General features: G+C 38.6%; 42 non-coding genes across 42 annotated transcripts; all 42 read right to left on the reverse strand.

The window, feature by feature from the left end:
- Positions 1–1,876: 1,876 nt before the first annotated feature.
- On the reverse strand, positions 1,877–1,958 carry TRNAS-ACU (transfer RNA serine (anticodon ACU)). Its single transcript has one exon. It is a non-coding gene; the product is annotated as a tRNA-Ser (tRNA).
- A 1,043-nt stretch (positions 1,959–3,001) lies between these two features.
- TRNAC-GCA (transfer RNA cysteine (anticodon GCA)) lies at positions 3,002–3,083 on the reverse strand. Its single transcript has one exon. It is a non-coding gene; the product is annotated as a tRNA-Cys (tRNA).
- A 3,191-nt stretch (positions 3,084–6,274) lies between these two features.
- Positions 6,275–6,356, reverse strand: TRNAS-GCU (transfer RNA serine (anticodon GCU)). The gene has a single exon. It is a non-coding gene; the product is annotated as a tRNA-Ser (tRNA).
- Positions 6,357–7,297: 941 nt separating this feature from the next.
- Positions 7,298–7,379, reverse strand: TRNAS-ACU (transfer RNA serine (anticodon ACU)). The gene has a single exon. It is a non-coding gene; the product is annotated as a tRNA-Ser (tRNA).
- A 434-nt stretch (positions 7,380–7,813) lies between these two features.
- On the reverse strand, positions 7,814–7,895 carry TRNAS-GCU (transfer RNA serine (anticodon GCU)). Its single transcript has one exon. It is a non-coding gene; the product is annotated as a tRNA-Ser (tRNA).
- Positions 7,896–9,969: 2,074 nt separating this feature from the next.
- TRNAC-GCA (transfer RNA cysteine (anticodon GCA)) lies at positions 9,970–10,051 on the reverse strand. The gene has a single exon. It is a non-coding gene; the product is annotated as a tRNA-Cys (tRNA).
- A 1,455-nt stretch (positions 10,052–11,506) lies between these two features.
- Positions 11,507–11,588, reverse strand: TRNAS-ACU (transfer RNA serine (anticodon ACU)). The gene has a single exon. It is a non-coding gene; the product is annotated as a tRNA-Ser (tRNA).
- Positions 11,589–15,810: 4,222 nt separating this feature from the next.
- Positions 15,811–15,892, reverse strand: TRNAS-GCU (transfer RNA serine (anticodon GCU)). Its single transcript has one exon. It is a non-coding gene; the product is annotated as a tRNA-Ser (tRNA).
- A 941-nt stretch (positions 15,893–16,833) lies between these two features.
- On the reverse strand, positions 16,834–16,915 carry TRNAS-ACU (transfer RNA serine (anticodon ACU)). The gene has a single exon. It is a non-coding gene; the product is annotated as a tRNA-Ser (tRNA).
- Positions 16,916–18,371: 1,456 nt separating this feature from the next.
- On the reverse strand, positions 18,372–18,453 carry TRNAS-ACU (transfer RNA serine (anticodon ACU)). Its single transcript has one exon. It is a non-coding gene; the product is annotated as a tRNA-Ser (tRNA).
- Positions 18,454–18,887: 434 nt separating this feature from the next.
- On the reverse strand, positions 18,888–18,969 carry TRNAS-GCU (transfer RNA serine (anticodon GCU)). Its single transcript has one exon. It is a non-coding gene; the product is annotated as a tRNA-Ser (tRNA).
- A 2,074-nt stretch (positions 18,970–21,043) lies between these two features.
- TRNAC-GCA (transfer RNA cysteine (anticodon GCA)) lies at positions 21,044–21,125 on the reverse strand. The gene has a single exon. It is a non-coding gene; the product is annotated as a tRNA-Cys (tRNA).
- A 1,455-nt stretch (positions 21,126–22,580) lies between these two features.
- TRNAS-ACU (transfer RNA serine (anticodon ACU)) lies at positions 22,581–22,662 on the reverse strand. Its single transcript has one exon. It is a non-coding gene; the product is annotated as a tRNA-Ser (tRNA).
- Positions 22,663–24,736: 2,074 nt separating this feature from the next.
- TRNAC-GCA (transfer RNA cysteine (anticodon GCA)) lies at positions 24,737–24,818 on the reverse strand. The gene has a single exon. It is a non-coding gene; the product is annotated as a tRNA-Cys (tRNA).
- A 3,073-nt stretch (positions 24,819–27,891) lies between these two features.
- On the reverse strand, positions 27,892–27,973 carry TRNAS-ACU (transfer RNA serine (anticodon ACU)). Its single transcript has one exon. It is a non-coding gene; the product is annotated as a tRNA-Ser (tRNA).
- Positions 27,974–34,949: 6,976 nt separating this feature from the next.
- Positions 34,950–35,031, reverse strand: TRNAS-GCU (transfer RNA serine (anticodon GCU)). Its single transcript has one exon. It is a non-coding gene; the product is annotated as a tRNA-Ser (tRNA).
- Positions 35,032–39,754: 4,723 nt separating this feature from the next.
- On the reverse strand, positions 39,755–39,836 carry TRNAS-GCU (transfer RNA serine (anticodon GCU)). Its single transcript has one exon. It is a non-coding gene; the product is annotated as a tRNA-Ser (tRNA).
- Positions 39,837–40,777: 941 nt separating this feature from the next.
- TRNAS-GCU (transfer RNA serine (anticodon GCU)) lies at positions 40,778–40,859 on the reverse strand. The gene has a single exon. It is a non-coding gene; the product is annotated as a tRNA-Ser (tRNA).
- Positions 40,860–42,924: 2,065 nt separating this feature from the next.
- TRNAS-GCU (transfer RNA serine (anticodon GCU)) lies at positions 42,925–43,006 on the reverse strand. Its single transcript has one exon. It is a non-coding gene; the product is annotated as a tRNA-Ser (tRNA).
- A 1,042-nt stretch (positions 43,007–44,048) lies between these two features.
- TRNAS-GCU (transfer RNA serine (anticodon GCU)) lies at positions 44,049–44,130 on the reverse strand. The gene has a single exon. It is a non-coding gene; the product is annotated as a tRNA-Ser (tRNA).
- A 2,574-nt stretch (positions 44,131–46,704) lies between these two features.
- Positions 46,705–46,786, reverse strand: TRNAC-GCA (transfer RNA cysteine (anticodon GCA)). The gene has a single exon. It is a non-coding gene; the product is annotated as a tRNA-Cys (tRNA).
- Positions 46,787–47,826: 1,040 nt separating this feature from the next.
- TRNAS-GCU (transfer RNA serine (anticodon GCU)) lies at positions 47,827–47,908 on the reverse strand. The gene has a single exon. It is a non-coding gene; the product is annotated as a tRNA-Ser (tRNA).
- A 941-nt stretch (positions 47,909–48,849) lies between these two features.
- On the reverse strand, positions 48,850–48,931 carry TRNAS-ACU (transfer RNA serine (anticodon ACU)). Its single transcript has one exon. It is a non-coding gene; the product is annotated as a tRNA-Ser (tRNA).
- A 939-nt stretch (positions 48,932–49,870) lies between these two features.
- TRNAS-GCU (transfer RNA serine (anticodon GCU)) lies at positions 49,871–49,952 on the reverse strand. Its single transcript has one exon. It is a non-coding gene; the product is annotated as a tRNA-Ser (tRNA).
- Positions 49,953–52,124: 2,172 nt separating this feature from the next.
- TRNAC-GCA (transfer RNA cysteine (anticodon GCA)) lies at positions 52,125–52,206 on the reverse strand. The gene has a single exon. It is a non-coding gene; the product is annotated as a tRNA-Cys (tRNA).
- A 1,557-nt stretch (positions 52,207–53,763) lies between these two features.
- On the reverse strand, positions 53,764–53,845 carry TRNAC-GCA (transfer RNA cysteine (anticodon GCA)). The gene has a single exon. It is a non-coding gene; the product is annotated as a tRNA-Cys (tRNA).
- A 2,063-nt stretch (positions 53,846–55,908) lies between these two features.
- TRNAS-ACU (transfer RNA serine (anticodon ACU)) lies at positions 55,909–55,990 on the reverse strand. The gene has a single exon. It is a non-coding gene; the product is annotated as a tRNA-Ser (tRNA).
- Positions 55,991–56,423: 433 nt separating this feature from the next.
- On the reverse strand, positions 56,424–56,505 carry TRNAS-GCU (transfer RNA serine (anticodon GCU)). The gene has a single exon. It is a non-coding gene; the product is annotated as a tRNA-Ser (tRNA).
- Positions 56,506–60,742: 4,237 nt separating this feature from the next.
- On the reverse strand, positions 60,743–60,824 carry TRNAS-ACU (transfer RNA serine (anticodon ACU)). Its single transcript has one exon. It is a non-coding gene; the product is annotated as a tRNA-Ser (tRNA).
- Positions 60,825–61,867: 1,043 nt separating this feature from the next.
- Positions 61,868–61,949, reverse strand: TRNAC-GCA (transfer RNA cysteine (anticodon GCA)). The gene has a single exon. It is a non-coding gene; the product is annotated as a tRNA-Cys (tRNA).
- A 2,063-nt stretch (positions 61,950–64,012) lies between these two features.
- On the reverse strand, positions 64,013–64,094 carry TRNAS-ACU (transfer RNA serine (anticodon ACU)). Its single transcript has one exon. It is a non-coding gene; the product is annotated as a tRNA-Ser (tRNA).
- A 939-nt stretch (positions 64,095–65,033) lies between these two features.
- Positions 65,034–65,115, reverse strand: TRNAS-GCU (transfer RNA serine (anticodon GCU)). The gene has a single exon. It is a non-coding gene; the product is annotated as a tRNA-Ser (tRNA).
- A 5,741-nt stretch (positions 65,116–70,856) lies between these two features.
- TRNAS-ACU (transfer RNA serine (anticodon ACU)) lies at positions 70,857–70,938 on the reverse strand. Its single transcript has one exon. It is a non-coding gene; the product is annotated as a tRNA-Ser (tRNA).
- Positions 70,939–71,981: 1,043 nt separating this feature from the next.
- On the reverse strand, positions 71,982–72,063 carry TRNAC-GCA (transfer RNA cysteine (anticodon GCA)). The gene has a single exon. It is a non-coding gene; the product is annotated as a tRNA-Cys (tRNA).
- A 2,571-nt stretch (positions 72,064–74,634) lies between these two features.
- On the reverse strand, positions 74,635–74,716 carry TRNAS-GCU (transfer RNA serine (anticodon GCU)). Its single transcript has one exon. It is a non-coding gene; the product is annotated as a tRNA-Ser (tRNA).
- A 4,102-nt stretch (positions 74,717–78,818) lies between these two features.
- Positions 78,819–78,900, reverse strand: TRNAS-GCU (transfer RNA serine (anticodon GCU)). Its single transcript has one exon. It is a non-coding gene; the product is annotated as a tRNA-Ser (tRNA).
- A 12,560-nt stretch (positions 78,901–91,460) lies between these two features.
- Positions 91,461–91,542, reverse strand: TRNAN-GUU (transfer RNA asparagine (anticodon GUU)). The gene has a single exon. It is a non-coding gene; the product is annotated as a tRNA-Asn (tRNA).
- Positions 91,543–94,115: 2,573 nt separating this feature from the next.
- TRNAS-GCU (transfer RNA serine (anticodon GCU)) lies at positions 94,116–94,197 on the reverse strand. The gene has a single exon. It is a non-coding gene; the product is annotated as a tRNA-Ser (tRNA).
- A 1,958-nt stretch (positions 94,198–96,155) lies between these two features.
- On the reverse strand, positions 96,156–96,237 carry TRNAN-GUU (transfer RNA asparagine (anticodon GUU)). The gene has a single exon. It is a non-coding gene; the product is annotated as a tRNA-Asn (tRNA).
- Positions 96,238–97,177: 940 nt separating this feature from the next.
- TRNAS-GCU (transfer RNA serine (anticodon GCU)) lies at positions 97,178–97,259 on the reverse strand. Its single transcript has one exon. It is a non-coding gene; the product is annotated as a tRNA-Ser (tRNA).
- A 431-nt stretch (positions 97,260–97,690) lies between these two features.
- Positions 97,691–97,772, reverse strand: TRNAS-GCU (transfer RNA serine (anticodon GCU)). The gene has a single exon. It is a non-coding gene; the product is annotated as a tRNA-Ser (tRNA).
- Positions 97,773–99,336: 1,564 nt separating this feature from the next.
- TRNAN-GUU (transfer RNA asparagine (anticodon GUU)) lies at positions 99,337–99,418 on the reverse strand. Its single transcript has one exon. It is a non-coding gene; the product is annotated as a tRNA-Asn (tRNA).
- Between the last annotated feature and the right edge of the window lie 39,261 nt (positions 99,419–138,679).

The raw sequence follows: 138,679 nt of genomic DNA on the forward strand, positions 1-138,679 counted from the left end.
TTCTCAGCAATATCACAGGCTTGTTAGCAAGTCCATTTTCAAGTGGGCCTTTGCTTAAAGAACATTTATTTTACTTTAAATGTTACCTATATTTGTGAGCTACTACACCATCGTGTTGATCATTCACAAACGACAAATAATCATAACATACAAATCTGGCCAATGGCATGACGTCTACTATAACAGTAATGGTAGATTTTCACTAAATGTGTGCTATGTATGTCTTTAGTGAAAAGCATTGTTCATTGAAGTAGATTTCTTAATTGAACTAGTTTATTTTTGACATTTGAGTGTCAGCTTCACTTATGAAGCATTATTTGCAAAAATCCCATTTCCAAGCAAACAATTCCAAACCGACTAAGATGGGATTTGAACCATTGCGTGCAGAGCACAATGGATTAGCAGTCTATCGCCTTAACCACTTGGCCACCTTGTCTTTCTGGCACAAAAATAGAAGGGTTTTCTGACACCACTTGTCATATTTTAAATCAATTCTTTATACATTGTTGGTTGTGTTCTCACCAATATCACAGGCTTGTTAGCAGGTCCAATTTCAAGTGAGCCTTTGCTTAAAGAACATTTATTTTACTTTAAATGTTACCTATATTTGTGAACTACTACACCATCATGTTGATCCATCATAAATGACAAAAAATCATAACATACACATCTAGCCAGTGACATGACTTCTACTATAACAGTAATTGTAGATTTTCACTAAATGTGTGCTTTGAATGTCTTTAATGAAAAGCATTGTTCATTGAAGTAGATTTCTTAATTGAACTAGTTTATTTTTGACATTTGAGTGTCAGCTTCACTTATGAAGCATTATTCGCAAAAATTCCATTTCCTTGCAAACAATTCCAAACCGATGAAGATGGGATTTGAACCCATGCGTGCAAAGTACAAAGGATTAGCAGTCCATAGCCTTAACCACTCAGCCACCTCATCTTTCTGGCACAAAAACAGAAGGGTTTTCTGACACCACATGTCATATTTTAAATCAATTATTTATACATTGATGGTTGTGTTCTCAGCAATATCACAGGCTTGTTAGCAAGTCCACTTTCAAGTGAGCCTTTGCTTAAAGAACATTTATTTTACTTTAAACGTAACCTATATTTGTGAACTACTACACCATCATGTTGATCCATCACAAATGACAAAAAATCATAACATACACATCTGGCCAATGACATGACTTCTACTATAACAGTAATGGTAGATTTTCACTAAATGTGTGCTATGTATGTCTTTAGTGAAAAGCATTGTTCATTGAAGTAGATTTCTTAATTGAACTAGTTTATTTTTGACATTTGAGTGTCAGCTTCACTTATGAAGCATTATTTGCAAAAATTCCATTTCCAAGCAAACAATTCCAAACCGACAATTGAACCCATGCGTGTAGAGCACAATGGATTAGCAATCCATGGCCTTAACCACTCCGCCACCTCGTCTTTCTGGCACAAATAAAGAAGGGTTTTCTGACTCCACTTGTCATATTTTAAATCAATTCTTTATACATTGTTGGTTGTGTTCTCAGCAATATCACAGGCTTGTTAGCAAGTCCACTTTCAAGTGAGCCTTTGCTTAAAGAACATTTATTTTACTTTAAACGTAACCTATATTTGTGAACTACTACACCATCATGTTGATCCATCACCAACGACAAAAAATCATAACATACACATCTAGCCAATGACATGACTTCTACTATAACAGTAATGGTAGATTTTCACTAAATGTGTTCTATGTATATCTTTAATGAAAAGCATTGTTCATTGAAGTAGATTTCTTAATTGAATTAGTTTATTTTTGACATTTGAGTGTCAGCTTCACTTATGAAGCATTATTTGCAAAAATTCCATTTCCAAGCAAACGAGGAAGGGATTTGAACCCATGCACGCAGAGCACAATGGATTAGTAGTCCATCGCCTTAACCACTCGGCCACCTCATCTTTCTGACACAAATAAAGAAGGGTTTTCTGACACCACTTGTCATATTTTAAATCAATTCTTTATACATTGTTGGTTGTGTTCCCATAAATATCACAGGCTTGTTAGCAAGTCTACTTTCAAGTGAGCCTTTGCTTAAAGAACATTTATTTTACTTTAAACGTAACCTTTATTTGTGAACTACTACACCATCATGTTGATCCATCACAAACGACAAAACATCATAACATTCACATCTGGCCAATGACATGACTTCTACTATAACAGTAATGGTAGATTTTTACTAAATGTGTGCTATATATGACTTTAATGAAAAGCATTGTTCATTGAAGTAGATTTCTTAATTGAACTAGTTTATTTTTGACATTTGAGTGTCAGCTTCACTTATGAAGCATTATTTGCAAAAATTCAATTTCCAAGCAAACAATTCCAAACCGACGACGATGGGATTTGAACCAATGCGTGCAGCGCACAATGCATTGTGCTCTGCATGCATGGGTTCAAATCCCATCCTCGTCGGATTGGAATTGCTTGCTTGGATATGGAATTTTTGCAAATAATGCTTCATAAGTGAAGTGAAGTCCATCGCCTTAACCACTCGGCCACGTCGTCTTTCTGGCACAAATAAAGAAGGGATTTCTGACACCACTTGTCATATTTTAAATCAATTCTTTATACATTGTTGGTTGTGTTCTCAGCAATATCACATGCTTGTTAGCAAGTCCACTTTCAAGTGAGCCGTTGCTTAAAGAACATTTATTTTACTTTAAACGTAACCTATATTTGTGAGCTACTACACCATCATGTTGATCCATCACAAACGACAAATAATAATAACATACCAATATGGCCAATGACATGACGTCTACTATAACAGTAATGGTAGATTTTCACTAAATGTGTGCTATGTATGTCTTTAATGAAAAGCATTGTTCATTGAAGTAGATATCCTAATTGAACTAGTTTATTTTTGACATTTGAGTGTCAGCTTCACTTATGAAGCATTATTTGCAAAAATTCCATTTCCAAGCAAACAAATCCAAACCGATGAAGATGGGATTTGAACACAAGTGTGCAAAGCACAATGGATTTGCAGTCCATCGCCTTAACCACTCGGCCACCTCATCTTTCTAGCACAAATAAAGAACGGTTTTCTGACACAATTTGTCATATTTTAAATCAATTCTTTATACATTGTTGGTTGTGTTCTCAGCAATATCACAGGCTTGTTAGCAAGTCCACTTTCAAGTGAACCTTTGCTTAAAGAACATTTATTTTACTTTAAACGTAACCTATATTTGTGAACTACTACACCATCATGTAGATCCATCACAAATGACAAAAAATCATAACATACACATCTGGCCAATGACATGACTTCTACTATAACAGTAATGTTAGATTTTCACTAAATGTGTTCTATGTATGTCTTTAATGAAAAGCATTGTTCATTGAAGTAGATTTCTTAATTGAACTAGTTTATTTTTCACATTTGAGTGTCAGCTTCACATATGAAGCATTATTTGCAAAAATTCCATTTCCAAGCAAACAATTCCAAACCAACGAGGATGGGATATGAATCCATGCGTGCAGAGCACAATGGATTGTGCTCAGCATGCATGGTTTCAAATCCCATCCTCGTCTGTTTGGAATTGTTTGCTTAGAAATGGAATTTTTGCAAATAATACTTCATAAGTGAAGTGAAGTCCATCTCCTTAACCACTCGGCCACCTCATCTTTCTGGCACAAATAAAGAAGGGTTTTCTGACACCACTTGTCATATTTTAAACTAAATCTTTATACATTGTTGGTTGTGTTCTCAGCAATATCACAGGCTTGTTAGCAAGTCCAGTTTCAAGTGAGCCTTTGCTTAAAGAACATTTATTTTACTTTAAATGTAGCCTATTTTTGTAAACTACTTCACCATCATGTTGATCCATCACAAATGACAAAAAATCATAACATACCAATATGGCCAATGACATGACGTCTACTATAACAGTAATGGTAGATTTTCACTAAATTTGTGCTATGTATGTCTTTAATGAAATGCATTGTTCATTGAAGTAGATTTCTTAATTGAATTAGTTTATTATTGACATTTGAGTGTCAGCTTCACTTATGAAGCATTATTTGCAAAAATTTAATTTTCAAGCAAACAATTCCAAACCGACAAGGACGGGATTTGAACCCATGCGTGCAGAGCACAATAGATTAGCAGTCCATCACCTTAACCACTCGGCCACCTCGTCTTTTTGCACAAATCTAGAAGGGTTTTCTGACACCTCTTGTCATACTTTAAATCAATTCTTTACACATTGTTGGTTGTGTTCTCAGCAATATCACAGGCTTGTTAGCAAGTCCACTTTCAAGTGAGCCTTTGCTTAAAGAACATTTATTTTGCTTTAAACGTAACCTATATTTGTGAACTACTACACCATCATGTTGATCCATCACAAATGACAAAAAAATCATAACATACACATCTGGCCAATGACATGACTTCTACTATAACAGTAATGGTAGATTTTCACTAAAAGTGGGCTATGTATGTCTTTAATAAAAAGCATTGTTCATTGAAGTAGATTTCTTAATTGAACTAGTTTATTTTTGACAATGGATTGTGCACTGCATGCATGGGTTCAAATCCCATCCTCATCGGTTTGGAATTGCTTGCTTGGATATGGAATTTTTGCAAATAATGCTTCATAAGTGAAGTGAATTGAAGTCCATCGCCTTAACCATTCGGCCACCTCATCTTTCTGGCACAAATAAAGAAGGGTTTTCTGACACCACTTGTCATATTTTAAATCAATTCTTTATACATTGTTGGTTGTGTTCTCTGCAATATCAAAGGCTTGTTAGCAAGTCCACTTTCAAGTGAGCCTTTGCTTAAAGAACATTTATTTTACTTTAAACGTAACCTTTATTTGTGAACTACTACACCATCATGTTGATCCATCACAAACGACAAAACATCATAACATGCACATCTGGCCAATGACATGACTTCTACTATAACAGTAATGGTAGATTTTTACTAAATGTGTGCTATATATGACTTTAAAGAAAAGCATTGTTCATTGAAGTAGATTTCTTAATTGAACTAGTTTATTTTTGACATTTGAGTGTCAGCTTCACTTATGAAGCATTATTTGCAAAAATTCCATTTCCAAGCAAACGATTCCAAACCGACGAGGATGGGATTTGAAACCATGCAAAGCACAATGGATTAGCAGTCCATCGCCTTAACCACTCGGCCACCTCATCTTTCTGGCACAAATAAAGAAGGGTTTTCTAACACCTCTTGTCATACTTTAAATCAATTCTTTATACATTGTTGGTTGTGTTCTCATCAATATCACAGGCTTGTTAGCAAGTCCACTTTCAAGTGAGCCTTTGCTTAAAGAACATTTATTTTACTTTAAATGTTACCTATATTTGTGAACTACTACACCATCATGTTGATCCATCACAAATGACAAAAAATCATAACATACACATCTGGCCAATGACATGACTTCTACTATTACAGTACTAGTAGATTTTCACTAAATGTGTGCTTTGAATGTCTTTAACGAAAAGCATTGTTCATTGAAGTAGATTTCTTAATTGAACTAGTTTATTTTTCACATTTGAGTGTCAGCTTCACATATGAAGCATTATTTGCAAAAATTCCATTTCCAAGCAAACAATTCCAAACCGACGAGGATGGGATATGAACCCATGCGTGCAGAGCACAATGGATTGTGCTCAGCATGCATGGGTTCAAATCCCATCCTCGTCGGTTTGGAATTGTTTGCTTAAAAATGGAATTTTTGCAAATAATGCTTCATAAATGAAGTGAAGTGAAGTCCATCGCCTTAACCACTCGGCCACCTCATCTTTCTGGCACAAATAAAGAAGGGTTTTCTGACACCACTTGTCATATTTTAAATCAATTCTTTATACACTGTTGGTTGTGTTCTCAGCAATATCACAGGCTTGTTAGCAAGTCCACTTTCAAGTGAGCCTTTGCTTAAAGAACATTTATTTTACTTTAAACGTTACCTATATTTGTGAGCTACTACACCATCATGTTGATCCTTCACAAACGACAAATATTCATAACATACAAATCTGGCCAATGACATGACGTCTACTATAACAGTAATGGTAGATTTTCACTAAATGTGTGCTATGTATGTGTTTAATGAAAAGCATTGTTCATTGAAGTAGATTTCTTAATTGAACAAGTTTATTTTTGACATTTGAGTGTCAGCTTCACTTATGAAGCATTATTTGCAAAAATTTAATTTCCAAGCAAACATTTCCAAACCGACGAGGATGGGATTTGAACTCATGCGTGCAGAGCACAATGGATTAGCAGTCCATCGCCTTAACCACTCGGCCACCTCGTCTTTTTAGCACAAATCAAGAAGGGTTTTCTGACACCTCTTGTCATACTTTAAATCAATTCTTTACACATTGTTGGTTGTGTTCTCAGCAATATCACAGGCTTGTTAGCAAGTCCACTTTCAAGTGAGCCTTTGCTTAAAGAACATTTATTTTGCTTTAAACGTAACCTATATTTGTGAACTACTACACCATCATGTTGATCCATCACAAATGACAAAAAAATCATAACATACACATCTGGCCAATGACATGACTTATACTATAACAGTAATGGTAGATTTTCACTAAAAGTGGGCTATGTATGTCTTTAATGAAAAGCATTGTTCATTGAAGTAGATTTCTTAATTGAACTAGTTTATTTTTGACAATGGATTGTGCTCTGCATGCATGGGTTCAAATCTCATCCTCATCGGTTTGGAATTGCTTGCTTGGATATGGAATTTTTGCAAATAATGCTTCATAAGTGAAGTGAATTGAAGTCCATCGCCTTAACCTCTCGGCCACCTCATCTTTCTGGCACAAATAAAGAAGGGTTTTCTGACACCATTTGTCATATTTTAAATCAATTCTTTATACATTGTTGGTTGTGTTCTCAGCAATATCACAGGCTTGTTAGCAAGTCCACTTTCAAGTGAGCCTTTGCTTAAAGAACATTTATTTTACTTTAAACGTAACCTATATTTGTGAACTACTACACCATCATGTTGATCCATCACAAACGACAAAAAATCATAACATACACATCTAGCCAATGTCATGACTTCTACTATAACAGTAATGGTAGATTTTCACTAAATGTGTTCTATGTATGTCTTTAATGAAAAGCATTGTTCATTGAAGTAGATTTTTTAATTGAATTAGTTTATTTTTGACATTTGAGTGTCAGCTTCACTTATGAAGCATTATTTACAAAAATTCCATTTCCAAGCAAACAATTCCAAACCAACAAGGTTGGGATTTGAACCCATGCATGCAGAGCACAATGGATTAGTAGTCCATCGCCTTAACCACTCGGCCACCTCATCTTTCTGACACAAATAAAGAAGGGTTTTCTGACACCACTTGTCATATTTTAAATCAATTCTTTATACATTGTTGGTTGTGTTCTCATAAATACCACAGGCTTGTTAGCAAGTTCACTTTCAAGTGAGCCTTTGCTTAAAGAACATTTATTTTACTTTAAACGTAACCTATATTTGTGAACTACTACACCATCATGTTTGATCCATCACAAATGACAAAAAATCATAATATACACATCTGGCCAATGACATGACTTCTACTATAACAGTAATGGTAGATTTTCACTAAATGTGTGCTATGTATGTGTTTAATGAAAAGCATTGTTCATTGAAGTAGATTTCTTAATTGAACGAGTTTATTTTTGACATTTGAGTGTCAACTTCATTTATGTAGAATTATTTGCAAAAATTCCATTTTCAAGCAAACAATTCCAAACCGACGAGGATGGGATTTGAACCCATGCGTGCAGAGCACAATGGATTAGCAGTCCACCGCCTTATCCACTCGGCCACCTCGTCTTTCTGGCACAAGTAGAGAAGGGTTTTCTGACACCACTTGTCATATTTTAAATCAAATCTTTATACATTGTTGGTTGTGTTCTCAGCAATATCACTGGCTTGTTAGCAAGTCCACTTTCAAGTGAGCCTTTGCTTAAAGAACATTTATTTTACTTAAAATGTAACCTATATTTGTAAACTACTTCACCATCATGTTGATCCATCACAAATGATAAAAAATCAAAACATACACATCTGGCCAATGACATTACTTCTACTATAAGAGTAATGGTAGATTTTCACTAAATGTGTGCTATGTATGTCTTTAATGAAAAGCATTGTTCATTGAAGTAGATTTCTTAATTGAACTAGTTTATTTTTGACATTTGAGTGTCAGCTTCACTTATGAAGCATTATTTGCAAAAATTCCATTTCCAAGCAAACAAATCCAAACCGATGAAGATGGGATTTGAACACAAGTGTGCAAAGCACAATGGATTAACAGTCCATCGCCTTAACCACTCGGCCACCTCGTCTTTCTGGCACAAATAATGAAGGGTTTTCTGACACCACTTGTCATATTTTAAATCAATTATTTATACATTGTTGGTTCTGTTCTCAGCAATATCACAGGCTTGTTAGCAAGTCCACTTTCAAGTGAGCCTTTGCTTAAAGAACATTTATTTTACTTTAAACGTAACCTATATTTGTGAACTACTACACCATCATGTTGATCCATCACAAATGACAAAAAATCATAACATACACATCTGGCCAATGACATGACTTCTACTATAACAGTAATGTTAGATTTTCACTAAATGTGTTCTATGTATGTCTTTAATGAAAAGCATTGTTCATTGAAGTAGATTTCTTAATTGAACTAGTTTATTTTTGACATTTGAGTGTCAGCTTCACTTATGAAGCATTATTTGCAAAAATTAAATTTCCAAGCAATCAAATTCAAAGTCGACGAGGATGGGATTTGAACCCATGTGTGCAGAGCACAATGGATTAGCAGTCTATCGCCTTAACCACTTGGCCACCTCATATTTCTGGCACAAGTAGAGAAGGGTTTTCTGACACCACTTGTCATATTTTAAATCAATTCTTTATACATTGTTGGTTGTGTTCTCAGCAATATCACAGGCATGTTAGCAAGTCCAGTTTCAAGTGAGCCTTTGCATAAAGAACATTTATTTTACTTTAAACGTAACCTATATTTGTGAACTACTACACCATCATGTAGATCCATCACAAATGACAAAAAATCATAACATACACATCTGGCCAATGACATGACTTCTACTATAACAGTAATGTTAGATTTTCACTAAATGTGTTCTATGTATGTCTTTAATGAAAAGCATTGTTCATTGAAGTAGATTTCTTAATTGAACTAGTTTATTTTTAACATTTGAGTGTCAGCTTCACATATGAAGCATTATTTGCAAAAATTCCATTTCCAAGCAAACAATTCCAAACCAACGAGGATGGGATATGAACCCATGCGTGCAGAGCACAATGGATTGTGCTCAGCATGCATGGGTTCAAATCCCATCCTCGTCGGTTTGGAATTGTTTGCTTAGAAATTGAATTTTTGCAAATAATTCTTCATAAGTGAAGTGAAGTCCATCGCCTTAACCACTCGGCCACCTCATCTTTCTGGCATAAATAAAGAAGGGTTTTCTGACACCACTTGTCATATTTTAAATTAAATCTTTATACATTGTTGGTTGTGTTCTCAGCAATATCACAGGCTTGTTAGCAAGTCCAGTTTCAAGTGAGCCTTTGCTTAAAGAACATTTATTTTACTTTAAATGTAGCCTATTTTTGTAAACTACTTCACCATCATGTTGATCCATCACAAATGAAAAAAAATCATAACATACCAATATGGCCAATGACATGACGTCTACTATAACAGTAATGGTAGATTTTCACTAAATGTGTGCTATGTATGTCTTTAATGAAATGCATTGTTCATTGAAGAAGATTTCTTAATTGAATTAGTTTATTTTTGACATTTGAGTGTCAGCTTCACTTATGAAGCATTATTTGCAAAAATTTAATTTCCAAGCAAACAATTCCAAACCGACGAGGATGGGATTTGAACCCATGCGTGCAGAGCACAATAGATTTGCAGTCCATCACCTTAACCACTCGGCCACCTCGTCTTTTTTGCACAAATCTAGAAGGGTTTTCTGACACCTCTTGTCATACTTTAAATCAATTCTTTACACATTGTTGGTTGTGTTCTCAGCAATATCACAGGCTTGTTAGCAAGTCCACTTTCAAGTGAGCCTTTGCTTAAAGAACATTTATTTTGCTTTAAACGTAACCTATATTTGTGAACTACTACACCATCATGTTGATCCATCACAAATGACAAAAAAATCATAACATACACATCTGGCCAATGACATGACTTCTACTATAACAGTAATGGTAGATTTTCACTAAAAGTGGGCTATGTATGTCTTTAATGAAAAGCATTGTTCATTGAAGTAGATTTCTTAATTGAACTAGTTTATTTTTGACAATGGATTGTGCACTGCATGCATGGGTTCAAATCCCATCCTCATCGGTTTGGAATTGCTTGCTTGGATATGGAATTTTTGCAAATAATGCTTCATAAGTGAAGTGAATTGAAGTCCATCGCCTTAACCATTCGGCCACCTCATCTTTCTGGCACAAATAAAGAAGGGTTTTCTGACACCACTTGTCATATTTTAAATCAATTCTTTATACATTGTTGGTTGTGTTCTCTGCAATATCAAAGGCTTGTTAGCAAGTCCACTTTCAAGTGAGCCTTTGCTTAAAGAACATTTATTTTACTTTAAACGTAACCTATATTTGTGAACTACTACACTATCATGTTGATCCATCACAAATGACAAAAAATCATAACATACACATCTAGCCAATGACATGACTTCTACTATAACAGTAATGGTAGATTTTCACTAAATGTGTGCTATGTATGTCTTTAATGAAAAGCATTGTTCATTGAAGTAGATTTCTTAATTGAACTAGTTTATTTTTGACATTTGAGTGTCAGCTTCACTTATGAAGCATTATTTGCAAAAATTCCTTTTCCAAGCAAACAATTCCAAACCGATGAAGATGGGATTTGAACCCAAGCGTGCAAAGCACAATGGATTAGCAGTCCATCGCATTAACCACTCGGCCACCTCGTCTTTCTAGCACAAATAAAGAACGGTTTTCTGACACCATTTGTCATATTTTAAATCAATTCTTTATACATTGTTGGTTGTGTTCTCAGCAATATCACAGGCTTGTTAGCAAGTCCACTTTCAAGTGAACCTTTGCTTAAAGAACATTTATTTTACTTTAAATGTAACCTATATTTGTGAACTACTACACCATCATGTAGATCCATCACAAATGACAAAAAATCATAACATACACATCTGGCCAATGACATGACTTCTACTATAACAGTAATGTTAGATTTTCACTAAATGTGTTCTATGTATGTCTTTAATGAAAAGCATTGTTCATTGAAGTAGATTTCTTAATTGAACTAGTTAATTTTCACATTTGAGTGTCAGCTTCACATATGAAGCATTATTTGAAAAAATTCCATTTCCAAGCATACAATTCCAAACCGACAAGGATGGGATTTGAACTCATGCGTGCAGAGCACAATGGATTAGTAGTCCATCGCCTTAACCACTCGGCCACCTCGTCTTTCTGGCACAAGTAGAGAAGGGTTTTCTGACACCACTTGTCATATTTTAAATCAAATCTTTATACATTGTTGGTTGTGTTCTCAGCAATATCACTGGCTTGTTAGCAAGTCCACTTTCAAGTGAGCCTTTGCTTAAAGAACATTTATTTTACTTAAAATGTAACCTATATTTGTAAACTACTTCACCATCATGTTGATCCATCACAAATGATAAAAAATCAAAACATACACATCTGGCCAATGACATTACTTCTACTATAAGAGTAATGGTAGATTTTCACTAAATGTGTGCTATGTATGTCTTTAATGAAAAGCATTGTTCATTGAAGTAGATTTCTTAATTGAACTAGTTTATTTTTGACATTTGAGTGTCAGCTTCACTTATGAAGCATTATTTGCAAAAATTCCATTTCCAAGCAAACAAATCCAAACCGATGAAGATGGGATTTGAACACAAGTGTGCAAAGCACAATGGATTAACAGTCCATCGCCTTAACCACTCGGCCACCTCGTCTTTCTGGCACAAATAATGAAGGGTTTTCTGACACCACTTGTCATATTTTAAATCAATTATTTATACATTGTTGGTTCTGTTCTCAGCAATATCACAGGCTTGTTAGCAAGTCCACTTTCAAGTGAGCCTTTGCTTAAAGAACATTTATTTTACTTTAAACGTAACCTATATTTGTGAACTACTACACCATCATGTTGATCCATCACAAATGACAAAAAATCATAACATACACATCTGGCCAATGACATGACTTCTACTATAACAGTAATGTTAGATTTTCACTAAATGTGTTCTATGTATGTCTTTAATGAAAAGCATTGTTCATTGAAGTAGATTTCTTAATTGAACTAGTTTATTTTTGACATTTGAGTGTCAGCTTCACTTATGAAGCATTATTTGCAAAAATTAAATTTCCAAGCAATCAAATTCAAAGTCGACGAGGATGGGATTTGAACCCATGTGTGCAGAGCACAATGGATTAGCAGTCCATCGCCTTAACCACTTGGCCACCTCATCTTTCTGGCACAAGTAGAGAAGGGTTTTCTGACACCACTTGTCATATTTTAAATCAATTCTTTATACATTGTTGGTTGTGTTCTCAGCAATATCACAGGCTTGTTAGCAAGTCCACTTTCAAGTGAACCTTTGCTTAAAGAACATTTATTTTACTTTAAACGTAACCTATATTTGTGAACTACTACACCATCATGTAGATCCATCACAAATGACAAAAAATCATAACATACACATCTGGCCAATGACATGACTTCTACTATAACAGTAATGTTAGATTTTCACTAAATGTGTTCTATGTATGTCTTTAATGAAAAGCATTGTTCATTGAAGTAGATTTCTTAATTGAACTAGTTTATTTTTCACATTTGAGTGTCAGCTTCACATATGAAGCATTATTTGCAAAAATTCCATTTCCAAGCAAACAATTCCAAACCAACGAGGATGGGATATGAATCCATGCGTGCAGAGCACAATGGATTGTGCTCAGCATGCATGGTTTCAAATCCCATCCTCGTCTGTTTGGAATTGTTTGCTTAGAAATGGAATTTTTGCAAATAATACTTCATAAGTGAAGTGAAGTCCATCTCCTTAACCACTCGGCCACCTCATCTTTCTGGCACAAATAAAGAAGGGTTTTCTGACACCACTTGTCATATTTTAAACTAAATCTTTATACATTGTTGGTTGTGTTCTCAGCAATATCACAGGCTTGTTAGCAAGTCCAGTTTCAAGTGAGCCTTTGCTTAAAGAACATTTATTTTACTTTAAATGTAGCCTATTTTTGTAAACTACTTCACCATCATGTTGATCCATCACAAATGACAAAAAATCATAACATACCAATATGGCCAATGACATGACGTCTACTATAACAGTAATGGTAGATTTTCACTAAATTTGTGCTATGTATGTCTTTAATGAAATGCATTGTTCATTGAAGTAGATTTCTTAATTGAATTAGTTTATTATTGACATTTGAGTGTCAGCTTCACTTATGAAGCATTATTTGCAAAAATTTAATTTTCAAGCAAACAATTCCAAACCGACAAGGACGGGATTTGAACCCATGCGTGCAGAGCACAATAGATTAGCAGTCCATCACCTTAACCACTCGGCCACCTCGTCTTTTTGCACAAATCTAGAAGGGTTTTCTGACACCTCTTGTCATACTTTAAATCAATTCTTTACACATTGTTGGTTGTGTTCTCAGCAATATCACAGGCTTGTTAGCAAGTCCACTTTCAAGTGAGCCTTTGCTTAAAGAACATTTATTTTGCTTTAAACGTAACCTATATTTGTGAACTACTACACCATCATGTTGATCCATCACAAATGACAAAAAAATCATAACATACACATCTGGCCAATGACATGACTTCTACTATAACAGTAATGGTAGATTTTCACTAAAAGTGGGCTATGTATGTCTTTAATAAAAAGCATTGTTCATTGAAGTAGATTTCTTAATTGAACTAGTTTATTTTTGACAATGGATTGTGCACTGCATGCATGGGTTCAAATCCCATCCTCATCGGTTTGGAATTGCTTGCTTGGATATGGAATTTTTGCAAATAATGCTTCATAAGTGAAGTGAATTGAAGTCCATCGCCTTAACCATTCGGCCACCTCATCTTTCTGGCACAAATAAAGAAGGGTTTTCTGACACCACTTGTCATATTTTAAATCAATTCTTTATACATTGTTGGTTGTGTTCTCTGCAATATCAAAGGCTTGTTAGCAAGTCCACTTTCAAGTGAGCCTTTGCTTAAAGAACATTTATTTTACTTTAAACGTAACCTTTATTTGTGAACTACTACACCATCATGTTGATCCATCACAAACGACAAAACATCATAACATGCACATCTGGCCAATGACATGACTTCTACTATAACAGTAATGGTAGATTTTTACTAAATGTGTGCTATATATGACTTTAAAGAAAAGCATTGTTCATTGAAGTAGATTTCTTAATTGAACTAGTTTATTTTTGACATTTGAGTGTCAGCTTCACTTATGAAGCATTATTTGCAAAAATTCCATTTCCAAGCAAACGATTCCAAACCGACGAGGATGGGATTTGAAACCATGCAAAGCACAATGGATTAGCAGTCCATCGCCTTAACCACTCGGCCACCTCATCTTTCTGGCACAAATAAAGAAGGGTTTTCTAACACCTCTTGTCATACTTTAAATCAATTCTTTATACATTGTTGGTTGTGTTCTCATCAATATCACAGGCTTGTTAGCAAGTCCACTTTCAAGTGAGCCTTTGCTTAAAGAACATTTATTTTACTTTAAATGTTACCTATATTTGTGAACTACTACACCATCATGTTGATCCATCACAAATGACAAAAAATCATAACATACACATCTGGCCAATGACATGACTTCTACTATAACAGTACTAGTAGATTTTCACTAAATGTGTGCTTTGAATGTCTTTAACGAAAAGCATTGTTCATTGAAGTAGATTTCTTAATTGAACTAGTTTATTTTTCACATTTGAGTGTCAGCTTCACATATGAAGCATTATTTGCAAAAATTCCATTTCCAAGCAAACAATTCCAAACCGACGAGGATGGGATATGAACCCATGCGTGCAGAGCACAATGGATTGTGCTCAGCATGCATGGGTTCAAATCCCATCCTCGTCGGTTTGGAATTGTTTGCTTAAAAATGGAATTTTTGCAAATAATGCTTCATAAATGAAGTGAAGTGAAGTCCATCGCCTTAACCACTCGGCCACCTCATCTTTCTGGCACAAATAAAGAAGGGTTTTCTGACACCACTTGTCATATTTTAAATCAATTCTTTATACACTGTTGGTTGTGTTCTCAGCAATATCACAGGCTTGTTAGCAAGTCCACTTTCAAGTGAGCCTTTGCTTAAAGAACATTTATTTTACTTTAAACGTTACCTATATTTGTGAGCTACTACACCATCATGTTGATCCTTCACAAACGACAAATATTCATAACATACAAATCTGGCCAATGACATGACGTCTACTATAACAGTAATGGTAGATTTTCACTAAATGTGTGCTATGTATGTGTTTAATGAAAAGCATTGTTCATTGAAGTAGATTTCTTAATTGAACAAGTTTATTTTTGACATTTGAGTGTCAGCTTCACTTATGAAGCATTATTTGCAAAAATTTAATTTCCAAGCAAACATTTCCAAACCGACGAGGATGGGATTTGAACTCATGCGTGCAGAGCACAATGGATTAGCAGTCCATCGCCTTAACCACTCGGCCACCTCGTCTTTTTAGCACAAATCAAGAAGGGTTTTCTGACACCTCTTGTCATACTTTAAATCAATTCTTTACACATTGTTGGTTGTGTTCTCAGCAATATCACAGGCTTGTTAGCAAGTCCACTTTCAAGTGAGCCTTTGCTTAAAGAACATTTATTTTGCTTTAAACGTAACCTATATTTGTGAACTACTACACCATCATGTTGATCCATCACAAATGACAAAAAAATCATAACATACACATCTGGCCAATGACATGACTTATACTATAACAGTAATGGTAGATTTTCACTAAAAGTGGGCTATGTATGTCTTTAATGAAAAGCATTGTTCATTGAAGTAGATTTCTTAATTGAACTAGTTTATTTTTGACAATGGATTGTGCTCTGCATGCATGGGTTCAAATCTCATCCTCATCGGTTTGGAATTGCTTGCTTGGATATGGAATTTTTGCAAATAATGCTTCATAAGTGAAGTGAATTGAAGTCCATCGCCTTAACCTCTCGGCCACCTCATCTTTCTGGCACAAATAAAGAAGGGTTTTCTGACACCATTTGTCATATTTTAAATCAATTCTTTATACATTGTTGGTTGTGTTCTCAGCAATATCACAGGCTTGTTAGCAAGTCCACTTTCAAGTGAGCCTTTGCTTAAAGAACATTTATTTTACTTTAAACGTAACCTATATTTGTGAACTACTACACCATCATGTTGATCCATCACAAACGACAAAAAATCATAACATACACATCTAGCCAATGTCATGACTTCTACTATAACAGTAATGGTAGATTTTCACTAAATGTGTTCTATGTATGTCTTTAATGAAAAGCATTGTTCATTGAAGTAGATTTTTTAATTGAATTAGTTTATTTTTGACATTTGAGTGTCAGCTTCACTTATGAAGCATTATTTACAAAAATTCCATTTCCAAGCAAACAATTCCAAACCAACAAGGTTGGGATTTGAACCCATGCATGCAGAGCACAATGGATTAGTAGTCCATCGCCTTAACCACTCGGCCACCTCATCTTTCTGGCACAAATAAAGAAGGGTTTTCTGACACCACTTGTCATATTTTAAATCAATTCTTTATACACTGTTGGTTGTGTTCTCAGCAATATCACAGGCTTGTTAGCAAGTCCACTTTCAAGTGAGCCTTTGCTTAAAGAACATTTATTTTACTTTAAACGTTACCTATATTTGTGAGCTACTACACCATCATGTTGATCCTTCACAAACGACAAATATTCATAACATACAAATCTGGCCAATGACATGACGTCTACTATAACAGTAATGGTAGATTTTCACTAAATGTGTGCTATGTATGTGTTTAATGAAAAGCATTGTTCATTGAAGTAGATTTCTTAATTGAACAAGTTTATTTTTGACATTTGAGTGTCAGCTTCACTTATGAAGCATTATTTGCAAAAATTTAATTTCCAAGCAAACATTTCCAAACCGACGAGGATGGGATTTGAACTCATGCGTGCAGAGCACAATGGATTAGCAGTCCATCGCCTTATCCACTCGGCCACCTCGTCTTTTTAGCACAAATCAAGAAGGGTTTTCTGACACCTCTTGTCATACTTTAAATCAATTCTTTACACATTGTTGGTTGTGTTCTCAGCAATATCACAGGCTTGTTAGCAAGTCCACTTTCAAGTGAGCCTTTGCTTAAAGAACATTTATTTTGCTTTAAACGTAACCTATATTTGTGAACTACTACACCATCATGTTGATCCATCACAAATGACAAAAAAATCATAACATACACATCTGGCCAATGACATGACTTATACTATAACAGTAATGGTAGATTTTCACTAAAAGTGGGCTATGTATGTCTTTAATGAAAAGCATTGTTCATTGAAGTAGATTTCTTAATTGAACTAGTTTATTTTTGACAATGGATTGTGCTCTGCATGCATGGGTTCAAATCTCATCCTCATCGGTTTGGAATTGCTTGCTTGGATATGGAATTTTTGCAAATAATGCTTCATAAGTGAAGTGAATTGAAGTCCATCGCCTTAACCTCTCGGCCACCTCATCTTTCTGGCACAAATAAAGAAGGGTTTTCTGACACCATTTGTCATATTTTAAATCAATTCTTTATACATTGTTGGTTGTGTTCTCAGCAATATCACAGGCTTGTTAGCAAGTCCACTTTCAAGTGAGCCTTTGCTTAAAGAACATTTATTTTACTTTAAACGTAACCTATATTTGTGAACTACTACACCATCATGTTGATCCATCACAAACGACAAAAAATCATAACATACACATCTAGCCAATGTCATGACTTCTACTATAACAGTAATGGTAGATTTTCACTAAATGTGTTCTATGTATGTCTTTAATGAAAAGCATTGTTCATTGAAGTAGATTTTTTAATTGAATTAGTTTATTTTTGACATTTGAGTGTCAGCTTCACTTATGAAGCATTATTTACAAAAATTCCATTTCCAAGCAAACAATTCCAAACCAACAAGGTTGGGATTTGAACCCATGCATGCAGAGCACAATGGATTAGTAGTCCATCGCCTTAACCACTCGGCCACCTCATCTTTCTGACACAAATAAAGAAGGGTTTTCTGACACCACTTGTCATATTTTAAATCAATTCTTTATACATTGTTGGTTGTGTTCTCATAAATACCACAGGCTTGTTAGCAAGTTCACTTTCAAGTGAGCCTTTGCTTAAAGAACATTTATTTTACTTTAAACGTAACCTATATTTGTGAACTACTACACCATCATGTTTGATCCATCACAAATGACAAAAAATCATAATATACACATCTGGCCAATGACATGACTTCTACTATAACAGTAATGGTAGATTTTCACTAAATGTGTGCTATGTATGTGTTTAATGAAAAGCATTGTTCATTGAAGTAGATTTCTTAATTGAACGAGTTTATTTTTGACATTTGAGTGTCAACTTCATTTATGTAGAATTATTTGCAAAAATTCCATTTTCAAGCAAACAATTCCAAACCGACGAGGATGGGATTTGAACCCATGCGTGCAGAGCACAATGGATTAGCAGTCCACCGCCTTATCCACTCGGCCACCTCGTCTTTCTGGCACAAGTAGAGAAGGGTTTTCTGACACCACTTGTCATATTTTAAATCAAATCTTTATACATTGTTGGTTGTGTTCTCAGCAATATCACTGGCTTGTTAGCAAGTCCACTTTCAAGTGAGCCTTTGCTTAAAGAACATTTATTTTACTTAAAATGTAACCTATATTTGTAAACTACTTCACCATCATGTTGATCCATCACAAATGATAAAAAATCAAAACATACACATCTGGCCAATGACATTACTTCTACTATAAGAGTAATGGTAGATTTTCACTAAATGTGTGCTATGTATGTCTTTAATGAAAAGCATTGTTCATTGAAGTAGATTTCTTAATTGAACTAGTTTATTTTTGACATTTGAGTGTCAGCTTCACTTATGAAGCATTATTTGCAAAAATTCCATTTCCAAGCAAACAAATCCAAACCGATGAAGATGGGATTTGAACACAAGTGTGCAAAGCACAATGGATTAACAGTCCATCGCCTTAACCACTCGGCCACCTCGTCTTTCTGGCACAAATAATGAAGGGTTTTCTGACACCACTTGTCATATTTTAAATCAATTATTTATACATTGTTGGTTCTGTTCTCAGCAATATCACAGGCTTGTTAGCAAGTCCACTTTCAAGTGAGCCTTTGCTTAAAGAACATTTATTTTACTTTAAACGTAACCTATATTTGTGAACTACTACACCATCATGTTGATCCATCACAAATGACAAAAAATCATAACATACACATCTGGCCAATGACATGACTTCTACTATAACAGTAATGTTAGATTTTCACTAAATGTGTTCTATGTATGTCTTTAATGAAAAGCATTGTTCATTGAAGTAGATTTCTTAATTGAACTAGTTTATTTTTGACATTTGAGTGTCAGCTTCACTTATGAAGCATTATTTGCAAAAATTAAATTTCCAAGCAATCAAATTCAAAGTCGACGAGGATGGGATTTGAACCCATGTGTGCAGAGCACAATGGATTAGCAGTCCATCGCCTTAACCACTTGGCCACCTCATATTTCTGGCACAAGTAGAGAAGGGTTTTCTGACACCACTTGTCATATTTTAAATCAATTCTTTATACATTGTTGGTTGTGTTCTCAGCAATATCACAGGCATGTTAGCAAGTCCAGTTTCAAGTGAGCCTTTGCATAAAGAACATTTATTTTACTTTAAACGTAACCTATATTTGTGAACTACTACACCATCATGTAGATCCATCACAAATGACAAAAAATCATAACATACACATCTGGCCAATGACATGACTTCTACTATAACAGTAATGTTAGATTTTCACTAAATGTGTTCTATGTATGTCTTTAATGAAAAGCATTGTTCATTGAAGTAGATTTCTTAATTGAACTAGTTTATTTTTAACATTTGAGTGTCAGCTTCACATATGAAGCATTATTTGCAAAAATTCCATTTCCAAGCAAACAATTCCAAACCAACGAGGATGGGATATGAACCCATGCGTGCAGAGCACAATGGATTGTGCTCAGCATGCATGGGTTCAAATCCCATCCTCGTCGGTTTGGAATTGTTTGCTTAGAAATTGAATTTTTGCAAATAATTCTTCATAAGTGAAGTGAAGTCCATCGCCTTAACCACTCGGCCACCTCATCTTTCTGGCATAAATAAAGAAGGGTTTTCTGACACCACTTGTCATATTTTAAATTAAATCTTTATACATTGTTGGTTGTGTTCTCAGCAATATCACAGGCTTGTTAGCAAGTCCAGTTTCAAGTGAGCCTTTGCTTAAAGAACATTTATTTTACTTTAAATGTAGCCTATTTTTGTAAACTACTTCACCATCATGTTGATCCATCACAAATGAAAAAAAATCATAACATACCAATATGGCCAATGACATGACGTCTACTATAACAGTAATGGTAGATTTTCACTAAATGTGTGCTATGTATGTCTTTAATGAAATGCATTGTTCATTGAAGAAGATTTCTTAATTGAATTAGTTTATTTTTGACATTTGAGTGTCAGCTTCACTTATGAAGCATTATTTGCAAAAATTTAATTTCCAAGCAAACAATTCCAAACCGACGAGGATGGGATTTGAACCCATGCGTGCAGAGCACAATAGATTTGCAGTCCATCACCTTAACCACTCGGCCACCTCGTCTTTTTTGCACAAATCTAGAAGGGTTTTCTGACACCTCTTGTCATACTTTAAATCAATTCTTTACACATTGTTGGTTGTGTTCTCAGCAATATCACAGGCTTGTTAGCAAGTCCACTTTCAAGTGAGCCTTTGCTTAAAGAACATTTATTTTGCTTTAAACGTAACCTATATTTGTGAACTACTACACCATCATGTTGATCCATCACAAATGACAAAAAAATCATAACATACACATCTGGCCAATGACATGACTTCTACTATAACAGTAATGGTAGATTTTCACTAAAAGTGGGCTATGTATGTCTTTAATGAAAAGCATTGTTCATTGAAGTAGATTTCTTAATTGAACTAGTTTATTTTTGACAATGGATTGTGCACTGCATGCATGGGTTCAAATCCCATCCTCATCGGTTTGGAATTGCTTGCTTGGATATGGAATTTTTGCAAATAATGCTTCATAAGTGAAGTGAATTGAAGTCCATCGCCTTAACCATTCGGCCACCTCATCTTTCTGGCACAAATAAAGAAGGGTTTTCTGACACCACTTGTCATATTTTAAATCAATTCTTTATACATTGTTGGTTGTGTTCTCTGCAATATCAAAGGCTTGTTAGCAAGTCCACTTTCAAGTGAGCCTTTGCTTAAAGAACATTTATTTTACTTTAAACGTAACCTATATTTGTGAACTACTACACTATCATGTTGATCCATCACAAATGACAAAAAATCATAACATACACATCTAGCCAATGACATGACTTCTACTATAACAGTAATGGTAGATTTTCACTAAATGTGTGCTATGTATGTCTTTAATGAAAAGCATTGTTCATTGAAGTAGATTTCTTAATTGAACTAGTTTATTTTTGACATTTGAGTGTCAGCTTCACTTATGAAGCATTATTTGCAAAAATTCCTTTTCCAAGCAAACAATTCCAAACCGATGAAGATGGGATTTGAACCCAAGCGTGCAAAGCACAATGGATTAGCAGTCCATCGCATTAACCACTCGGCCACCTCTTCTTTCTAGCACAAATAAAGAACGGTTTTCTGACACCATTTGTCATATTTTAAATCAATTCTTTATACATTGTTGGTTGTGTTCTCAGCAATATCACAGGCTTGTTAGCAAGTCCACTTTCAAGTGAACCTTTGCTTAAAGAACATTTATTTTACTTTAAATGTAACCTATATTTGTGAACTACTACACCATCATGTAGATCCATCACAAATGACAAAAAATCATAACATACACATCTGGCCAATGACATGACTTCTACTATAACAGTAATGTTAGATTTTCACTAAATGTGTTCTATGTATGTCTTTAATGAAAAGCATTGTTCATTGAAGTAGATTTCTTAATTGAACTAGTTAATTTTCACATTTGAGTGTCAGCTTCACATATGAAGCATTATTTGAAAAAATTCCATTTCCAAGCATACAATTCCAAACCGACAAGGATGGGATTTGAACTCATGCGTGCAGAGCACAATGGATTAGTAGTCCATCGCCTTAACCACTCGGCCACCTCGTCTTTCTGGCACAAGTAGAGAAGGGTTTTCTGACACCACTTGTCATATTTTAAATCAAATCTTTATACATTGTTGGTTGTGTTCTCAGCAATATCACTGGCTTGTTAGCAAGTCCACTTTCAAGTGAGCCTTTGCTTAAAGAACATTTATTTTACTTAAAATGTAACCTATATTTGTAAACTACTTCACCATCATGTTGATCCATCACAAATGATAAAAAATCAAAACATACACATCTGGCCAATGACATTACTTCTACTATAAGAGTAATGGTAGATTTTCACTAAATGTGTGCTATGTATGTCTTTAATGAAAAGCATTGTTCATTGAAGTAGATTTCTTAATTGAACTAGTTTATTTTTGACATTTGAGTGTCAGCTTCACTTATGAAGCATTATTTGCAAAAATTCAATTTCCAAGCAAACAAATCCAAACCGATGAAGATGGGATTTGAACACAAGTGTGCAAAGCACAATGGATTAACAGTCCATCGCCTTAACCACTCGGCCACCTCGTCTTTCTGGCACAAATAATGAAGGGTTTTCTGACACCACTTGTCATATTTTAAATCAATTATTTATACATTGTTGGTTCTGTTCTCAGCAATATCACAGGCTTGTTAGCAAGTCCACTTTCAAGTGAGCCTTTGCTTAAAGAACATTTATTTTACTTTAAACGTAACCTATATTTGTGAACTACTACACCATCATGTTGATCCATCACAAATGACAAAAAATCATAACATACACATCTGGCCAATGACATGACTTCTACTATAACAGTAATGTTAGATTTTCACTAAATGTGTTCTATGTATGTCTTTAATGAAAAGCATTGTTCATTGAAGTAGATTTCTTAATTGAACTAGTTTATTTTTGACATTTGAGTGTCAGCTTCACTTATGAAGCATTATTTGCAAAAATTAAATTTCCAAGCAATCAAATTCAAAGTCGACGAGGATGGGATTTGAACCCATGTGTGCAGAGCACAATGGATTAGCAGTCCATCGCCTTAACCACTTGGCCACCTCATCTTTCTGGCACAAGTAGAGAAGGGTTTTCTGACACCACTTGTCATATTTTAAATCAATTCTTTATACATTGTTGGTTGTGTTCTCAGCAATATCACAGGCATGTTAGCAAGTCCAGTTTCAAGTGAGCCTTTGCATAAAGAACATTTATTTTACTTTAAACGTAACCTATATTTGTGAACTACTACACCATCATGTAGATCCATCACAAATGACAAAAAATCATAACATACACATCTGGCCAATGACATGACTTCTACTATAACAGTAATGTTAGATTTTCACTAAATGTGTTCTATGTATGTCTTTAATGAAAAGCATTGTTCATTGAAGTAGATTTCTTAATTGAACTAGTTTATTTTTAACATTTGAGTGTCAGCTTCACATATGAAGCATTATTTGCAAAAATTCCATTTCCAAGTAAACAATTCCAAACCAACGAGGATGGGATATGAACCCATGCGTGCAGAGCACAATGGATTGTGCTCAGCATGCATGGGTTCAAATCCCATCCTCGTCGGTTTGGAATTGTTTGCTTAGAAATTGAATTTTTGCAAATAATTCTTCATAAGTGAAGTGAAGTCCATCGCCTTAACCACTCGGCCACCTCATCTTTCTGGCATAAATAAAGAAGGGTTTTCTGACACCACTTGTCATATTTTAAATTAAATCTTTATACAGTGTTGGTTGTGTTCTCAGCAATATCACAGGCTTGTTAGCAAGTCCAGTTTCAAGTGAGCCTTTGCTTAAAGAACATTTATTTTACTTTAAATGTAGCCTATTTTTGTAAACTACTTCACCATCATGTTGATCCATCACAAATGACAAAAAATCATAACATACCAATATGGCCAATGACATGACGTCTACTATAACAGTAATGGTAGATTTTCACTAAATGTGTGCTATGTATGTCTTTAATGAAATGCATTGTTCATTGAAGAAGATTTCTTAATTGAATTAGTTTATTTTTGACATTTGAGTGTCAGCTTCACTTATGAAGCATTATTTGCAAAAATTAAATTTCCAAGCAAACAATTCCAAACCGACGAGGATGGGATTTGAACCCATGCGTGCAGAGCACAATAGATTTGCAGTCCATCACCTTAACCACTCGGCCACCTCGTCTTTTTTGCACAAATCTAGAAGGGTTTTCTGACACCTCTTGTCATACTTTAAATCAATTCTTTACACATTGTTGGTTGTGTTCTCAGCAATATCACAGGCTTGTTAGCAAGTCCACTTTCAAGTGAGCCTTTGCTTAAAGAACATTTATTTTGCTTTAAACGTAACCTATATTTGTGAACTACTACACCATCATGTAGATCCATCACAAATGACAAAAAATCATAACATACACATCTGGCCAATGACATGACTTCTACTATAACAGTAATGGTAGATTTTCACTAAAAGTGGGCTATGTATGTCTTTAATGAAAAGCATTGTTCATTGAAGTAGATTTCTTAATTGAACTAGTTTATTTTTGACAATGGATTGTGCACTGCATGCATGGGTTCAAATCCCATCCTCATCGGTTTGGAATTGCTTGCTTGGATATGGAATTTTTGCAAATAATGCTTCATAAGTGAAGTGAATTGAAGTCCATCGCCTTAACCATTCGGCCACCTCATCTTTCTGGCACAAATAAAGAAGGGTTTTCTGACACCACTTGTCATATTTTAAATCAATTCTTTATACATTGTTGGTTGTGTTCTCTGCAATATCAAAGGCTTGTTAGCAAGTCCACTTTCAAGTGAGCCTTTGCTTAAAGAACATTTATTTTACTTTAAACGTAACCTATATTTGTGAACTACTACACTATCATGTTGATCCATCACAAATGACAAAAAATCATAACATACACATCTAGCCAATGACATGACTTCTACTATAACAGTAATGGTAGATTTTCACTAAATGTGTGCTATGTATGTCTTTAATGAAAAGCATTGTTCATTGAAGTAGATTTCTTAATTGAACTAGTTTATTTTTGACATTTGAGTGTCAGCTTCACTTATGAAGCATTATTTGCAAAAATTCCTTTTCCAAGCAAACAATTCCAAACCGATGAAGATGGGATTTGAACCCAAGCGTGCAAAGCACAATGGATTAGCAGTCCATCGCCTTAACCACTCGGCCACCTCGTCTTTCTAGCACAAATAAAGAACGGTTTTCTGACACCATTTGTCATATTTTAAATCAATTCTTTATACATTGTTGGTTGTGTTCTCAGCAATATCACAGGCTTGTTAGCAAGTCCACTTTCAAGTGAACCTTTGCTTAAAGAACATTTATTTTACTTTAAATGTAACCTATATTTGTGAACTACTACACCATCATGTAGATCCATCACAAATGACAAAAAATCATAACATACACATCTGGCCAATGACATGACTTCTACTATAACAGTAATGTTAGATTTTCACTAAATGTGTTCTATGTATGTCTTTAATGAAAAGCATTGTTCATTGAAGTAGATTTCTTAATTGAACTAGTTAATTTTCACATTTGAGTGTCAGCTTCACATATGAAGCATTATTTGAAAAAATTCCATTTCCAAGCAAACAATTCCAAACCGACGAGGATGGGATATGAACCCATGCGTGCAGAGCACAATGGATTGTGCTCAGCATGCATGGGTTCAAATCCCATCCTCGTCGGTTTGGAATTGTTTGCTTAGAAATGGAATTTTTGCAAATAATGCTTCATAAGTGAAGTGAAGTCCATCGCCTTAACCACTCGGCCACCTCATCTTTCTGGCACAAATAATGAAGGGTTTTCTGACACCACTTGTCATATTTTAAATTAAATCTTTATACATTGTTGGTTGTGTTCTCAGCAATATCACAGGCTTGTTAGCAAGTCCAGTTTCAAGTGAGCCTTTGCTTAAAGAACATTTATTTTACTTTAAATGTAGCCTATATTTGAAAACTACTTCACCATCATGTTGATTCATCACAAATGACAAAAAATCATAACATACCAATATGGCCAATGACATGACGTCTACTATAACAGTAATGGTAGATTTTCACTAAATGTGTGCTATGTATGTCTTTAATGAAATGCATTGTTCATTGAAGAAGATTTCTTAATTGAATTAGTTTATTTTTGACATTTGAGTGTCAGCTTCACTTATGAAGCATTATTTGCAAAAATTTAATTTCCAAGCAAACAATTCCAAACCGACGAGGATGGGATTTGAACCCATGTGTGCAGAGCACAATAGATTAGCAGTCCATCATCTTAACCACTCGGCCACCTCGTCTTTTTTGCACAAATCTAGAAGGGTTTTCTGACACCTCTTGTCATACTTTAAATCAATTCTTTACACATTGTTGGTTGTGTTCTCAGCAATATCACAGGATTGTTAGCAAGTCCACTTTCAAGAGAGCCTTTGCTTAAAGAACATTTATTTTGCTTTAAACGTAACCTATATTTGTGAACTACTACACCATCATGTTGATCCATCACAAATGACAAAAAAATCATAACATACACATCTGGCCAATGACATGACTTCTACTATAACAGTAATGGTAGATTTTCACTAAAAGTGGGCTATGTATGTCTTTAATGAAAAGCATTGTTCATTGAAGTAGATTTCTTAATTGAACTAGTTTATTTTTGACAATGGATTGTGCTCTGCATGCATAGGTTCAAATCCCATCCTCATCGGTTTGGAATTGCTTGCTTGGATATGGAATTTTTGCAAATAATGCTTCATAAGTGAAGTGAATTGAAGTCCATCGCCTTAACCATTCGGCCACCTCATCTTTCTGGCACAAATAAAGAAGGGTTTTCAGACACCACTTGTCATATTTTAAATCAATTCTTTATACATTGTTGGTTGTGTTCTCTGCAATATCAAAGGCTTGTTAGCAAGTCCACTTTCAAGTGAGCCTTTGCTTAAAGAACATTTATTTTACTTTAAACGTAACCTATATTTGTGAACTACTGCACTATCATGTTGATCCATCACAAACGACAAAAAATCATAACATACACATCTAGCCAATGACATGACTTCTACTATAACAGTAATGGTAGATTTTCACTAAATGTGTTCTATGTATGTCTTTAATGAAAAGCATTGTTCATTGAAGTAGATTTCTTAATTGAATTAGTTTATTTTTGACATTTGAGTGTCAGCTTCACTTATGAAGCATTATTTGCAAAAATTCCATTTCCAAGCAAACGAGGATGGGATTTGAACCCATGCACGCAGAGCACAATGGATTAGTAGTCCATCGCCTTAACCACTCGGCCACCTCTTCTTTCTGACACAAATAAAATATGAGATATGGTAAGAACTTACCCTTGTTATCTCTATTTCTACGAAGTCCATAGGATTCCACAGGATACCTTGGGGTATAGGTGTGACGTCAGTCGCAGGGCACCAAAGAGTTAAGCTTTCAGCCTCCCAGGATGCACTAGGTCCCCCTCCTATACCCCGCCCCCGGGCCAAGGCACCTCAGTTAGTTACCAAGCCATAGGCCGGAGGAGGAGAAGGAAGAGAGAGAACAAAGATCTGGACACATACAAGAATCACATTCTCACCAGAGGGAGACGGAAAACCGGTGACCAGAGCAAAGCCCATCTGCAGCACAGGTGCGACAGGGCGGGAGTCCTGTGGAACCCTATGGACTTCGTAGAAATAGAGATAACAAGGGTAAGTTCTTACCATATCTCATATTTTCTACTTCAGGGTCCATAGGGTATCCACAGGATACCTTGGGGATGTCCCAAAGCAGTATCCTTTAAGGGTGGGGATGCTCCTGTGCAGAAAGGAGAATCCGCTGCCCGAAGGAAGCATCCTGAGAGGCGAAGGTGTCAAACCTGTAATACCTCACGAAGGTATGGACAGAAGACCACGTAGCAGCCTTGCAGATCTGAACTGCCAAGGCACCACATCGAGCTGCCCACGAAGGACCCACAGACCTAGTGGAATGAGCCTTCAGAGAAGGAGGGACCGGTAGGCCTTCATGAAGATAAGCTTCAGAAATAGCCATACGGATCCAGGCTGCCAAAGTTTGCTTTGAAGCAGGCCAACCCTTTTTACGGAAGCCATAGAGGACAAACAAAGCGTCCGACTTCCTAAACGAAGAAGTGTGGTCAACATAAGTCCTTAAGGCCCGCACAACATCCAAAGAGGCCTCACCCACGGAAAGACCCGGTGAGTTAAAGGCCGGAACAACTATTTCCTCGTTAACATGAAACTGGGAAACAACTTTGGGAAGAAACTCGGGCCGAGTGCGGAGCACTGCCCTGTTCCCATAAAAAACCAAGAAAGGGGGTCTACAAGAAAGAGCCCCTAACTCAGAAACACGTCTGGCCGAAGCAATGGCCAGAAGGAAAACAGTCTTAGCTGTTAGCCATTTAAGATCCACTGAGCCCAGTGGTTCAAACGGCGGTCCTTGGAGAGCCCTCAGGACCACAGCCAAATCCCAAGGTGCCACAGGTGGAACAAAGGGCGGCTGAATGCGGAGAACACCCTGCATAAAGGTGCGCACATCCGGGATTGTAGCAATCCTACGGTGAAACCAGACAGATAGGGCCGAAACCTGTACCTTCAAAGAAGCAAGGCGAAGCCCATGATCTAGTCCCGCTTGCAGGAAGGCGAGAATCCGAGACAGACGAAACTCCCGCGGTGCATAACCTCTCGGTCGACACCACTGGAAGAACGTATGCCACATGCGATGGTATATCCTCGCGGAAGACGGTTTCCGAGCTCGTAACATGGTACGCACCACAGAGCTGGAAAACCCCCGGGACCTCAGCATGGCCGTCTCAACAGCCACGCCGTCAAAGACAGCCGAGTCAGGTCCGGGTGAAGGCAAGGACCCTGAGACAGAAGGTCCGGTCGTAGCGGCAACCGCAGAGGACTGTCCACGGACAGACCCTGAAGGTCTGAGAACCAGTGCCGTCTGGGCCACGCGGGAGCTATCATCAGGAGCGTCCCTCCTTCCTGTTTGAATTTCCGGATTACCCGTGGAAGAAGGGAGACCGGAGGGAACAGGTATGCGAACCGGAACGTCCACCGGACGGACAGAGCATCCACCAGAGACGCCCCTTCGTCTCTTGTGCGAGACCCGTACACCGGCAACTTGTTGTTGTGCCGGGACGCCATGAGGTCGATTTCTGGAAGACCCCACCTGTCCACCAGTAGTTGAAAAACGTCCGGGTGCAGGGACCATTCCCTCGGATGAACGTCCTGGCGACTTAGAAAGTCCGCCTCCCAATTTAGCACTCCCGGGATGAAGACCGCTGATATGGCCGGAAGATTGCGCTCCGCCCAAACCAGGATCCGAGAGACCTCTACGAGAGCCACCCGACTGCGAGTTCCTCCTTGCCTGTTTATGTAGGCCACGGTGGTAGCGTTGTCCGACTGGACCTGCACCGGGCGACCCTGGAGAAACCGCTGTGCCTGCTGGAGAGCATTGAAGACCGCACGGAGTTCCAAGATATTTATTGGAAGCTCCGCTTCTGTCGGCGTCCACCTGCCCTGGAACAAGTGTGGACCCGAAACTGCTCCCCAGCCCCGAAGACTGGCGTCCGTTGTCAACAGGACCCAATTTGGAACCCAGAACGGACGTCCCTTGTTGAGGTGGGTCGTCTGTAACCACCACGCAAGGGACAGGCGAACCTCCTGGGTGAGCACAATCATCTGGGACTTCAGAGACTGAGTCAGCCCATTCCACTTGGACAGGATCAGGTGCTGCAGAGGTCTGGAGTGAAACTGGGCGTATTCCACCATGTCGAACACCGACACCATGGAGCCCAGTAACCTCATCGCCGAGTGTAAGGACACCCGGCGGCTGTGCAGGCAACTGCGCACCCTTGACTGTAAAGCAGAGATCTTGTCCTCCATCACGAAGATCCTTTGCTGTCCCGAGTCCAATAAGGCTCCAAGATGCAGAATCCTCCGAGACGGGATTAGAGTGGACTTCTGCCAGTTGATTAGCCAGCCGTGCCGTTGCAGCAGTGCAATGGTCAGGTCCAAGTGGCGTAACAGGAGCTCTGGAGATCCTGCCACCAATAACAGGTCGTCCAAATACGGCAACATGCGGACTCCCTGCAGCCGCAGAGAAGCCGCCATGACCGCCATCACCTTGGTGAAAACACGTGGTGCTGTTGCCAGGCCAAAAGGTAACGCCCGAAACTGGAAGTGGTCGCTGTGGATTGCAAACCTGAGGAACTGTTGATGGCGCAAAAGAATAGGGACATGCAGGTAAGCGTCCTGTATGTCCAATGACACCAAGTAGTCCCCAGGTTCCAGCGCCAGAATGATGGACCGTAGGGTCTCCATCCGAAACTTCGGGACCCGCAAAGACTTGTTGAGTGCTTTGAGGTTGAGAATCGGACGATATGACCCATTGGGTTTCTGTACCAAAAATAGATTTGAATAGAAACCCTGGCCCCTCTGGGAGAATGGAACAGCCACTATAACTCCAGCCTGGAGCATAGTGTGCAATACCTTCCGCAGCTCCGTAGCCTTGTTCCGGTCTGATGGGAGACCCGTGGTGAAGAAGCGAGCCGGGGGTCTGTGCCGGAAGGAGAGGGCGTATCCGTGGGAAACCACCTCCAGAACCCAAGTGTCTGTCGTAGTGGTCGACCAACACTGGGCGAACTGTAGCAGGTGGCCTCCCACCCTGGGATCCCCCAAAGGGAGGCCCGGACCGTCAGGCCGCAGGCTTGTCATCTGGCTTGGGGGCCGGACGTCTGGTACTCCATGCCTGCTTCCGGGGCTTGACCGATTTCTTAGGGCCAGCCTGTCGAGGAAACGACTGTGGTTTGGGCCTGCCCTGGGCCCTAGATGACCGAAAGGACGATGGTCCCGAACCAGAAGGAGCAGCGGCCGACGGGAGACAAGCAGATTTGGCTGCCGCCAGCGTGGCCACAATCTTATCCAGATCCGGACCGAAGAGAACTTCTCCGGTAAACGGCAACGCTTCCAGACCTTTCTTGGAATCTGCGTCCGCCTTCCAGGATCACAGCCACAAGGTGCGACGAGCAGCCACCGCTGCTGAAGAAATTCTAGACACCAGAGTACTAATGTCTAGAGCCGCCTCGTTGATGTAGGTGGCCGAATCACGGAGATTGCCAATCAACTCCGCCTGTTCGGCCGGACAGTCGGATTCAAAAGAAGCCTCTAATGAATCCGCCCAGTGCTCCATCGCTCTGGCAACCCAGCAAATGGCCATAGCCGGCCGTGCTGCCCCCCCTGCAAGGGAATAAGCGGACTTCAGGCAGATTTCTACCTTGCGGTCCGTAGCATCCTTAAGGGAGGACATGGATGGCATCGGCAATGTGGCACTACGGACAAGACGGGTCACGTGAGAATCCACCTGTGGAGGGGATTCCCACTTAGCAAAATAATTATCCGCGAACGGATAAGCCACCACCAGGCGTCTCTGCGGCTGGTATCTTTTGCCAGGTTGTTTCCACGCCTCCTCTAAATGGTCCACCAACTGACCCGAAAGAGGAAAGACTGTGGCATCGCCCTTCACATCTTTGAAAAAGGCATACTTAGATTTAGCCGCTGGGGGAACTTCGTCCTCAATCACCAAGGCTGTGTGGACCGCCCGAATAAGTCCAGGAATATATACTTTGGACTTAGCATCAGCGTCCTTAGTATGGAGAGGTTCCTGATCGTAAGGATCCAGAATCTCCCCATCATCAGACGTCCCTTCGTCATCCTCATAAGGAGCGGACAGAGACGCCACCGGCCTTTTATGAGGCCGCATCACAGACTCCCCTTGCAACACATCCGACAAGTGCTGTACAGAACTCGTCAGGGAGTTAACCCACGCTGGCTCCTGAGAACCCGGGAGCGGGGAAATAGGGAGACTGTGGGGTACCACCAATTGTCGTGGGAACCCCTGCATGGGTGACGACACCACAGACTGCTGGGACAAACCCATCGGAGTAAACGCGGGCTGCGGAGCTAACTGGCCCACTAAAGCTGTTAACGCCTGAGCGAAACAAGCCCAGGGCGGCTCCTGTACCGGTGCTGTAACCGTAATAGGCCGCGCCATGGACAAACACTGCCGGCAAAGGCCCTCCGCGCTACCCTCCCCCTCCGCTAACAGTACTTTGCACGTGGTACACTGTAGCCGGAGGGGAAAATCACTTTCAGACATGATGGCACCACGTATGTGACCTCTCTCACCAATTAAGTATTAAATAGGCGAGAGACCACCCTGCAGCACCGCACCGCAAGGGCTTTAGCAGAAGAACAGGGACAGTAATAAAGCTGACAGTTTAGAGAAGAAAAGTTACAGGCAGCGCTAGCACAGTCACATACAATGCAGAGAAATAACAATTCCTGCACTAACAGCGCTGATTACACAACTACACAGACACTGGGCCTGGTAGGACACAGCGCTGCATACAGACCTGAGCCACAGCGGAGGAGAGGTATGCGGGGGGACCCAGACCACGATGCTTCCGTCCAGCGCTTCCAGCAGCGTTCACCATGCGTTCTGGAGAAGATGGCCGCCGAGGAGCAGAGAGGAGGCTGGCCTGGGGGAGGAGCGCTGCCACAGGACCAGTCGGCAGCATGCAGAGAGGGCTGTGTGCAGCGGGGGAGGCGCCGGCTGTGAGACAGGGAAGACGCGCTCCCCTGGCATGCATTTAACCCCTGGGACGCCGCAGCGCTACCGCTCTGCTGCGGTCCGCTGTCCCAGGGGGTAGAGGAAGCGCAGGTTGGTCGCTTGGCTCCACGCTGCAGCCAGTCCCCAGGGAGCCCCCTGCCTGGGGACTTAGGACCATGTGATCAGCGGGGACCCACCGCGGGACCCCGCTGCTTACCTCTGTCCCCCTTGAATCCGGCCATGGTCCGGAGCATCTGGGGTCACCGCTAGCTGTGACCCCAGACGCCCACCAGCATCCCCGGATCAGTACCGGCGTTCTGGTACCGGCGGAGTGTAGGGAAGACAGCATGGACGTCAGGACTGACAGTCCATGCTGTTCATCCAGATGTGCAGCCACAGCTGCATGAAGAAAAAGCTTCAGGGGCTCTTCTAGCCCCCACTCCAACAGGTGCACCCGACTCCGGCCGGGCACCAAACTAAACTGAGGTGCCTTGGCCCGGGGGCGGGGTATAGGAGGGGGACCTAGTGCATCCTGGGAGGCTGAAAGCTTAACTCTTTGGTGCCCTGCGACTGACGTCACACCTATACCCCAAGGTATCCTGTGGATACCCTATGGACCCTGAAGTAGAAAGAAGGGTTTTCTGACACCACTTGTCATATTTTAAATCAATTCTTTATACATTGTTGGTTGTGTTCCCATAAATATCACAGGCTTGTTAGCAAGTCCACTTTCAAGTGAGCCTTTGCTTAAAGAACATTTATTTTACTTTAAACGTAACCTTTATTTGTGAACTACTACACCATCATGTTGATCCATCACAAACGACAAAACATCATAACATTCACATCTGGCCAATGACATGACTTCTACTATAACAGTAATGGTAGATTTTTACTAAATGTGTGCTATGTATGACTTTAATGAAAAGCATTGTTCATTGAAGTAGATTTCTTAATTGAACTAGTTTATTTTTGACAGTTGAGTGTCAGCTTCACTTATGAAGCATTATTTGCAAAAATTCAATTTCCAAGCAAACAATTCCAAACCGACGACGATGGGATTTGAACCAATGCGTGCAGCGCACAATGCATTGTGCTCTGCATGCATGGGTTCAAATCCCATCCTCGTCGGATTGGAATTGCTTGCTTGGATATGGAATTTTTGCAAATAATGCTTCATAAGTGAAGTGAAGTCCATCGCCTTAACCACTCGGCCACGTCGTCTTTCTGGCACAAATAAAGAAGGGATTTCTGACACCACTTGTCATATTTTAAATCAATTCTTTATACATTGTTGGTTGTGTTCTCAGCAATATCACAGGCTTGTTAGCAAGTCCACTTTCAAGTGAGCCTTTGCTTAAAGAACATTTATTTTACTTTAAACGTAACCTATATTTGTGAGCTACTACACCATCATGTTGATCCATCACAAACGACAAATAATAATAACATACCAATATGGCCAATGACATGACGTCTACTATAACAGTAATGGTAGATTTTCACTAAATGTGTGCTATGTATGTCTTTAATGAAAAGCATTGTTCATTGAAGTAGATTTCTTAATTGAATTAGTTTATTTTTGACATTTGAGTGTCAGCTTCACTTATGAAGCATTATTTGCAAAAATGTAATTTCCAAGCAAACAATTCCAAACCGACGAGGATGGGATTTGAACCCATGAGTGCAGAGCACAATGGATTAGCAGTCCATCGCCTTAACCACTCGGCCACCTCATCTTTTTTGCACAAATCAAGAAGGGTTTTCTGACACCTCTTGTCATACTTTAAATCAATTCTTTACACATTGTTGGTTGTGTTCTCAGCAATATCACAGGCTTGTTAGCAAGTCCACTTTCAAGTGAGCCTTTGCTTAAAGAACATTTATTTCGCTTTAAACGTAACCTATATTTGTGAACTACTACACCATCATGTTGATCCATCACAAATGACAAAAAAATCATAACATACACATCTGGCCAATGACATGACTTCTACTATAACAGTAATGGTAGATTTTCACTAAAAGTGGGCTATGTATGTCTTTAATGAAAAGCATTGTTCATTGAAGTAGATTTCTTAATTGAACTAGTTTATTTTTGACAATGGATTGTGCTCTGCATGCATGGGTTCAAATCTCATCCTCATCGGTTTGGAATTGCTTGCTTGGATATGGAATTTTTGCAAATAATGCTTCATAAGTGAAGTGAATTGAAGTCCATCACCTTAACCACTCGCCCACCTCATCTTTCTTGCACAAATAAAGAAGGGTTTTCTGACACCACTTGTCATATTTTAAATCAATTATTTATACATTGTTGGTTGTGTCCTCAGCAATATCACTGGCTTGTTAGCAAGTCCACTTTCAAGTGAGCCTTTGCTTAAAGAACATTTATTTTACTTAAAATGTAACCTATATTTGTAAACTACTTCACCATCATGTTGATCCATCACAAATGATAAAAAATCATAACATACACATCTGGCCAATGACATTACTTCTACTATAAGAGTAATGGTAGATTTTCACTAAAAGTGGGCTATGTATGTCTTTAATGAAAAGCATTGTTTATTGAAGTAGATTTCTTAATTGAACTAGTTTATTTTTGACAATGGATTGTGCACTGCATGCATGGGTTCAAATCCCATCCTCATCGGTTTGGAATTGCTTGCTTGGATATGGAATTTTTGCAAATAATGCTTCATAAGTGAAGTGAATTGAAGTCCATCGCCTTAACCATTCGGCCACCTCATCTTTCTGGCACAAATAAAGAAGGGTTTTCTGACACCACTTGTCATATTTTAAATCAATTCTTTATACATTGTTGGTTGTGTTCTCTGCAATATCAAAGGCTTGTTAGCAAGTCCACATTCAAGTGAGCCTTTGCTTAAAGAACATTTATTTTACTTTAAACGTAACCTTTATTTGTGAACTACTACACCATCATGTTGATCCATCACAAACGACAAAACATCATAACATGCACATCTGGCCAATGACATGACTTCTACTATAACAGTAATGGTAGATTTTTACTAAATGTGTGCTATATATGACTTTAAAGAAAAGCATTGTTCATTGAAGTAGATTTCTTAATTGAACTAGTTTATTTTTGACATTTGAGTGTCAGCTTCACTTATGAAGCATTATTTGCAAAAATTCCTTTTCCAAGCAAACAATTCCAAACCGATGAAGATGGGATTCGAACCCAAGCGTGCAAAGCACAATGGATTAGCAGTCCATCGCCTTAACCACTCGGCCACCTCGTCTTTCTAGCACAAATAAAGAACGGTTTTCTGACACCATTTGTCATATTTTAAATCAATTCTTTATACATTGTTGGTTGTGTTCTCAGCAATATCACAGGCTTGTTAGCAAGTCCACTTTCAAGTGAACCTTTGCTTAAAGAACATTTATTTTACTTTAAACGTAACCTATATTTGTGAACTACTACACCATCATGTAGATCCATCACAAATGACAAAAAATCATAACATACACATCTGGCCAATGACATGACTTCTACTATAACAGTAATGTTAGATTTTCACTAAATGTGTTCTATGTATGTCTTTAATGAAAAGCATTGTTCATTGAAGTAGATTTCTTAATTGAACTAGTTTATTTTTCACATTTGAGTGTCAGCTTCACATATGAAGCATTATTTGAAAAAATTCCATGTCCAAGCAAACAATTCCAAACCAACGAGGATGGGATATGAACCCATGCGTGCAGAGCACAATGGATTGTGCTCAGCATGCATGGGTTCAAATCCCATCCTCGTCGGTTTGGAATTGTTTGCTTAGAAATGGAATTTTTGCAAATAATGCTTCATAAGTGAAGTGAAGTCCATCGCCTTAACCACTCGGCCACCTCATCTTTCTGGCACAAATAAAGAAGGGTTTTCTGACACCACTTGTCATATTTTAAATTAAATCTTTATACATTGTTGGTTGTGTTCTCAGCAATATCACAGGCTTGTTAGCAAGTCCAGTTTCAAGTGAGCCTTTGCTTAAAGAACATTTATTTTACTTTAAATGTAGCCTATATTTGAAAACTACTTCACCATCATGTTGATCCATCACAAATGACAAAAAATCATAACATACCAATATGGCCAATGACATGACGTCTACTATAACAGTAATGGTAGATTTTCACTAAATGTGTGCTATGTATGTCTTTAATGAAATGCATTGTTCATTGAAGAAGATTTCTTAATTGAATTAGTTTATTTTTGACATTTGAGTGTCAGCTTCACTTATGAAGCATTATTTGCAAAAATTTAATTTCCAAGCAAACAATTCCAAACCGACGAGGATGGGATTTGAACCCATGCGTGCAGAGCACAATAGATTAGCAGTCCATCACCTTAACCACTCGGCCACCTCATCTTTTTTGCACAAATCTAGAAGGGTTTTCTGACACCTCTTGTCATACTTTAAATCAATTCTTTACACATTGTTGGTTGTGTTCTCAGCAATATCACAGGCTTGTTAGCAAGTCCACTTTCAAGTGAGCCTTTGCTTAAAGAACATTTATTTCGCTTTAAACGTAACCTATATTTGTGAACTACTACACCATCATGTTGATCCATCACAAATGACAAAAAAATCATAACATACACATCTGGCCAATGACATGACTTCTACTATAACATTAATGGTAGATTTTCACTAAAAGTGGGCTATGTATGTCTTTAATGAAAAGCATTGTTCATTGAAGTAGATTTCTTAATTGAACTAGTTTATTTTTGACAATGGATTGTGCTCTGCATGCATGGGTTCAAATCTCATCCTCATCGGTTTGGAATTGCTTGCTTGGATATGGAATTTTTGCAAATAATGCTTCATAAGTGAAGTGAATTGAAGTCCATCGCCTTAACCACTCGCCCACCTCATCTTTCTGGCACAAATAAAGAAGGGTTTTCTGACACCACTTGTCATATTTTAAATCAATTCTTTATACATTGTTGGTTGTGTTCTCAGCAATATCACAGGATTGTTAGCAAGTCCACTTTCAAGTGAGCCTTTGCTTAAAGAACATTTATTTTACTTAAAATGTAACCTATATTTGTAAACTACTTCACCATCATGTTGATCCATCACAAATGATAAAAAATCATAACATACACATCTGGCCAATGACATTACTTCTACTATAAGAGTAATGGTAGATTTTCACTAAATGTGTGCTATGTATGTCTTTAATGAAAAGCATTGTTCATTGAAGTAGATTTCTTAATTGAACTAGTTTATTTTTGACATTTGAGTGTCAGCTTCACTTATGAAGCATTATTTGCAAAAATTCCATTTCCAAGCAAACAAATCCAAACCGATGAAGATGGGATTTGAACACAAGTGTGCAAAGCACAATATGGATTTGCAGTCGATCGCCTTAACCACTCGGCCACCTCGTCTTTCTAGCACAAATAAAGAACGGTTTTCTGACACCATTTGTCATATTTTAAATCAATTCTTTATACATTGTTGGTTGTGTTCTCAGCAATATCACAGGCTTGTTAGCAAGTCCACTTTCAAGTGAATCTTTGCTTAAAGAACATTTATTTTACTTTAAACGTAACCTATATTTGTGAACTACTACACCATCATGTAGATCCATCACAAATGACAAAAAATCATAACATACACATCTGGCCAATGACATGACTTCTACTATAACAGTAATGTTAGATTTTCACTAAATGTGTTCTATGTATGTCTTTAATGAAAAGCATTGTTCATTGAAGTAGATTTCTTAATAGAACTAGTTTATTTTTCACATTTGAGTGTCAGCTTCACATATGAAGCATTATTTGCAAAAATTCCATTTCCAAGCAAACAATTCCAAACCAACGAGTATGGGATATGAACCCATGCGTGCAGAGCACAATGGATTGTGCTCAGCATGCATGGGTTCAAATCCCATCCTCGTCGGTTTGGAATTGTTTGCTTAGAAATGGAATTTTTGCAAATAATACTTCATAAGTGAAGTGAAGTCCATCGCCTTAACCACTCGGCCACCTCATCTTTCTGGCACAAATAAAGAAGGGTTTTCTGACACCACTTGTCATATTTTAAATTAAATCTTTATACATTGTTGGTTGTGTTCTCAGCAATATCACAGGCTTGTTAGCAAGTCCAGTTTCAAGTGAGCCTTTGCTTAAAGAACATTTATTTTACTTTAAATGTAGCCTATTTTTGTAAACTACTTCACCATCATGTTGATCCGTCACAAATGACAAAAAATCATAACATACCAATATGGCCAATGACATGACGTCTACTATAACAGTAATGGTAGATTTTCACTAAATGTGTGCTATGTATGTCTTTAATGAAATGCATTGTTCATTGAAGAAGATTTCTTAATTGAATTAGTTTATTTTTGACATTTGAGTGTCAGCTTCACTTATGAAGCATTATTTGCAAAAATTTAATTTCCAAGCAAACAATTCCAAACCGACGAGGATGGGATTTGAACCCATGCGTGCAGAGCACAATAGATTAGCAGTCCATCACCTTAACCACTCGGCCACCTCGTCTTTTTTGCACAAATCTAGAAGGGTTTTCTGACACCTCTTGTCATACTTTAAATCAATTCTTTACACATTGTTGGTTGTGTTCTCAGCAATATCACAGGCTTGTTAGCAAGTCCACTTTCAAGTGAGCCTTTGCTTAAAGAACATTTATTTTGCTTTAAACGTAACCTATATTTGTGAACTACTACACCATCATGTTGATGCATCACAAATGACAAAAAAATCATAACATACACATCTGGCCAATGACATGACTTCTACTATAACAGTAATGGTAGATTTTCACTAAAAGTGGGCTATGTATGTCTTTAATGAAAAGCATTGTTCATTGAAGTAGATTTCTTAATTGAACTAGTTTATTTTTGACAATGGATTGTGCACTGCATGCATGGGTTCAAATCCCATCCTCATCGGTTTGGAATTGCTTGCTTGGATATGGAATTTTTGCAAATAATGCTTCATAAGTGAAGTAAATTGAAGTCCATCGCCTTAACCATTCGGCCACCTCATCTTTCTGGCACAAATAAAGAAGGGTTTTCTGACACCACTTGTCATATTTTAAATCAATTCTTTATACATTGTTGGTTGTGTTCTCTGCAATATCAAAGGCTTGTTAGCAAGTCCACTTTCAAGTGAGCCTTTGCTTAAAGAACATTTATTTTACTTTAAACGTAACCTATATTTGTGAACTACTACACTATCATGTTGATCCATCACAAACGACAAAAAATCATAACATACACATCTAGCCAATGACATGACTTCTACTATAACAGTAATGGTAGATTTTCACTAAATGTGTGCTATGTATGTCTTTAACGAAAAGCATTGTTCATTGAAGTAGATTTCTTAATTGAACTAGTTTATTTTTAACATTTGAGTGTCAGCTTCACTTATGAAGCATTATTTGCAAAAATTCCTTTTCCAAGCAAACAATTCCAAACCGACGAGGATGGGATTTGAACCCATGCGTGCAGAGCACAATGGATTAGCAGTCCATCACCTTAACCACTCGGCCACCTCATCTTTTTTGCACAAATCAAGAAGGGTTTTCTGACACCTCTTGTCATACTTTAAATCAATTCTTTACACATTGTTGGTTGTGTTCTCAGCAATATCACAGGCTTGTTAGCAAGTCCACTTTCAAGTGAGCCTTTGCTTAAAGAACATTTATTTTGCTTTAAACGTAACCTATATTTGTGAACTACTACACCAGCATTTTGATCCATCACAAATGACAAAAAAATCATAACATACACATCTGGCCAATGACATGACTTCTACTATAACAGTAATGGTAGATTTTCACTAAAAGTGGGCTATGTATGTCTTTAATGAAAAGCATTGTTCATTGAAGTAGATTTCTTAATTGAACTAGTTTATTTTTGACAATGGATTGTGCACTGCATGCATGGGTTCAAATCCCATCCTCATCGGTTTGGAATTGCTTGCTTGGATATGGAATTGTTGCAAATAATGCTTCATAAGTGAAGTGAATTGAAGTCCATCGCCTTAACCATTCGGCCACCTCATCTTTCAGGCACAAATAAAGAAGGGTTTTCTGACACCACTTGTCATATTTTAAATCAATTCTTTATACATTGTTGGTTGTGTTCTCTGCAATATCAAAGGCTTGTTAGCAAGTCCACTTTCAAGTGAGCCTTTGCTTAAAGAACATTTATTTTACTTTAAACGTAACCTATATTTGTGAACTACTACACTATCATGTTGATCCATCACAAACGACAAAAAATCATAACATACACATCTAGCCAATGACATGACTTCTACTATAACAGTAATGGTAGATTTTCACTAAATGTGTGCTATGTATCTCTTTAATGAAAAGCATTGTTCATTGAAGTAGATTTCTTAATTGAACTAGTTTATTTTTGACATTTGAGTGTCAGCTTCACTTATGAAGCATTATTTGCAAAAATTCCTTTTCCAAGCAAACAATTCCAAACCGATGAAGATGGGATTCGAACCCAAGCGTGCAAAACACAATGGATTAGCAGTCCATCGCCTTAACCACTCGGCCACCTCGTATTTCTAGCACAAATAAAGAACGGTTTTCTGACACCATTTGTCATATTTTAAATCAATTCTTTATACATTGTTGGTTGTGTTCTCAGCAATATCACAGGCTTGTTAGCAAGTCCACTTTCAAGTGAACCTTTGCTTAAAGAACATTTATTTTACTTTAAACGTAACCTATATTTGTGAACTACTACACCATCATGTAGATCCATCACAAATGACAAAAAATCATAACATACACATCTGGCCAATGACATGACTTCTACTATACAGTAATGTTAGATTTTCACTAAATGTGTTCTATGTATGTCTGTAATGAAAAGCATTGTTCATTGAAGTAGATTTCTTAATTGAACTAGTTTATTTTTCACATTTGAGTGTCAGCTTCACATATGAAGCATTATTTGAAAAAATTCCATTTCCAAGCAAACAATTCCAAACCGACGAGGATGGGATATGAACCCATGCGTGCAGAGCACAATGGATTGTGCTCAGCATGCATGGGTTCAAATACCATCCTCGTCGGTTTGGAATTGTTTGCTTAGAAATGGAATTTTTGCAAATAATGCTTCATAAGTGAAGTGAAGTCCATCGCCTTAACCACTCGGCCACCTCATCTTTCTGGCACAAATAATGAAGGGTTTTCTGACACCACTTGTCATATTTTAAATTAAATCTTTATACATTGTTGGTTGTGTTCTCAGCAATATCACAGGCTTGTTAGCAAGTCCAGTTTCAAGTGAGCCTTTGCTTAAAGAACATTTATTTTACTTTAAATGTAGCCTATATTTGAAACCTACTTCACCATCATGTTGATCCATCACAAATGACAAAAAATCATAACATACCAATATGGCCAATGACATGACGTCTACTATAACAGTAATGGTAGATTTTCACTAAATGTGTGCTATGTATGTCTTTAATGAAATGCATTGTTCATTGAAGAAGATTTCTTAATTGAATTAGTTTATTTTTGACATTTGAGTGTCAGCTTCACTTATGAAGCATTATTTGCAAAAATTTAATTTCCAAGCAAACAATTCCAAACCGACGAGGATGGGATTTGAACCCATGCGTGCAGAGCACAATAGATTAGCAGTCCATCACCTTAACCACTCGGCCACCTCGTCTTTTTTGCACAAATCTAGAAGGGTTTTCTGACACCTCTTGTCATACTTTAAATCAATTCTTTACACATTGTTGGTTGTGTTCTCAGCAATATCACAGGCTTGTTAGCAAGTCCACTTTCAAGTGAACCTTTGCTTAAAGAACATTTATTTTACTTTAAACGTAACCTATATTTGTGAACTACTACACCATCATGTAGATCCATCACAAATGACAAAAAATCATAACATACACATCTGGCCAATGACATGACTTCTACTATAACAGTAATGTTAGATTTTCACTAAATGTGTTCTATGTATGTCTTTAATGAAAAGCATTGTTCATTGAAGTAGATTTCTTAATTGAACTATTTATTTTTCACATTTGAGAGTCAGCTTCACATATGAAGCATTATTTGAAAAAATTCCATTTCCAAGCAAACAATTCCAAACCAACGAGGATGGGATATGAACCCATGCGTGCAGAGCACAATGGATTGTGCTCAGCATGCATGGGTTCAAATCCCATCCTCGTCGGTTTGGAATTGTTTGCTTAGAAATGGAATTTTTGCAAATAATGCTTCATAAGTGAAGTGAAGTCCATCGCCTTAACCACTCGGCCACCTCATCTTTCTGGCACAAATAATGAAGGGTTTTCTGACACCACTTGTCATATTTTAAATTAAATCTTTATACATTGTTGGTTGTGTTCTCAGCAATATCACAGGCTTGTTAGCAAGTCCAGTTTCAAGTGAGCCTTTGCTTAAAGAACATTTATTTTACTTTAAATGTAGCCTATATTTGAAAACTACTTCACCATCATGTTGATCCATCACAAATGACAAAAAATCATAACATACCAATATGGCCAATGACATGACGTCTACTATAACAGTAATGGTAGATTTTCACTAAATGTGTGCTATGTATGTCTTTAATGAAATGCATTGTTCATTGAAGAAGATTTCTTAATTGAATTAGTTTATTTTTGACATTTGAGTGTCAGCTTCACTTATGAAGCATTATTTGCAAAAATTTAATTTTCAAGCAAACAATTCCAAACCGACGAGGATGGGATTTGAACCCATGCGTGCAGAGCACAATAGATTAGCAGTCCATCACCTTAACCACTCGGCCACCTCGTCTTTTTTGCACAAATCTAGAAGGGTTTTCTGACACCTCTTGTCATACTTTAAATCAATTCTTTACACATTGTTGGTTGTGTTCTCAGCAATATCACAGGATTGTTAGCAAGTCCACTTTCAAGTGAGCCTTTGCTTAAAGAACATTTATTTTGCTTTAAACGTAACCTATATTTGTGAACTACTACACCATCATGTTGATCCATCACAAATGACAAAAAAATCATAACATACACATCTGGCCAATGACATGACTTCTACTATAACAGTAATGGTAGATTTTCACTAAAAGTGGGCTATGTATGTCTTTAATGAAAAGCATTGTTCATTGAAGTAGATTTCTTAATTGAACTGGTTTATTTTTGACAATGGATTGTGCTCTGCATGCATGGGTTCAAATCCCATCCTCATCGGTTTGGAATTGCTTGCTTGGATATGGAATTTTTGCAAATAATGCTTCATAAGTGAAGTGAATTGAAGTCCATCGCCTTAACCATTCGGCCACCTCATCTTTCTGGCACAAATAAAGAAGGGTTTTCTGACACCACTTGTCATATTTTAAATCAATTCTTTATACATTGTTGGTTGTGTTCTCTGCAATTTCAAAGGCTTGTTAGCAAGTCAACTTTCAAGTGAGCCTTTGCTTAAAGAACATTTATTTTACTTTAAACGTAACCTATATTTGTGAACTACTGCACCATCATGTTGATCCATCACAAACGACAAAACATCATAACATTCACATCTGGCCAATGACATGACTTCTACTATAACAGTAATGGTAGATTTTTACTAAATGTGTGCTATGTATGACTTTAATGAAAAGCATTGTTCATTGAAGTAGATTTCTTAATTGAACTAGTTTATTTTTGACATTTGAGTGTCAGCTTCACTTATGAAGCATTATTTGCAAAAATTCAATTTCCAAGCAAACAATTCCAAACCGACGACGATGGGATTTGAACCAATGCGTGCAGCGCACAATGCATTGTGCTCTGCATGCATGGGTTCAAATCCCATCCTCGTCGGATTGGAATTGCTTGCTTGGATATGGAATTTTTGCAAATAATGCTTCATAAGTGAAGTGAAGTCCATCGCCTTAACCACTCGGCCACGTCGTCTTTCTGGCACAAATAAAGAAGGGATTTCTGACACCACTTGTCATATTTTAAATCAATTCTTTATACATTGTTGGTTGTGTTCTCAGCAATATCACAGGCTTGTTAGCAAGTCCACTTTCAAGTGAGCCTTTGCTTAAAGAACATTTATTTTACTTTAAACGTAACCTAGATTTGTGAGCTACTACACCATCATGTTGATCCATCACAAACGACAAATAATAATAACATACCAATATGGCCAATGACATGACGTCTACTATAACAGTAATGGTAGATTTTCACTAAATGTGTGCTATGTATGTCTTTAATGAAAAGCATTGTTCATTGAAGTAGATTTCTTAATTGAATTAGTTTATTTTTGACATTTGAGTGTCAGCTTCACTTATGAAGCATTATTTGCAAAAATTTAATTTCCAAGCAAACAATTCCAAACCGACGAGGATGGGATTTGAACCCATGCGTGTAGAGCACAATGGATTAGCAGTCCATCGCCTTAACCACTCGGCCACCTCATCTTTTTTGCACAAATCAAGAAGGGTTTTCTGACACCTCTTGTCATACTTTAAATCAATTCTTTACACATTGTTGGTTGTGTTCTCAGCAATATCACAGGATTGTTAGCAAGTCCACTTTCAAGTGAGCCTTTGCTTAAAGAACATTTATTTTGCTTTAAACGTAACCTATATTTGTGAACTACTACACCATCATGTTGATCCATCACAAATGACAAAAAAATCATAACATACACATCTGGCCAATGACATGACTTCTACTATAACAGTAATGGTAGATTTTCACTAAAAGTGGGCTATGTATGTCTTTAATGAAAAGCATTGTTCATTGAAGTAGATTTCTTAATTGAACTAGTTTATTTTTGACAATGAATTGTGCACTGCATGCATGGGTTCAAATCCCATCCTCATCGGTTTGGAATTGCTTGCTTGGATATGGAATTGTTGCAAATAATGCTTCATAAGTGAAGTGAATTGAAGTCCATCGCCTTAACCATTCGGCCACCTCATCTTTCAGGCACAAATAAAGAAGGGTTTTCTGACACCACTTGTCATATTTTAAATCAATTCTTTATACATTGTTGGTTGTGTTCTCTGCAATATCAAAGGCTTGTTAGCAAGTCCACTTTCAAGTGAGCCTTTGCTTAAAGAACATTTATTTTACTTTAAACGTAACCTATATTTGTGAACTACTACACTATCATGTTGATCCATCACAAACGACAAATAATAATAACATACCAATATGGCCAATGACATGACTTCTACTATAACAGTAATGGTAGATTTTCACTAAATGTGTGCTACGTATGTCTTTAATGAAAAGCATTGTTCATTGAAGTAGATATCCTAATTGAACTAGTTTATTTTTGACATTTGAGTGTCAGCTTCACTTATGAAGCATTATTTGCAAAAATTCCATTTCCAAGCAAACAAATCCAAACCGATGAAGATGGGATTTGAACACAAGTGTGCAAAGCACAATAGATTTGCAGTCCATCGCCTTAACCACTCGGCCACCTCATCTTTCTAGCACAAATAAAGAACGGTTTTCTGACACCATTTGTCATATTTTAAATCAATTCTTTATACATTGTTGGTTGTGTTCTCAGCAATATCACAGGCTTGTTAGCAAGTCCACTTTCAAGTGAACCTTTGCTTAAAGAACATTTATTTTACTTTAAATGTAACCTATATTTGTGAACTACTACACCATCATGTAGATCCATCACAAATGACAAAAAATCATAACATACACATCTGGCCAATGACATGACTTCTACTATAACAGTAATGTTAGATTTTCACTAAATGTGTTCTATGTATGTCTTTAATGAAAAGCATTGTTCATTGAAGTAGATTTCTTAATTGAACTAGTTTATTTTTCACATTTGAGTGTCAGCTTCACATATGAAGCATTATTTGCAAAAATTCCATTTCCAAGCAAACAATTCCAAACCAACGAGGATGGGATATGAACCCATGCGTGCAGAGCACAATGGATTGTGCTCAGCATGCATGGGTTCAAATCACATCCTCGTCTGTTTGGAATTGTTTGCTTAGAAATGGAATTTTTGCAAATACTTCATAAGTGAAGTGAAGTCCATCGCCTTAACCACTCGGCCACCTCATCTTTCCGGCACAAATAAAGAAGGGTTTTCTGACACCACTTGTCATATTTTAAATTAAATCTTTATACATTGTTGGTTGTGTTCTCAGCAATATCACAGGCTTGTTAGCAAGTCCAGTTTCAAGTGAGCCTTTGCTTAAAGAACATTTATTTTACTTTAAATGTAGCCTATTTTTGTAAACTACTTCACCATCATGTTGATCCATCACAAATGACAAAAAATCATAACATACCAATATGGCCAATGACATGACGTCTACTATAACAGTAATGGTAGATTTTCACTAAATTTGTGCTATGTATGTCTTTAATGAAATGCATTGTTCATTGAAGAAGATTTCTTAATTGAATTAGTTTATTTTTGACATTTGAGTGTCAGCTTCACTTATGAAGCATTATTTGCAAAAATTTAATTTCCAAGCAAACAATTCCAAACCGACGAGGATGGGATTTGAACCCATGCGTGCAGAGCACAATAGATTAGCAGTCCATCACCTTAACCACTCGGCCACCTCGTCTTTTTTGCACAAATCTAGAAGGGTTTTCTGACACCTCTTGTCATACTTTAAATCAATTCTTTACACATTGTTGGTTGTGTTCTCAGCAATATCACAGGCTTGTTAGCAAGTCCACTTTCAAGTGAGCCTTTGCTTAAAGAACATTTATTTTGCTTTAAACGTAACCTATATTTGTGAACTACTACACCATCATGTTGATCCATCACAAATGACAAAAAAATCATAACATACACATCTGGCCAATGACATGACTTCTACTATAACAGTAATGGTAGATTTTCACTAAAAGTGGGCTATGTATGTCTTTAATGAAGAGCATTGTTCATTGAAGTAGATTTCTTAATTGAACTAGTTTATTTTTGACAATGGATTGTGCACTGCATGCATGGGTTCAAATCCCATCCTCATCGGTTTGGGATTGCTTGCTTGGATATGGAATTTTTGCAAATAATGCTTCATAAGTGAAGTGAATTGAAGTCCATCGCCTTAACCATTCGGCCACCTCATCTTTCTGGCACAAATAAAGAAGGGTTTTCTGACACCACTTGTCATATTTTAAATCAATTCTTTATACATTGCTGGTTGTGTTCTCTGCAATATCAAAGGCTTGTTAGCAAGTCCACTTTCAAGTGAGCCTTTGCTTAAAGAACATTTATTTTACTTTAAACGTAACCTATATTTGTGAACTACTACACTATCATGTTGATCCATCACAAACGACAAAAAATCATAACATACACATCTAGCCAATGACATGACTTCTACTATAACAGTAATGGTAGATTTTCACTAAATGTGTGCTATGTATGTCTTTAATGAAAAGCATTGTTCATTGAAGTAGATTTCTTAATTGAACTAGTTTATTTTTGACATTTGAGTGTCAGCTTCACTTATGAAGCATTATTTGCAAAAATTCCTTTTCCAAGCAAACAATTCCAAACCGATGAAGATGGGATTCGAACCCAAGCGTGCAGAGCACAATGGATTAGTAGTCCATCGCCTTAACCACTCGGCCACCTCATCTTTCTGACACAAATAAAGAAGGGTTTTATGACACCACTTGTCATATTTTAAATCAATTCTTTATACATTGTTGGTTGTGTTCTCATAAATATCACAGGCTTGTTGGCAAGTCCACTTTCAAGTGAGCCTTTGCTTAAAGAACATTTATTTTACTTTAAACGTAACCTTTATTTGTGAACTACTACACCATCATGTTGATCCATCACAAATGACAAAACATCATAACATGCACATCTGGCCAATGACATGACTTCTACTATAACAGTAAAGGTAGATTTTTACTAAATGTGTGCTATATATGACTTTAAAGAAAAGCATTGTTCATTGAAGTAGATTTCTTAATTGAACTAGTTTATTTTTGACATTTGAGTGTCAGCTTCACTTATGAAGCATTATTTGCAAAAATTCCATTTCCAAGCAAACGATTCCGAACCGACAATTGAACCCATGCGTGCAGAGCACAATGGATTAGCAGTCCATCGCCATAACCACTCGGCCACCACGTCTTTCTGGTGCAAATAATGAAGGGTTTTCTGACACCACTTGTCATATTTTAAATCAATTCTTTATACATTGTTGGTTGTGTTCTCAGCAATATCACAGGCTTGTTAGCAAGTCCACTTTCAATTGAGCCTTTGCTTAAAGAACATTTATTTTACTTTAAACGTAACCTATATTTGTGAACTACTACACCATCATGTTGATCCTTCACAAACGACAAAAAATCATAACATACACATCTAGCCAATGACATGACTTCTACTATAACAGTAATGGTAGATTTTCACTAAATGTGTGATATGTATGTCTTGAATGAAAAGTATTGTTCATTGAAGTAGATTTCTTAATTGAACTAGTTTATTTTTGACATTTGAGTGTCAGCTTCACTTATGAAGCAATATTTGCAAAAATTCAATTTCCAAGCAAACAATTCCAAACCGACGAGGATGGGATTTGCACCCATGCGTGCAGAGCACAATGGATTAGCAGTCCATCGCCTTAACCACTCGGCCACCTCGTCTTTCTGGCACAAAAAAAGAAGGGTTTTCTGACACCACTTGTCATATTTTAAAGCAATTCTTTATACATTGTTGGTTGTGTTCTCATCAATATCACAGGCTTGTTAGCAAGTCCACTTTCAAGTGAGCCTTTGCTTAAAGAACATTTATTTTACTTTAAATGTTACCTATATTTGTGAACTACTACACCATCATGTTGATCCATCAAAAATGACAAAAAATCATAACAAACACATCTGGCCAATGACATGACTTCTACTATAACAGTAATAGTAGATTTTCACTAAATGTGTGCTATGAATGTCTTTAATGAAAAGCATTGTTCATTGAAGTAGATTTCTTAATTGAACTAGTTTATTTTTGACATTTGAGTCTCAGCTTCACATATGAAGCATTATTTGCAAAAATTCAATTTCCAAGCAAACAATTCCAAACCGACGAGGATGGGATTTGAACCCATGCGTGCAGCGCACAATGGATTGTGCTCTGCATGCATGGGTTCAAATCCCATCCTCGTGGGTATGGAATTGTTTGCTTAGAAATGGAATGTTTGCAAATAATGCTTCGTAAGAGAAGTGAAGTGAAGTCCATCGCCTTAACCACTCGGCCACCTCATCTTACTGGCACAAATAAAGAAGGGTTTTCTGACACCACTTGTCAAATTTTATATCAATTCTTTATACATTGTTGGTTGTGTTCTCAGCAATATCACAGGCTTGTTAGCAAGTCCATTTTCAAGTGGGCCTTTGCTTAAAGAACATTTATTTTACTTTAAATGTTACCTATATTTGTGAGCCACTACACCATCGTGTTGATCCTTCACAAACGACAAATAATCATAACATACAAATCTGGCCAATGGCATGACGTCTACTATAACAGTAATGGTAGATTTTCACTAAATGTGTGCTATGTATGTCTTTAGTGAAAGCATTGTTCATTGAAGTAGATTTCTTAATTGAACTAGTTTATTTTTGACATTTGAGTGTCAGCTTCACTTATGAAGCATTATTTGCAAAAATCCCATTTCCAAGCAAACAATTCCAAACCGACTAAGATGGGATTTGAACCATTGCGTGCAGAGCACAATGGATTAGCAGTCTATCGCCTTAACCACTCAACCACCTCGTCTTTCTGGCACAAAAACAGAAGGGTTTTCTGACACCACTTGTCATATTTTAAATCAATTCTTTATACATTGTTGGTTGTGTTCCCATAAATATCACAGGCTTGTTAGCAAGTCCACTTTCAAGTGAGCCTTTGCTTAAAGAACATTTATTTTACTTTAAACGTAACCTTTATTTGTGAACTACTACACCATCATGTTGATCCATCACAAACGACAAAACATCATAACATTCACATCTGGCCAATGACATGACTTCTACTATAACAGTAATGGTAGATTTTTACTAAATGTGTGCTATGTATGACTTTAATGAAAAGCATTGTTCATTGAAGTAGATTTCTTAATTGAACTAGTTTATTTTTGACATTTGAGTGTCAGCTTCACTTATGAAGCATTATTTGCAAAAATTCAATTTCCAAGCAAACAATTCCAAACCGACGACGATGGGATTTGAACCAATGCGTGCAGCGCACAATGCATTGTGCTCTGCATGCATGGGTTCAAATCCCATCCTCGTCGGATTGGAATTGCTTGCTTGGATATGGAATTTTTGCAAATAATGCTTCATAAGTGAAGTGAAGTCCATCGCCTTAACCACTCGGCCACGTCGTCTTTCTGGCACAAATAAAGAAGGGATTTCTGACACCACTTGTCATATTTTTAATCAATTCTTTATACATTGTTGGTTGTGTTCTCAGCAATATCACATGCTTGTTAGCAAGTCCACTTTCAAGTGAGCCTTTGCTTAAAGAACATTTATTTTACTTTAAACGTAACCTATATTTGTGAGCTACTACACCATCATGTTGATCCATCACAAACGACAAATAATAATAACATACCAATATGGCCAATGACATGACTTCTACTATAACAGTAATGGTAGATTTTCACTAAATGTGTGCTATGTATGTCTTTAATGAAAAGCATTGTTCATTGAAGTAGATATCCTAATTGAACTAGTTTATTTTTGACATTTGAGTGTCAGCTTCACTTATGAAGCATTATTTGCAAAAATTCCATTTCCAAGCAAACAAATCCAAACCGATGAAGATGGGATTTGAACACAAGTGTGCAAAGCACAATGGATTTGCAGTCCATCGCCTTAACCACTCGGCCACCTCATCTTTCTAGCTCAAATAAAGAACGGTTTTCTGACACCATTTGTCATATTTTAAATCAATTCTTTATACATTGTTGGTTGTGTTCTCAGCAATATCACAGGCTTGTTAGCAAGTCCACTTTCAAGTGAACCTTTGCTTAAAGAACATTTATTTTACTTTAAACGTAACCTATATTTGTGAACCACTACACCATCGTGTTGATCCTTCACAAACGACAAATAATCATAACATACAAATCTGGCCAATGGCATGACGTCTACTATAACAGTAATGGTAGATTTTCACTAAATGTGTGCTATGTATGTCTTTAGTGAAAGCATTGTTCATTGAAGTAGATTTCTTAATTGAACTAGTTTATTTTTGACATTTGAGTGTCAGCTTCACTTATGAAGCATTATTTGCAAAAATCCCATTTCCAAGCAAACAATTCCAAACCGACTAAGATGGGATTTGAACCATTGCGTGCAGAGCACAATGGATTAGCAGTCTATCGCCTTAACCACTCAACCACCTCGTCTTTCTGGCACAAAAACAGAAGGGTTTTCTGACACCACTTGTCATATTTTAAATCAATTCTTTATACATTGTTGGTTGTGTTCCCATAAATATCACAGGCTTGTTAGCAAGTCCACTTTCAAGTGAGCCTTTGCTTAAAGAACATTTATTTTACTTTAAACGTAACCTTTATTTGTGAACTACTACACCATCATGTTGATCCATCACAAACGACAAAACATCATAACATTCACATCTGGCCAATGACATGACTTCTACTATAACAGTAATGGTAGATTTTTACTAAATGTGTGCTATGTATGACTTTAATGAAAAGCATTGTTCATTGAAGTAGATTTCTTAATTGAACTAGTTTATTTTTGACATTTGAGTGTCAGCTTCACTTATGAAGCATTATTTGCAAAAATTCAATTTCCAAGCAAACAATTCCAAACCGACGACGATGGGATTTGAACCAATGCGTGCAGCGCACAATGCATTGTGCTCTGCATGCATGGGTTCAAATCCCATCCTCGTCGGATTGGAATTGCTTGCTTGGATATGGAATTTTTGCAAATAATGCTTCATAAGTGAAGTGAAGTCCATCGCCTTAACCACTCGGCCACGTCGTCTTTCTGGCACAAATAAAGAAGGGATTTCTGACACCACTTGTCATATTTTAAATCAATTCTTTATACATTGTTGGTTGTGTTCTCAGCAATATCACATGCTTGTTAGCAAGTCCACTTTCAAGTGAGCCTTTGCTTAAAGAACATTTATTTTACTTTAAACGTAACCTATATTTGTGAGCTACTACACCATCATGTTGATCCATCACAAACGACAAATAATAATAACATACCAATATGGCCAATGACATGACTTCTACTATAACAGTAATGGTAGATTTTCACTAAATGTGTGCTATGTATGTCTTTAATGAAAAGCATTGTTCATTGAAGTAGATATCCTAATTGAACTAGTTTATTTTTGACATTTGAGTGTCAGCTTCACTTATGAAGCATTATTTGCAAAAATTCCATTTCCAAGCAAACAAATCCAAACCGATGAAGATGGGATTTGAACACAAGTGTGCAAAGCACAATGGATTTGCAGTCCATCGCCTTAACCACTCGGCCACCTCATCTTTCTAGCTCAAATAAAGAACGGTTTTCTGACACCATTTGTCATATTTTAAATCAATTCTTTATACATTGTTGGTTGTGTTCTCAGCAATATCACAGGCTTGTTAGCAAGTCCACTTTCAAGTGAACCTTTGCTTAAAGAACATTTATTTTACTTTAAACGTAACCTATATTTGTGAACTACTACACCATCATGTAGATCCATCACAAATGACAAAAAATCATAACATACACATCTGGCCAATGACATGACTTCTACTATAACAGTAATGTTAGATTTTCACTAAATGTGTTCTATGTATGTCTTTAATGAAAAGCATTGTTCATTGAAGTAGATTTCTTAATTGAACTAGTTTATTTTTCACATTTGAGTGTCAGCTTCACATATGAAGCATTATTTGCAAAAATTCCATTTCCAAGCAAACAATTCCAAACCAACGAGGATGGGATATGAACCCATGCGTGCAGAGCACAATGGATTGTGCTCAGCATGCATGGGTTCAAATCACATCCTCGTCTGTTTGGAATTGTTTGCTTAGAAATGGAATTTTTGCAAATACTTCATAAGTGAAGTGAAGTGCATCGCCTTAACCACTCGGCCACCTCATCTTTCTGGCACAAATAAAGAAGGGTTTTCTGACACCACTTGTCATATTTTAAATTAAATCTTTATACATTGTTGGTTGTGTTCTCAGCAATATCACAGGCTTGTTAGCAAGTCCAGTTTCAAGTGAGCCTTTGCTTAAAGAACATTTATTTTACTTTAAATGTAGCCTATTTTTGTAAACTACTTCACCATCATGTTGATCCATCACAAATGACAAAAAATCATAACATACCAATATGGCCAATGATATGACGTCTACTATAACAGTAATGGTAGATTTTCACTAAATTTGTGCTATGTATGTCTTTAATGAAATGCATTGTTAATTGAAGAAGATTTCTTAATTGAATTAGTTTATTTTTGACATTTGAGTGTCAGCTTCACTTATGAAGCATTATTTGCAAAAATTTAATTTCCAAGCAAACAATTCCAAACCGACGAGGATGGGATTTGAACCCATGCATGCAGAGCACAATAGATTAGCAGTCCATCACCTTAACCACTCGGCCACCTCGTCTTTTTTGCACAAATCTAGAAGGGTTTTCTGACACCTCTTGTCATACTTTAAATCAATTCTTTACACATTGTTGGTTGTGTTCTCAGCAATATCACAGGCTTGTTAGCAAGTCCACTTTCAAGTGAGCCTTTGCTTAAAGAACATTTATTTTGCTTTAAACGTAACCTATATTTGTGAACTACTACACCATCATGTTGATCCATCACAAATGACAAAAAAATCATAACATACACATCTGGCCAATGACATGACTTCTACTATAACAGTAATGGTAGATTTTCACTAAAAGTGGGCTATGTATGTCTTTAATGAAGAGCATTGTTCATTGAAGTAGATTTCTTAATTGAACTAGTTTATTTTTGACAATGGATTGTGCACTGCATGCATGGGTTCAAATCCCATCCTCATCGGTTTGGGATTGCTTGCTTGGATATGGAATTTTTGCAAATAATGCTTCATAAGTGAAGTGAATTGAAGTCCATCGCCTTAACCATTCGGCCACCTCATCTTTCTGGCACAAATAAAGAAGGGTTTTCTGACACCACTTGTCATATTTTAAATCAATTCTTTATACATTGTTGGTTGTGTTCTCTGCAATATCAAAGGCTTGTTAGCAAGTCCACTTTCAAGTGAGCCTTTGCTTAAAGAACATTTATTTTACTTTAAACGTAACCTATATTTGTGAACTACTACACTATCATGTTGATCCATCACAAACGACAAAAAATCATAACATACACATCTAGCCAATGACATGACTTCTACTATAACAGTAATGGTAGATTTTCACTAAATGTGTGCTATGTATGTCTTTAATGAAAAGCATTGTTCATTGAAGTAGATTTCTTAATTGAACTAGTTTATTTTTGACATTTGAGTGTCAGCTTCACTTATGAAGCATTATTTGCAAAAATTCCTTTTCCAAGCAAACAATTCCAAACCGATGAAGATGGGATTCGAACCCAAGCGTGCAGAGCACAATGGATTAGTAGTCCATCGCCTTAACCACTCGGCCACCTCATCTTTCTGACACAAATAAAGAAGGGTTTTATGACACCACTTGTCATATTTTAAATCAATTCTTTATACATTGTTGGTTGTGTTCTCATAAATATCACAGGCTTGTTGGCAAGTCCACTTTCAAGTGAGCCTTTGCTTAAAGAACATTTATTTTACTTTAAACGTAACCTTTATTTGTGAACTACTACACCATCATGTTGATCCATCACAAACGACAAAACATCATAACATGCACATCTGGCCAATGACATGACTTCTACTATAACAGTAATGGTAGATTTTTACTAAATGTGTGCTATATATGACTTTAAAGAAAAGCATTGTTCATTAAAGTAGATTTCTTAATTGAACTAGTTTATTTTTGACATTTGAGTGTCAGCTTCACTTATGAAGCAATATTTGCAAAAATTCAATTTCCAAGCAAACAATTCCAAACCGACGAGGATGGGATTTGCACCCATGCGTGCAGAGCACAATGGATTAGCAGTCCATCGCCTTAACCACTCGGCCACCTCGTCTTTCTGGCACAAAAAAAGAAGGGTTTTCTGACACCACTTGTCATATTTTAAAGCAATTCTTTATACATTGTTGGTTGTGTTCTCATCAATATCACAGGCTTGTTAGCAAGTCCACTTTCAAGTGAGCCTTTGCTTAAAGAACATTTATTTTACTTTAAATGTTACCTATATTTGTGAACTACTACACCATCATGTTGATCCATCACAAATGACAAAAAATCATAACATACACATCTGGCCAATGACATGACTTCTACTATAACAGTAATAGTAGATTTTCACTAAATGTGTGCTATGAATGTCTTTAATGAAAAGCATTGTTCATTGAAGTAGATTTCTTAATTGAACTAGTTTATTTTTGACATTTGAGTCTCAGCTTCACATATGAAGCATTATTTGCAAAAATTCAATTTCCAAGCAAACAATTCCAAACCGACGAGGATGGGATTTGAACCCATGCGTGCAGCGCACAATGGATTGTGCTCTGCATGCATGGGTTCAAATCCCATCCTCGTGGGTATGGAATTGTTTGCTTAGAAATGGAATGTTTGCAAATAATGCTTCGTAAGAGAAGTGAAGTGAAGTCCATCGCCTTAACCACTCGGCCACCTCATCTTACTGGCACAAATAAAGAAGGGTTTTCTGACACCACTTGTCAAATTTTATATCAATTCTTTATACATTGTTGGTTGTGTTCTCAGCAATATCACAGGCTTGTTAGCAAGTCCATTTTCAAGTGGGCCTTTGCTTAAAGAACATTTATTTTACTTTAAATGTTACCTATATTTGTGAGCCACTACACCATCGTGTTGATCCTTCACAAACGACAAATAATCATAACATACAAATCTGGCCAATGGCATGACGTCTACTATAACAGTAATGGTAGATTTTCACTAAATGTGTGCTATGTATGTCTTTAGTGAAAGCATTGTTCATTGAAGTAGATTTCTTAATTGAACTAGTTTATTTTTGACATTTGAGTGTCAGCTTCACTTACGAAGCATTATTTGCAAAAATCCCATTTCCAAGCAAACAATTCCAAACCGACTAAGATGGGATTTGAACCATTGCGTGCAGAGCACAATGGATTAGCAGTCTATCGTCTTAACCACTTGGCCACCTTGTCTTTCTGGCACAAAAATAGAAGGGTTTTCTGACACCACTTGTCATATTTTAAATCAATTCTTTATACATTGTTGGTTGTGTTCTCACCAATATCACAGGCTTGTTAGCAGGTCCAATTTCAAGTGAGCCTTTGCTTAAAGAACATTTATTTTACTTTAAATGTTACCTATATTTGTGAACTACTACACCATCATGTTGATCCATCATAAATGACAAAAATTCATAACATACACATCTAGCCAGTGACATGACTTCTACTATAACAGTAATTGTAGATTTTCACTAAATGTGTGCTTTGAATGTCTTTAATGAAAAGCATTGATCATTGAATTAGATTTCTTAATTGAACTAGTTTATTTTTGACATTTGAGTGTCAGCTTCACTTATGAAGCATTATTTGCAAAAATCCCATTTCCAAGCAAACAATTCCAAACCGATGAAGATGGGATTTGAACCCATGCGTGCAGAGTACAAAGGATTAGCAGTCCATAGCCTTAACCACTCAACCACCTCGTCTTTCTGGCACTAAAACAGAAGGGTTTTCTGACACCACATGTCATATTTTAAATCAATTATTTATACATTGATGGTTGTGTTCTCAGCAATATCACAGGCTGGTTAGCAAGTCCACTTTCAATTGAGCCTTTGCTTAAAGAACATTTATTTTACTTTAAACATAACCTATATTTGTGAACTACTACACCATCATGTTGATCCTTCACAAACGACAAAAAATCATAACATACACATCTAGCCAATGACATGACTTCTACTATAACAGTAATGGCAGATTTTCACTAAATGTGTGATATGTATGTCTTGAATGAAAAGTATTGTTCATTGAAGTAGATTTCTTAATTGAACTAGTTTATTTTTGACATTTGAGTGTCAGCTTCACTTATGAAGCAATATTTGCAAAAATTCAATTTCCAAGCAAACAATTCCAAACCGACGAGGACGGGATTTGCACCCATGCGTGCAGAGCACAATGGATTAGCAGTCCATCGCCTTAACCACTCGGCCACCTCGTCTTTCTGGCACAAAAAAAGAAGGGTTTTCTGACACCACTTGTCATATTTTAAAGCAATTCTTTATACATTGTTGGTTGTGTTCTCATCAATATCACAGGCTTGTTAGCAAGTCCACTTTCAAGTGAGCCTTTGCTTAAAGAACATTTATTTTACTTTAAATGTTACCTATATTTGTGAACTACTACACCATCATGTTGATCCATCACAAATGACAAAAAATCATAACATACACTTCTGGCCAATGACATGACTTCTACTATAACAGAAATAGTAGATTTTCACTAAATGCGTGCTATGAATGTCTTTAATGAAAAGAATTGTTCATTGAAGTAGATTTCTTAATTGAACTAGTTTATTTTTGACATTTGAGTCTCAGCTTCACATATGAAGCATTATTTGCAAAAATTCCATTTCCAAGCAAACAATTCCAAACCGACGAGGATGGGATTTGAACCCATGCGTGCAGCGCACAATGGATTGTGCTCTGCATGCATGGGTTCAAATCCCATCCTCGTCGGTATGGAATTGTTTGCTTAGAAATGGAATGTTTGCAAATAATGCTTCGTAAGAGAAGTGAAGTGAAGTCCATCGCCTTAACCACTCGGCCACCTCATCTTACTGGCACAAATAAAGAAGGGTTTTCTGACACCACTTGTCATATTTTAAATCAATTCTTTATACATTGTTGGTTGTGTTCTCAGCAATATCACAGGCTTGTTAGCAAGTCCATTTTCAAGTGGGCCTTTGCTTAAAGAACATTTATTTTACTTTAAATGTTACCTATAATTGTGAGCTACTACACCATCGTGTTGATCCTTCACAAACGACAAATAATCATAACATACAAATCTGGCCAATGGCATGACGTCTACTATAACAGTAATGGTAGATTTTCACTAAATGTGTGCTATGTATGTCTTTAGTGAAAAGCATTGTTCATTGAAGTAGATTTCTTAATTGAACTAGTTTATTTTTGACATTTGAGTGTCAGCTTCACTTATGAAGCATTATTTGCAAAAATCCCATTTCCAAGCAAACAATTCCAAACCGACTAAGATGGGATTTCAACCATTGCGTGCAGAGCACAATGGATTAGCAGTCTATCGCCTTAACCACTTGGCCACCTTGTCTTTCTGGCACAAAAGTAGAAGGGTTTTCTGACATCACTTGTCATATTTTAAATCAATTCTTTATACATTGTTGGTTGTGTTCTCACCAATATCACAGGCTTGTTAGCAGGTCCAATTTCAAGTGAGCCTTTGCTTAAAGAACATTTATTTTACTTTAAATGTTACCTATATTTGTGAACTACTACACCATCATGTTGATCCATCATAAATGACAAAAAATCATAACATACACATCTAGCCAGTGACATGACTTCTACTATAACAGTAATTGTAGATTTTCACTAAATGTGTGCTTTGAATGTCTTTAGTGAAAAGCATTGTTCATTGAAGTAGATTTCTTAATTGAACTAGTTTATTTTTGACATTTGAGTGTCAGCTTCACTTATGAAGCATTATTTGCAAAAATTCCATTTCCTTGCAAACAATTCCAAACCGATGAAGATGGGATTTGAACCCATGCGTGCAGAGTACAAAGGATTAGCAGTCCATAGCCTTAACCACTCAACCACCTCGTCTTTCTGGCACAAAAACAGAAGGGTTTTCTGACACCACATGTCATATTTTAAATCAATTATTTATACATTGATGGTTGTGTTCTCAGCAATATCACAGGCTTGTTAGCAAGTCCACTTTCAAGTGAGCCTTTGCTTAAAGAACATTTATTTTACTTTAAACGTAACCTATATTTGTGAACTACTACACTATCATGTTGATCCATCACAAACGACAAAAAATCATAACATACACATCTAGCCAATGACATGACTTCTACTATAACAGTAATGGTAGATTTTCACTAAATGTGTTCTATGTATGTCTTTAATGAAAAGCATTGTTCATTGAAGTAGATTTCTTAATTGAATTAGTTTATTTTTGACATTTGAGTGTCAGCTTCACTTATGAAGCATTATTTGCAAAAATTCCATTTCCAAGCAAACAATTCCAAACCAACAAGGAAGGGATTTGAACCCATGCACGCAGAGCACAATGGATTAGTAGTCCATCGCCTTAACCACTCGGCCACCTCATCTTTCTGACACAAATAAAGAAGGGTTTTCTGACACCACTTGTCATATTTTAAATCAATTCTTTATACATTGTTGGTTGTGTTCCCATAAATATCACAGGCTTGTTAGCAAGTCCACTTTCAAGTGAGCCTTTGCTTAAAGAACATTTATTTTACTTTAAACGTAACCTTTATTTGTGAACTACTACACCATCATGTTGATCCATCACAAACGACAAAACATCATAACATTCACATCTGGCCAATGACATGACTTCTACTATAACAGTAATGGTAGATTTTTACTAAATGTGTGCTATGTATGACTTTAATGAAAAGCATTGTTCATTGAAGTAGATTTCTTAATTGAACTAGTTTATTTTTGACATTTGAGTGTCAGCTTCACTTATGAAGCATTATTTGCAAAAATTCAATTTCCAAGCAAACAATTCCAAACCGACGACGATGGGATTTGAACCAATGCGTGCAGCGCACAATGCATTGTGCTCTGCATGCATGGGTTCAAATCCCATCCTCGTCGGATTGGAATTGCTTGCTTGGATATGGAATTTTTGCAAATAATGCTTCATAAGTGAAGTGAAGTCCATCGCCTTAACCACTCGGCCACGTCGTCTTTCTGGCACAAATAAAGAAGGGATTTCTGACACCACTTGTCATATTTTAAATCAATTCTTTATACATTGTTGGTTGTGTTCTCAGCAATATCACATGCTTGTTAGCAAGTCCACTTTCAAGTGAGCCTTTGCTTAAAGAACATTTATTTTACTTTAAACGTAACCTATATTTGTGAGCTACTACACCATCATGTTGATCCATCACAAACGACAAATAATAATAACATACCAATATGGCCAATGACATGACTTCTACTATAACAGTAATGGTAGATTTTCACTAAATGTGTGCTATGTATGTCTTTAATGAAAAGCATTGTTCATTGAAGTAGATATCCTAATTGAACTAGTTTATTTTTGACATTTGAGTGTCAGCTTCACTTATGAAGCATTATTTGCAAAAATTCCATTTCCAAGCAAACAAATCCAAACCGATGAAGATGGGATTTGAACACAAGTGTGCAAAGCACAATGGATTTGCAGTCCATCGCCTTAACCACTCGGCCACCTCATCTTTCTAGCACAAATAAAGAACGGTTTTCTGACACCATTTGTCATATTTTAAATCAATTCTTTATACATTGTTGGTTGTGTTCTCAGCAATATCACAGGCTTGTTAGCAAGTCCACTTTCAAGTGAACCTTTGCTTAAAGAACATTTATTTTACTTTAAACGTAACCTATATTTGTGAACTACTACACCATCATGTAGATCCATCACAAATGACAAAAAATCATAACATACACATCTGGCCAATGACATGACTTCTACTATAACAGTAATAGTAGATTTTCACTAAATGTGTTCTATGTATGTCTTTAATGAAAAGCATTGTTCATTGAAGTAGATTTCTTAATTGAACTAGTTTATTTTTCACATTTGAGTGTCAGCTTCACATATGAAGCATTATTTGCAAAAATTCCATTTCCAAGCAAACAATTCCAAACCAACGAGGATGGGATATGAACCCATGCGTGCAGAGCACAATGGATTGTGCTCAGCATGCATGGGTTCAAATCACATCCTCGTCTGTTTGGAATTGTTTACTTAGAAATGGAATTTTTGCAAATACTTCATAAGTGAAGTGAAGTGCATCGCCTTAACCACTCGGCCACCTCATCTTTCTGGCACAAATAAAGAAGGGTTTTCTGACACCACTTGTCATATTTTAAATTAAATCTTTATACATTGTTGGTTGTGTTCTCAGCAATATCACAGGATTGTTAGCAAGTCCAGTTTCAAGTGAGCCTTTGCTTAAAGAACATTTATTTTACTTTAAATGTAGCCTATTTTTGTAAACTACTTCACCATCATGTTGATCCATCACAAATGACAAAAAATCATAACATACCAATATGGCCAATGACATGACGTCTACTATAACAGTAATGGTAGATTTTCACTAAATTTGTGCTATGTATGTCTTTAATGAAATGCATTGTTCATTGAAGAAGATTTCTTAATTGAATTAGTTTATTTTTGACATTTGAGTGTCAGCTTCACTTATGAAGCATTATTTGCAAAAATTTAATTTCCAAGCAAACAATTCCAAACCGACGAGGATGGGATTTGAACCCATGCGTGCAAAGCACAATAGATAAGCAGTCCATCACCTTAACCACTCGGCCACCTCGTCTTTTTTGCACAAATCTAGAAGGGTTTTCTGACACCTCTTGTCATACTTTAAATCAATTCTTTACACATTGTTGGTTGTGTTCTCAGCAATATCACAGGCTTGTTAGCAAGTCCACTTTCAAGTGAGCCTTTGCTTAAAGAACATTTATTTTGCTTTAAACGTAACCTATATTTGTGAACTACTACACCATCATGTTGATCCATCACAAATGACAAAAAAATCATAACATACACATCTGGCCAATGACATGACTTCTACTATAACAGTAATGGTAGATTTTCACTAAAAGTGGGCTATGTATGTCTTTAATGAAGAGCATTGTTCATTGAAGTAGATTTCTTAATTGAACTAGTTTATTTTTGACAATGGATTGTGCACTGCATGCATGGGTTCAAATCCCATCCTCATCGGTTTGGGATTGCTTGCTTGGATATGGAATTTTTGCAAATAATGCTTCATAAGTGAAGTGAATTGAAGTCCATCGCCTTAACCATTCGGCCACCTCATCTTTCTGGCACAAATAAAGAAGGGTTTTCTGACACCACTTGTCATATTTTAAATCAATTCTTTATACATTGTTGGTTGTGTTCTCTGCAATATCAAAGGCTTGTTAGCAAGTCCACTTTCAAGTGAGCCTTTGCTTAAAGAACATTTATTTTACTTTAAACGTAACCTATATTTGTGAACTACTACACTATCATGTTGATCCATCACAAACGACAAAAAATCATAACATACACATCTAGCCAATGACATGACTTCTACTATAACAGTAATGGTAGATTTTCACTAAATGTGTGCTATGTATGTCTTTAATGAAAAGCATTGTTCATTGAAGTAGATTTCTTAATTGAACTAGTTTATTTTTGACATTTGAGTGTCAGCTTCACTTATGAAGCATTATTTGCAAAAATTCCTTTTCCAAGCAAACAATTCCAAACCGATGAAGATGGGATTCGAACCCAAGCGTGCAGAGCACAATGGATTAGTAGTCCATCGCCTTAACCACTCGGCCACCTCATCTTTCTGACACAAATAAAGAAGGGTTTTATGACACCACTTGTCATATTTTAAATCAATTCTTTATACATTGTTGGTTGTGTTCTCATAAATATCACAGGCTTGTTGGCAAGTCCACTTTCAAGTGAGCCTTTGCTTAAAGAACATTTATTTTACTTTAAACGTAACCTTTATTTGTGAACTACTACATCATCATGTTGATCCATCACAAACGACAAAACATCATAACATGCACATCTGGCCAATGACATGACTTCTACTATAACAGTAATGGTAGATTTTTACTAAATGTGTGCTATATATGACTTTAAAGAAAAGCATTGTTCATTGAAGTAGATTTCTTAATTGAACTAGTTTATTTTTGACATTTGAGTGTCAGCTTTACTTATGAAGCATTATTTGCAAAAATTCCATTTCCAAGCAAACGATTCCGAACCGACAATTGAACCCATGCTTGCAGAGCACAATGGATTAGCAGTCCATCGCCATAACCACTCGGCCACCACGTCTTTCTGGTGCAAATAATGAAGGGTTTTCTGACACCACTTGTCATATTTTAAATCAATTCTTTATACATTGTTGGTTGTGTTCTCAGCAATATCACAGGCTTGTTAGCAAGTCCACTTTCAATTGAGCCTTTGCTTAAAGAACATTTATTTTACTTTAAACGTAACCTATATTTGTGAACTACTACACCATCATGTTGATCCTTCACAAACGACAAAAAATCATAACATACACATCTAGCCAATGACATGACTTCTACTATAACAGTAATGGTAGATTTTCACTAAATGTGTGATATGTATGTCTTGAATGAAAAGTATTGTTCATTGAAGTAGATTTCTTAATTGAACTAGTTTATTTTTGACATTTGAGTGTCAGCTTCACTTATGAAGCAATATTTGCAAAAATTCAATTTCCAAGCAAACAATTCCAAACCGACGAGGATGGGATTTGCACCCATGCGTGCAGAGCACAATGGATTAGCAGTCCATCGCCTTAACCACTCGGCCACCTCGTCTTTCTGGCACAAAAAAAGAAGGGTTTTCTGACACCACTTGTCATATTTTAAAGCAATTCTTTATACATTGTTGGTTGTGTTCTCATCAATATCACAGGCTTGTTAGCAAGTCCACTTTCAAGTGAGCCTTTGCTTAAAGAACATTTATTTTACTTTAAATGTTACCTATATTTGTGAACTACTACACCATCATGTTGATCCATCACAAATGACAAAAAATCATAACATACACATCTGGCCAATGACATGACTTCTACTATAACAGTAATAGTAGATTTTCACTAAATGTGTGCTATGAATGTCTTTAATGAAAAGCATTGTTCATTGAAGTAGATTTCTTAATTGAACTAGTTTATTTTTGACATTTGAGTCTCAGCTTCACATATGAAGCATTATTTGCAATAATTCAATTTCCAAGCAAACAATTCCAAACCGACGAGGATGGGATTTGAACCCATGCGTGCAGCGCACAATGGATTGTGCTCTGCATGCATGGGTTCAAATCCCATCCTCGTGGGTATGGAATTGTTTGCTTAGAAATGGAATGTTTGCAAATAATGCTTCGTAAGAGAAGTGAAGTGAAGTCCATCGCCTTAACCACTCGGCCACCTCATCTTACTGGCACAAATAAAGAAGGGTTTTCTGACACCACTTGTCAAATTTTATATCAATTCTTTATACATTGTTGGTTGTGTTCTCAGCAATATCACAGGCTTGTTAGCAAGTCCATTTTCAAGTGGGCCTTTGCTTAAAGAACATTTATTTTACTTTAAATGTTACCTATATTTGTGAGCCACTACACCATCGTGTTGATCCTTCACAAACGACAAATAATCATAACATACAAATCTGGCCAATGGCATGACGTCTACTATAACAGTAATGGTAGATTTTCACTAAATGTGTGCTATGTATGTCTTTAGTGAAAGCATTGTTCATTGAAGTAGATTTCTTAATTGAACTAGTTTATTTTTGACATTTGAGTGTCAGCTTCACTTATGAAGCATTATTTGCAAAAATCCCATTTCCAAGCAAACAATTCCAAACCGACTAAGATGGGATTTGAACTATTGCGTGCAGAGCACAATGGATTAGCAGTCTATCGCCTTAACCACTTGGCCACCTTGTCTTTCTGGCACAAAAATAGAAGGGTTTTCTGACACCACTTGTCATATTTTAAATCAATTCTTTATACATTGTTGGTTGTGTTCTCACCAATATCACAGGCTTGTTAGCAGGTCCAATTTCAAGTGAGCCTTTGCTTAAAGAACATTTATTTTACTTTAAATGTTACCTATATTTGTGAACTACTACACCATCATGTTGATCCATCATAAATGACAAAAATTCATAACATACACATCTAGCCAGTGACATGACTTCTACTATAACAGTAATTGTAGATTTTCACTAAATGTGTGCTTTGAATGTCTTTAATGAAAAGCATTGATCATTGAATTAGATTTCTTAATTGAACTAGTTTATTTTTGACATTTGAGTGTCAGCTTCACTTATGAAGCATTATTTGCAAAAATTCCATTTCCTTGCAAACAATTACAAACCGATGAAGATGGGATTTGAACCCATGCGTGCAGAGTACAAAGGATTAGCAGTCCATAGCCTTAACCACTCAACCACCTCGTCTTTCTGGCACAAAAACAGAAGGGTTTTCTGACACCACATGTCATATTTTAAATCAATTATTTATACATTGATGGTTGTGTTCTCAGCAATATCACAGGCTTGTTAGCAAGTCCACTTTCAAGTGAGCCTTTGCTTAAAGAACATTTATTTTACTTTAAACGTAACCTATATTTGTGAACTACTACACCATCATGTTGATCCATCACAAATGACAAAAAATCATAACATACACATCTGGCCAATGACATGACTTCTACTATAACAGTAATGGTAGATTTTCACTAAATGTGTGCTATGTATGTCTTTAGTGAAAAGCATTGTTCATTGAAGTAGATTTCTTAATTGAACTAGTTTATTTTTGACATTTGAGTGTCAGCTTCACTTATGAAGCATTATTTGCAAAAATTCCATTTCCAAGCAAACAATTCCAAACCGACAATTGAACCCATGCGTGCAGAGCACAATGGATTAGCAATCCATGGCCTTAACCACTCCGCCACCTCATCTTTCTGGCACAAATAAAGAAGGGTTTTCTGACACCACTTGTCATATTTTAAATCAATTCTTTATACATTGTTGGTTGTGTTCTCAGCAATATCACAGGCTTGTTAGCAAGTCCACTTTCAAGTGAGCCTTTGCTTAAAGAACATTTATTTTACTTTAAACGTAACCTATATTTGTGAACTACTACACCATCATGTTGATCCATCACCAACGACAAAAAATCATAACATACACATCTAGCCAATGACATGACTTCTACTATAACAGTAATGGCAGATTTTCACTAAATGTGTTCTATGTATGTCTTTAATGAAAAGCATTGTTCATTGAAGTAGATTTCTTAATTGAATTAGTTTATTTTTGACATTTGAGTGTCAGCTTCACTTATGAAGCATTATTTGCAAAAATTCCATGTCCAAGCAAACGATTCCGAACCGACAATTGAACCCATGCGTGCAGAGCACAAAGGATTAGCAGTCCATTGCCTTAACCACTCGGCCACCACGTCTTTCTGGTGCAAATAATGAAGGGTTTACTGACACCACTTGTCATATTTTAAATCAATTCTTTATACATTGTTGGTTGTGTTCTCAGCAATATCACAGGCTTGTTAGCAAGTCCACTTTCAATTGAGCCTTTGCTTAAAGAACATTTATTTTACTTTAAACATAACCTATATTTGTGAACTACTACACCATCATGTTGATCCTTCACAAACGACAAAAAATCATAACATACACATCTAGCCAATGACATGACTTCTACTATAACAGTAATGGTAGATTTTCACTAAATGTGTGATATGTATGTCTTGAATGAAAAGTATTGTTCATTGAAGTAGATTTCTTAATTGAACTAGTTTACTTTTGACATTTGAGTGTCAGCTTCACTTATGAAGCAATATTTGCAAAAATTCAATTTCCAAGCAAACAATTCCAAACCGACGAGGACGGCATTTGCTCCCATGCGTGCAGAGCACAATGGATTAGCAGTCCATCGCCTTAACCACTCGGCCACCTCGTCTTTCTGGCACAAAAAAAGAAGGGTTTTCTGACACCACTTGTCATATTTTAAAGCAATTCTTTATACATTGTTGGTTGTGTTCTCATCAATATCACAGGCTTGTTAGCAAGTCCACTTTCAAGTGAGCCTTTGCTTAAAGAACATTTATTAAACTTTAAATGTTACCTATATTTGTGAACTACTACACCATCATGTTGATCCATCACAAATGACAAAAAATCATAACATACACTTCTGGCCAATGACATGACTTCTACTATAACAGAAATAGTAGATTTTCACTAAATGCGTGCTATGAATGTCTTTAATGAAAAGAATTGTTCATTGAAGTAGATTTCTTAATTGAACTAGTTTATTTTTGACATTTGAGTCTCAGCTTCACATATGAAGCATTATTTGCAAAAATTCCATTTCCAAGCAAACAATTCCAAACCGACGAGGATGGGATTTGAACCCATGCGTGCAGCGCACAATGGATTGTGCGCTGCATGCATGGGTTCAAATCCCATCCTCGTCGGTATGGAATTGTTTGCTTAGAAATGGAATGTTTGCAAATAATGCTTCGTAAGAGAAGTGAAGTGAAGTCCATCGCCTTAACCACTCGGCCACCTCATCTTACTGGCACAAATAAAGAAGGGTTTTCTGACACCACTTGTCATATTTTAAATCAATTCTTTATACATTGTTGGTTGTGTTCTCAGCAATATCACAGGCTTGTTAGCAAGTCCATTTTCAAGTGGGCCTTTGCTTAAAGAACATTTATTTTACTTTAAATGTTACCTATATTTGTGAGCTACTACACCATCGTGTTGATCATTCACAAACGACAAATAATCATAACATACAAATCTGGCCAATGGCATGACGTCTACTATAACAGTAATGGTAGATTTTCACTAAATGTGTGCTATGTATGTCTTTAGTGAAAAGCATTGTTCATTGAAGTAGATTTCTTAATTGAACTAGTTTATTTTTGACATTTGAGTGTCAGCTTCACTTATGAAGCATTATTTGCAAAAATCCCATTTCCAAGCAAACAATTCCAAACCGACTAAGATGGGATTTGAACCATTGCGTGCAGAGCACAATGGATTAGCAGTCTATCGCCTTAACCACTTGGCCACCTTGTCTTTCTGGCACAAAAATAGAAGGGTTTTCTGACACCACTTGTCATATTTTAAATCAATTCTTTATACATTGTTGGTTGTGTTCTCACCAATATCACAGGCTTGTTAGCAGGTCCAATTTCAAGTGAGCCTTTGCTTAAAGAACATTTATTTTACTTTAAATGTTACCTATATTTGTGAACTACTACACCATCATGTTGATCCATCATAAATGACAAAAAATCATAACATACACATCTAGCCAGTGACATGACTTCTACTATAACAGTAATTGTAGATTTTTACTAAATGTGTGCTTTGAATGTCTTTAATGAAAAGCATTGTTCATTGAAGTAGATTTCTTAATTGAACTAGTTTATTTTTGACATTTGAGTGTCAGCTTCACTTATGAAGCATTATTCGCAAAAATTCCATTTCCTTGCAAACAATTCCAAACCGATGAAGATGGGATTTGAACCCATGCGTGCAAAGTACAAAGGATTAGCAGTCCATAGCCTTAACCACTCAGCCACCTCGTCTTTCTGGCACAAAAACAGAAGGGTTTTCTGACACCACATGTCATATTTTAAATCAATTATTTATACATTGATGGTTGTGTTCTCAGCAATATCACAGGCTTGTTAGCAAGTCCACTTTCAAGTGAGCCTTTGCTTAAAGAACATTTATTTTACTTTAAACGTAACCTATATTTGTGAACTACTACACCATCATGTTGATCCATCACAAATGACAAAAAATCATAACATACACATCTGGCCAATGACATGACTTCTACTATAACAGTAATGGTAGATTTTCACTAAATGTGTGCTATGTATGTCTTTAGTGAAAAGCATTGTTCATTGAAGTAGATTTCTTAATTGAACTAGTTTATTTTTGACATTTGAGTGTCAGCTTCACTTATGAAGCATTATTTGCAAAAATTCCATTTCCAAGCAAACAATTCCAAACCGACAATTGAACCCATGCGTGTAGAGCACAATGGATTAGCAATCCATGGCCTTAACCACTCCGCCACCTCGTCTTTCTGGCACAAATATAGAAGGGTTTTCTGACTCCACTTGTCATATTTTAAATCAATTCTTTATACATTGTTGGTTGTGTTCTCAGCAATATCACAGGCTTGTTAGCAAGTCCACTTTCAAGTGAGCCTTTGCTTAAAGAACATTTATTTTACTTTAAACGTAACCTATATTTGTGAACTACTACACCATCATGTTGATCCATCACCAACGACAAAAAATCATAACATACACATCTAGCCAATGACATGACTTCTACTATAACAGTAATGGTAGATTTTCACTAAATGTGTTCTATGTATATCTTTAATGAAAAGCATTGTTCATTGAAGTAGATTTCTTAATTGAATTAGTTTATTTTTGACATTTGAGTGTCAGCTTCACTTATGAAGCATTATTTGCAAAAATTCCATTTCCAAGCAAACGAGGAAGGGATTTGAACCCATGCACGCAGAGCACAATGGATTAGTAGTCCATCGCCTTAACCACTCGGCCACCTCATCTTTCTGACACAAATAAAGAAGGGTTTTCTGTCACCACTTGTCATATTTTAAATCAATTCTTTATACATTGTTGGTTGTGTTCCCATAAATATCACAGGCTTGTTAGCAAGTCTACTTTCAAGTGAGCCTTTGCTTAAAGAACATTTATTTTACTTTAAACGTAACCTTTATTTGTGAACTACTACACCATCATGTTGATCCATCACAAACGACAAAACATCATAACATTCACATCTGGCCAATGACATGACTTCTACTATAACAGTAATGGTAGATTTTTACTAAATGTGTGCTATATATGACTTTAATGAAAAGCATTGTTCATTGAAGTAGATTTCTTAATTGAACTAGTTTATTTTTGACATTTGAGTGTCAGCTTCACTTATGAAGCATTATTTGCAAAAATTCAATTTCCAAGCAAACAATTCCAAACCGACGACGATGGGATTTGAACCAATGCGTGCAGCGCACAATGCATTGTGCTCTGCATGCATGGGTTCAAATCCCATCCTCGTCGGATTGGAATTGCTTGCTTGGATATGGAATTTTTGCAAATAATGCTTCATAAGTGAAGTGAAGTCCATCGCCTTAACCACTCGGCCACGTCGTCTTTCTGGCACAAATAAAGAAGGGATTTCTGACACCACTTGTCATATTTTAAATCAATTCTTTATACATTGTTGGTTGTGTTCTCAGCAATATCACATGCTTGTTAGCAAGTCCACTTTCAAGTGAGCCGTTGCTTAAAGAACATTTATTTTACTTTAAACGTAACCTATATTTGTGAGCTACTACACCATCATGTTGATCCATCACAAACGACAAATAATAATAACATACCAATATGGCCAATGACATGACGTCTACTATAACAGTAATGGTAGATTTTCACTAAATGTGTGCTATGTATGTCTTTAATGAAAAGCATTGTTCATTGAAGTAGATATCCTAATTGAACTAGTTTATTTTTGACATTTGAGTGTCAGCTTCACTTATGAAGCATTATTTGCAAAAATTCCATTTCCAAGCAAACAAATCCAAACCGATGAAGATGGGATTTGAACACAAGTGTGCAAAGCACAATGGATTTGCAGTCCATCGCCTTAACCACTCGGCCACCTCATCTTTCTAGCCCAAATAAAGAACGGTTTTCTGACACAATTTGTCATATTTTAAATCAATTCTTTATACATTGTTGGTTGTGTTCTCAGCAATATCACAGGCTTGTTAGCAAGTCCACTTTCAAGTGAACCTTTGCTTAAAGAACATTTATTTTACTTTAAACGTAACCTATATTTGTGAACTACTACACCATCATGTAGATCCATCACAAATGACAAAAAATCATAACATACACATCTGGCCAATGACATGACTTCTACTATAACAGTAATGTTAGATTTTCACTAAATGTGTTCTATGTATGTCTTTAATGAAAAGCATTGTTCATTGAAGTAGATTTCTTAATTGAACTAGTTTATTTTTCACATTTGAGTGTCAGCTTCACATATGAAGCATTATTTGCAAAAATTCCATTTCCAAGCAAACAATTCCAAACCAACGAGGATGGGATATGAATCCATGCGTGCAGAGCACAATGGATTGTGCTCAGCATGCATGGTTTCAAATCCCATCCTCGTCTGTTTGGAATTGTTTGCTTAGAAATGGAATTTTTGCAAATAATACTTCATAAGTGAAGTGAAGTCCATCTCCTTAACCACTCGGCCACCTCATCTTTCTGGCACAAATAAAGAAGGGTTTTCTGACACCACTTGTCATATTTTAAACTAAATCTTTATACATTGTTGGTTGTGTTCTCAGCAATATCACAGGCTTGTTAGCAAGTCCAGTTTCAAGTGAGCCTTTGCTTAAAGAACATTTATTTTACTTTAAATGTAGCCTATTTTTGTAAACTACTTCACCATCATGTTGATCCATCACAAATGACAAAAAATCATAACATACCAATATGGCCAATGACATGACGTCTACTATAACAGTAATGGTAGATTTTCACTAAATTTGTGCTATGTATGTCTTTAATGAAATGCATTGTTCATTGAAGTAGATTTCTTAATTGAATTAGTTTATTATTGACATTTGAGTGTCAGCTTCACTTATGAAGCATTATTTGCAAAAATTTAATTTTCAAGCAAACAATTCCAAACCGACGAGGACGGGATTTGAACCCATGCGTGCAGAGCACAATAGATTAGCAGTCCATCACCTTAACCACTCGGCCACCTCGTCTTTTTGCACAAATCTAGAAGGGTTTTCTGACACCTCTTGTCATACTTTAAATCAATTCTTTACACATTGTTGGTTGTGTTCTCAGCAATATCACAGGCTTGTTAGCAAGTCCACTTTCAAGTGAGCCTTTGCTTAAAGAACATTTATTTTGCTTTAAACGTAACCTATATTTGTGAACTACTACACCATCATGTTGATCCATCACAAATGACAAAAAAATCATAACATACACATCTGGCCAATGACATGACTTCTACTATAACAGTAATGGTAGATTTTCACTAAAAGTGGGCTATGTATGTCTTTAATAAAAAGCATTGTTCATTGAAGTAGATTTCTTAATTGAACTAGTTTATTTTTGACAATGGATTGTGCACTGCATGCATGGGTTCAAATCCCATCCTCATCGGTTTGGAATTGCTTGCTTGGATATGGAATTTTTGCAAATAATGCTTCATAAGTGAAGTGAATTGAAGTCCATCGCCTTAACCATTCGGCCACCTCATCTTTCTGGCACAAATAAAGAAGGGTTTTCTGACACCACTTGTCATATTTTAAATCAATTCTTTATACATTGTTGGTTGTGTTCTCTGCAATATCAAAGGCTTGTTAGCAAGTCCACTTTCAAGTGAGCCTTTGCTTAAAGAACATTTATTTTACTTTAAACGTAACCTTTATTTGTGAACTACTACACCATCATGTTGATCCATCACAAACGACAAAACATCATAACATGCACATCTGGCCAATGACATGACTTCTACTATAACAGTAATGGTAGATTTTTACTAAATGTGTGCTATATATGACTTTAAAGAAAAGCATTGTTCATTGAAGTAGATTTCTTAATTGAACTAGTTTATTTTTGACATTTGAGTGTCAGCTTCACTTATGAAGCATTATTTGCAAAAATTCCATTTCCAAGCAAACGATTCCAAACCGACAATTGAACCCATGCGTGCAGAGCACAATGGATTAGCAGTCCATCGCCATAACCACTCGGCCACCACGTCTTTCTGGTGCAAATAATGAAGGGTTTTCTGACACCACTTGTCATATTTTAAATCAATTCTTTATACATTGTTGGTTGTGTTCTCAGCAATATCACAGGCTTGTTAGCAAGTCCACTTTCAATTGAGCCTTTGCTTAAAGAACATTTATTTTACTTTAAACGTAACCTATATTTGTGAACTACTACACCATCATGTTGATCCTTCACAAACGACAAAAAATCATAACATACACATCTAGCCAATGACATGACTTCTACTATAACAGTAATGGTAGATTTTCACTAAATGTGTGATATGTATGTCTTGAATGAAAAGTATTGTTCATTGAAGTAGATTTCTTAATTGAACTAGTTTATTTTTGACATTTGAGTGTCAGCTTCACTTATGAAGCAATATTTGCAAAAATTCAATTTCCAAGCAAACAATTCCAAACTGACGAGGATGGGATTTGCACCCATGCGTGCAGAGCACAATGGATTAGCAGTCCATCGCCTTAACCACTCGGCCACCTCGTCTTTCTGGCACAAAAAAAGAAGGGTTTTCTGACACCACTTGTCATATTTTAAAGCAATTCTTTATACATTGTTGGTTGTGTTCTCATCAATATCACAGGCTTGTTAGCAAGTCCACTTTCAAGTGAGCCTTTGCTTAAAGAACATTTATTTTACTTTAAATGTTACCTATATTTGTGAACTACTACACCATCATGTTGATCCATCACAAATGACAAAAAATCATAACATACACATCTGGCCAATGACATGACTTCTACTATAACAGTAATAGTAGATTTTCACTAAATGTGTGCTATGAATGTCTTTAATGAAAAGCATTGTTCATTGAAGTAGATTTCTTAATTGAACTAGTTTATTTTTGACATTTGAGTCTCAGCTTCACATATGAAGCATTATTTGCAAAAATTCCATTTCCAAGCAAACAATTCCAAACCGACGAGGATGGGATTTGAACCCATGCGTGCAGCGCACCATGGATTGTGCTCTGCATGCATGGGTTCAAATCCCATCCTCGTGGGTATGGAATTGTTTGCTTAGAAATGGAATGTTTGCAAATAATGCCTCGTAAGAGAAGTGAAGTGAAGTCCATCGCCTTAACCACTCGGCCACCTCATCTTACTGGCACAAATAAAGAAGGGTTTTCTGACACCACTTGTCAAATTTTATATCAATTCTTTACACATTGTTGGTTGTGTTCTCAGCAATATCACAGGCTTGTTAGCAAGTCCATTTTCAAGTGGGCCTTTGCTTAAAGAACATTTATTTTACTTTAAATGTTACCTATATTTGTGAACTACTACACCATCATGTTGATCCATCATAAAAGACAAAAATTCATAACATACACATCTAGCCAGTGACATGACTTCTACTATAACAGTAATTGTAGATTTTCACTAAATGTGTGCTTTGAATGTCTTTAATGAAAAGCATTGATCATTGAAGTAGATTTCTTAATTGAACTAGTTTATTTTTGACATTTGAGTGTCAGCTTCACTTATGAAGCATTATTTGCAAAAATTCCATTTCCTTTCAAACAATTCCAAACCGATGAAGAAGGGATTTGAACCCATGCGTGCAGAGTACAAAGGATTAGCAGTCCATAGCCTTAACCACTCAGCCACCTCGTCTTTCTGGCACAAAAACAGAAGGGTTTTCTGACACCACATGTCATATTTTAAATCAATTATTTATACATTGATGGTTGTGTTCTCAGCAATATCACAGGCTTGTTAGCAAGTCCACTTTCAAGTGAGCCTTTGCTTAAAGAACATTTATTTTACTTTAAACGTAACCTATATTTGTGAACTACTACACCATCATGTTGATCCATCACAAATGACAAAAAATCATAACATACACATCTGGCCAATGACATCACTTCTACTATAACAGTAATGGTAGATTTTCACTAAATGTGTGCTATGTATGTCTTTAGTGAAAAGCATTGTTCATTGAAGTAGATTTCTTAATTGAACTAGTTTATTTTTGACATTTGAGTGTCAGCCTCAATTATGAAGCATTATTTGCAAAAATTCCATTTCCAAGCAAACAATTCCAAACCGACAATTGAACCCATGCGTGCAGAGCACAATGGATTAGCAATCCATGGCCTTAACCACTCCGCCACCTCATCTTTCTGGCACAATTAAAGAAGGGTTTTCTGACACCACTTGTCATATTTTAAATCAATTCTTTATACATTGTTGGTTGTGTTCTCAGCAATATCACAGGATTGTTAGCAAGTCCACTTTCAAGTGAGCCTTTGCTTAAAGAACATTTATTTTACTTTAAACGTAACCTATATTTGTGAACTACTACACCATCATGTTGATCCATCACCAACGACAAAAAATCATAACATACACATCTAGCCAATGACATGACTTCTACTATAACAGTAATGGCAGATTTTCACTAAATGTGTTCTATGTATGTCTTTAATGACAAGCATTGTTCATTGAAGTAGATTTCTTAATTGAATTAGTTTATTTTTGACATTTGAGTGTCAGCTTCACTTATGAAGCATTATTTGCAAAAATTCCATGTCCAAGCAAACGATTCCGAACCGACAATTGAACCCATGCGTGCAGAGCACAATGGATTAGCAGTCCATCGCCTTAACCACTCGGCCACCTCATCTTTCTGGCACAAATAAAGAAGGGTTTTCTGACACCACTTGTCATATTTTAAATCAATTCTTTATACATTGTTGGTTGTGTTCTCAGCAATATCACAGGCTTGTTAGCAAGTCCACTTTCAATTGAGCCTTTGCTTAAAGAACATTTATTTTACTTTATACATAACCTATATTTGTGAACTACTACACCATCATGTTGATCCTTCACAAACGACAAAAAATCATAACATACACATCTAGCCAATGACATGACTTCTACTATAACAGTAATGGTAGATTTTCACTAAATGTGTGATATGTATGTCTTGAATGAAAAGTATTGTTCATTGAAGTAGATTTCTTAATTGAACTAGTTTATTTTTGACATTTGAGTGTCAGCTTCACTTATGAAGCAATATTTGCAAAAATTCAATTTCCAAGCAAACAATTCCAAACCGACGAGGACGGGATTTGCACCCATGCGTGCAGAGCACAATGGATTAGCAGTCCATCGCCTTAACCACTCGGCCACCTCGTCTTTCTGGCACAAAAAAAGAAGGGTTTTCTGACACCACTTGTCATATTTTAAAGCAATTCTTTATACATTGTTGGTTGTGTTCTCATCAATATCACAGGCTTGTTAGCAAGTCCACTTTCAAGTGAGCCTTTGCTTAAAGAACATTTATTTTACTTTAAATGTTACCTATATTTGTGAACTACTACACCATCATGTTGATCCATCACAAATGACAAAAAATCATAACATACACTTCTGGCCAATGACATGACTTCTACTATAACAGTAATAGTAGATTTTCACTAAATGTGTGCTATGAATGTCTTTAGTGAAAAGCATTGTTCATTGAAGTAGATTTCTTAATTGAACTAGTTTATTTTTGACATTTGAGTGTCAGCTTCACTTATGAAGCATTATTTGCAAAAATTCCATTTCCAAGCAAACAATTCCAAACCGACAATTGAACCCATGCGTGTAGAGCACAATGGATTAGCAATCCATGGCCTTAACCACTCCGCCACCTCGTCTTTCTGGCACAAATAAAGAAGGGTTTTCTGACACCACTTGTCATATTTTAAATCAATTCTTTATACATTGTTGGTTGTGTTCTCAGCAATATCACAGGCTTGTTAGCAAGTCCACTTTCAAGTGAGCCTTTGCTTAAAGAACATTTATTTTACTTTAAACGTAAACTATATTTGTGAACTAGTACACCATCATGTTGATCCATCACCAACGACAAAAAATCATAACATACACATCTAGCCAATGACATGACTTCTACTATAACAGTAATGGCAGATTTTCACTAAATGTGTTCTATGTATGTCTTTAATGAAAAGCATTGTTCATTGAAGTAGATTTCTTAATTGAATTAGTTTATTTTTGACATTTGAGTGTCAGCTTCACTTATGAAGCATTATTTGCAAAAACTCCATTTCCAAGCAAACGATTCCGAACCGACAATTGAACCCATGCGTGCAGAGCACAATGGATTAGCAGTCCATCGCCTTAACCACTCAGCCACCACGTCTTTCTGGTGCAAATAATGAAGGGTTTACTGACACCACTTGTCATATTTTAAATCAATTCTTTATACATTGTTGGTTGTGTTCTCAGCAATATCACAGGCTTGTTAGCAAGTCCACTTTCAATTGAGCCTTTGCTTAAAGAACATTTATTTTACTTTAAACATAACCTATATTTGTGAACTACTACACCATCATGTTGATCCTTCACAAACGACAAAAAATCATAACATACACATCTAGCCAATGACATGACTTCTACTATAACAGTAATGGTAGATTTTCACTAAATGTGTGAAATGTATGTCTTGAATGAAAAGTATTGTTCATTGAAGTAGATTTCTTAATTGAACTAGTTTATTTTTGACATTTGAGTGTCAGCTTCACTTATGAAGCAATATTTGCAAAAATTCAATTTCCAAGCAAACAATTCCAAACCGACGAGGATGGGATTTGCACCCATGCGTGCAGAGCACAATGGATTAGCAGTCCATCGCCTTAACCACTCGGCCACCTCGTCTTTCTGGCACAAAAAAAGAAGGGTTTTCTGACACCACTTGTCATATTTTAAAGCAATTCTTTATACATTGTTGGTTGTGTTCTCATCAATATCACAGGCTTGTTAGCAAGTCCACTTTCAAGTGAGCCTTTGCTTAAAGAACATTTATTTTACTTTAAATGTTACCTATATTTGTGAACTACTACACCATCATGTTGATCCATCACAAATGACAAAAAATCATAACATACACATCTGGCCAATGACATGACTTCTACTATAACAGTAATAGTAGATTTTCACTAAATGTGTGCTATGAATGTCTTTAATGAAAAGCATTGTTCATTGAAGTAGATTTCTTAATTGAACTAGTTTATTTTTGACATTTGAGTCTCAGCTTCACATATGAAGCATTATTTGCAAAAATTCCATTTCCAAGCAAACAATTCCAAACCGACGAGGATGGGATTTGAACCCATGCGTGCAGCGCACAATGGATTGTGCTTTGCATGCATGGGTTCAAATCCCATCCTCGTCGGTATGGAATTGTTTGCTTAGAAATGGAATGTTTGCAAATAATGCTTCGTAAGAGAAGTGAAGTGAAGTCCATCGCCTTAACCACTCGGCCACCTCATCTTACTGGCACAAATAAAGAAGGGTTTTCTGACACCACTTGTCATATTTTAAATCAATTCTTTATACATAGTTGGTTGTGTTCTCAGCAATATCACAGGCTTGTTAGCAAGTCCATTTTCAAGTGGGCCTTTGCTTAAAGAACATTTATTTTACTTTAAATGTTACCTATATTTGTGAGCTACTACACCATCGTGTTGATCCTTCACAAACGACAAATAGTCATAACATACAAATCTGGCTAATGGCATGACGTCTACTATAACAGTAATGGTAGATTTTCACTAAATGTGTTCTATGTATGTCTTTAATGAAAAGCATTGTTCATTGAAGTAGATTTCTTAATTGAATTAGTTTATTTTTGACATTTGAGTGTCAGCTTCACTTATGAAGCATTATTTGCAAAAATCCCATTTCCAAGCAAACAATTCCAAACCAACTAAGATGGGATTTGAACCATTGCGTGCAGAGCACAATGGATTAGCAGTCTATCGCCTTAACCACTTGGCCACCTTGTCTTTCTGGCACAAAAATAGAAGGGTTTTCTGACACCACTTGTCATATTTTAAATCAATTCTTTATACATTGTTGGTTGTGTTCTCACCAACATCACAGGCTTGTTAGCAGGTCCAATTTCAAGTGAGCCTTTGCTTAAAGAACATTTATTTTACTTTAAATGTTACCTATATTTGTGAACTACTACACCATCATGTTGATCCATCATAAATGACAAAAAATCATAACATACACATCTAGCCAGTGACATGACTTCTACTATAACAGTAATTGTAGATTTTCACTAAATGTGTGCTTTGAATGTCTTTAATGAAAAGCATTGTTCATTGAAGTAGATTTCTTAATTGAACTAGTTTATTTTTGACATTTGAGTGTCAGCTTCACTTATGAAGCATTATTTGCAAAAATTCCATTTCCTTGCAAACAATTCCAAACCGATGAAGATGGGATTTGAACCCATGCGTGCAGAGTACAAAGGATTAGCAGTCCATAGCCTTAACCACTCAGCCACCTCGTCTTTCTGGCACAAATAAAGAAGGGTTTTCTGACACCACATGTCATATTTTAAATCAATTATTTATACATTGATGGTTGTGTTCTCAGCAATATCACAGGCTTGTTAGCAAGTCCACTTTCAAGTGAGCCTTTGCTTAAAGAACATTTATTTTACTTTAAACGTAACCTATATTTGTGAACTACTACACCATCATGTTGATCCATCACAAATGACAAAAAATCATAACATACACATCTGGCCAATGACATGACTTCTACTATAACAGTAATGGTAGATTTTCACTAAATGTGTGCTATGTATGTCTTTAGTGAAAAGCATTGTTCATTGAAGTAGATTTCTTAATTGAACTAGTTTATTTTTGACATTTGAGTGTCAGCTTCACTTATGAAGCATTATTTGCAAAAATTCCATTTCCAAGCAAACAATTCCAAACCGACAATTGAACCCATGCGTGTAGAGCACAATGGATTAGCAATCCATGGCCTTAACCACTCCGCCACCTCGTCTTTCTGGCACAAATAAAGAAGGGTTTTCTGACACCACTTGTCATATTTTAAATCAATTCTTTATACATTGTTGGTTGTGTTCTCAGCAATATCACAGGCTTGATAAAAAAATATATATTCTGCGCTATGGATGTTATTTTGAAAGCAGCTCCTAATAAAATAATTTCAATATATAACAAATATAGAGCGCTTGTGAATAAACATGTATGAATGTAACGCAATACCTGTAAAAAAAAAAAAAAAAAAAAAAAGGGATTAGTAAAAGATGTTTAAAACCCTTTTTTAATTTTAGGAAAGTCCATAATTGACATCAGGGTTCCGATAACATGCCTTGCAGTGCGGTGTGATACTGGAGTCAGACGTGAAAAACTAACTGTCTCTCCCTATATCTGCCTACCTTTAACGGCTTCCGCTCCGTCCGGCTGGTTCCCTGCACGGGGTGATCGTCTTCTTCGTCTGTGTAAACGGCCCGATGCTGCAAAGGTGCAGTGTGATGACGTCACTATGTCTCTGCTGTGTGTCAGATGTGCGCTAAAACCAACGCGTTTCAGGCTCCTGGCCCTTTTTCAAGGATAGCGTTCCATCCTGTGTGCTCCATTTTATTGAAAGATTTAATTGATTCAATTAAAAACCTAATTCTATAATTAGGTATAATTAGGTATAATTTCCTTTTAGAAATAAATAAAAATTAAGGTATTGCGTTTTTGTGTTTTTATTATGAGAATGGTATTATATTATAAAAAGTGATGTAAAAATTAGAGAAATTTAAGCAATGTATAGAATTAATTGATTAATAGGTATTTAAAGGAAAGCATTTATCTCTATATCCATATTTAAACCTGCAGGTTGCAAGGTTTGCATCCAGAAAATCCATTTTGTTTCCTTTTTTCTCAATTCTTTTGAAATGTCACCTCCTCTCCAGTTAGGGCAGATTTTCTGTATGCCCATAAATGACAAACCAGAGGGATTTCGGTTGTGATGGTCTAGAAAGTGTTTGGACACGCTATGTGTCTGTAAACCTTTCTTGATGTTGAAAATATGCTCAGCAATTCTTATTTTTAGTTTTCTTTTTGTCTGACCAATATATTGGAATCCACAGGGACATTCAAGTAAATAAATTACTGCTTCTGTATCACAAGTGATAGCATCCATAATTTTGTAACTCTTATTTGATACATTTGATTTGAATCCAGTTAATGGTTGTGTCGATTGTTTTCTTAAAGTTTTGCATGGTAAACAGTTCAAACAGAAAAAATGACCTTTCTTTTTGTTCCCAAAGTTGGCTCCATTATTTAAATGAGTATGACTTTTCACCAATTGATGCTTGAGGTTGCATGCTTTTTTGTAAATAATTTTTGGTTTTGTTGGAATGACTGATTTCAATTTATTGTCCAGAAGCAATATATGCCAATGCTTATTCAATATAGATTCAATTACATGATGTTGACTATTAAATTGTGTGACAAAGGCTATATTGAAATCCTCCTTTGTATTGCGTTCTTTATATAAAAGTGTATCCTTCCTCTCTTTAAGCGATATCTCTTCTAAGGCCTCTTGTAATTTCTGTTCATCATATCCTTTTTTCAAGAACTTGTTTTTCATTGTTTCACTTTGTTGTAAAAAGATGTCATGTTGTGAACAATTCCTTTTTAATCTACTAAATTGTCCTTTTGGGATATTCTGAATCCATTTCGTGTGATGATTACTGGTATATAACAAGGTATTGTTTCCACTGATGTCTTTCGTGTGGGTTCTTGTTTGTATGGTGTTATTGAAAATGAAGATTCCAAATCCAAATAAACTATCATGTTCTTGCTAAAAGTTGAGATAAATTCAAGCCCAAAACTGTTATTATTAAGATACGAGAAGAAATCAGCTAAGAGATCATCAGGGCCATCCCAGATGAAAAATAAGTCATCTATATATCGTTTCCAAGATATGATGTTTTTCTGATAGGGGTTATTCTGCCAAATGTATTGCTCCTCCCATTTTGCCACAAAGAGGTTGGCGTAGCTGGGTGCGAAAGACGAACCCATCGCAGTTCCTTTTACTTGGTTGTAGTAATGACCTCCATTCCAGAAATAGTTTTGATGCAAAATGAATTGAATACAGTCCATGATGAAATTAATCTGTGCATTGTGTAAATTCGAACAGTTCGAAAGAAAAAATCTCGTCGCATCACATCCCAGGTTGTGGTCTATACAGGTATACAGTGAGCGAACATCACTCGTGCACAGTATGAAATGACTTTGCCATTTAATGTTTTCCAGATGTTGTAGAATATTAAGTGTATCCTTCAAGTAACTTCTTTGTTGTTGTACTATGGTTTTGAGAAAAGAGTCTACATATTTGGAGACATTGGAGGATAAAGATCCTATTCCCGATACTATCGGGCGTCCGGGAGGGTTAACTGGATCCTTATGCAATTTGGGTAATTGATAAAAGGTTGGAACCATAGGGAATTCTATAAACAGAAATTCATACTCCTTTTTTGATAGAATACCTATTTGAAGACCCTCCTCTAAAAGTTCTTTCAATTCCTTCTGATACCTCTGTGTTGGGTCTCCTTGTAGTATTTCATATGTCTCCGTGTCCGATAAGAGGTTCAACACCTCTGCTTCATACTTTTCTTTGTCCATAATGACAAGTCCACCGCCCTTATCCGCTGGCTTCAGGACAATGGAGTCATCTTCTTTCAATTCTCTAAGTGCCTCCTTCTCCTCAATGGTTATGTTAAATTTCTTTTTTTCCTTACCCGTTAATTTTCTGATGTCATTCTCAACCAATTTTTGAAAGCTTTCAATATGAGGGCCTTTAACATGAGACGGAAAAAATTTTGACGGAGGTTTAAAATTGCTGTGAATATATTTTTGTTCCAATGTTGTATTTTCTTCATTTGGTGTCTTTTCAGCAAAAAACTTCTTGATACATAGTTTTCTTATAAACTTGTGTGTATCAATGTACACATTAAATTGATCTATGGTGGAGTGAGGGGCAAATTTTAATCCTTTATTTAATACAGAGATTTGATGTTTCGACAACTGTCTCTTACTAAGATTGTATATGTTATCATCTTCTGTTTCCGTAATGGCATTTACTGTAATGTTCTTCTTTCTTTTTCCACCCCGGACACCCCTTCTTTTGGAGAAAGTTCCGTTCGTTGTTTTTTTTGCTATTGTGGGAGTCAATTCTGGTGGTTTCTTTGTTTCCCAGAGGAGATCTAAAAATCAGTGTAATCATCTTCCTCCTCCAGTGGTGTTGCTCTTTTGCCGTATCTTGGTGCTGTTGTTGTAATATCTCTGTTTTCTCTTGCTTCTATATTACTAATGAGGTTATGATATTTCAAGTTTTCTTCTGTTCTTGCTGACTCTTTTCCCTGATTAAATGATTGTTTGTTTGTCAAATATGTTGTAGTATTCCTATATTCAAAATTCCTTGGATTGTAAGGGTGATAAATTTTTCTTTGCAAAGGTGTTGGTGGCCGATTCTTTATTAGTGGTTCTTTATGAATATCCCTTCTGGGAAATGTCTTGTTTTGTTTCTTATTATAATAATTAGTTGAGCGGTGAGGTTTGAATGAAGTGTTTTGTGGCTGAAAACCTGCCAATGTTGTTTTTGGTTTAATCTGTGAGGATTTCCTAAAATTCCTTCTTTCATTATCAACAATATGTTGTTTCTCCATATGGTCTCTGTGGAATTTTTTCTGTTTTTGATTCACAATAGATTCTTCTAATTCTTCCATTTTAACATTAGTCATTTGCATTAAATCTATATATTCTTTCATGTTCACCAGTGGTTCAAATTTCTTTTCCACTTTCTTAATGTTTTCATTAATACATTCTAAGGATTGACTTCTATCTTGAATAATTAATGTAATCAGCTCTCTAGAGCAATTATCTAAAATGCTATTCCATTTCAGAAAAAAATCAGGAGTTGTGGGTTCAAAAGTAGGATTTTTTTGTATCCTTAAGCCCCTAGGGATTAAACCCAATTCTATATATTTTTTTAAAGTAGTCACTTCCCACCATTGTTTAATCTCGGAAGTGTAATTTTTCTCTAACAGTAGAAATTGATCATAAAAACGTTCACTATCAATTTTAGGTTCTGGTATTTGTTTATTTAAAGTGAAAACTTTGCCTAAATTATTCCGCCTTGTATGTGTAATATAACTATCCATTGTGGCAGCAGCAGAAACAATAAATAATAGGTATGATAAAAAAATATATATTCTGCGCTATGGATGTTATTTTGAAAGCAGCTCCTAATAAAATAATTTCAATATGTAACAAATAAAGAGCACTTGTGAATAAACATGTATGAATGTAACGCAATACCTGTAAAAAAAAAAAAAAAAAAAAAAAGGGATTAGTAAAAGATGTTTAAAACCCTTTTTTAATTTTAGGAAAGTCCATAATTGACATCAGGGTTCCGATAACATGCCTTGCAGTGCGGTGTGATACTGGAGTCAGACGTGAAAAACTAACTGTCTCTCCCTATATCTGCCTACCTTTAACGGCTTCCGCTCCGTCCGGCTGGTTTCCTGCACGGGGTGATCGTCTTCTTCGTCCGTGTAAACGGCCCGATGCTGCAAAGGTGCAGTGTGATGACGTCACTATGTCTCTGCTGTGTGTCAGATGTGCGCTAAAACCAACGCGTTTCAGGCTCCTGGCCCTTTTTCAAGGATAGCGTTCCATCCTGTGTGCTCCATTTTATTGAAAGATTTAATTGATTCAATTAAAAACCTAATTCTATAATTAGGTATAATTTCCTTTTAGAAATAAATAAAAATTAAGGTATTGCGTTTTTGTGTTTTTATTATGAGAATGGTATTATATTATAAAAAGTGATGTAAAAATTAGAGAAATTTAAGCAATGTATAGAATTAATTGATTAATAGGTATTTAAAGGAAAGCATTTATCTCTATATCCATATTTAAACCTGCAGGTTGCAAGGTTTGCATCCAGAAAATCCATTTTGTTTCCTTTTTTCTCAATTCTTTTGAAATGTCACCTCCTCTCCAGTTAGGGCAGATTTTCTGTATGCCCATAAATGACAAACCAGAGGGATTTCGGTTGTGATGGTCTAGAAAGTGTTTGGACACGCTATGTGTCTGTAAACCTTTCTTGATGTTGAAAATATGCTCAGCAATTCTTATTTTTAGTTTTCTTTTTGTCTGACCAATATATTGGAATCCACAGGGACATTCAAGTAAATAAATTACTGCTTCTGTATCACAAGTGATAGTATCCATAATTTTGTAACTCTTATTTGATACATATCACAGGCTTGTTAGCAAGTCCACTTTCAAGTGAGCCTTTGCTTAAAGAACATTTATTTTACTTTAAACGTAACCTATATTTGTGAACTACTACACCATCATGTTGATCCATCACCAACGACAAAAAATCATAACATACACATCTAACCAATGACATGACTTCTACTATAACAGTAATGGCAGATTTTCACTAAATGTGTTCTATGTATGTCTTTAATGAAAAGCATTGTTCATTGAAGTAGATTTCTTAATTGAATTAGTTTATTTTTGACATTTGAGTGTCAGCTTCACTTATGAAGCATTATTTGCAAAAACTCCATTTCCAAGCAAACGATTCCGAACCGACAATTGAACCCATGCGTGCAGAGCACAATGGATTAGCAGTCCATCGCCTTAACCACTCGGCCACCACGTCTTTCTGGTGCAAATAATGAAGGGTTTACTGACACCACTTGTCATATTTTAAATCAATTCTTTATACATTGTTGGTTGTGTTCTCAGCAATATCACAGGCTTGTTAGCAAGTCCACTTTCAATTGAGCCTTTGCTTAAAGAACATTTATTTTACTTTAAACATAACCTATATTTGTGAACTACTACACCATCATGTTGATCCTTCACAAACGACAAAAAATCATAACATACACATCTAGCCAATGACATGACTTCTACTATAACAGTAATGGTAGATTTTCACTAAATGTGTGATATGTATGTCTTGAATGAAAAGTATTGATCATTGAAGTAGATTTCTTAATTGAACTAGTTTATTTTTGACATTTGAGTGTCAGCTTCACTTATGAAGCAATATTTGCAAAAATTCAATTTCCAAGCAAACAATTCCAAACCGACGAGGATGGGATTTGCACCCATACGTGCAGAGCACAATGGATTAGCAGTCCATCGCCTTAACAACTCGGCCACCTCGTCTTTCTGGCACAAAAAAAGAAGGGTTTTCTGACACCACTTGTCATATTTTAAAGCAATTCTTTATACATTGTTGGTTGTGTTCTCATCAATATCACAGGCTTGTTAGCAAGTCCACTTTCAAGTGAGCCTTTGCTTAAAGAACATTTATTTTACTTTAAATGTTACCTATATTTGTGAACTACTACACCATCATGTTGATCCATCACAAATGACAAAAAATCATAACATACACATCTGGCCAATGACATGACTTCTACTATAACAGTAATAGTAGATTTTCACTAAATGTGTGCTATGAATGTCTTTAATGAAAAGCATTGTTCATTGAAGTAGATTTCTTAATTGAACTAGTTTATTTTTGACATTTGAGTCTCAGCTTCACATATGAAGCATTATTTGCAAAAATTCCATTTCCAAGCAAACAATTCCAAACCGACGAGGATGGGATTTGAACCCATGCATGCAGCGCACAATGGATTGTGCTTTGCATGCATGGGTTCAAATCCCATCCTCGTCGGTATGGAATTGTTTGCTTAGAAATGGAATGTTTGCAAATAATGCTTCGTAAGAGAAGTGAAGTGAAGTCCATCGCCTTAACCACTCGGCCACCTCATCTTACTGGCACAAATAAAGAAGGGTTTTCTGACACCACTTGTCATATTTTAAATCAATTCTTTATACATAGTTGGTTGTGTTCTCAGCAATATCACAGGCTTGTTAGCAAGTCCATTTTCAAGTGGGCCTTTGCTTAAAGAACATTTATTTTACTTTAAATGTTACCTATATTTGTGAGCTATTACACCATCGTGTTGATCCTTCACAAACGACAAATAATCATAACATACAAATCTGGCTAATGGCATGACGTCTACTATAACAGTAATGGTAGATTTTCACTAAATGTGTGCTATGTATGTCTTTAGTGAAAAGCATTGTTCATTGAAGTAGATTTCTTAATTGAACTAGTTTATTTTTGACATTTGAGTGTCAGCTTCACTTATGAAGCATTATTTGCAAAAATTCCATTTCCAAGCAAACAATTCCAAACCGACAATTGAACCCATGCGTGTAGAGCACAATGGATTAGCAATCCATGGCCTTAACCACTCCGCCACCTCGTCTTTCTGGCACAAATAAAGAAGGGTTTTCTGACACCACTTGTCATATTTTAAATCAATTCTTTATACATTGTTGGTTGTGTTCTCAGCAATATCACAGGCTTGTTAGCAAGTCCACTTTCAAGTGAGCCTTTGCTTAAAGAACATTTATTTTACTTTAAACGTAACCTATATTTGTGAACTACTACACCATCATGTTGATCCATCACCAACGACAAAAAATCATAACATACACATCTAGCCAATGACATGACTTCTACTATAACAGTAATGGCAGATTTTCAATAAATGTGTTCTATGTATGTCTTTAATGAAAAGCATTGTTCATTGAAGTAGATTTCTTAATTGAATTAGTTTATTATTGACATTTCAGTGTCAGCTTCACTTATGAAGCATTATTTGCAAAAATTCCAATTCCAAGCAAACAATTCCGAACCTACAATTGAACACATGCGTGCAGAGCACAATAGATTAGCAGTCCATCGCCTTAACCACTCGGCCAACTCGTCTTTCTGGTGCAAAAACAGAAGGGTTTTCTGACACCACTTGTCATATTTTAAATCAATTCTTTATACATTGTTGGTTGTGTTCTCAGCAATATCACAGGCTTGTTAGCAAGTCCACTTTCAAGTGAGCCTTTGCTTAAAGAACATTTATTTTACTTTAAACGTAACCTATATTTGTGAACAACTACACCATCATGTTGATCCATCACAAATGACAAAAAATCATAACATACACTTCTGGCCAATGACATGACTTCTACTATAACAGTAATGGTAGATTTTCACTAAAAGTGTGCTATGTATGTCTTTAATGAAAAACATTGTTCATTGAAGTAGATTTCTTAATTGAATTAGTTTATTTATTGACAATGGATTGTGCTCTGCACGCATGGGCTCAAATCCCATCCTCGTCGGTTTGGAATTGCTTGCTTGGATATGGAATTTTTGCAAATAATGCTTCATAAGTGAAGTGAAGCCCATCGGCTTAACCACTCGGCCACCGCGTCTTTCTGGCACTAATAAAGAAGGGTTTTCTGACACCACTTGTCATATTTTAAATCAATTCTTTATACATTGTTGGTTGTGTTCTCAGCAATATCACAGGCTTGTTAGCAAGTCCACTTTCAAGTGAACCTTTGCTTAAAGAACATTTATTTTACTTTAAACGTAACCTATATTTGTGAACTACTACACCATCATGTTGATCCATCACAAATGACAAAAAATCATAACATACACATCTGGCCAATGACATGACCTACTATAACAGTAATGGTAGATTTTCACTAAATGTGTGCTATGTATGTGTTTAATGTAAAGCATTGTTCATTGAAGTAGAATACTTAATTGAACTAGTTTATTTTTGACATTTGAGTGTCAGCTTCACTTATGAAGCATTATTTGCAAAAATTCCATTTCCTTGCAAACATTTCCAAACCGACTAAGATGGGATTTGAACCATTGCGTGGAGAGCACAATGGATTAGCAGTCCATCACCTTAACCTCTAAGCCACCTTGTCTTTCTGGCACAAAAATAGAAGGGTTTTCTGACACCACTTGTCATATTTTAAATCAATTCTTTATACATTGTTGGTTGTGTTCTCATCAATATCACAGGCTTGTTAGCAAGTCCAATTTCAAGTGAGCCTTTGCTTAAAGAACATATATTTTACTTTAAATGTTACCTATATTTGTGAACTACTACACCATCATGTTGATCCATCACAAATGACAAAAAATCATTACATACACATCTGGCCAATGACATGACTTCTACTATAACAGTAATAGTAGATTTTCACTAAATGTGTGCTATGAATGTCTTTAATGAAAAGCATTGTTCATTGAAGTAGATATCTAAATTGAATTAGTTTATTTTTCACATTTGAGTCTCAGCTTCACATTTGAAGCATTATTTGCAAAAATTCCATTTCCGAGCAAACAATTCCAAACCGACGAAGATGGGATTATAACCCATGTGGGCAGCACACAATGGATTGTGCTCTGCATGCAAGGGTTCAAATCCCATCCGCGTCGGTTTGGAATTGTTTGCTTAGAAATGGAATGTTTGCAAATAATGCTTCGTAAGTGAAGTGAAGTGAAGTCCATCGCCTTAACTACTCGGCCACCTCATCTTTCTGGCACAAATAAAGAAGGGTGTTCTGACACCACTTGTCATATTTTAAATCAATTCTTTATACACTGTTGGTTGTGTTCTCAGCAATATCACAGGCTTGTTAGCAAGTCCACTTTCAAGTGAGCCTTTGCTTAAAGAACATTTATTTTACTTTAAACGTAACCTATATTTGTGAACTACTACACCATCATGTGGATCCATCACAAATGACAACAAAATCATGACATACACATCTGGCCAATGACATGACTTCTACTTAAACAGTAATGGTAGATTTTCAATAAAAAGTGTGCTATGTATGTCTTTAATGAAAAGCATTGTTCATTGAAGTAGATTTCTTAATTGAACTCGTTTATTTTTGTCAATGGCTTGTGCTCTGCACGCATGGGTTCAAATCCCATCCTCGTCGGTTTGGAATTGCTTGCTTGGATATGGAATTTTAGCAAATAATGCTTCAAATGTGAAGTGAAGTGAAGTCCATTGCTTTAACCACGCGGCCACCTCATCTTTCTGGCACAAATAAAGAAGGTTTTTCTGACACCACTTGTCTTGTTTTAAAACAATTCTTTATACATTGTTGGTTGTGTTCTCATCAATATCACAGGCTTGTTAGCAAGTCCACTTTCAAGTGAGCCTTTGCTTAAAGAACATTTATTTTACTTTAAACATAACCTATATTTGTGAACTACTACACCATCATGTTGATCCATCGCAAATGACAAAAAATCATAACATACACATCTGGCCAATGACATGACGTCTACTATAACAGTAATGGTAGATTTTCACTAAATGTGTGCTATGTATGTCTTTAATGAAAAGCATTGTTCATTGAAGTAGATTTCTTAATTTAATTAGTTTATTTTTGACATTTGAGTGTCAGCTTCACTTATGAAGCATTATTTGCAAAAATTCCATTTCCAAGCCTACAATTTCAAACCAACAAGGATGGGATTTGAACCCATGCGTGCAGAGCACAATGGATTAACAGTCCATCGCCTTAACCACTCGGCCACCTCGCCTTTCTTGCTCAAATAATGAAGGGTTTTCTGACACCACTTGTCATACTTTAAATCAATTCTTTACATATTGTTGGTTGTGTTCTCAGCAATATCACAGGCTTGTTAGCAAGTCCACTTTCAAGTGAGCCTTTGCTTAAAGAACATTTATTTTACTTTAAACGTAACCTATATTTGTGAACAACTACACCATCATGTTGATCCATCACAAATGACAAAAAATCATAACATACACTTCTGGCCAATGACATGACTTCTACTATAACAGTAATGGTAGATTTTCACTAAAAGTGTGCTATGTATGTCTTTAATGAAAAACATTGTTCATTGAAGTAGATTTCTTAATTGAATTAGTTTATTTATTGACAATGGATTGTGCTCTGCACGCATGGGTTCAAATCCCATCCTCGTCGGTTTGGAATTGCTTGCTTGGATATGGAATTTTTGCAAATAATGCTTCATAAGTGAAGTGAAGCCCATCGGCTTAACCACTCAGCCACCGCGTCTTTCTGGCACTAATAAAGAAGGGTTTTCTGACACCACTTGTCATATTTTAAATCAATTCTTTATACATTGTTGGTTGTGTTCTCAGCAATATCACAGGCTTGTTAGCAAGTCCACTTTCAAGTGAACCTTTGCTTAAAGAACATTTATTTTACTTTAAACGTAACCTATATTTGTGAACTACTACACCATCATGTTGATCCATCACAAATGACAAAAAATCATAACATACACATCTGGCCAATGACATGACCTACTATAACAGTAATGGTAGATTTTCACTAAATGTGTGCTATGTATGTGTTTAATGTAAAGCATTGTTCATTGAAGTAGAATACTTAATTGAACTAGTTTATTTTTGACATTTGAGTGTCAGCTTCACTTATGAAGCATTATTTGCAAAAATTCCATTTCCTTGCAAACATTTCCAAACCGACTAAGATGGGATTTGAACCATTGCGTGGAGAGCACAATGGATTAGCAGTCCATCACCTTAACCTCTAAGCCACCTTGTCTTTCTGGCACAAAAATAGAAGGGTTTTCTGACACCACTTGTCATATTTTAAATCAATTCTTTATACATTGTTGGTTGTGTTCTCATCAATATCACAGGCTTGTTAGCAAGTCCAATTTCAAGTGAGCCTTTGCTTAAAGAACATATATTTTACTTTAAATGTTACCTATATTTGTGAACTACTACACCATCATGTTGATCCATCACAAATGACAAAAAATCATTACATACACATCTGGCCAATGACATGACTTCTACTATAACAGTAATAGTAGATTTTCACTAAATGTGTGCTATGAATGTCTTTAATGAAAAGCATTGTTCATTGAAGTAGATATCTAAATTGAATTAGTTTATTTTTCACATTTGAGTCTCAGCTTCACATTTGAAGCATTATTTGCAAAAATTCCATTTCCGAGCAAACAATTCCAAACCGACGAAGATGGGATTATAACCCATGTGGGCAGCGCACAATGGATTGTGCTCTGCATGCAAGGGTTCAAATCCCATCCGCGTCGGTTTGGAATTGTTTGCTTAGAAATGGAATGTTTGCAAATAATGCTTCGTAAGTGAAGTGAAGTGAAGTCCATCGCCTTAACTACTCGGCCACCTCATCTTTCTGGCACAATTAAAGAAGGGTGTTCTGACACCACTTGTCATATTTTAAATCAATTCTTTATACACTGTTGGTTGTGTTCTCAGCAATATCACAGGCTTGTTAGCAAGTCCACTTTCAAGTGAGCCTTTGCTTAAAGAACATTTATTTTACTTTAAACGTAACCTATATTTGTGAACTACTACACCATCATGTGGATCCATCACAAATGACAACAAAATCATGACATACACATCTGGCCAATGACATGACTTCTACTTAAACAGTAATGGTAGATTTTCAATAAAAAGTGTGCTATGTATGTCTTTAATGAAAAGCATTGTTCATTGAAGTAGATTTCTTAATTGAACTCGTTTATTTTTGTCAATGGCTTGTGCTCTGCACGCATGGGTTCAAATCCCATCCTCGTCGGTTTGGAATTGCTTGCTTGGATATGGAATTTTAGCAAATAATGCTTCAAATGTGAAGTGAAGTGAAGTCCATTGCTTTAACCACGTGGCCACCTCATCTTTCTGGCACAAATAAAGAAGGTTTTTCTGACACCACTTGTCTTGTTTTAAAACAATTCTTTATACATTGTTGGTTGTGTTCTCATCAATATCACAGGCTTGTTAGCAAGTCGACTTTCAAGTGTGCCTTTGCTTAAAGAACATTTATTTTACTTTAAACGTAACCTATATTTGTGAGCTACTACACCATCATGTTGATCCATCACAAATGACAAATATTCATAAAATACCAATCTGGCCAATGACATGACGTCTACTATAACAGTAATGGTAGATTTTCACTAAATGTGTGCTATGTATGTCTTTAATGAAAAGCATTGTTCATTGAAGTAGATTTCTTAATATAATTAGTTTATTTTTGACATTTGAGTGTCAGCTTCACTTATGAAGCATTATTTGCAAAAATCACATTTCCAAGCAAATAACTACAAACCGACAAGGATGGGATTTGAACCCATGTGTGCAGAGCACAATGGATTAGCAGTCCATCGCCTTAACCACTCAGCCACCTCGTCTTTCTGGCACAAATGAAGCAGGGTTTTCTGACACCACTTGTCATATTTTAAATCAATTCTTTATACATTGTTGGCTGTGTTCTCAGCAATATCACAGGCTTGTTAGCAAGTCCACTTTCAAGTAAACCTTTGCTTAAAGAACATTTATTTTACTTTAAACGTAACCTATATTTGTGAACTACTACACCATCATGTTGATCCATCACAAATGACAAAAAATCATAACATACACTTCTGGCCAATGACATGACTTCTACTATAACAGTAATGGTAGATTTTCACTAAAAGTCTGCTATGTATGTCTTTAATGAAAAACATTGTTCATTGAAGTAGATTTCTTAATTGAATTAGTTTATTTATTGACAATGGATTGTGCTCTGCACGCATGGGTTCAAATCCCATCCTCGTCGGTTTGGAATTGCTTGCTTGGATATGGAATTTTTGCAAATAATGCTTCATAAGTGAAGTGAAGCCCATCGCCTTAACCACTTGGGCACCGCATCTTACTGGCACTAATAAAGAACGGTTTTCTGACACCACTTGTCATATTTTAAATCAATTCTTTATACATTGTTGGTTGTGTTCTCAGCAATATCACAGGCTTGTTAGCAAGTCAACTTTCAAGTGAACCTTTGCTTAAAGAACATTTATTTTACTTTAAACGTAACCTATATTTGTGAACTACTACACCATCATGTTGATCCATCACAAATGACAAAAAATCATAACATACACATCTGGCCAATGACATGACCTACTATAACAGTAATGGTAGATTTTCACTAAATGTGTGCTATGTATGTGTTTAATGTAAAGCATTGTTCATTGAAGTAGAATACTTAATTGAACTAGTTTATTTTTGACATTTGAGTGTCAGCTTCACTTATGAAGCATTATTTGCAAAAATTCCATTTCCTTGCAAACATTTCCAAACCGACTAAGATGGGATTTGAACCATTGCGTGGAGAGCACAATGGATTAGCAGTCCATCACCTTAACCTCTAAGCCACCTTGTCTTTCTGGCACAAAAATAGAAGGGTTTTCTGACACCACTTGTCATATTTTAAATCAATTCTTTATACATTGTTGGTTGTGTTCTCATCAATATCACAGGCTTGTTAGCAAGTCCACTTTCAAGTGAGCCTTTGCTTAAAGAACATTTATTTTACTTTAAACGTAACCTATATTTGTGAACTACTACACCATCATGTGGATCCATCACAAATGACAACAAAATCATGACATACACATCTGGCCAATGACATGACTTCTACTTAAACAGTAATGGTAGATTTTCAATAAAAAGTGTGCTATGTATGTCTTTAATGAAAAGCATTGTTCATTGAAGTAGATTTCTTAATTGAACTCGTTTATTTTTGTCAATGGCTTGTGCTCTGCACGCATGGGTTCAAATCCCATCCTCGTCGGTTTGGAATTGCTTGCTTGGATATGGAATTTTAGCAAATAATGCTTCAAATGTGAAGTGAAGTGAAGTCCATTGCTTTAACCACGCGGCCACCTCATCTTTCTGGCACAAATAAAGAAGGTTTTTCTGACACCACTTGTCTTGTTTTAAAACAATTCTTTATACATTGTTGGTTGTGTTCTCATCAATATCACAGGCTTGTTAGCAAGTCCACTTTCAAGTGAGCCTTTGCTTAAAGAACATTTATTTTACTTTAAACATAACCTATATTTGTGAACTACTACACCATCATGTTGATCCATCGCAAATGACAAAAAATCATAACATACACATCTGGCCAATGACATGACGTCTACTATAACAGTAATGGTAGATTTTCACTAAATGTGTGCTATGTATGTCTTTAATGAAAAGCATTGTTCATTGAAGTAGATTTCTTAATTTAATTAGTTTATTTTTGACATTTGAGTGTCAGCTTCACTTATGAAGCATTATTTGCAAAAATTCCATTTCCAAGCCTACAATTTCAAACCAACAAGGATGGGATTTGAACCCATGCGTGCAGAGCACAATGGATTAACAGTCCATCGCCTTAACCACTCGGCCACCTCGCCTTTCTTGCTCAAATAATGAAGGGTTTTCTGACACCACTTGTCATACTTTAAATCAATTCTTTACATATTGTTGGTTGTGTTCTCAGCAATATCACAGGCTTGTTAGCAAGTCCACTTTCAAGTGAGCCTTTGCTTAAAGAACATTTATTTTACTTTAAACGTAACCTATATTTGTGAACAACTACACCATCATGTTGATCCATCACAAATGACAAAAAATCATAACATACACTTCTGGCCAATGACATGACTTCTACTATAACAGTAATGGTAGATTTTCACTAAAAGTGTGCTATGTATGTCTTTAATGAAAAGCATTGTTCATTGAAGTAGATTTCTTAATTGAACTCGTTTATTTTTGTCAATGGCTTGTGCTCTGCACGCATGGGTTCAAATCCCATCCTCGTCGGTTTGGAATTGCTTGCTTGGATATGGAATTTTAGCAAATAATGCTTCAAATGTGAAGTGAAGTGAAGTCCATTGCTTTAACCACGCGGCCACCTCATCTTTCTGGCACAAATAAAGAAGGTTTTTCTGACACCACTTGTCTTGTTTTAAAACAATTCTTTATACATTGTTGGTTGTGTTCTCATCAATATCACAGGCTTGTTAGCAAGTCGACTTTCAAGTGTGCCTTTGCTTAAAGAACATTTATTTTACTTTAAACGTAACCTATATTTGTGAGCTACTACACCATCATGTTGATCCATCACAAATGACAAATATTCATAAAATACCAATCTGGCCAATGACATGACGTCTACTATAACAGTAATGGTAGATTTTCACTAAATGTGTGCTATGTATGTCTTTAATGAAAAGCATTGTTCATTGAAGTAGATTTCTTAATTTAATTAGTTTATTTTTGACATTTGAGTGTCAGCTTCACTTATGAAGCATTATTTGCAAAAATCACATTTCCAAGCAAATAACTACAAACCGACAAGGATGGGATTTGAACCCATGTGTGCAGAGCACAATGGATTAGCAGTCCATCGCCTTAACCACTCAGCCACCTCGTCTTTCTGGCACAAATGAAGCAGGGTTTTCTGACACCACTTGTCATATTTTAAATAAATTCTTTATACATTGTTGGCTGTGTTCTCAGCAATATCACAGGCTTGTTAGCAAGTCCACTTTCAAGTAAACCTTTGCTTAAAGAACATTTATTTTACTTTAAACGTAACCTATATTTGTGATCTACTACACCATCATGTTGATCCATCACAAATGACTAAAAATCATAACATACACATCTGGCCAATGACATGACCTACTATAACAGTAATGGTAGATTTTCACTAAATATGTGCTATGTATGTCTTTAATGAAAAGCATTGATCATTGAAGTAGATTTCTTAATTGAACGAGTTTATTTTTAACATTTGAGTATCATCTTCACTTATAAAGCATTATTTGCAAAAATTCCATTTCCAAGCAAACAATTTCAAACTGACGAGGATGGGAGTTGAACCCATGCGTGCAGAGCACAATGGATTAGCAGTCCATCGCCTTAACCACTCGGCCACTTCGCCTTTCTGGCACAAATAATGAAGGGTTTTCAGACACCACTTGTCATATTTTAAATCAATTCTTTACACATTGGTGGTTGTGTTCTCAGCAATATCACAGGCTTGTTAGCAAGACCACTTTCAAGTGAGTCTTTGCTTAAAGAACATTTATTTTACTTTAAACGTAACCTATATTTGTGAACTACTACACCATCATGTTGATCCATCACAAATGACAAAAAATCATAACATACACTTCTGGCCAATGACATGACTTCTACTATAACAGTAATGGTAGATTTTCACTAAAAGTCTGCTATGTATGTCTTTAATGAAAAACATTGTTCATTGAAGTAGATTTCTTAATTGAATTAGTTTATTTATTGACAATGGATTGTGCTCTGCACGCATGGGTTCAAATCCCATCCTCGTCGGTTTGGAATTGCTTGCTTGGATATGGAATTTTTGCAAATAATGCTTCATAAGTGAAGTGAAGCCCATCGCCTTAACCACTCGGGCACCGCATCTTACTGGCACTAATAAAGAAGGGTTTTCTGACACCACTTGTCATATTTTAAATCAATTCTTTATACATTGTTGGTTGTGTTCTCAGCAATATCACAGGCTTGTTAGCAAGTCCAATTTCAAGTGAGCCTTTGCTTAAAGAACATTTATTTTACTTTAAATGTTACCTATATTTGTGAACTACTACACCATCATGTTGATCCATCACAAATGACAAAAAATCATTACATACACATCTGGCCAATGACATGACTTCTACTCTAACAGTAATAGTAGATTTTCACTAAATGTGTGCTATGAATGTCTTTAATGAAAAGCATTGTTCATTGAAGTAGATTTCTTAATTGAACTAGTTTATTTTTGACATTTGAGTCTCAGCTTCACATATGAAGCATTATTTGCAAAAATTACATTTCCGAGCAAACAATTCCAAACCGACGAGGATGGGATTTGAACCCATGCGTGCAGCGCACAATGGATTGTGCTCTGCATGCATGGGTTCAAATCCCATCCTCGTCGGTTTGGAATTGTTTGCTTGGATATGGAATTTTTGCAAATAATGCTTCATAAGTGAAGTGAAGTGAAGTGAAGTGAAGTGAAGTCCAACACCTTAACCATTCGGCCACCTCGTCTTTCTGGCACAAATAAAGAAGGGTTTTCTGACACCTCTTGTCTTGTTTTAAATCAATTCTTTATACATTGTTGGTTGTGTTCTCATCAATATCACAGGCTTGTTAGCAAGTCCACTTTCAAGTGAGCCTTTGCTTAAAGAACATTTATTTTACTTTAAACATAACCTATATTTGTGAACTACTACACCATCATGTTGATCCATCGCAAATGACAAAAAATCATAACATACACATCTGGCCAATGACATGACCTACTGTAACAGTAATGGTAGATTTTCACTAAATGTGTGCTGTGTATGTCTTTATTGAAAAGCATTGTTCATTGAAGTAGATTTCTTAATTGAACGAGTTTATTTTTAACATTTGAGTATCATCTTCACTTATGAAGCATTATTTGCAAAAATTCCATTTCCAAGCCTACAATTTCAAACCAACAAGGATGGGATTTGAACCCATGCGTGCAGAGCACAATGGATTAACAGTCCATCGCCTTAACCACTCGGCCACCTCGCCTTTCTTGCTCAAATAATGAAGGGTTTTCTGACACCACTTGTCATACTTTAAATCAATTCTTTACATATTGTTGGTTGTGTTCTCAGCAATATCACAGGCTTGTTAGCAAGTCCACTTTCAAGTGAGCCTTTGCTTAAAGAACATTTATTTTACTTTAAATGTAACCTATATTTGTGAACTACTACAGCAGCATGTTGATCCATCACAAATGACAAAAAATCATAACATACACATCTGGCCAATGACATGACTTCTACTATAACAGTAATGGTAGATTTTCACTAAATGTGTGCTATGTATGTCTTTAATGAAAAGCATTGTTCATTGAAGTAGATTTCTTAATTGAACTAGTTTATTTTTGACATTTGAGTGTCAGCTTCACTTATGAAGCATTATTTGCAAATATTCCATTTCCAAGCAAACAATTCCAAACCGCCGAGGATGGGATTTGAACCCATGCGTGCAGAGCACAATGGATTGTGCTCTGCACGCATGGGTTCAAATCCCATCCTCATCGGTTTGGAATTGTTTGCTTGGATATGGAATTTTTGCAAATAATGCTTCATAAGTGAAGTGAAGTGAAGTCCATCATCTTAACCATTCGGCCACCTCGTCTTTCTGGCCCAAATTATTATTATTTATTATTATTATCCTTTATTTATACGGCGCCACAAGTGTTCCGCAGCGCCTTACATAGTACATAGAACTAATAGGTGAACAAGAAACAAGTAACTTACTGTACATTACAGTGCAGGACAAAGACACAACTTATATACATTGCTGAAATAGTGATTAAAGCTCTCACAATAAGCTGCCGGGAGTTGGCAGTCACGTGTTAGGTGCCCTATGGGGAGTAGAGAGTAGAAGAAAATGTAAAGAGAAGCACATGAGTGAAGAGGTCCCTGCTCATGAGAGCTTACATTCTAAGGGGAGGGGCAGACAGACAGGCATGACACAGAAGGGGAAGATAGGAAGGAAAGAGCATGAGGTGGGTTAGGATGAGTGCTGGAAGGCCTTGATGAAGTAGTGGGTCTTGAGAGCCCGTTTGAAGATTTGTAGAGAGGTGGAGAGTCTGATGGGGAGAGGGAGAGCATTCCAAAGGTAGGGAGCAGCATGGGCAAAATCTCGGATGCGGGAGTTGGAGGAAGTAATCAGTTGGCAAGAGAGGTGGCATGCATTAGTTGAGCGAAGTGGGCGGGCGGGAGTGTGAAGGGAGAGAAGGTCAGAAATGTATGCAGGAGAGGATTTGGTGAGGGCTTTGTAGGCGAATGTAAGAACCTTAAATTGGCATCTGAAAGGGAAGGGGAGCCAGTGTAGGGCTTGAAGGAGAGGGGAAGCAGATGTAGAACGTCTGGAGAGGAAGATGAGCCGAGCAGCAGCATTGAGAACAGATTGTAGTGGAGAGAGGTGAGAGACTGGGAGGCCAGCTAGGAGAAGGTTACAGTAGTCCAATCTGGATATGACCAGTGAGTGGATGAGGGTTTTAGTGGCATCCTGGGTGAGGAAGGGTCTAATCCTGGAGATATTTTTTAGGTGAAAACGGCAGGACTGCAAGAGGTGCTGAATGTGCAGTTTAAAGGAGAGGGAGGAGTCTAGGATAACTCCAAGACAGCGCACTTTGGGGCTAGAGGAAATAGTTGTGCCATCAATAGATAATGAAATTGTGGAAAGTGATGTAGTGGAAGAGGGTGGGAAAATGATCAGCTCAGTCTTAGACATGTTAAGTTTAAGAAAGCGCTGGGACATCCATGAAGAGACAGCAGAGAGACAGTTGGAGATACGGGTAAGGAGCTCAGGGGTGAGCTCAGGGGTGGAAAGGTAAATTTGAGTATCATCTGCATACAGATGATATTGGAGGTCAAAGGAGTTAATGAGTTCACCTAAAGAGGATGTATATAGGGAGAAAAGGAGAGGTCCAAGAACAGAACCTTGGGGAACTCCTACTGTTAGTAGAAGTGGAGGGGAAGAGGAGTCATGAGAGGACACAGCGAAGGAACGATCAGAGAGGTAGGAGGAGAGCCAGGAGAGGGCAGTATCACGTAGACCAAGAGAGTAAAGGATTTGCAGGAGGACAGGGTGGTCGACAGTGTCAAATGCAGCAGAGAGGTCAAGGAGAATGAGCAGAGAGTAGTGGCCCTTGGATTTGGCAGCAAGGAGGTCGTTGCTGACTTTCGTGAGGGCAGTTTCAGTAGAGTGGAGAGATCGGAAGCCAGATTGAAATGAGTCAAGGAGGGAGTGGGAGGAAAGAAAGGTGGTAAGGCGGTTGTAGACAATACGCTCAAGGAGTTTGGAAGCAAAAGGGAGAAGAGAGATGGGTCGATAGTTGGAAAGTATGTTAGGATCAAGGGTAGGTTTTTTAAGAATGGGGGAGACAAGAGCATGTTTGAATGCAGAAGGGACAGTGCCAGATGATAGGGAAAGATTAAGGAGGTGAGCCAGATGGAAACAGCCAGAAGGAGACAGGTGGGAGAGGAGACGGGAAGGGATAGGGTCAAGAGGGGAGGTGGAAGGAGGGGAGGACCGGATGAGGGCCATGACTTCCTCTCCAGAAGCAGGGGAGAAGGATGTCAGAGTTGGTGAGACAGAAGGGGAGGGGTAGTAAGGGCAAGGAGGGGGAGGAGTGCTGAGGGTCTGATGGGATATGATGTCCTCACGTATGGAGTCAATTTTAACTGTAAAATAGGTGGCAAAGTCGAGGGCAGAGAGCGAGGAGGGAAGGCAAGGAGGGGAAGGGCAGAGTAGGGAGTTGAAAGTGGCAAAGAGACGCCGGGGGTTTGAGGACTGGGAGGAGATGAGGTTCTTGAAATATGTTAGTTTGGAGAGAGACAGTGCAGCACTGTAGGAAGAGAGAATAAATTTGAAATGGAGGAAGTCAGCCTTAGAGCGTGACTTTCTCCACTGACGCTCTGCAATTCTTGAACACAAAGAAATAAAGAAGGGTTTTCTGACACCACTTGTCTTGATTTAAATCAAGTCTTTATACATTGTTGGTTGTGTTCTCATCAATATCACAGGCTTGTTAGCAAGTCCACTTTCAAGTGAGCCTTTGCTTAAAGAACATTTATTTTACTTTAAACGTAACCTATATTTTTGAGCTACTACACCATCATGTTGATCCTTCACAAACGACAAATGATCATAACATACAAATCTGGCCAATGACATGACGTCTACTATAACAGTAATGGTAGATTTTCACTAAATGTCTGCTATGTATGTCTTTAATGAAAAGCATTGTTCATTGAAGTAGATTTCTTCATTGAACTAGTTTATTTTTGACATTTGAGTGTCAGCTTCACTTATGAAGCATTATTTGCAAAAACACCTTTTCAAAGCATTCATTTCTTAACTGACGAAGACGGGATTTGAACCCATGCGTGCAGAGAACAATGGATCACCTTAACCACTTGACCACCTCGTCTTTCTGGCACAAACAAAGAAGATTTTTCTTACACCACTTGTCTTATTTTAAATCAAAACTTTATACATTGTTGGTTGTGTTCTCATCAATATCACAGGCTTGTTAGCAAGTCCACTTTCAAGTGAGCCTTGGCTTAAAGATGAGAACAAACAGAAATAGGAAAAACTCTGTTTTGTGAGCACTCTTGGGTATTATACAAAGATTAATACATAACTTTTATTAAATAACAAAGAAATAAAATAATTGCCCTACATAAACTCTTATGGAAAGTAATATAGATGAATACAATATAGTGAAATATATGTCTTATACCATTTACATTTGTATACATAAACATATATATGTGACCAGTATATACATATACTAATGAGGAGAGACAACTCCTTACAAATACAAAGACAGACAAAAAATTGAGAACATGAAGCTGCGTAAGCAGAACGGTATGTTCTGATATTCTAATAGTTCAAAATTACTATAAAATATGGACTTGTTAAGTCAATGCCTGGCGAAATATTTGCTGTAAAAATATTCATACCATCACCAAACCATTCATAGTATCATAATGGTGTGTACAGTCAGTATTCAGCAGAAGGAATGGAAAAATCACATGGTATTCCTAGATACCCTCAAAAGGAAATGACAGAATAGTTAGGAGACAAGAAATGTTCTGCCGGTAACTCAAAAAGCCCCCACTTTACCCAAGGTCATCTGTGAGGACGTTAAAGAGCCAATAGCAGACATTGTCCCCTAGAATATAAAGAGTGAATGATACAAATCTCAGAGTAGATCTCAAATTTCTGGACGTCTTACTTAAGCATAGAACGTGCAGTAAAAGGACCATATGTCCGAGCCAGTAATCAAGCATTCAGAATGATACAATAGTGAAAAGTTGTTTTTATACACCCATGAACTGCAGTGTTTTACATATCGTACAAAACTGCAATAACTGTAGCAGAGTGATGTCAGAAGACAAGGAGAAGAAATATCAGAACAGTGAGGGAACAGGACCGATATTCCCAGTTCTACCACAACTCATTTAGTCCAAAGGCCATTGATGAGAGGTGTGACATGGGAAGACAGTTATACCCTCTGAACGTCAAGAGTGAGTGATACGTTACTCAGATGTTCCTTTCTGCTTTCTGATGTCATACTCTGGGCATAGAACAACCGATGAGAGAAGTACTGATCTGAGATTGTACCTAATCAGTCAGAGTGATACACAGTAATAGACTAAGTCATTTGTAACTATTTAGAATCAATTAGAGGTTTAAGTAGGATATATACACAAGTGAAATTGTTATGAAAATCAGTGAATCAAACTGTGCCCATACATGATAAGCAGTGAATCCGAAGTATGTACACTGCAAATACCGATAGTATTGATATAGTCCTAATATATTTTTAGGACACCTTTATATAATCCAGTTACAATTTATGCCACCTCAAGGTCTAAATACAAATCAATCTTATGCTTTTACATATAAGCACCATATCAGACAGACCTTAAATGTCCGCTTGGTGATGTGATTATAATAATGAGACAAAATTCACAATCTTCAGTGTATGAACTATATCTCATATTCTCATGGGGAAATAAATGTCCCAATATCAATTCTCTGATATTATCTCTTGTGGATTCGTACATAGAAAAAGATGCTCAAACAAACAACCAATAGTGCCGATTTGAAAAGTTCAAAATCGCCACGGGCACTTTCCGTGAACAAGCCATTGGCGAAACGCTCGTCGGCAAACAACAAGGGTGCCCGTGGCTGTGCAGCACGGGACTCTGCATCTGTCAGTCGGTATTCAGTAAGGTGTTCCCTTTTTTTTCATGTTTCATCACATGTCCTATGTCCGGTAATCATTTGTTATTTCAGTTGTGTGCACCTGCATAGTCCTAACCTAGTTAGGGTACGTTTTTCAATGTCACTTTAAGGTATAATTTCTTCATTATTTGCTTTAGACTACTATATTTTGAGTGTACACCTCACCAAATCCAATATTTTGGTTTCTTTAGGGAAACCATATCGGTATTCAGTAAGGTCTCTTGTTTTCATGTTTTATCACATGTCCGATGTCCGGTAAACGTTTGTTACTTATGTTGTGTGCACTTGCATAGTCCTAACTATAGTCAGGGTACGTCTTTCAATGTCACCTTAGGTATAATTTCTTTATAATTTGCTCTATATTACTGTATATTGAGTGTACAACTCACCAAATTCATTATTTTCCTTAGGGAAACTATATCGGTTATCTGATATTTTGGGTACACCATTACACATAATCCCCACAGAGGATCACGATTTTGAACTTTTCAAATCGGCACTATTGGTTGTTTGTTTGAGCATCTTTTTCTATGTACGAATCCACAAGAGATAATATCAGAGAATTGATATTGGGACATTTATTTCCCCATGAGAATATGAGATATAGTTCATACACTGAAGATTGTGAATTTTGTCTCATTATTATAATTACATCACCAAGCGGACATTTAAGGTCTGTCTGATATGGTTTTTATATGTAAAAGCATAAGATTGATTTGTATTTAGACCTTGAGGTGGCATAAATTGTAACTGGATTATATAAAGGTGTCCTAAAAATATATTAGGACTATATCAATACTATCGGTATTTGCAGTGTACATACTTCAGATTCACTGCTTATCATGTATGGGCACAGTTTGATTCACTGATTTTCATAACAATTTCACTTGTGTATATATCCTACTTAAACCTCTAATTGATTCTAAATAGTTACAAATGACTTAGTCTATTACTGTGTATCACTCTGACTGATTAGGTACAATCTCAGATCAGTACTTCTCTCATCGGTTGTTCTATGCCCAGAGTATGACATCAGAAAGCAGAAAGGAACATCTGAGTAACGTATCACTCACTCTTGACGTTCAGAGGGTATAACTGTCTTCCCATGTCACACCTCTCATCAATGGCCTTTGGACTAAATGAGTTGTGGTAGAACTGGGAATATCGGTCCTGTTCCCTCACTGTTCTGATATTTCTTCTCCTTGTCTTCTGACATCACTCTGCTACAGTTATTGCAGTTTTGCACGATATGTAGTACACTGCAGTTCATGGGTGTATAAAAACAACTTTTCACTATTGTATCTTTCTGAATGCTTGATTACTGGCTCGGACATATGGTCCTTTTACTGCACGTTCTATGCTTAAGTAAGACGTCCAGAAATTTGAGATCTACTCTGAGATTTGTATCATTCACTCTTTATATTCTAGTGGACAATGTCTGCTATTGGCTCTTTAACGTCCTCACAGATGACCTTGGGTAAAGTGGGGGCTTTTTGAGTTACCGGCAGAACATTTCTTGTCTCCTAACTATTCTGTCATTTCCTTTTGAGGGTATCTAGGAATACCATGTGATTTTTCCATTCCTTCTGCTGAATACTGACTGTACACACCATTATGATACTATGAATGGTTTGGTGATGGTATGAATATTTTTACAGCAAATATTTAGCCAGGCATTGACTTAACAAGTCCATATTTTATAGTAATTTTGAACTATTAGAATATCAGAACATACCGTTCTGCTTACGCAGCTTCATGTTCTCAATTTTTTGTCTGTCTTTGTATTTGTAAGGAGTTGTCTCTCCTCATTAGTATATGTATATACTGGTCACATATATATGTTTATGTATACTAATGTAAATGGTATAAGACATATATTTCACTATATTGTATTCATCTATATTACTTTCCATAAGAGTTTATGTAGGGCAATTATTTTATTTCTTTGTTATTATTTGCAAAAATGCCTTTTCAAAGCATTAATTTCCTAATTGATGAGGTATAGCATTCAAGGATCCTTCTGAGGAATCTAAGATAGGGGAGGACTGAATTAGCCTTATCAAATTGGATGCAGGACTAGTTCTGATCATGATTGAGGATACTGTTGATGATGGTGTTTTTTATGAAGATGCCAAGTGCCTGGATCTAGCAGAGAGAAGGGAGCTAGCTGATGCTGGACTGCTTGTTGTTACTTTTTTAGCCAAAGTTTCTGAATTTTGCAAACACTTTTGATGGGTGCACTGTAGATGATATAACAGGGAGGAGGTTCCTAGAATGTTAAGGTCCCTACCTCTACTTACTTTGGCATGATAATGGGTACATATGGCTTGAAAATTGTTGTCCAGATGTGAGTAAAAATGATTGAATACATCAGAAGGAGAGAATTTTTTAGTTTTATGCCCAGGCATGACAATGGGCTTTTCCTTGTCATGGACAACAACTGTTTCCACTGGGGCCTGATTTATACAAACAACATCCTCATCAACAACATCCTCATCATCAGCATCCTTATTAGCATCAGCTACACAAATATCCTCATCCTGGTGCACTTCCACAGAAGCATCCTTAATTTCTTTGTCAGCATGTTGACTTGTGCTGCTCATCCCAACATTTGCAGAGGACCCACAAGGGTTATAAGGAGGCTCCTCTTTGAGTACAGTTTTGGAAAGGTCAGGCTCACACATGCTTACACACTTAGACTCTCCTCAGGGATTTGTGACATTTCTGAGATAACAGGTGGTTCCTGTGCTTTAATTATTTTTTTTTTTAATGTCTACAGGAAAAAGGGCTAATATCATCAAAAGATGCCACAGTCATAAATCAAGGCCAAGGCCTTAGCCTTTCCTTGCCACTTTGTGTGGTGAAAGGCATATTGCCAATTTTATGCCTTTCTGCAGCTAACTTTCCCTTTGATGTTTTTTTCTTTACTAATGTAAAAGATTGTGTCTTTGATTTTAGATGCCCTGACTTAAGCCCTGTATTCCCTTGGGGATCGGCTTTAGTAGATGACTTAGACGGACTAGTATCATCATGAATGGTGGCACTGGCTGCAGCTCAAGCACTAGTATGTGGTTCCATCTCTCCTCTCAACTGATCATTCTGTATATCAGCAAACACGAATAAAGTGGGATACAGCACACACGTCAATTTGTACCAATTTTAAATATTACAGTGCGGTATCAATGACCTACAGTGTCACAATATGTGTTGAATATTACACTCCGTTTCCACTTTCAGTATCACAATCTTTTTTATGAATAAAATACTGTGCTACCACTTACAGTGTCACAATATTTTTTATGAATAAAACACTGCACTACCACTTACTGTCACAATATTTTTTATGAATAAAACACTGCACTACCACATACAGTGTCACAATACATGTTGAATATTACACTGCATTTCCACTTACAGAGTCACACTTTTTTATGAATAAAGCACTGTGCTACCACTTACAGTGTCACAATATTTTTTATAAATAAAACACTGTGGTACCACTTAGTGTCTCAATATATTTTATGAATACACTGTGCTACCACATACAGTGTCACAATATGTGTTGAATATTACACTGCTTTTCCACTTACAGTGTCACAATATTGTTTATGAATAAAACACTGTGCTACCGCTTACAGTGTCACAATATTTTTTATGAACACATTGTGCTACCACTTACAGTGCCTCAGTACGTGTTGAATATTACACTGCGTTTCCACTTACAGTGTCACAATATTTTTTAGGAATAAAACACTGCACTACCACTTAGTGTCACAATATTTTTTATGAATACACTGCGCTACCACTTATAGTGTTTCAGTATGTGTTGAATATTAGACTGCGTTTCCACTTACAGTGTCACAATATTTTTTAGGAATAAAACACTGCACTACCACTTACAGTGTCACAATATTTTTAATGCATTCACTGTGCTATCACTTACAGTGTCACAATATTTTTTATGAATATATTAAACTGCTGTATTACTGAACTACAGTGTCACAATATTTATATGAATAATATTATACTGCGGTATTACTGACCGACAGCGTCACTCATAATACTTTATGAATTATACACTGCAGTATGATGAACCTACAGCATCACTTACAATATGGCCAGCAGGGTCATAGTGTTTTGGATAGACTGGGAGGGGACAACACAAAAAATATTTTTAACTTTTTTTAGCTTATTATTTTTTATTTGTTTTAAACTTTTAACCTTTTTTTTTACAGCCTGTGGATGGACAGCACACTGGATGGGCAGCACACTAGAAAGACAGCACAACCCTGGACAGCACACTCCTTGATGGACAGCACAGCACACTCCTGGATTAGCAAAGCAATGATAAATAACACAGCCCCTGGATAGATCACAGCACACCCTGCCTGGATTGGACAACACAGCCCAGTACAGCAAACCCCTTGATGGGCAACACAACCCGCTGGACATAGCACAACACAGCATACCCTGCCTGAATTGGACAATACAGCTCAGCACAGCACACCCTTGTATTGGACAACACAGCCAAACACACCCCTGTATTGGACACAACACAGGCTCCCTTGGATGAAGCAGAGCCTGACAGCCCAAGACTTAGCAAGCAAATGGTGCAAATCATCGTGGGGAGGGACTTATATACAATCCAAAACCCAAGAGAATCAGACAGCAGAATGATGATGTTTGCCCCATTTTGGGATCAGAGTCAGGCGGGAAAACCCGACCCAGACTCGGAATCCGGCTCGGATCGTGAAGTTCGGGTGGGTCCGGTTCTCTGAGAACCAGACCCATTCATCTCTAGTATTAATTTTGTATCCACCACCACCAGAGATAAGGGGAATAGCTATCATGAATAGGCTCTATTGCATCATGTGCTTTTCCTTCCCTCACATATACCATCATCTCTTACCCAATGCTGACAATGGCACCTAGCCCTTGGGTTCTGCCACCCTGAGCTTTATTTAAGTATTGTGACTTCTAATGCAGCAATGTTTATAAACCATCTCCATGTCCTGCATTGTACTGTACTGTAAAAAACGTTTTCCTTGTTTTGTTCAAACTGTTTCTACATATGTACTTTGTAAGGTGCTGAGAACCACTTGCGGCATTATATAAATAAAGGATGATAATAATAAACCTGGGCTTTCAGTCCAGGGCTGGCAGTTCCTCAGGAAGGGGACCCCATTTTATTTATGGGGTCCCCGCTTTCTGAGAAATTCCTGCTCTTGGCTGACCAGTTTGGGGCTAATTAATGTAATTGCAGGTGGACCCTACGCTGTGTGTTCCTTTGGTATGACCAGTGCTGTACCTTGGTAATTGGGGGCATGGCCTAATGTAAAAAATACAGAAAATGGTATTTGCTGCACTGCACAGCAGTGCGAAGCAATCCACATGTGGTGGTGTGTGCCCCTCGGCCAGGGGCAAATCCAGGGGGGGCATGATCAGTGCAAAAACTCTTCCCCTGCACAGCCAGGGGAGACTCCCTTGTCCCACTGCAGCCTAGCACACAGAAGCTGGGCTGTGGAGACACAGGCTGTTGCCACTGACAAGTAAGGGAAGGCAGACAGTGAACCTGGGCCCAGACTGGGCCCCTTGATGAAGCCCAGGCCTGGGTAATTAGTATCAGCTCCACCCCCACTCTTGGCACCCCTGACTACGGCACTATCCTCCTGGCTGGTTCAGCCAGGTGCTGATTATGAGATAATAGAGGGAACCCCACTCTGTATTTTCCCCCTATTTTCCAATACCAGCCAAGGCTGAGAGGGCTAGGGCTGGTTATTGATTAGAGGACGCAGCACATTTTTTTTTTTAATTTTAACACTTTGTTAACTTTTTAAACTAATGAAGCCTACACAGATCATAGTGATTTTTGCATTGAGTTTCCCAAACTCAACTGCCTCAAGTAAATATATTGTTTGGTCGGGTTTCCTGACATTTTGCGGTTGGTCTTTGGTCGGTTGTAAAATCAACTATTCCTAAACCTGCAGATCCTATTCTTCTCTATGTGGAAAAATCAATTGTTGGTCTAAAGTCAAGTTTTTGGCCATTTTGCCATCAGTTTCTGACTTTAAATGGTTGGTTTGCAAAACCAACACAACCAAAGACCCAAAACCAACCTTTCATAAATACACTTCCAAGTCTGTATTTGTATTGCATGAATGCCAAATAAAAACTACATTAAAGCATTAATGTGTTAATTTTTAATGTGTTCATCTCTTTAGCATAGTGCCTCTATCAGTATAGGTGTGCTTGTGTGCATAACATACAGGGATTATATAATTAATTGTACATATTTATTCCTGCTGCAATATGAAGTTCTCTATTTCCAGCATTATACTAAAGAAATATGATAGTGTTTGAAGAACTTGTTCTCTTAGATGGCAAAATCACAGTACATGTCACAGGAAAAGCCTAAAGTTAGTAACAGGCAAACATTTTAATGGACATCTCATTCCAAAATGAGGTCCACTCTTAAAACAACCTCTTGCATAATTATTATTGGGCCCCTGCCATGCACCTGGTATTTAAAAGACATTTCTTACTTCCACTCTGGCTTAGTGGCTGGTAGAATCATATCTCAGTTGTAAATAATCTATCAGATGAAATGAAGTGTGTTTATATTTGGCTCAGAGAATTTATATCCATATGATTCACTATATTACGTGGAGAATATTTAAAATCCATATGAAAACCCTCAACAACTAAATGTTGACTTCAGGATTTCAGGCCAAAGTAACTTGGAGATGTGTATTACTTACAGTTCAACACCTTATCATGTTCCCATACCGCAGAGAAGCTGGGTTTATTTATAGACAGTAAAACAAGAAACTATTTTGTTTCCTGCTACATTAAATGACATCTCTTAGCAGGGTTTCCCAGACATATGTCTTTATTAATACACTTCTTGGTCATGTAACACGTAATGTAACTAACAAGTAAGAAGTAAAATGTTTTCTTTTTCTCCCAGTTGACCTGCTGGAAATTTGTTTTTCATAATTTATGAGCAATTTACAAAATTCTACAACATTTTCTTTTGAATTTTATTGCATCTTAGAGACATTTAAATTCATTTTTACAGTATGAATTATAAATATTATTATTAACAAGCATCTATATAGGCATGATATACCGTATTTAGCTTGGTACAAGTCTCCCTCTATATAACACCTCATTTTAAAGTACCTCATTCACTATTAAATATATATCATTAAATCTTACCCTTTTTTATAATGCCAGGTTTGGCCTGTAGACTGACACTAAAGAAGGGTACTGTGTATAATATTGAAACCAAAAATATAGGGCCTGATTCAGAGCTGGACGTAATGGCAAATATGGACGCAGATCGAGCGATTGTTTGCCATCATGCATGCATAAGGGCACACTGTGTTCGCAGCAATCGAATTGCGACTACGGAATCCATTGCAAAGTGAGTGACAGGCTGTCAGCGTTTAGGGGTGGTGACGGGGTGGTCAGAAAAACGCAGGAGTGTCTGTCCGTTTGAACGTCATTTCATGGGAGTGCATAAATTAGCCCTTGCAATCTTCTATGCAGCTCTGAGTGTCAGGAGAGCTCCAAAGGCTGTGGCATGCCAGACCTGCCACAAGGGCAAGATAGTTGGTTGATATGCATCGATGTTACTGATATTTACGCATGTAATCAGCGTCGTATGCATATGAGAAGGCAGCAGTGGGTGACCTTATGCTCGGGTGGGCTTTGCAACCATTAGCATATTGTCGCAGCTGCAATGCGTACGAAATCGCAGCTATGATCACATTAGTGTCTGTTTCTGAATCAGGTTTATTATTAGGTAACTTTTGGAGGCGGTGATTCTTACACTGGTTACATAACCTATCATGACTTCCCTGCTCATCCATAAAAAAACATTCTCCTAATGAAGCCTTAAATATTTTACTCTATTCTATGAAGGATTGTATGACATGCAGGGCTACAGTCAAAGCATAAAATTATTTATTTCACATAAAAAGCACTATGAGGAAATGAGATCCCAATGAAATAATTTCTATATGCAGTGCTCAAATTGTACAGTCGATTAAAAAATTAATTTTAAAAAGTGAAGATAAAAAAAACAAAATTCTGACATGCTGGAAGGCATTTAAAAGATTTCTTATTGTGGTAAAAACTATGAGACCAAAAAAAAAAAAGTGCAAAACTTCGTTCTTGTGCATTCCAGCACTAATTAAGGCCTGACCATAAGGAAATAAAATAATAACAATATTTCTATTTTATAGACTAAACATGTGTATAGTGTTTAGGAACTTACATAACTGCAATTTTTATTTTAACTAATGGTGCATACACACGGTCAGATTTTTCCTTCAGATCTGAACGATAACGATTTAAAAATCGTTCAGTCGTTCATATCTGAAGGAAAATCTGATATATCTGACATGCCTGAACGATGCGCGTTCCCGTTTGTCAGATAACGATATCTGACATCTGATGTGTTTGCAGTCAGACTTGGACGATTCCATTCATTTTAATGCAGTCAAAAATCGTTCAAATCGTTCAATCGTTCATGTGACAAATCTGACAAATCTGACCGTGTGTATGCTCCAATAAAATCCTTCCACCTCTATTAACAGGGAAATGGACCAGTTACCAGTTAACACAGTAGTGTAGTATTCTAAGTTGTGGCAGATTTTACATAGGGGCTGCAGAGTTGCAGCCCTTCAGTAAAAATCCACTCCCACCAGTGAGCCCCCAGTGATTGCCGTGGCTTCCATTGGAAGCAATACCTGCTATTCACATGCTGGACAGGCAGTCTGGTAGGTAGTGCTTCCAATGCAGCTGAATGCAGTCCCTAAAAGCTGTGAAGAAGAAGAAGGGGGAAGCCCACACTCTGTACCCCTTGACTTTTGGTTGATCCCCTCTTTTTCCCCACAGGAGGCTTTATTGTGTTTATACCCTGCAAAGATTCTGCTGACTTGACTTGCTCATGGTATATATAATAAAGGATGTGTTATTGTACACACAAATTAAGTCCCCCGCTGTTATTATGGTAATTTAGGACTGGCTGAATTATGAAATTATGAAACCATTTAAAAAAAACTTTGGTTTCCCCTGGTGTAACATGCTCTTTTATTATACAGCAGAAATAATGAATCATTATGTTAATGAAGGTAATACTTTGTGCTTAATGTCATTTTGGCACATGGGATAGCTAATAAACTTTATACAACTATACATTTACAATGCACTGAATCATATCACTGACACTTGACTTGCTGTTTTTAGAAGCACATGGAAGCATTCACTGTGGAATGTTTCAAACTATTATCTACACTTCACACGATTCCTGTATAATGTGTTCATATTTGCTTTGCCAGTCTGACAAAGGTCACACACAAGTTGATAACTTATCAGCTTTTAGTGTTAGTCAGATCGATCTCTCTGTGGTTTATAATGTTTTATGCAATCATGTTATTTTAATTATCCACATTTTTAAAGGAAAATAAATTGCCCTGGTAATGTTCCTGTATATCGCTGCACCCACTGAAGTTACTTATTAAAGGAAGCCATTTTGTAAGATGGACCATACATTTTGAGAATACAGCCTATTGATTCATTAGGAACCAGTGGATGTTGTCTCAGTCATTCCCATTGCCAGGCACATTTGTACACTGGTATATGCGCTGGTACATTTGTACAGTGGTACCAGCACAAGAGCTTGTAATAAGAGTTCTTATCAGGGAAAGTACTGTGTGAGGGAAATTTATTGTGCTAATAAAATGGTTTCTGATTGGTTGCCTTTCTGAAACTATACAGAATAATAATTTTGAATTTATCTGATTGATGAGAGTTGACAAACGTGCAGATTCCATTTTAACCTCCTGTCTTAAGTTAACTATTTCTGACTACAGGTTGAGTCTCCCATATCCAAAATGTTTGGGACCAGGGGTAATTTGGATAACAGAATATTCTGTATTTTGGAATATTTGCATATCATAATGAAATATCTTGGGAATGGGACCCAAATATACACACAGAATGCATGTATTTGGTATATACACCTTATACACACAGCCTGCAGGTAATTTTATACAATATTTTCAATAACTTTGTTGCTCAGGCAAAGTTTGTGTCCAGAAAGGAAATGCATTTATGTTTCATATACACCTTATACACACAGCCTAAAGGTAATTTTATACAATATTTTTAATAATTTGTGCTTTAGACAAAGTTTGTGTACATTGAACCATCAAAAATCAATGGTTTCATTATCTCAGTCATGGCAAAATTATTCCGTATTTCGTAATATTCCGTATTGCAGAATATTTGGATATGGGAGACTCAACCTGTACCAGGGTATGGGGAGAGCCAGTAACAAAAAATATACCCAGCGCTCATTAAGAAGGATGATTATGTATTGATGCAGCAGTATAAAAAAGAGGTGATTGTCAACCTCACTAGAAAAACCAAAAACAAGAATAAACTGTGCTCCAATACTAAAGTTGGGACTTTACTATAGCACAAAATCAGGTGTTAACCATAAGTAATTTTTTAATCAAATAAATAAAAAACAATATATAAAAAAACAATGAAAATAAATAAATTCCCGATGTACCGATGGTTGTATATACTTCCTGGAGTTTACGTACGCTAGTGGGCGGCTAAAAACAGGCTGGTGCCGTCTATCAACACAAAGTAATCACTCGCCTTGCCGTGTGATCGCCTGCCTTGACGTCACTTAGCCGAATTTGCATACGCTGGGAACGAGCGGCCGCATCTAGCGAACAGGTCAGAATCAGACCCTATGTGATTCTAGTTCCAAGTCTGGTTGCAAGACTCCATTCCATCTGCGCTCCAGTCTGTGTTATCCACTGAGACTTGTTTCCAACTACAACCATTGGTCCCAACTGATATCTCCAACCATTGGTCCCAGATGATATCTCCAACCATTGGTCCCAGCTGATATCTCCAACCATTGGTCCCAGACGATATCTCCAACCATCGGTCCCAGACGATATCTCCAACCATCAGTCCCAGCTGATATCTCCAACCATCGGTCCCAGCTGATATTTCCAACCATCGGTCCCATCCGATACTTCCATCATCAGATCCAAACCGACCCAGTACTGGAATTCATCATCATCGGTCCCAAACTGACCCAGTATTGCAATTCATCAACATTGTTCCCAACCGATCAAGTTAATCAATTCATCAACATGGGACTCATATCAATTTAGTTCTTCTATTCATTAACATCAGTTCCAATTCAATTGTCTCCAAACATTAATTTCAACCTGACTGTCTCCAAACATCAGTTCCAATCCGATTGTCTCCAAACATCGGTTCCAATCTGATCCTGTTTCAATTCCACATCATCGATTCTATTCCATCGATTCTACTGCATCGGTTCCAATCTGACCTTGCTTCACCAATTCCATATCATTGATTCTACTACGTTGGTTTCTATCCGATTCTGTCACTACAGTTCCAATTCAGTTTCCAATCTAATAAAGTTGTTCCACTGTTGTTGCCTTTGGGCTCATCACCTCCAGCAGTTCCACTGCCTCCTATCTTCCCTCATTGCATGAGGAAGTCCTGGTGCAAGTCACCCAAAATCAATCAAGCCTTCCTAGGCTCCACTTTAGTCTCCCACACCTGTTCCAACCAACTCCAACCCTCAGGCATGACAATTTTCACTTAAGAAACATATATATGTATATATTAACCCTGATCATAACCCTTAAGGGAAGTGGCTTCACCCTGAGGAAAACGGTCACGTTGAAATGCATTGGGACACGGATTGCTTACGTGAAACACGAAATCTGGACTGTTAGGATTTAGGAGTCTGTTTTGGAGGTTTCCATGACCCAGATTCTGACCATTATTTCAAACTAGCTTGAATACCTGGTGTTGCCCAGGTTGAAAACTGGACCCTGAAGTACACCTGCAGCCTTAATTTTTTTTACAGTGTCCTCGCCTATAACCTGGATAACTATGCAAGTTAGGAGTACATTACAGTGCAGACAGGCATATTCTTTTACCCAAAACAATATACAGCCAGTGTGAGTGCTTAGATTAGATTTAAGAAAATATTTTACTTCACATAAGATAATTTACAATAAAAAACAGACATAAAATCAATATTCACAAAAATTCACATGAAACCAGCTGAACAAAATGGGCACGCAGGTAAACGCTAGATTAGCAGCAAATTTAAATAAGGCAGTCGATTAGTTGTCAAATTAGTGGCCAGACACATTTAAAAGTTCCATGCAGTTGGTTAGTAGGTCTTGATATGTCACTAGCACACACACAGAATTGATTTAGTAAGTCATTTGTTGGTATTAGTAATCTGTTACTGTTGCTCAGTATACTCCTACTCCTTTTGGCAAAGGGAGGAATCCAACATCAATAACGGACTTTTATATATACACAATCTTGTGCATTAGTACCAGTAGCGCATATAGCGCTGCTCACCCGATAACCGGCGGACCGAGTTCTGGCGCGGAGGGACCTCTCCTCCCAGTCTGCGGCTTCTCCAATGTCCCGGGCAATAGGCATATGTAGCATCCACTACTTTGCAGGTGTGTGCTGCTTCCGGGAAAAGACTTCCAGTAAAGTGACCTGCATGTCACATGTGTTCCAAAGTTGATCTCTAACATGTTTCTCCGCCCACTTGAATGGCGGTTTCTTCAGAGGAATATTCTTATATCGTTTGAAATGGGGTATATCAGAAGCAGACTGACTTACAGATCAGAAATCAGTATAGTTTCCAAAATCACTTGAGTTTCAGAAATCACTGCAAAACAATGGGAGTGCTTCAGCTGCGGACAGATATGCTATCGCAGCTGCTAACTTGTTAGCTGTAATATGGTAATGCAGCAGGAGGCATTATGCCTTCTGCATGCATTACTGATCCGAGCTGCGTCTAAGGACTGACACAATTGGCACAGGAATTCTGACATACTTGCGATCTTTTGCAAAGTCGCAGCAGCCGTAATATGCAAATGCTAGTTTCAGCCTTCCCCTTGTGTACTAACGTGCACCAGATAGTGCAAGCCTTGAGGCGCCCACTTTCAAAGCCCGTGGATGGTGCAACTCCACTGGTGGTTCTAAACACTCCACCATCGTGCACCATTACATTCACCATTGACCTATTACTGGCGTAGGGTCTCCTTCTGAAATCCTGCTACACATTGCCTCTATGGCTTTGGTTCTGCATTTCAGAATGCAGCCACATTGACTGAAACGCCTGAGACACTCCCATAACACACCCATGAGATGGCCTTTTTTTGCGTTCATACCATGATTTTGCCTTGCTGGTACTAATGCCACCATTAGTGGCAGAGATAAGACAGGAATTTATAAAAAACAAAACAGCTACTGACCAACCCTTCAGTTTCCCACAGATAATGTGCCCATTGCAAGGTGTTATCTACCATTAGTGACATGTCTGATGTTGGTAAGCACTGGTAACTATCAGGCAGTGGCAAAATTTGCATTAAATAATCAACATTGTAACACTAGCCTGTGGCAAATGTAGGATTTCTTGAGAGGGGGTTCCAAATGCTTGATTTTAGAGTGAGTGTGGCCAGTCCATGAAGAGGGCATAGGCCCTCATTCAGAGCCGGACGCTCTGAGCAGAGCGCTGGCTCTGAATGAGGGCCGTCCTCCATAAAAATGGAGCGTCCTCCTGGACGCTCGTATAGCTGTGGGTCACCACCCACAGCCTATACGAGCGTGCAGGTTGATGGTCGCGATGGTCTTGACCATCGCGACCATCGCCACTGCGAGCCGGAGCCTGCGGTTGAGTTTCTCAACCGCAAGGCCCGGAGTGATTTTGGCTCTATCAGAGCCAAAATCACTCCCACTGACATCACTAGTGATGTCAGTGGGCCGGCTTCTGACGGTAGTCGTTCCCTTGGGAACGCCCCTGTCTGGGAGGCACGCCCCCTGGCACGCCCACCAAAGGGGGCGTGCTGTCAATCAATATCGACAGCACGCCCCCTTTGATCAGACACAACGAGCGAAGGAAAGTCCTTCGCTCGTCGCGTCTGGCGCATGCGCACGACGGAGCTCCCTCCATCGTGCGCATGCTCAGTGCACACCATCGACCCACTTGCGAGCGGACAGCCGCTCGCGAGTGGGTCTGAATCAGGCCCATAATTAGCACTTATCCAACTTTGCATCATACAAAGTGTATAGTGCAGTGGTTCCCAAACTGTGCGCCGTGGCACCCTGGGGTGCCTTGGGACACTTGCAGGGGTGCCTCAGGTTGGTGGTCCAGCACCAAATCAAATTATTTATGGTCAATGTAATGTAATATGTGGACAAACCGAAGCGCAAATCTGTCCACCGCCACATAACTGAACCTAAGGATGACGGGTCAGTGCAATCTACCTTCACTTTACTTAATTTTTTTCAGAATTTCTCAATAACAAACTTTTGGCTTAGGGGTTCCGTGAAAACATTGCTGATACTCTAGGGCACCGTGATTCCAAAAAGTTTGGGAACCACTGGTATAGTGTGTCATAAATCCAGCATATACAGGACCAGTGATCACAGTGAGCCAGTAAATGCATCAGTAGGTCCACCCTGCCTGAGCTGAATGTTTTTTTCAGATGTGGGCACCATTCCAGAGTATTGGAGCAAGTCCAGGAGTCTGGGGGAGCAGCAGAAGAATCTAGCACTGCCCTGGACATATATGTACAGGTTGGTCTCATATGTACTGGATAGTGTAATATTATGCAGTATTAATAATTAAGCCTATAGATGGTCTATAGCAGTGCACCCCTAACAGTGCATGTTTTCCATATCTCCTTGTTGGTGTATAGGTGTATTTATTACTGGCTGACACATGTTAAAAGATCCACAGGTGGTGCTAATTATTTTATTTGTGATACTGAGAAGAACATGCAGCACTAGTAACATTATATTATATTACTCTTTCTATTGTGGTCATGGTGTGGGTTGGGGGGTTCCCCCCCTGGGTTTGCCTATGCTAGCCATGCAGGGGCTGCTAACCACTACAACATTATTTTTTATTAGAGAACCAAAGAGCGGTATAGCTGCACTGTTTTGCTGCCCCCCTGATTTAAATGTAAAAAGTAGAAAAAAGTAATAATGGTGCTGAATGGAGTGTATACTTATATGTAGATGTAGAACTCTGTACATATACACACAACCTGTTACCAATGCCTACTAAAATTTTCCCTATTCTGTCCACTTCACTTGGCTTCCTGCGACTTCTGGGAGTATGCTCTTACCCCTTCCACACTCAGCTGCTGAATTGCTGGTGTTTCTGTGGCACTTGTGCAATTAATTTCTCCTCTCTCCGGTGCAATATTACCCAGTTGATTCGCTGGTCCGGTGTGTTTGAGGGTAGGTCCTGATTGTCAGCTTGAGTCTGCACGGTGGGTTCACACAGGCATAAAGTGATGTCGGCTGCGGCTCCTGTCTTCTAACATGTTTGAACCATTTCTGGACTTCATCAGAGAATTTAACTACTCAAATAATTAAACCAATATAAAATCAATCAAAGCCATAAGAATTCTGAGTTTCAACCACAGCTGTGGGAGACGTGTTTATATCTATGGATTGTCTCAAGCTATCTGATTAGATAACTATTATACACAGCCACACCACACTGGACATGTCCAAACTCATCTGATCTTGGAAGTTATGCATTTTTGGGCTTGGTTAGTATTTGGATGGGAAACCACCTGGGAATATCAGGTGCTGTAACAATATTTTTTATTTTTGTGACAACATTTTTGTCTACATGTTTTATTTTTCTACTCCCTTTTTTTATTCTTTTATATTAAAAATTAATCCTATTTGATATATCTATGTGGGGTATTGATAGTCTATATATCCTACTGGTCATGGGTTATGGGTATGTTTTAAGTATATGTGCAGAGTTCTACATCTACATATAAGTATTTACTCCATTCAATGCCATTACTACTTTTTTCTGCTTTTTAAATATTTTTTTTTATTAATAAATCTGGACTTCTGATTTACCTAGGTCTGTGCAGCCAGAGCCTATTAGGGTCAGTTTAATGTGGGCCATTACTGTGATTATTTTGGTATGGCTACCCCTCCTCCCAGGAGTTTGTGGGTGACTTCTTATGATATGCAACAGCTCTTTATTAATTTTTCCCTCTATTAATGTTATGTGGACTATAATCTTATGTGGTTGCTCCTTATTGAGGGGCCCATTTATCAACGAGTTTTAAAACTTATTGCATATGATAAATGGTGCTCAAGTTAATCTGTTCCCAAATGTCAAACAGATGACAGTTGGGAGCTGATTGGTTGGAGCACCATTATCATATGCAATGAGTTTTAAAACTTGTTGCATATGATAAAACTCGTTGATAAATGGCCCCCTAAATGTGGGGATGATTCATGTAATGCATGGTTGGTGAGTTGTTGCTGTTAAGCTATTTGTGGTCTCTATGGGCTTAACATTAGTTTTACTAAAATAAAGTGAAAAAGTGCATTTTCATACCCTTTTCACATTATTTTAATATCACCCTTAGTTACTAAAGGGCAATTGGAGTAGGATATACAAAATTCTACTCCAAGCCCTAATTATCACTTATTTTTAGTAATCAGATCGCATTTCCCATAATTGTAATGGGAAATGCGATCTGTGTGCAAGTTACGAAAAATAAATTGTGAAAAAATACCGGGGAAAGCCCTGTGATAATAACGCCACCTGGAGGTGGCATTATCCAGGGTCTGCAATAGTTACAGGACTCCTGTTCTGCTCTAACAGGCAGAGCAGAGCCAGGATCTGCCCCAGTGATCAGCTAAACAGATCACACGCAGATCGCTGCTTAAAAAAAAGAACAAAAATTGTACAAAAAAACTTGCCAGAGTCCAGGGACCGAAGATCGGGGCTCCGGTGTCCGGTGATGTCCTCCCTCCGGTACGCTGGTCTCCCATCCTGCACTGGGATCCGGTCAGCTGACCAGGTCCCAGTGCAGGATGGGAGATCAGCTGACTAGAGTCACGGAGGACATCACCGGAGTCCCGATCACCGGAGATAAGTGTAATTAACAGAGGGGGTGGTTGCAATCACGGGGGCGGGGCTTAATGGTGGGGGTGGGGCTTAGTAGCATCCGGCGCATGCGCTTATCACGCCATTTTTTGCAAAAATACCATGACAAGTGTGCGGAGGGGATTCGCAGGGACTGAGCTTTATCGGAAGCTCTGTCCCTGCAAGGGATTTTTATTAAATCCCTGTGATATTGGCTGAATTTGCAATGCGAATTCAGGCCCTGAGTCAGAGCCAGACGCTCTGCCAGAGCGCTCGCTCTGAATCAGGGCCGGGCAATTTTCTTTTTCAGAATGGCCTCCTGGCTGCTCGCATAGCTGTGGGTGACCACCCACAGCTATAGCGAGTGGCCAGGAAGATGGTCGCGATGGTCAAGACCATCGCGACCATCGGGCTTGCGACGAGACCCTTGTGGTAGGGTCTCGTTGCCACAAGCCCCAGAGAGATTTCGGCCCTAACAGTGCTGAAATCTCTCCACTGACATCACTCGTGATGTCAGTGGGACCACCCCCAAACGGAGGCGTTCACATGGGAACGCCTCCGTTTGGGCAGCCACCCCCACGGCCCGCCCACCAAAGGGGGCGTGCTGTCATTCAACATTGACAGCACGCCCCCTTTGGTATGAGACCCAGAGCGACGGATTGCCCGTCGCTATCTGTGTCTCGCGTATGCGCACCATCGACCCGGTTGCGCCCTCTAATTGAATTTATCCCCAAGGTCAAAATATTTTTCAATAAATCAATGTCCATATTTCTAAACAAATTAATGCTATCAGTAGAACTCTAGAAACACTTGCGCAAATCAAAGTGCGCAACATGCAGTGTGTTTCTTAAGGTGGCCACACACATGGCGATCTGCACACGATCAGCCGATGTGTACGATTTGTGTACGATTTCCCTGGAAACTCTCCCCGGCAGCTCTGCACACAATCTCCACACGATCTGCACACAATTTGGTGTCCAATCTTCAAACGATCTCTCCTGCATCCAGACTTTCACAGTGCATCGTGTCCTAGATTGTCAGATCTGCCCTACACAGCGGCGGATTGGGCCGCCGGGACGCCGGGCTAGTTCCCGCTGGGCTGATCCCCTTGGTGGCCGGCGGCCGCCCTGCCCACCCGGCCCGCACCCTTCAATTACCCAGCTGCACCTCTCCCCATCGCGCTGCCGCTGCGCGATCAGTTCCGATCGGGCAGCAGCAGCTGAACTTTAACACGGCAGCTGCCCGGCCCTTCCACATTCTCACGCTGGCTGGCCCCACATCTCGCGTGGACTCCTCTTCCCCGGCGCGGCCGTCTCGCTGCCGCGATTGGAACTTAGTTCCGATCGAGCAGCTAAACAGCACAGCGGCCGCCCGGCCTGGCTGGTCCCCACCTCCTGCGCTTTGCTTCTCCCCATCTGTCCCTCTGCCGCGATCGGACCTAGGCTCCGATCTGGCAGCAGCAGCATGGAGTGACTGGCTGTTTAAATAAGAATAAAAAAAAAAAAAAAGGCCGATGGGGGAGCTGCTGCGCATGCCCAGCAGCAGCTCCTCCCATAAGCCTTTGCGGAGCTCGGGGACGTCAGTCAATTCTGACGGCCCCGCCTCTAGCCCCTCCGCGGCCCGCCTCCAGCCACAGAGAGTCAGGGACACAGGCAGCAGACGCCGCGCTGCCAAAGAAAAGCAGGCGAGGAAGTGGCAACTGGGCCTGGCTGGAAAAGTTTGCTGCGTCACCAGTAGAAAAATAAAAAATGAAGTAAGTTTAAGATATTATTCTAGAATCATGATATACTGTATAAATATATATATATACATATATAGTATATATATATAACTGTATATGATATTGATATATATATAGATATCATATCTAGTAATATATATCTATACAGTCAGAGATATACATATATAAGTAGTTTTTTATATATATATATATATATATATATATTTGAAAAGTAAAATATAATCTATCATATATCATGTGTGCTATTCCTATGTATACATGTATATAAATATGTATATTGAATTATATATATTTACTTTAAATATATATATATATATATATATATAGTCTTACAATGTGTAGTGGCACTCCTGGTACAAACAGCGGCTAATGCACAGCGTTAATGGTTAACGTTTCAAAGCCTTTTAATAGTGCTTTTTCATCAGGAGTCAGGACTGTCCTGATGAAAAAGCACTATTAAAAGGCTTTGAAACATTGACCATTAACGCTGTGCATTAGCCGCTGTTTGTACCAGGAGTGCCGCTACACATTGTAAGACTGTGTCCTATGCTCTTTGCGGACACCCGGTCGAGTAATGGTGTATAGGGAGTGTCGGACCTGCCTGTATGTATATATATATATATATACAGGGGCGGATTGGGCCGCCGGGATACCGGGCCGGTTCCCGCTGGGCCGGTCCCCGCAGTGGCCAGCGGCCGCCCAGTACTTACCCATGCCTGCTGCCGCTCTGCAGCTTCTGGTCTACTGCTGCGGTACTGCTGGAAAAAAAAAAAGGCTGACGGGAGAGCCGCTGGGAAAGCACAGTCGCAGCAGCTACTCCCACAAGCCTTTGCGGAGCCTGTCAGTCACTACTGACGGCTCCGCCTCCTGCCCCTCTGTGGCTCGGCCAGACTTCCCATCTACAGTATCAGCATCCTGCTGCACGATGACGCCGAGACGAGCAAGAAGCGGCTGGGCAGCCAAACGGAGCTCCAAGTAAGTGGCGGCGGTATATGGGGGGGGCAAGGCTGAGACACACACTACCACTGGGGCTGTGGGGGTAAGAGGCAGACACGCTGTGGCTGCGACACATGCTGGGGCTTGGGGGGGGGGGAAGAGGCTCACACACTGTGTTGGGACATATGTTGGGGCTTGGGGGGGAGAATGAGGATGACGCATGCTGGGGCTGGGACACACGCTGGCCTGGGGGGGTAGAGAGGCTGACACACTGGGCCTGGGGGGGGGGAGAATGAGGATGACACACGCTGGGGCTGGGGGGGGGAGAATGAGGATGACACACGCTGGGGCTGGGGGGGGAAGAGACTGACACACTGGGGGGAAAATGAGGCTGACACAGGCTGGGGCTGGGGGGGGGAATGAGGCTGACACGCCTGGGCTGGAAGGATGAGGCTGAGACACACTGGGGCTGGGACACACACTGGGGTTGGGGAGGAATGAGGCTGAGACACACTGGGGCTGGGGAATACGGTTGAGACATGCACTGGGGCTGGGGGAATGAGGCTACACGCATTGGGGCTGAGAAACACACTGTGGCTGGGGGGGAATGAGGCTGACACACTGGGGCTGGGGGATATAAGGCTGACACACACTGGGCTGGGGAATGGGGTTGAGACACACTGGGGCTGGTGAATGGGGTTAAGACACACACTGGCTGGGGGATATGAGGCTGACACACACTGGGGCTGGAGGGAATGGGGCTGAGATACACTGGAGCTGGGGGAATGAGGCTGAGAGCTATAGGTGGGCCTGGGGATAGAGAGACAGACTGAGGCCTGGAGAGACATATGGGGTCCTGCAGACAGACAAGGGGTCCTGGAGATGGAGAGACATGGAGCCGTGGAGATGAAGAGACACAGGGAGCATGGATAATCACAGGGGGGCATAAGGATGGAGAGATGTAAGAGGGTCTGGAGTAACACGGGGGCCTGGAAAGACACAGAAATTGTTTGATCAGGGAAATTCACATTTTGTCCTGCACAAAAACTTCTGTTACTATACATTATCTGGTTATGGTGAAGACATTGGTTATATTTCTACGTAAACAGGCATCTTCCTGACAGTGTGATCTACATGAATAGTGAATACCAGGTGAAGATGCTGCTCAGTGAGGCTCAAATACTTCAGAGGTTCCCCATGGCAGATAAACCACCATATAGGTAAGAAAAGATTTCCAAACTGACTGGCCTGTACCTAGTGCAGAGGGATGGATGGTGTATCATTCACCAAGAATTCTGTTGTCGACCCTGCTCCTCTCAACAGCTTGCAAAAGCACCTCCAGGCCCTAAAAGGAGGGAGTATACCAGTGATCGCACTTAGCAAAAAAAATTGTGGGTCCATGGGACCCCTCACTTTAAGAAATTGGGGTTCTACTCCACTGATTCTTGGACCCTTCACATATTATGGGGAGTGAGAGAAGGCAGCAGTTGGGACAGTGCTGGGGACAGGTTGCAGATGGGGAAGAGGGGGATAAGGGCAAGCAGCAGTTGGGGTAGAGCTGTGGGTAAGGCAGGGAGATGTTGGGGTAGATCTAGAGGGAAGTAAGGGCAGGCAGTGCTGAGGGTAGGGAGGGGGCAAGAGCAGAGAGTAGTTACAACAGTGCTGGGGGTCAAAGATGGGGTTATGGGCTTTCACTGGCATTGCACCAAAAGGGTCCTACCAGCACCCTGGGGCAATTAAGACAGGGTGACCAGTATGGCCCCCACACATTATCCGTCCCACCCAAGATACTGGGCCGGCGGCTGCTGTGTGTTATAAATATATATATATTTATAACCAGACATATTATATATATATATACACACACACGCACACACACACGTACCGGTTTGGATGACCAAATTGGTCTCAAAATAATCAACAATCCTGAACAACATCTCCATCAGGGCTGTCTATAAATCCAATCTGCCGATGCGCGTACTACAGTTACACCACTGATTCCGCCTAGTTTGTTAATCTGTGTTTGTGGCCAAATGCGGCACAGAACCGGCTGCTCAATTCCTTTGCAAAACAACCGGTTCTGCCAATGTATGGACAACATAATCCCTATAGATTGTAATCTCATATGAGTAGAGTCCTCTACCCTTTCTCTTCTGTACATAATTATGCTAACTGCACACTTGTATTGTGTATGTGTGAATCTATTTTCTGTCTGTATCTTATCCCCCTGTACAGCCTTACAGGACCCTTGTAGCATCTCAGAAATAAAATATAATAAGAATAATGTAAGAGGGGGATCAGATAAGGTCATACATGCCTTTCGTTTTCCCCTGAATTACCACACAAATGGCCTAACTCACGCACCTTCCTGAACCTCACATCCTCCATGTCCCCAGGGAGAGAGTAATAAGCCTGGAGGTGTGCTGCACCCTGCCCACACTACTTTAAGCCAGTTTTCACCCAAACAGCAAAGGGCACTCTGCCACCTGGGTCCTGGGCAGAGTGCCCCAGTGCAGAGCCCTTGGTCTGCGGCCGCCGAGAGAGTGCAGATGATGGTGCCTGAAGAAAGGCTCCATCTGTCACTTTACACCCCCCCAGCCCCAGCCTCCCTGCCACCTCTCACCTGAGTCCTGGACACAGTGCCCTCGGTCTGCGGCGGCCAGGAGAGTGCAGACGCCGGTGACTGGAGAAGGGCTCCTCAACACATGGCTTCCCTGACACCTGCTCCTGCTGCTTGGAGGCGAGGTGCAGGAGCCACATTGACGGGGTGGGGGGTTCAGAGGTACCGCTTGCACTTCTTGTCCAGGGTGCAGGTGCTGCCAGTGCCAATACTGGGGGAGGATTGGAGGTTCCGCTTGTACTGGGATCGGTTGTGCAGTGCCGGGGAGCACATGCTCCAGCTTCCGCCTCTCTGTGTCGGGTCCTCATGCACAGTCCTCCCCTTCTGTGGTGGCGGCTGCTGTGTGCTGTATAATCCAGGCCCCTCGTGTCTTCCGATAGCTAGTGGGGGCTGGGGACAGGGCGGGCGTCTTCCTCATTGGATGAAGAGGTGCTGCCGCCCGAAGCTGATTGGTTTGGGAAGATGCTGGGCCGGCTGCTGTAGCGCGTCCTGCAGGACCCACTGACTTTTAAAAAGTGAGTCTCTCAATGCCAGTAGCGAGTAAATACGCGCTATAGCGCGTATTTTGCGAACCCTGGTGTACTGCCCTCCTCAACAGACCCAGCTCCTCAACAGACCCACCCCCATAAGGGCTGCTTCCAGAATTTTCCCGGGCTGGTTTTCCATCCCAATCCGCCCCTGGCCCTACAGCACGGTAGATCTGAAGATGCGATGTGTGACCAGCGGGGACACGAATCGCATCATGATCGTGAGTGGGGACTCATGATTTACTCAGGATTTGGCCATATTTTACACGATCTGTCGTTACAATGTGTCGGAATCGGCCAGATCGGGTAAAATATCGCTATGTGTGTGGCCAGCTTTAGTTTGAGCAGTCAATTTTAGGCAAAAGTCTTGTTTCAAGTATCAGTTATTCCTATGATGTGTCATTCCAAAGACGATTTTAATTAGGCAATGTTTTGTTTGTAGTGTTAACCCTTTAATTTATCTGTAGGTGCTCTATCTCCATTCATGCTCAATGGCAAATAATTACAAGGCTAGAGAGCCACAGATGGCATACTTCTGGTCTTAATATTCGTTTTAAAGTCTGCACTTTGTAAATATGGAAAATATTTACCCTGATGACCCAAATATCTCATATTCTGCAACAGAGTCTAATGCTCAGTGTGTCACGTTCAGTTCTGCCAAAGCATGCTGACAACAGATGTGAAACAGCTAACAAATGTCTGCAGCAGAAATATTGAATACCCAAGATGTTATAAAGCAAATAGTACACTTGAGGTTAATGGCCTGGATTTATCAAGGGACATTTAGGGTAAAGACTACTGTAAATTTCTGCATGAAATTGTATAAACTTGTGGCATGGAGATCCATTATCAAACTTTTTTTTTATCAACAATCACCAGTTGTCTTTCATACATCAAAATTCCAGATGAGTGTTTCAAAGGCAATTGCTTGGCTGACACAGATAAGCTCTGGTGTGAACAACAACAAAAATAGTACAAAAAATATTTAGGACAAGCGCCATTTTTTTCACCACAATCCCTGTGAGGATACCGGGGGATCCCGGGGTTCAGGGACCACACAGTGGAGCAGGTTAAAATGACGGTAAGATGAACTTTATTCATGGAGACACAGAAATCCAGCAAATAGTAAGCAGGGTTATATCAATACAGTCCACTCAGAGTTCAGCAAAGTCTTTTCCACCTGCTCTATATCTCCTCCCTACCTGACCAGCAATGGCAGCTGTAGCATGGCACACAGAGCTGCTATATATATCCTCCCTACCTGGTCAGCAATGGCAGCTGTAGCAGGGCACACAGAGCTGCTGTATATCTCCTCCCTACCTGGCCAGCAATGACAGCTGTAGCAGGGGCACACAGAGCTGCTCTATATCTAAAGACACTGAGAGGGAACAACACCCCAACCTCCAGAGTCACACTGTACTCACACACTATCCCACAATTCTCCTTGCTGAACCAACCTACTTCCCTCTCTCTCTCTCATTGGTGGGCCCTGGTGTCAGTCTTTCCAGAGAGGAAGGAGGAGGGCTTTGTAATAGAAACACTCCCTTGCTGTCTGCTGCTGGCAAACTTCCTGTATGAGACTTATGCAGACTGAGGGCTTCAATTTAAGAACACAAAACTGGGTCATGGGGATAACTCTTTTCAACATGCAGGCAAGTCCTAGAAGTCCTTTCCCTTGCCTCCTCACAATCCCCCATAACACAAAATGACTGTACTACCCATTTGATCAGCACGCACCCTGAATATGGGCAGTCATTATAACCCATTTAATGAGCAGCATCCTTTCACTGACAGAGCTCATTGGCCAACAGTTCCTGTTGACAGCAGTATCTATTGATCAAAACCATACATTGGCCAGCAGTGTTTCCCACTTTCACCATCAGGAAGGATACAGAACACTCTACCACGGGTCCTGGCAGGATGTTTGCAAATACGAGGGGAAAGATTAGGGCTGCCTTCTCCAACTAGACTCCGTAAGGGGAATCCAGCTCTGGGGATTTGCTCAACCCCTTTGCTGGGGTGAGTGTTAGGTTATCATTGGAGGAAGCACCTCAGACCCCTTTTTATAACCTACAGAGCACTTGCACACTAAGGTGCAAATTATCTGTAGCACCCACCAGATATTCCTCACTTGGTCTATAAGGGACACACACAAGGTATCACTCACAGGGGAAATACTTACTGGAGAAACCACTTGTCCTTTTGATTTTAGCTTCACTATTCTTGTACCCTTTAATGAAACAGAGTTGTGGCCCTCCCGCACAGCTGCTCAGTTCTAGCAATCCTCTAGTGTACAACACCCTTAGTCTAACTAACATAGTACACAGGCCCTAAACTCACAACTAGCTTAGTGTATGAACAATAACTGTCAGAGTAGTGTAATGTATTAACCTTACTACCTTTAAACAGGAAACAGAATAGCTATGCAACAAAATACAAGTACAAGATTACAGTAAATGAAATACAATGCATTATACAAATGCACAAGTGTATTCCCAGGTTTATTTTCTAATGGGCTGTTCTTGTTTTACAATGAAAAGCTATTTCCATGATATGGCGGCGGAAACAGGATTTTTAGCAGGAAACAACATTTTTGGCAGGAAAGAGGCATGGGCCCTCATTCAGAGCTGCTCGCTAGCGGCCGTACGCTCGTTCCGAGCGATGTTCGCACATCTGCGCATGCGTACGGTTTTTAGTACGCATGCGCGAACCAGTCAGTGCGGCCGAAAAGCGTTTGTACGCTATATAGCGAGTGCCTGCTATTTTGAGTGACAGAATGAGGCGTATGTGGGTGGTAACGGGGGAAGGTGTTTGAAAACGGGGGAGTGGAATTCGAATGCAGGCGTGCTTAAAGGTCAAAACGGGCGTTTTAAGGGAGTGCATAATTAATACAGCAGCGTCATTGACCACGTCACTTGTTTTTTTTTAACTCAGAACTGCTCGCAAAATAGCGGTTGAAAACACCAACCACAAGAATAGCGAGCAGTTCATACGCTGTACGATGTACTCGATTAATCTAATAAATAGCGGACATGACGTATGGTGCGTGCGGCCAGGGGCCGTTTTTATCAAATAAACGAGCGTATGTTTTGCTCGCTCGTTCAGACTTAGAGGTGTGAACAGACTGCAATTTGCGAACGGATCATTTGAATAGCCACCCCTTGTTTTTGAACGAACGACCGCAAATAGCGAACGGCTCTAAATCAGGCCCATGGTCCGTTTGTTAAGGTCTTTAAGGGGCTAAATACCCTTTTTTTTGGAGGGTGTTAGGGTGCCTAATGCCCTTATCAGAATTAATTGGGACCCACCTCATAACTTGGGCCAGGCCTAAATGCCTATTACATGCAGTAGGCCTAAAACCTACTGTACTATATGGCATACTTGCCTACCCTCCTGATTTGGTCGGGAGCCTCCCGAAAATAGGGTGCCGCTCCCGACCTCCCAGGAATGCAGGCAATCCTCCCGGCTGCTGCCCACCCCTCTTATCCCCCCGCACTTACCTTAGAAACCCCCACAGGGGGGTGGCAGTGACGAGATTCACGCCGAATCGCGTCATTTCGGCTCCGCCCCCTGCTTCACAAATGCCTGTAATATCGGCATTGTGCAGCGGGGGCTGGGCCAAAATGATGTAATTGTGTAGCCCCGCCCCCCTCTCCACCCACAGACACATAACATCTGGCCGGCCCTGCCTCCTCATGATGGCCACGCCCCCTGTAATGGTAATGCCGATCTGGCTGTTCCCTCCCGGAAGGGGCAGCCAGAAAGTCGGCAAGCCTGCTATACGGTGACAAATTACCGAGAGCAGTGTCTGTCTGCTGTGTGCTTGTCAATGTGACCCAAGACAGATCTAGGGTAGGCCCGACTGTGATACAGGAAAGGACTATGAGTAGCGGTGGCCAGGGGGAGAGTTTAGGGTTAGTACCAGTGGAGGCTCCAGAAGTGGGGATGCAGCGCAGTTTAAAAGTCAAATAGAGGAGCCACATCAACTGCCATTTCAAATGCTGCTAAACATCGCTGGCTGGGACTCACTGACAGTTGGTGTGACTCCCCTATTTGAATTTTGGACTGTGCTGCAGCCCCACCTCTGGAGCCTCCACTGGTTAGTACCATACTGTGTGACAGGTACTTTGGGTGCCTTAGGGCCTAGTGCCCTGCACTAGTAATAAAGAAATGTAGTAAGGGCACAAGGGCTCCTAGCATTCTGGGGATACAGGTGGGCAGTTTCAGGGAAACTTTCTTGATGTTATCTTTTGCTGGGAATAATGACGTGACTCGTTCCCTTTAATAAAGGACTTTAATATTCTGTGTCTGTATCCTGTCTTTAATATTTGGTAACATTAATTTTACACGTGGAATACTGTACATGTGCTAGTGGGTCATTGATGCCCAGGGCCTGATGGCACTCTTCAAGTGCCATCAGGCCCTGGCAGCCTTGCTGGGACCAGTAGTACACCTGGACAATATCATTATTCATATTAATTATTCATTACCCAATGCACCAGGTATATAGAGAAGAGCCCTTCAGGAGGAATCCCTAGAGATTCCAGATGTTTTGCTGACTGGTCTAGGGATGTTTGACATTGTAGCAGGCATATCACACACGGCGCGACTCCCTGCTATACTGTCACCAGCTCTGGCTGATGCATCCTAGTGCTGGCTAGTGAAGAATAAGGGGGACCCCACACCATTTTCCTCCTTATATTTTACTACCAGCCCATAGGCTTAGAGGCCTAGAGCTAGTTATTAATTTGCTAGGGATTCAAATGCTATATATATATATCTTATATATATAAAATTAATTGGTCTGTTTATTTATTTGTTTGTTGTCTGTTCGATTATGCATTCGGACACCCCTGCACTGATTGGGATGAAACCAATGTGAGGTGGTCCAGTTGTAACATGGCCAGGTTTTAGGGGGTTAGATTGATTGGACCTCCTGTTGTAGAAATTTGGCCCAGGGAGCCTGTTCTGGGCTTTCCACTGGATGGATTTGGATGAAAACTTCGCAGAGAGGTGGCAATTGGTCTAGGATGCCTAATGGAGTGGTTGTGGTACCTGTTGGACCTCACGGCAGAGTGTGCCAGGCAGAACTTTGACCCAGGGGGCCTGTTCGGACCTGGGGAGCCTGTTCTATGCCTTCCACTGGATGGATTTGGATAAAAGCTTCACAGAGTGATAAAATTGGATCAAAGATGACATACTAGGGGGTTGAGGTCCTGGTTGGACCTCCAGTTGGTGTACTCTGGTCAGAACTTTGACCTGGGGATGCTGGGTGGAACTTTCACCAGGGGAACCTGTTCTGGGCCTTCCACTAGATGGATTTGGATGAAAATTTCACAGAGGGGGGGCAAGTGGTCTGGGATGCCTAATGGAGTGGTTTGGGTACTGGTCAGACCTCACGGCGTAGTGCGCCAGACAGAACTTTGACTCACGGAGCCTGTTCGGGGCCTTCCACCAGATGGATTTGGACAACATCACATAACAAAACATAATAACTTACAGAAAACACCCCTGCATCAATTAGGATGAAACCAACGCGATGTGGTCCAGTTGGATCCTGTCCAGGTTTTAGGGGGGTTTAGGGTCCTGGTTAGACCTCCTCTTGGTGTACGCTGGGCAGAGCTTTGACCCCTGGAACCCGTTCTGAGACTTCCGCTGGATGGATTTGGACGACATCACATAATAAAACTTAATAACTTGAAAGATTTAAACTCGGGGCTTACAAACTAACCGTGGGTTCTGTTTAGAAGGTGAAACCGAACTTTAGAAAATGCTGTTTTTCCTGCTTAGAACACGCCATCAATACACAATGGATCCCGTCAGTTTATAAATGCCTGCAGAACTGATGCTTAGTTAATTTAATTGAAGTGTGATCTTGATCTGGGAAATGGTTAATTTGCTTCCAAGCTGGCCTGTGAAGTGGGTTTGAATACCCATTTCACTCGGATCCAGTACCGCTGCAGTGTTTAGGGGGAGAAATCAGGCTTCTTCTTCAATGGAGTATTCCACAAATGGCAGAGTACTTCCCTGGTATAATTTAGGTAAGTTGCTTGTGAACAGTATGAAGCTAAGGGGCTTATTTATCAATCTGTTGGCCCCGATCGGTCCTTTAACTAGCAGAGGACACTGTAGCGGTTGTGCTGTGTCAAGCTCCAAAAACAATTGGTTTTCAGTTTGACATTGGTGTCCAGAGCACAAAAAGGCATCCATTTAGACCCCACAGGCCCTGATTCAAAGTTATATGCTATGCCGATGTTTTTATAATAGGAGCAATTTTTTTTGCCACTGCACATGTGTCAAAGTACATTACCATATTCACACTCTGCAAGTCTTTATTCACAGTGTGATTGACAGTCAGGCTGCATTTGGGGGAGGCAACAGGGAGTGTCATCTAAAAAAAGTAGGGGTGTATCGACCATTTTGGGGGTGTCATCAGGCCCGGCGACAGGGGGGGCCCAGGGGCACAACTGTACCAGGCCCCAAGGTCCTAAGGGGCCCTAGAGTGTACAGATGCCTGCGCTGCTGCTGCAGTGATCAGCAGGGTGCAGGCATGTACGGGGCGCCTGCTGATCACTGCAACAGGAAGTCCAGTGGTGGGGGAGCAGGGTGCATCTGCCACCCAGCCAGCAGACATGAACTGCAGCCGTATGCTGCATATATATTATATTACTTATACTAGCAGGGCACTTACTACTGGCTGCTGCCGGGTCTTGGAGAAGCTCAGCACTGTGGTGGGGGCGGAGCGGTTGCCTGATGACTCCTCAATCTCTCAGGCAGTAATCTGAGGAGTCTGATGTAAGTGGAACTGTCTCCTCAGATCACTGTCTGAGAGATAGAAGCAGTCATTAGGAAGCCCCACCCCCACCACAGTGCTCTGCCTCTCTCCAGTCCTGCCCAGCAGCAGCCAGACTCAGGACTGAGAAGGAGGACTCATCAGAAGCTGCACAGGAAGCTCAAGCAGGTAAATGCAGCCTGGGAGGAGGTGGGGGGATACAAAATGTGGGAGATGATTGGGAAGCACAGTGGGGGATGGGAGAGCACAGTGTGAGAGGGGGGATGGGAGGACACAGTTTGAGGGGATGGGAAAGCAGTGTGAGAGGGGGGATGGGATCGCATAATGTGAGAAGGGGGATGTTAGAGCACAGTGTGGGATGGGGGATGGGAGAGCACAGTGTGAGAGGGGGATGGGAAAGCACAGTGTGTGATGGAGGATGAGATAGCACAGTGGGGGATAGGGGAGAGTACACAGTGTGGGATGGGGGCTGGGAGGGCACAGTGTGGGATGGGGAATGGGAGAGCACAGTATGAGAGGAGAGATGGGATAGCACACAGTGTGGGATGGGGGATGGGATAGCACAGTGGGGGATGGGGGATGGGAGAGCACACAGTGTGGGATGGGGGATGGGAGAGCACACAGTGTGGGATGGGGGATGGGAGAGCACACAGTGAGGGATGGGGATGGGAGAGTACAGTATGAGAGGGGAGATGGGAGAGCACGCAGTGTGGGATGGGGGATGGGATAGCACACAGTGAGGGATGGGGATGGGAGAGTACAGTATGAGAGGGGAGATGGGAGAGCACACAGTGTGGGATGGGGGATGGGAGAGCACACAGTGTGGGATGGGGATGAGATAGCACAGTATGAGAGGGGAGATGGGAGAGCACACAGTGTGGGATAGAGGATGGGAAGGCACAGTGGGGGATGGGGGATGGGATAGCACACAGTGTGGGATGGGGGATGGGATAGCACAGTGTGGGATGGGGATGGGGAATAGCACAGTGGGGGATGGGAGAGCACACAGTGTGGGGTGGGGGATGGGAGAGCACACAGTGGGGGATGGGATAGCACAGTATGAGAGGGGGGATGGAAGAGCACACAGTGTGGGATGGGGGGATGGTAGAGCACACAGTGTGGGATGGGGGATGGGAGAGCACACAGTGTGGGATGGGGATGGGAGAGCACATAGCGTGGGATGGGGGATGGGAGGGTACAGTGTGGGAAAGGGGGTGGGATAGCACAGTATGAGAGGGGAGATGGGAGAGCACACAGTGTGGGATGGGGGATGGGATAGCACAGTGGGGGATAGGGGAGAGCACACAGTGTGGGATGGGGGATGGGAGAGCACACAGTGTGGGATGGGGAATGGGAGAGCACACAGTGTGGGATGGGGATGAGATAGCACAGTATGAGAGGGGAGATGGGAGAGCACACAGTGTGGGATAGGGGATGGGAGGGCACAGTGTGGGATGGGGGATGGGATAGCACACAGTGTGGGATGGGGGATGGGATAGCACAGTGTGGGATGGGGATGGGGAATAGCACAGTGGGGGATGGGAGAGCACACAGTGTGGGGTGGGGGATGGGTGAGCACACAGTGTGGGATGGGGGATGGGATAGCACACAGTGGGTGATGGGGATGGGATAGCACAGTGTGGGATGGGGATGGGGAGTAGCACAGAGGGGGATGGGAGAGCACACAGTGTGGGGTGGGGGATGGCAGAGCACACAGTGTGGGAAGGGGATGGGAGAGCACACAGTGTGGGATGGGGATGGGAGAGCACACAGTGTGGGATGGGGGATGGGATAGCACAGTATGAGAGGGGGGATGGGAGAGCACACAGTGTGTGATGGGGGGATGGGAGAGCACACAGTGTGGGATGGGGGATGGGAGAGCACACAGTGGGGGATGGGAGGGTACACAGTGTGGGATGGGGGATGGGAGGGTACACAGTGTGGGATGGGGATGGGGAATAGCACAGTGGGGGATGGGAGAGCACACAGTGTGGGGTGGGGGATGGGAGAGTACACAGTGGGGGATGGGAGAGCACACAGTGTGGGATGGGGATGAGATAGCACAGAATGAGAGGGGAGATGGGAGAGCACACAGTGTGGGATGGGGGATGGGATAGCACACAGTGTGGTATGGGGGATGGGATAGCACAGTGTGGGATGGGGATGGGGAATAGCACAGTGTGGGATGGGAGAGCACACAGTGTGGGGTGGGGGATGGGAGAGCACACAGTGTGGGATGGGGGATGGGAGAGCACACAGTGTGGGATGGGGGATGGGATAGTACAGTATGAGAGGGGGGATGGGAGAGCACACAGTGTGGGATGGGGGGATGGGAGAGCACACAGTGTGGGATGGGGGGATGGGAGAGCACACAGTGTGGGATGGGGGATGGGAGAGCACACAGTGTGGGATGGGGGATGGGAGAGCACACAGGACCTCATTCAGAGGCGGTCGGAGGATGCAAGCAGTCGCTCAGAAACTGGGCGGCCACTTGCATCCTGACCGCCCGCCTCTGTTGCGGTCGTTAGGCTGTGGGTTTACACCCACAGCTCTAACGACCGCTCGGGTGATGGTCGCGATGGTCAGAAATCAGCATAGCAGAGCAGCGGGTGAATAGATGACATGTGCATGCGCACTCCATATAGTCACTGTGCAGGGGGGGCAATGGAGAGCTCCTAAAAGAATGGGTGTACAGGGCCCCATAATTTCTGTTGCCAGCCCTGGGTGTCACATCCTGTGTGTGATCCCATAAATAGGACACATGGCTCCGGCGTCTAAGTTATCGGAGCTATTCTGAGTGACCATAGACCCACTCAAGGAGTCGATGTTTGCCTGATCTGCGTGCGGTGCTGTGTATGTGTACGCAGATGCTCCGGTGTGAGTCTCAGTACAACATACATGCCTACCCTCCCGGTTTTCGCGGGAGGCTCACGATTTTTCAGGTAACCCCCCCGCACCCCCGGAAGGGTAGGCATTTCTCCCGCATTCTGCTCACTTCTTAGTGAAGTGGGCAGAATGAGGAGAATACCCGCGGCGATCGCGGGTCTCCGTGTAGGGGGCGGGGCTTAAAATGTGATTCTACATGAATCACGTCATTTGGCCTCGCCCCCTATGCAAATTCTAGCCAATCGCGACAATTTTACCGCTAGGGGGGCGGGGCTTAATTATGCAAATCGTCAGGCCCCCCCCCCCCATTGCCGCCCTCCTGCTTCTCTTACCCGGGCTTCTCCCGGGAACAGATCTTTAAAGGTAGGCAACTCTGCAGTACAAGTGCCGGCCACTATTCGCACATCCACATCCAGGGAGCATTACCTGTCAACTCTGAATCGGGCCCCCAGTGCGTGTCATGATGGTGCAAATGTGCAGTAAAACTGCCAGGCCGGTACCCAGCAGTGTAAACTTTTGCTGCTGTTATTTGTGGCTAAAGTACAGTATTTAGACTTCTGCAGCTCTCCTAGCTTGGAGGCAATGATAAATAGCCTCCAAATTTGTTACAGGAAATTAGGAACATTAGGTTTTTGTAGCACAATATTTATAAAACGCTAAGAGATGTATTATTGTTGCTCACTTAAATTGGGTTTCATGCTCTTTACATACAATTTGAAATATATTTTGAATAATTTTTAAAAGAGAATTCCACCCAACATATACAATTTTGTTGTGACTGGGGTTCGCCAAGTTAATGGTAATAAATTGCAAAGCTCTACTTAGTTGGTTGTGGCATTTCTCTAATATAAGGTCTGTCCCACAAAGGTACCAATTGTAATAGATAGGATTAGAGATAAAGGGCTAAAATCACAAGAAATGGTGGGTCTGCCATAATTTTCAAACTGATGGGCATTGCTGGCAATTTGGGGGGTCAAAATTCAGTATTTAATAACCATTGGCTTTGACTGTTTTTTATATTTTGACATAATGTGTTAGTATTTGGGATGTCAGGGACCCATCTGATGGGGTCACCTAGACGCGGTGGATGGGCAAACGTGTACTAATAACCTCACTTATACTCCATGTCAATTGTAGAGTTTATCAGGATTATTTTGACTATCATTGTTCTTATTAATTAGTGTGCATCTGCATTCTTTGTTCCCTGCATTCCCTGCACTTAGAGGTAAATTTACTAAGAATCGAGTCTGATCGAGTTTGTTTTTCTTTAATTCGATTTGTATCGCCGAAAATTGTGATTGTATGGTTCTAAAACTCTCAAATTTACTAAGAAGTGAGTTTAGCTGAGATCGAGTTGGCCGATGGTGAGGCAGATCGAGATTTCTCACCCGAGTTTGCAGTGATTATGGGGGTCACCTTGACATGGTGGATGGGCAAAAATATCTGGCCAAACATGCATTAATAACCTAATCAGGACTATTTTGGCTATCATTG

This window comes from Taudactylus pleione, unplaced genomic scaffold, assembly GCF_031769625.1.
Source record: "Taudactylus pleione unplaced genomic scaffold, aTauple2 ptg000100l, whole genome shotgun sequence".
Classification (NCBI taxonomy): domain Eukaryota; kingdom Metazoa; phylum Chordata; class Amphibia; order Anura; family Myobatrachidae; genus Taudactylus; species Taudactylus pleione.